Genomic DNA, 137,917 nt, shown 5'->3' with positions numbered 1-137,917 from the left:
CGAACCCCGGCGCACCCGGTCGGGCAGCCAGAAACTGGCTTTGTTCCCGGCCCCGCGTCTCCCCACCCTGCGCACCCCGATCCCCTTCTCTCCTGCTTCGGCTCCGCCAGGGCTGCGAGACCCGGCGTACATCTGCCCAGCGTCCTGTCCCAGAGCTGAATAGTTAACACTTAACCACATTACAGAAGCCAGGCCTCCGGCCACTCTCCCCGCCGCAACCTTTGGCCTTTCAGCTCAAGGAAGCAGGATGAGTCCTAGAGGCCTGTGCGCCCGGCTGGGGCACCCTCAACGCTGCAGAGCAGGCCATGGACACGGGACAGGATGGTGGGCAAAGCCGCCAACCTACCTGGAGTCGCAGTGGGCTAGGCGGGGAGGGGCGGGGAACTCCGAAGGTGCTCCCAGTTCCTGAGGTAAGTTCTCACTGGCCGCTAGCTGGTGCCAGGTGCAACAATGAAGATATCAGGTGTCCCTCTAGTGCCAAGGGGGATGGGATTAGCGCGGGGCGGGGCGGGGCAGCTTTGGAGAAGTGGTGGAGGGGCTGTTCTGAGTGCATTCCTGCATTCCTGTCGAGGGGTAAAAGTTAGGGCCTTGGCGGAAGTGGGATGCCCAGCACAACTCCAGGCCTGGGAATGTGGGCTTTATCCTGCCAGGTAGAACCGCATGAACCCAGTCCACACAGCCCCTACCCAGGCTCTACAGCCTGCAGTCACAGTTAACCAATCCTGCCCTAGAGAAGGAGGTGGAAGGGGCCCTACACAGCCAACCCGCCAAGAAAAGGCAGGTAGAAAAAGCTTCATGAGAAAGTACCGTGTTGTTGGACCCTGAGGGCTTACAATAGAGGCCCGAAAGCAGGAGCCTGAATTGTGGTCTGGGCAGAGAAAAAAAGGCTTTGGATGCCATCCCAAGGACAGTGGGGCACAGGAGGTTTGTTCCAGCCGAGACCTGATCAGATGAAGGCCTTGGAGAGGGATCTAGAACGGGAGTACTTTGAGGGGGAGGCCAGGACTCCAAAGAGAAGCCAGGAGCTGAAAGAGATGGAGGCAGAGGAGGGGTGGGGAGGGCAGGCTGTCAGGTACTGGAAAAGGGCGGCTGGGTACTTTCTTTCCTGCCTTCATACTCCACTTGCCCTTCCCAGGGCTGTTAGGCCCAGCCCAAGCTTCTGGTAACTGTATAGGGATTTCCCAGACTTCCCTAGTAGGCACAGACTGTCCTGTCTCTGAACTCCAATGCCTGATCAGGGGCCTTGGCTCTGTGGACAGACAACCCTTTCTCCAGTGGCTTCACTGTCCTCTTAGCTTTGCCTTCCCTATTTCACCCCCCCACCTTGAGACTTCTACCTGGGTTGTGACTTCCTCCAAGGTGAAGGACAGGAGATGAAGGAATAGTGTCCTGGAGTCCTTCTGTTTTGTATTGTTTCTCCAGACAGGGTTTCTCTGCATATCATTGGCTGTCCTGGACTCCCTTTGTAGACCAGGCTGGCCTCAAGGTCACAGAGATTCCCCCTGCCTCTGCCTCCCTGAGTGCTGGGATTACAGTCGTGTGCCCCTGTGCCCGGCTGTCCTGCGTTCTGATTGCGGCCCCTGCCAGCTCTGCATCCGTCACTCGATTGGAATGCATAGCCATGAGGGCAGGACGGGAGACGGGCTGTTGCTCACTGGACGGGAAGGGACCAAGCATGCTTGAGTGACCCAACCAGTAGCATTTGGGATCTGAGAGCAAAGCTAGTGATTCAGTTCATCAAGTAAGGGGGACACTTAGAGCCACCGACTGGAGAGGCTTCCTTTAGTTCAAACCAAGACCACACAGACCTCGAAAGGAAAACCAGGGAGTGAGGTGCCGTTTCCACAAAGGGACCTGAACACTAAACAGAACCACAGTCTTGAAAGGACTTGAGCAGATGTCTTAGTTGTTGCTGTGAAGAGACACCATGACCACAGCAACTCCTATAAAGGAAAACATTTAACTGGGGCTGGCTTAACGTTTCAGAGCTTTAGTCCATTACTGTCATGGCAGGGAGCATGGCAGCACGAAGGCAGCCATGGTCTGGAGAAGCTGGGAGTTCTACATCTTGATCCACATGCAGCAGAAGGAGACTGTCACTCTGGCCAGACTTGAGCTTACAAGACCTCAAAGCCTGACCCCTTTAACAACACTATTCCCACTCCAGCAGGCCACACCTCCTACCAGTGCCATTCTTTATGGCCAAATGTTCAAATACATGAATCTATGGGGCCACTCTACTCAAACCGCCACAGCAGACATGTCTAAAATAACACAGATGGTCAGGGAGCATACCAACAAATTGCCAGCACCACTCACCACTATGGAAGTGCAAATGAGTACCACAGTGAGGCACCACCGCTTACCTATCAAGAAGGCTGCCACCCAAACAGAGCAGTTACAGAGGAGGATGTGGAGAACTGGGACCTTTGTAGGTAAAATGGCTCCGTTACTACAGAAATGACAGAAAATGTAAAATTAACATGTGCTCCTGCAATCCTCCTCCTGCATACTCACATACAATAACTCAAGTTCAGGCATTAACAGACACACACACACACACACACACACACACACACACACACCTGTCACTGCAGACTTGGGCTTTTGAAAGGCTCAGGAACAGTAGAAATAAGGAAGTGTATAAGGAAATGGGCCAGGCTTTATTGAGGCCTCGGCTGTTGAGGAGAAAGGAGACAGCATGGACCAAGCTGCTCTGCTGCCTGAGCGAGGAACAGGCCTTATTTGTTTGTTGGGGTGGGTTAACAGCAGCCATCATTTTTGCCTGAAGAACTGTAGGTGCTTAGAAGTCAGGGCAGGGTGGGGGAGAAGGAGGACTGTCGCTGTGCTGAAAGGGGAGGTCAGTGTGCCTCCCTGCAGGGCAAAGAGAGGTTAAAGGTTAAAGCAGCAGAGTGGAAGACACACGCCACCCCTCAGACACCCGCAGGCCCAGGCGTCAGTGTTTTCAGGAACAGCCTTCGGGGCCCTGAAAAGTAACTCAGGCCACAGCTACCACAGTCCCCAGTGTGAGCGATTACAGCTGAAGTTGCTGGACTCCAACAACAAACTGCCTGGCCGTGTGGCTTCCAAACATAGTGACTTTAAGCCAACTGAGAGCAAATGACGCTGAAGGGGGACTCCTCAGCAACATCCACCTTCTGAGCAGCATGCTTCACAACAGCCGCACGGTGGAAGCACAACCAACGGGTGCCTGCGGGCGAATGGACAGGTGTGTGTGCACGTCGAAAACCTGTTCTTAAGCTGAAGAAAGAAAAGTTGACGGATGCTGCAACGTGGGTGAACCTAAAACACACAGACTCAGTAATTGCAGCCATCTAGAGGCCCTAGAGTGGCCAGAGCCACAGAAACAGAAGGAGAATAGGCCTTCTGTGGGCTGGGAGAGGGAGATGAGGGAAGAGCGTTTCTGTTTGGAGAAGTGAAGAGGTTCTGGAGATAAGGGAGGCCGCAGGGCACGTGTGTCAGTGCCTCCTAACAGCGCTTGGAACAGCTCAGTGTTGTTAGGGCTGTGACAAAGTTCCTGACACAACTGGGTGAGAGAGGAGGGACTTGCTTAGTTCATGGTTTCAGAGGCTTCAGTGCATGGCAGGGAGAGTGTGGCAAAGCCAAAACAGTGCATGCCATGGCCCCGCAGCGTGGAGGGGAGGTGTAGATGGAGAATATTGGCCTGGGCTCAATCACTTCTCTTTTCCTAGACTATGGAAGGTGACCCCACATTCTGGGCAAGACTTAGCTAATTCTGTGAAAAATGCCCTCACAGACAAACCCAGGATGGACTCTCCAAATCCAAGCTGCTCTCTTTGGAAATATATATATATATATATATATATATATATATATATATATATATATATTTCTTTTATTATTTTTGTAAATTATTCTTTTATTTTGTGGGGGGTATTTTGCTTGCATGTGCGTTTATGCGTCACAAGCATGCCTGGTGCCTGCAGAGGCCAGAAGAAGGCATCCGATCCCTGGGAACTGGAGTTACAGACAGTTGTGAGCTACCACATATGTGGTGGGAATTGAACCTGTGCCCTCCCAAGGGGCGAGCAGGCCAGTGCTCTTAACCCCAGAGCCGCGCCTCCAGCCATGAGCTTCCTTCCTGTCAGTGCCACCGACCCTCCCGCAGCCACACCTTCCTCACACCCAACTTCACATGCATTTCTTTTCTGGGCAAAGTGCACACTTTCTTACACTTTTGATTGTAAGTCTTTAATGGCTGAGCCATCTCTCCAGCCCAAGTGTACATTTTCTAAGCTTTTCCTCACTGTGGTTTGTTTTTTGGTTTGTTTGTTTTTGTTGTTGTCGTTTTGTTTTTATTAAGACAGGGTTTCTCAATGTAGCCTTGGCTGTCCTGGACTCACTTTGTAGACCAGGCTGCCCTTGAACGCACAGAGATCCACCTGCCTCTGCCTCCCGAGTGCTGGGATTGCAGGCGTGCGCCACCATGCCCAGCTCCCTCACTGTGCTTTATTCACTCAGAATTTGGCTGAAAGCAGTTTTGTTCCACAACTTGTATTCTGGATTACCCTGACACTTTCTCTATCAGTGTGTCACCTCCAAAGTCTTATCAAATGTGTATGTGGACTAACCACAGACGAGTTCCTCCACACATGACATGCGTGTCCTCTACTCCAGTTCCTGAGGCCTCATTCCCACATGAAATGCCAGCCTGCACCTTCCTGTCGCTATTCTGCTCTTTTGAGGGCCTACCGAAATTACCCGTTAGGTTTTGCTTATCACGTTCCGGGGCTTCTTTTTCAGCCTGCTGTGTTTGCCAGGTCCATAGAAGTGGGGCCCCCAGTGTGGGTATGTTCTCCCAAGGGAATTTATTATACTGGCTTACACAACACAGTCCGGCGATCCAGCAATGGCCGCCAGCACAGCAGAGAAGCTGGGGACCCGGTATCTGCTTAGTCCACGGCGCTGGCACCAACCCGCACCAAAGGCATGGAGGATTCCTGGTTTGCTGCTGGTCGTCGGTCCATATTGAGAAAGCTGGGTTCTGCTGGGATAAACCCAGCAGGAAGGGAAGACAGGCAGATCCCCCCCAGGCCTCACTGCAGCTGGGCTGCTGTCCCAGGTGCCACCTAATCTAGAGGAGGGCCACCCTGCCTCCTCAGTCCTTCCCGGAAATGCCCTCACAGACAGCCGAGATGAGTGTCTTTTAGTTGATTCCAGATCCAGTCAACTGGGCAAGATTAAGCGGCACACTCTCACCCTAAACATTCCCCAAGCTCTCCCACAAAGCAGTTCCAAAGGCCCTTCACCCCATGATCGGGTAGCCATAGCAACAACTCCACTTGACAGTAACCCCAATTCCCTGTTAGACTTTGGTGCTGTGACAAAATGGCACAAGGGAGGAAGGATTTGTTTGGGTTTCAGCCCCTGGCGGAGGAGGGTGTGCTGGAGCAGGGCAGGTGCTCAGGAAGGTGTCCTTTCCCCTTCATTCCACCAGGGCCTCCGCCCAGGAGACGGTGCCTCCACATCCACCGTACCTTTCTCCCTTGGTAACCCTCTCCGGAAAGTGTCAGACATGCCCAGGGGCGTGTCTACAGTCCTCTAAAGCATTTCAGACCGATCAAGTTGATGATCGCATTAGCCACCGTGGTATGTTACACACATTCACTACCAAAGTGAAGAGGAGGAGGATCAGTGGCGCAAACCTCTGAAAAGATGGCAGTGGCGGGTAGGGTAGGAGGGTGCCTCCCCGGCCTTGCCAGGGCTGTGGGATCTGTCATAAAATCAACTGGAGCATGTTGCCATGGCCAGCTTATTGGGCACACAGACATCTACGTGGCCGCTTAGTGGGTGATTATTTCAGCATACGGAATGTATAAGGAGCAAGACATTATTGAATGTGGGCCAGCAAGACGGCTCAGCAAGTAAAAGCGCTTGCAAGCCTAAATTCAATTAAGTTACAAAGGCGCCGTTTTCCTAGAGAACTGCTTCAGAATCAGAGGATCACAACAAAGGAGAGAAACATTGTAATCCGTGCTCAGACAATGGACTAGTTGTAGATAGAGCTAAGTAAAATAGAAAGGAGGCAATGACCTCAGAAACCAGACAAACACTGTGGGAAAGGAAGGCCATGAGGCGCTCCCTGAACATGCTTGTCCTGGGCTGCACTGTGTGCCTATAATCCCAGGAGTTCAAGGCCAGCCTGAGCTACCAGACAGTCTCCCCAGCTGTTTAAGAAACAACACAAACTGCTCATGGGACTGGAAAGGTGGCTCAGCAGTTAAAAGCACTTGCTTTCACAGAGGACCAGATGGGAACCACCTACAACTCCAGCTGCAGTGGATCTGACACCTGTTCTGGCAGGTGATGTACAGACATACATGGAGGCAAAATATGCACATGATAGATTTTTTTAAAGGTTGGTAAATCTTGACATTGCCCATGATTAAAGAACTGCAAGCCATTGCTACCTGGAGAGTGTGTCCCCTTGTCAGACTTGGGGATGGGACGCACATCTCCAGGCCAGCAGGAGTGTGAGGTGTGAGTAAAGGGAATCTTCATTGATAGAAGCAGCACGATATTCTCTCAGTGGGGACAGGGGGAGGCATGGTTCCACTCTGTTGCTCAGAATATTTCCCTGTACTCTTTAGGAGAGAACAGGAGGGGAGGGGCTCCCCAAGGAATGAGGCAGAGTCAAAGCCGTGTCCAGCAGGTCATTTGGACTTTAGGGTAAGGCACGATGGCTTCAGAGCTGGACAGGGCCATCAGACAGTGCTAGGGCTTGAGGCCTACAATGTAGATCAGATGCCTCTGGTGGCGGGGGGGGGAGCCCAAGGACAAGCAGAAGAGGAAAGTGGGGTGCCAGATGCCTCTGATCTCCCACACAGGCCCCCAACACTGTGACCTGCTGAAACTGCTGAAGAAAACAGTCTTGTGAACTGGGGTGGGTCCACCCTTTGGGACTCATGTTCCGAAGGCCATCTTGAACCTCAAACTCTGCTCTCCAGGCTTTGGGATGGTAGGACCCATGAGTATCCTTTTGATTTGGAATTGTTTTCAGTTGCTAACTGCACAAAAGTCCTAACTGCTGCCCAACTTCCAGGCACCAGTAGGATGCAAAGAACTAGTGTCTTTGCTCCTTTGCTGGAGGAGACCCAGAGCCAATAGTGTTAACTATGAAGAGTATATCTATAGATCTTCTACACACGTCTCCACTGCTTCCTGAAGGCAAGGAGCGCTGCTCCCAGAACCCATACTTCCAGGACTCTCGGCTCTTTCTGCCCCTGTATTTCAACCTCTATTATTACCAGGCATTCACCTCTATTATTGCACGAAGTCACGCCTTCCCTGCTCCCTGCACTCTCTCACCTACAGCGCTCTGGATCCTCACCTCCAGTAGCCACACAGCTCCCGTTTCCTGTGGTCACACTTCCATTGCTTCCTGTATTCCTGCCTCTCACCTTCCCCTGCATTTTCTGTGACCCGGGCTCTGGATGCCTGTACTGCCTCGTGGCCCCCTATAGGGCAGTAATGATCTGGAGGGCTGGCTGCAGAAAACTCTGTGCTCTCCTGCATGGCTGTCACTGATGCCCCCTGCCCCTAGACTCTGCCTTGTTTCTTCCCCGCAGGCAGCTTCTTATCATCCTCAGCTGGCACAGGGGCATGTTCAGTTTAGAGCCAGTGTGATCAGCCACCCATCTTGGTGGTCGGGGTGTTACTTTGGGAATGCTCTTCCACCAGAGAGATAAAGTGAAGGAAGATACTTTTTTCCTTGCATTACTCCCTCTTCTGGGCAAGCCATGATGCTCGGGCTGCAGCAGCTGTCTTGTGACAACAGAAAACCTGGAGCAGCGCAGAGAGGCGAATCTCGATCCGAGGCTGTGGCTGATCCAGGTTGGCACACATGAAGCAGCAGGGGGCGCTACATGGTCTGCACTCCTCTGTCAGAAGCTGTCTTAACTTTAGTACAGCACACCTTTAATCCCAGCACTCGAGGCACAGGCAAGTGGATCTCTGTGAGTTCGAGGCCAGCCTGGTCTACAAATCCAGTCCAGGACAGCCAAGGCTACACAGAGAAACCCTGTCTCGAAAAGTGAAACAACAACAACAAACACACACACACACAAAATTTAGCACAGCATATTAGCTCAGCTTTCTCCAAACTGCTCCTTAGGATACAGAGATCAATGTTTTCTTTTAAAAGTGTATTCTAGTGTATATTTTAAAATAAAAGTGTGTCATCCTGCCTGAACTTCTGCTCTCTGCAGCCATGAATCCTGGTCATGTAATCAGTGGAATCTTCTCTAGAGCACGGAGGTTTGAGAAGAGGACATTTTAACCAGGAGGAACTGCATGCCCCTCCTGGATATTAGGATGATAAAATGCCCAACGTGGGCTGCTGTATAAAGAAAGGAGGTTTATGTGGGGTCACAGTTTTGAAAGGCAAAGCTCCAGCTTCATCTTGTAGTAGTTTTCTTGATGTCAGGAGTCCTTAGGCATCCCAGAGCCCCGACACGGGGAGAGGTAAGGAGCACATATGTACATACTTTGGTCCCATATGCCCGTGATAGCCTCCTAATAAAGCTACGGCATTCAATTACAGGCTTCACCCTCGTGACACTGTTTAATCCTAATCACCTTTCACAGGCCTCCTTCTCTGTAATGAGCTTAGGTTTCTGCCCCCTTTAACTCACATAGGAGATTATATGTCATCACGTGGGTCCTTGGGGCTTTCCACACATTAGACGGGCAGACCACAAGCCAGAAAACCCAGAGTGCTCCCTGGCAAAGCTTGCCAGAAGCTGCCAGAGAGATCATGCCATCTATCAGGAGTGGGCCCTGGGCAGGAAGGCCACAGCAGCTCTGAGATGGGAGCTTGGATATTAGGCAAGTTTTGCCTAACTCTGAAAGACTGAACCAAGTGTATGCCTGGTCACAGTGAAATTATGCCACCAAAGGCCAGGGGTTGACACTCACCTTTACACCTGTTCTAAAGACTGGAAGAATCTGGCGTGTAAGGCCATCAGCTCCCTCACCCCAAGATCTGTATGCCTTACATCTCCCAGCCCCTCTGGGCCGCAGTGGCTATCTTCTTGCCCCATTTCCCAAGCTCACGTGCCTAACATCTCCCTGCATCCCTGTAATGAAGCACCACAGGCCCTGGCTTAGAATCAGTGGGAATGAACCCCTCACAGCTTCATGTGTAAGCCCAAGACTGTGGATCTGGTGTCTCGCTGTGTCCCTACCTAGTAGGAGAGACCAGCAGCTTCTCCGGCCCACTTTGACAGCAATCCCTCAAGGGCTCTTGGCCTGTGGCTTCTACTACCTCCTACCACAGCTGTGGGAGCAGGTTTTTAACGTGGGAACTTGTGGGGCTGAAGACACAGTGTTCGGATCCAGTCATATTGCCCTGCAAGAGCTCCTGAAGAGTGAAGATCCCTAGGTGAACCAAGTGTGCATCTCAGCCTCAGCGTAAGCATCAAAACCTCCAGTTAGGGCCAGATAGCTTGTGTGTCCTTCAGGGCCCTGGGCAAAGATGGCTGAGCGGGGGCTAGGGCTCTGTTCTTTGGTGGGAGAATCTGCCCTACCGACCCCACAGCAGGGACGGGGACCTGCCACCCTCAGGCTGCAGCAGCTTTCTGCCTGGATCTGGAGAATTGGCCCCTCCAGGACAGTTCTCTGCCACAGTTTGGAATGAGTCCACAGAGAGTCCAAAGAGGAGAGTTACCTACTCTTGAGCACAGTAAAGATGGCAGACACTGGAAGAGTGGGCAGAAGCCCTCTGCCCTCCCCCTTTTTTCTGCTTAAAATATTTTATGTATGTGTGCCTGCTTGTCTGTATAATACACCCCCTGTGTACAAGCGCCCTTGGGGGCCAGAAGAGGGCACTAGGACTCCTGGAGCAGTTGTGAGCCACCATGTGGGTATTGGGAACTGAACCTGGATCCCGAGCAGCCAGTGCTCATAACTGCTGAGCCAGCTTCCCAGCCGATTTAAAAACATTGTGTTTTAGAATAAAAAGCAAGGACCAGGAATTATTTTAAGTTGTTTTTAAAAATAATTTTTGAAAAATGTTTTGTTTTGAGATGAAGTCTCACTGTTTACCAGGCTGGCCTCGAACTCACAGAGATCCACCTGCCTCTGCCTACCCAGTACTGGGCTAAAGATGTATGCTACTGATGTCTAGTTTAATTCATATATATATATATATATGTACGTATGTATGTATATAAAATGATCTCACTATATATAAAATATCTCACTATGTAGACCTTCAGGTTGCTACAATCTTCCTGCCTTTACCTCCCAAGTACTGGGATTACAGGTGTGCACTACCATATCTGGCTTAAGATATTTTTTTCTCACCAGACACTGTGATGCACACCTGTAATTCTAGCACTCTCCTGAGGCAGTCAGATCTCTGTGAGTTCAAAGCAAGCCTGGTCTACAAAGTGAGTCCAGGACAGCCAGGGCTACCCACAGAAACTATGTCTTGAAAAATCAGAAGAAAAAAAAAATCTGAAAACTAGCCTGGGCCAGGCAGTGGTGGAACGCCTTTAATCCCAGCACTCAGAAAGCAAAGGCAGGCGGACCTCTGAGTTAAAGGCCAGCCTGGTTTACAGAGTGAGTTCCAGAACAACCAGGGTTACACAGAGAAACGTTGTCTTGAAGAAAAAAGGAAGGAAGGAAGGAAGAAGAGAGAGCATGGGTCAGTGTGGTGGTGCGAATGAGAATGGCCGCCCAGACTCGTGTATTTGAAAGGTTGGCTCCTGGTTGGTGGGACTGTCTAGAGCAGGACTCAGAGGTTGTGGCCTCCTTGGAGTACTGGGAGGTGAGGCCTTGGAGAAGGCGAGCCACCAGGAGTGCACCTTGAGGTTTCAAAAGCCCACACCCAGCCCAGTCTCGTCTCTCCGCTGGCTGTTTCCCCAGCACCGTGCCTGGTGCCTGCTTCCCTCCAAGATGGCACTCCCCCTCTGAAGCTGCAAGCAAGCCCCCAATTAAACGCTTTCTTTTGTGAGTTCCCCTGGTCACTGTGCCCTTTCACAGCATGGAACAGTAAACCAAGCCAGTCAGCAAGCTGGTGTGTGAAGGTGCTCCTGACCAACTCCACCCACATGCTATGGCCCCCCCGCCTCCACCCACACACAAATAAATAACGCAGTTTTAGAAAAGAACCAGCATGTGTTTCAGGCGCACATCCAAGTCTGTGCTTACAGCTCCTGAACACAAGCCCCCACCTGGATCTCTGGCTGCTCCTTAAGGCCCACCATGGAGCTGGTCTGAGGTCAAGTGCCTCCCCTCCAGCTGAGGCCTTCCCTACTGTCCCCTCCCCTTTCCTTCCCCCAGGATCACCACCTGTGCCTCCTGACCGCAGCCCCCCTTCCCACAGCCACTGGCTTTCATCCTCTCTAGGACCAGCGCAGCCACCCTTCACCCTCTCCGCTCTCGCTTATCCACATTCTCTGCAGAGCACGCAAAGCATCCTCCAGTGAGTCTCACTCCCGCTTAAAATCTAAAGATGCTCCCATCTTCTAGGTGCCCCCACTCCCTGCGGCCCCTCATTTGGTCCCCTCCCTCTGGTTGCTGCAGGTGGTGGCCGATGCTGTCATCCTACTTAGGGGTGGGGACTTCTGCATGCTCTGAGCACCCTCAGCTCCCGCAAACCCCCTCTCGCAGCCTCTGCGGCTGCTCCAGCTCATCTCTTTCGGAGTCGGGAGTGCTCAGGGTCTTGCGAGCTGTCAGGCCAATGCAGATCTCACTGGCGTTCGTGGTGTGAAAGGGCTACAATCTCCCTGGTGCTCAGCGCCTGAGAAAGGAGGGGTGCGTGAGAAGTTAGTGGAGACGAGAATATAGGGCGCTAGGGGGCGCACCATCCAAAGAAAGAGAGCTCTAGGCAGGGTGCAGTTGCGCCATATCTCCGCCAGAGGTCGCGCTGCCCATGGGGACTCGCAGGCAAGGCCCGGAGCACATTCCCGGGATGTGTTCGGCCAGCAGAGTTTTCTAGTCGGGACCGGGCTGGAACTTCGACTGGCCAGGACGAAGATAAACTGGGATCCCCACCCAAGCTGTCCTAGTTCAGTGGACAAGACCTGTCGCTCAGGGCGAACCTTGACCACAGCTCCCCTTGGGCTGAGGTCCTGAGAGGTGGCCGCGCCCCCTGCGAAGCTTGCCCAGTGTCGGCCAGAAGCCTGCCGAGATCCTGACGCTTTGAAGATGAGGCCTTCGGAGACCCCCGCATCTCTCGGAGTACTCATCCAAACCCCAGCGCTAACTCTGCAAGCAAAGCGTGTTTCCTCTCTTCCTGGCCAGCCCACCCAGCACCGCGGCCACCTTGCTGCCCTTCACCAACATCACAGCGCACACAGGATCCACGCGCGGGTCCCCTTGCGGGAAAAGTCCCCTTGAGCAACGCCGTCCCTCGCTGTTCACCGTCAGCAGCTTATACAGAACGTTGACTTTTATTTAGGTCAGGAAAAATGTGCTGCTTACTTCGTGAGCCCCACCCAGAAGGAGCCGGGGCTTTCAGAGTCCACAGTGAGCGTCTCCAGTATGCTTCACACACTTGGCAGTACACCCACAACAGCTTCCTAAACACCCTGTCCGCACAGCAGTCACTGCTCCGGCCCACGGGAGGAAACCCTGACCACCCCCTCTTGAGGGGAGCCGCTCTTGGGCGGAGCCTATCTGCCCAAGCCCCACATTTTGCGCTCAGGCAGCGTCTCTCGCCATTCCCCAGTCAGCAGACCACCTTTCCCTACACCCAACCCCAGACACCCACCCGTGCAGCCACCTTGGCAGTCTTCCGTCTTTCGGTCCCAGCTATTTGCTTTTAGATGGCTACAAGTAACACCTCTGAAAGAACTTACCTGGTTCCCTGGAAAATCTCTCGGAGCACCATTCTACACACGTTTTGCCAACTCAGGAGTAAACTGTCACTATTTTGTAAAACTCATAGTTTCATTGATTAGCATACTGTGTAGTGAGTGGGCAAAATGGGCCCAATTCAGTAATGCTTCCTGCTATCCCCCCATCCATCCATCTATTATCCGTCCATCTGTCCATCCTTCTGTCTATCCACTCTTCCACTCGTCCTTCCGTTCACACCTCCATCAGCACACCCCTATAACGCCCCTCCCGCTGTGTCGGTGGTGGACACTGCTTCCCAGAAGCACCCACTGGCCAGTTCTGGGGTGCGAAAGCAGCCTCAGGAGAGAGCTCTTCCTAGCGGGCTTTGGGGACCGGGTTGGCCACGTCTGGTGGTGGCCCAGCGACCTCGCTGTAGGGGCAGTGGGACACAGACAGTCGAGGTGTGTGATGGTGAAGGCGCTGGCCTCTTCAGAGGTGGCAGAGCATGCTGAAAGGCAAGGCTTGAGCATTCAGGGGCAGGTGGGCGGCGGCGTCATTCACCGCTGCGGTGGTTTCCCGTTAATCCTCCGCCGCATGCGTCCTAGATGCAGGCTGGAGAGCTGCAGGCACTCGCACGCACTGTGGGCAAGCCTCAAGGCCACCGCCAGGGGACTTCCTGAGAAGGAACTGGGACGTGTGTGGACGCGGAGTGGTGCTGAGCCGTCAGCCCCCAGGTGCTCCTGGAGCCACTGGTACCGGCTGAGCCTGGTGTCGTGAACCTTGGCCACCAGCTGGTGGCGCTGTTTCAGGAGACTGCGGACCCGATGAGACGTGAGGCCTGACAGGAGCAGCGGTCTCACCCTTCTGGTCGCTGTGACCCTTTAATTCAGTTCCTCATGTTGTGAGGATCCTCCCCCCGCCACACACACCATAAAATTATTTTCATTGCTACTTCAAAACTTTAATTTGGCTATTGTTGTGAATTGTAAATATCTGTGTTTTCTGATAGTCTCAGCTGACCTCTGTGAAAGGGTTGTTTGACTGCTAAAGGGGTCATGACCCACATGATGAGAACTGCCAAACTAGAGGAAGTAGGACACTGCGGTGGGATTTTGGAGGTTGTACGTGTCCTGCTGTGTCCTCTGTGTCATAGGCCATAGCGTGAGCAGCCTCCTCTCTCCCCTCCCTCTATCTCGAACTGCTCTGCATGATCTCCGATATGCCTTCACCGCCACAATGGGCTGGACCCTCAAATACTGCGAGCCGAAGGGAAACTTTCCTGTTAAGTTGCTCTGCCAGGTGCTCTGCCACAGCATTGCAAAAAGAGCCAGCACAGCCTCTGTGATCATGGGAAGCAGCCCCGTGACAAGCCACGCTTCGCCTCTTTGTTGCAGCTGTGCACGCCTGCTCTCCTCAGACCCGGGAAACCAGGAACCGCTGCTGCCTCCCAGCCAACAGCGAAGGTCTAGCATGAGCAGAGCCCCACGCAGGAGGCTGAGGGGCCTGTGTGCGTGTGTCTGCCACTCTGTGTCGGTTGGAGCCCTCGAAATCAGGTTCTTGTAAAGTCAGCCTGAGAGGAGGAGATGGTGGCCACATGCATGTCTCCGTGATGCACCGTTGGAATGCCTGTGTGGACACGGATCAAGCCTGACCTCCGAGAAAGGGGAGTTTGCCTGACTGGTAGATAGGAGATTCACTGTTGGCAGCACTGCCCAGGGCAGGTGGGTATGGGCTGCAGAAGAAGCCAGCTGGGCGTGAGCCAGGGAGCGAGCGAGCAGCTAGGCAGAGTTCTCCATGCTTTCTGCTGAGTTCCTGCCCCGATTTCGCTCCATGGTGGGCCGTGGCCTGGGAGTGGAAGCTAAACAAACCCCTTTTTTCACGGAGTGGTCTTCAGTCATGGTATTCATCACAGCAACAAAAACTGAACCAGAGCAGTGGAAGAGCTCCCCACCCCCACCCAACTGCCCCAGAGGGTGGACGGGAGGGAAAGAGAAAGTGTTTGCACTCCTACTGTCTTCTGTGGGCCCCTTCCCAGCCTCCTCAGGAGCAACGGCTGCTGTCTGGGATGGCTGTCCAGGTGATTGTGGACTAGGAGAGAGTAGCTAGGCTTTTGGGGTTCATTATGCACTGGTCATCAATTGATGCTGGTCCCCGGGACTCATCATGTTCCAAAGTCAGAGTGGAAGACTGAACATCAAGTGACAAAAGGCCAGAGTCTCCCACGGGGCTCTCGAGACTCTGTGGTTGACTCCTGGAACTGAGGTGTGTTGAAGGCAGACATAGGTGGCAGCTGGCATGGATCCCACGTTTTGCTCTGTGATCTGCAGGAAGAGCCTGGGGAGCCTCTCAGGAGGAGACAAACAGATTCTCTGTACAGCCACCAGCAGAATCAGCCCAGCAACACCCCGCCTCGCAACACCCCACCTCGTCTCCTCACCCCCAGTGGACGAGAATGAAGCGGCCGTTTGTAGCGATGGGATTTGTGGACATTTGTCTTGGCAGCAGTAGAAAGCCCATGGACACCCCCTTGCCCTGCTGGTCTGCTGGTGACGGTGTGGGGCCGGTGTGGCGGTAGACCATCGTAGATCTAGTCAGGTTCCGACAATGGCAGCTGTTCCAGACGCTGCTTATCCATTTATAAACGAGCCACACTCCACAGCACAGGCTGGCCCCAAACTCATGCCTCAGCCTTCTGGGTGCTGGCACTATAGGTGTGTGCAAACCTCTTCCTTGGCACCTGGTAATCGGTTACTAACCTTCCTCCCCACCCCACCCCGCCCCACCACGTCTCAATATAGCCAATCAGAAATAATTTTCCTTCCCTCTACGGGGCATCAGCTCACCCTGGTGACCTTGTCTCAAGGTCACCTCTTGCCTTCTGTCAGAACGGTTTGCAGAGCCTTTTCCACATTCATCTCTCCGAGCCCCCTCCCTCACTGTGTCACTCCACTAGGACCTGATCCTGGGGAAGTGACAAGCCATGACGGACTGCACCAGAATGCGAGAGACAGCTTTGTCCGGTGGTGATGCGTCTAAGGCTCCACTTTCCACTACCCTCCCCACAAAGTGAAAGAGAAATGGCTACAACTCGTGCTCCGTCACTGAGGAGCGAGTCAGTCGGTGGTGCGCATGCGCAGTTAGGAGGCTGCCCAGCACCGCCATGCTCCAGGGCAGCACCTGAAGCTTCTGGTTGCAGTAGGAACTGAGCATGAACAAGCTTTTCTGTGGGTCCAGGCCTGTATCCAGGCTGTCTTGCCACAAGAGCCCCGAGACCTAGAGGAGACACAGCAGCCAGAGAAGATGCAGATTCTGGGTGTTGCCCTAACAGGAGAATCACGGGAAGATGCTGGAAGTATGGAGAGGGGTCCTGCTCTCTTGATTCTGACTTGGCCACTCGGTCCAGAAGATGTGAATCCCAGACACCGATTGTCTCTGTGAGCTGCTCATGGCTCACAGGGTGACATTTGATCCGCACAAACATAAAATTAAACTCGCACAGCAGCATGCCCGTCGTTAAAGGGAGACTGCGCGGATGAGCCAGGCCCGAGCGGGTCCGGAAGGCACAGCAATGCAGTGGCAGATGGTCCGCCTCCCGGTGTGGACGCCTGCTGCTTACCCTCGGCTCCCTCGGTGTGTGTGAGGCCTCATGCGGCACCCATTTGGCTGGTTAACAAAAGAGCAAAAGAAAACACTGAATTGGTCTAGGCAAGGGTCTGAAGGACTCTGGTACCACAGCTGTGGTACAGCAACCCTATCTAGGGTTGCTCAGAAGCCATGGCAGAGGGCAACCCCTGTCCTGGAGGCAACATCTGGAAAACACATTGATAATCCGCTTTGTCTTCCAGAAAAGGCATATACGGGGGCTGGTGAGGCTGTAGGTGGAAGATGAGGTATGGCTGGGACAGATTTGCAGATCCCTTGTGCACAGAATGAGGGCACTTATCTTTTGGGGAAATAGCCTGCAGAGGGGTCTCTGGGTAGACAAAAGGCCACACATTGGATGCCAGTGCCTTGTCAACAAATCACTGCAGTCTTCCTACAAGATGGCCAAGGCTGAAAACGTGGTGCACTTAAGGAGGCCGGTCCCCACCTCTTCTGGTGGCATCGAGCGCGTCTCATCGACAGCAAAGCGACGTGTGCTCCACTCCCTGGGAAAGCACACTGGATGCCGTCCCTGATGGCCTTCCAAGAGTATTTCCACAAATGGCATTTGCAGCCAGGGGTCTTTTAAGAGGCAAGCAAGTGGAAGCAGCCTGTGCCTTGAGCTCAGAGTCTGTGCTTAAAAGCAGGGCTGGTGTGACGATATGGGCCGATGAGTCTTCAAGGGCTCAGGCCTGGCTCTGCTGGGAGGCCACTTCATAACAGTGACACACTTCCGGCAGGAGGGACTGACAGAGGACCATACTTCACTCCTCAGAATGAGAGACAAAGTGGCCTCAGTTTCAGGGGCCTCTAGAGTATCACAGAGGGCTTTTCCTCCCTCTCCAACAATATGGTGCTCTGGGAGGACCGTCCCTGGCCTCGGTCTTCCCAGGACAGTTTTCCTGCATTGGAGCAGAGACAGAGCTCACTGCCTGGGTCTCCCTCTGCTGCAGAAGCGGCAGTTGGAGAAGGTACTGCTGTAGCAGCCGGGGAAATGACTGCAGTGTCGCAGCTGGAACCTCACTGTGTCGATGGCCCAGGAATGCTGGGGCGTGCCTGATGTTCTGGGGTTCAGAGATGAATATCAAACTGTGGCACCCACAAAGACAGATCCCAAGGGATCAGAAGCTGCATGAGGAGGGTATGGACCACCCATATAATCAGAAATGTCAACCATAAAAGTGGGGTGGAGAGCCAAGCCCACAGTATACCGTGGGGAGCTGTAAAGAGGAAAAATCTGTCCCCCTCCCCAAATTCTCATATTAAAGACCTTGCCTTACTGTCTCGGAATGTGATCTTTTATTCTTTTTTTAATAATTTAATTTTATTTATATATTTACTTATTACAGCTTATCCGCTTTGTATCCGTGTTGCAGCCCCCTCCCTTGTCTTCTCCCTCTTCTTCCCCTATGCCTTCCCCTAGATAGGAGATGACCTCCTCCCCTTCTATCTGACCCTAGCTTATCAGGTCTCATCAAGGCTGGCTTCATCATCTTCCTCTGTGGCCTGGCAAGACTGCACCCTCCCAGGGAGAGGTGATCAGAGAGCCTGCCACTGAGTTCATGTCAGACTCAGCCCCTGTACTAGGGAGCCCACTTGGAAACTGAGCAGCCAATGGGCTTCCTTTGAACAGGGGGTCTAGGTCCTCTCCATGCATGGTCCTTAGTTGGAGTATCAGTCTCTGCAGGGCCCCATGGGCTCAGGTATTTTGGCTCTGTAGTTCTCCTTGTGGAGTTCCTGTCCCTTCCAGGTCTTTCTAAGGAATACTACTCGGCAATTAAAAACAGGAAATCATGAAATTTGCAGGCAAATGGTGGGAACTAGAAAAGATCATCCTGAGTGAGGTAACACAGAAGCAGAAAGACACAAATGATATATACATACTTATAAGTGGATATTAGACATATAAGGATAAACATACTAAAATCTATTCTCCTAAAGAAGCTAAACAACAAGGAGGACCCTAGGGAAGATGCTTAATGCTCATTCAGAAGGGCAAACAGGATAGACATGAGAAGTAGGAGAAGACAAGAAACAGGACAGGAGCCTTCCACAATGGACCTCTGAAAGACTCTACCCACTAGGGTACTGAAGGAGATACTGAAATTCACAGCCCAACTTTGGGCAGAGTGCCGGAATCCTTAGGGTAGAATGTGATCTCATCTGGGAACATGGCTGGTGCAGGTGGAGCCAGGCGCGCTCTCGGTGTCCTCATGAAAGCTGGACAGGTGGACACTGACAGCCCTGGGGAGGATGCTCTGGGGATGAAGGCGGAGTTCCAGCACAAGCTCTTACCAGCAAGAGAAGCAAAGGTCTGAGCAAGCAGCCAGGCATGGTGGCCCATGCCTGTAGTGCCAGCACTCAGGAGGCAGAGGCAGTTGGATCTCTAAGATTGAGGGCAGCCTGGTCTACAAAAGCAAGTCCAGGATAGCCAAGGCTAGACAGAGAAACCCTGTCTCAAAAAATAAAAATAAAAAAGTCTAAACAAGCTCAGAAGGTAGGACAGGAGCCTAGGAAAGCAACTGGCCCTGCTTAGACCTCAGGCTCTTGGCTGGAGATCTCTGCCCTGTGGGACTCCTGGCCCATGGCTTTGCTGCTGCTGTCCTAGCAGGGAGCACAGAAACTGCTGCCCCCCCCCCACACACACACACTCTAAAGCAAGAAAACAAGGAGTGTCACTGTGCTCAGACTCTGTGTCCACCCTGAGGCACATCCCACCTGGTCCTTCCAACCAAGGGGATGCTCCCTTCTTCTAGACCTCGCTAGAGGTACTCAGTCTCCAGTTCACCTATCTGGCTAGAGCTGCTTATTGAGCTGGTGACGTGCCTTCCTTGGGCCCATCTCCTCAGAATCACATAAATTCTACTGCAGTGGCAGAAATGGTTGTTCAGGTTCAAGGACTCTGACCCTTCCTTAGGAGACCATGACTAAATGGAGTAAGCGGTGAGAGGGGAGTCTGCCCTGATGAGTTCTGAGCAGGGACCCTGGAAGGGCCACGCGGTTGGTGGCATATTTCCCCCAACTTGCTTCTCTCTGGCTCTTCAGGCTAGGACTCATGGCTGCTGGCTTATGGTCACCCATAGCAACTAGTCCCTGAGGACCCAGCGCTCCTCTCCCCCTGCATCTTTTCTATCAGTGACCTTTCTGGAAAGAGCTGGGGGAACCAATTCTGTCTGGAGGCTGCTAGCTGTACCCCGAGGCTGCTGCTGAACGCTTCCTCACCCTTGAGTGCCTGATGCTCTAGAAAGCCCCACCCTGCTCCCAGGAACCCCGGTGAAGGGGGCACAGGTCTACATGACACACCCAGCGCAGCCCAGAGGCCTAGATCCAATGAGGGGCAGGTCAAGCCCATGCTGCAGGCATTTCAGCGTTCATTGCAGCCTGTTTCAGGACGCGGAGGACGCAGCCTCTTCCCTGACGGCTGCAGTCTCTGCCAGGAGGCCAGGGACTCCCACCCTCCCCTTCCACAGACCAGGCAGGGGTGAGCTGGCGACAGGGTGGGGTGGGAAGGCTGATTGAGGGCCTGGGCACTTTGTAGCTCTCTTTAGTATTTAGGAGACTCAAGCACTAAGGCAGCACCACCCCCTTTCTGCTTCTGGACACAGTTGCTTGGGGCATGCTGGGTTCTTAGATGTTCTGTTCATATCCTGGGCTTCAGACTACAAAAGGACACTCTCCCGAAGTTCTGTAAACAGGAAAAGTGAAGTCCAGGCAACCACAGGCCCCAGAGGATCCTTCCCATCTCTCTCAGCCAACCCTGTTGTCCTTGGCTTACCACAGCATCTGCCTCAGTTGTCTCTGCCTCAGTTGTCACCGCATTCATCTGCTGGGCTCAGCGATGCCAGCGATGCCCTGTTGGCTGGCAGAACACAATTTCACAATGTGCCGGTGAGAAGAAGGCATTGAACCAGAGAGATCTCCTTCATCAGTGTGCTTGACCCTGTCTAACCCAGGAGACCCTGACCAGGGTGAGGAGGGGAGGTCTTTGTGAACTGACAGACCTGTCACCTCTGGCCCTTGGACATTACGTCCCTGCTCCTGGCATGTGAGCTTCCAGACTGACTGGATGGCGCCAGCCTTTTTTCTTCTAGCTTGTAGTTGGCAGAGTGTGGGACTTCTCAGCCTTCACACTCACATGGCCCAGTGCCCGTATAATACCTCAGCTCTCAGTTACCTGTAAGGGAAGCTTTGGTTTCTTGGTATGTTTTGTAAATATGCTTTTGTTTTAATCCCAGTGTGGGATTTTAGTTGAGCTACCCTTTGTCCACATCTGTTAACTGTCATGCGTGGGGCATGATCTTTGCTAGCTGGTATAGGCCTTCCATGTGCTGCATGGAGAGGGGCGTGGCCTAGGAATCTGAGAGTATAAACACGAGGCTGAGAAAGAGACAGGGTGGTCATGCTCTGGAGCGGAGCTCGGTATGGCGTTCAGTGTTGGCGTGTGGCATGTTGCAGTTTGGAGAGACTCAAGAGACCAGAGATGGACAATGTGACAGTTTGGAGCAGACAGATGGAGAGAAATGCTTCGGTGTACAGTGGTGTGGAGGAGCCTGCTGGCTGCATTATGGTTGATGGAGATTGGTATAGAGCCCTGAAAGAAGTCCTTGATCCTAACTAGCCAGGAGAAGCAAAGGGGTTTGGGCTCCCACTCCTCACTAACCTTTTCTCTTTCCTACTTAAGGTTGGGGGTGGGGGTCAATGGAAAGGAGGTAGAGGCCTAAACATCCCAAATGGAGTTAAAAAAAAAATGCTACAGATGGCTTTCTGCTTTCTCCAGCCCGCTACTTCTGTTTGTCTGGGAAGCCTGAGTGACATGCACAACACTCTTATCTGCCTGTGTCAAGATGTCCTTTCAAAAAGATAATTTTGAAGGGTTTATTTTTAATTATGTGTGTGTGGGCGGGAAACATGTGCAAAAGTGTAGGAGCCCTCGGAGGCCACAGGTGTTGGACCCCCTGGGGCGCAGTTAAAGGACAGCAGATGTGAGCCACCAGATGTGGGGGTGGGGACAGAACTCAGGTCCTCTGCAAAAGCAGCTCATCGCTCAGCTTTCTCTGTGCGAGGATCAGAGCTCATATTTCAAAAACAGGTCACAAGCACAGTGCTGGGGCTAAGACTTCCATAGCACTTTTGGAGACACAATTCAACTCACAGCAGTCACAAATTGCAGAATTCCTTCTAGACAATTAAAAAGTGACTTCTTGGGATTTGTGGGGTGGCTCATGGACCAAGCTAGGCTTCCATGAGCAATACCCAAGGCTCTACCAGCACTGGCCTTAGTAATAGGACAACTACCCAGTCATCCCCAGATACAGCCACCACCAACAATTCCAGGGATATATTGCCTGGTTTGACCAGGACTTGGCACAGCAGAAAAGTTTTCTCATCAGCTCATCAATGCCCTGGTCTCTTGTCACAAAACAAGCCAGGTAGCTGCCTCTCATGATGAAGGGAGAATGTGATGGTGACTCTCCATTATCAGCTTGACTGGATTTGGAGACACACCTTTGGGCATGCTTGTGAGGCTCTTCCCGGAGGTCACACCTTCCCACGGGCAGGAGTTAGACTGCTCACGAAAGAGACAGTGAGCAGTCAGCCAGCATTCACCTGTTTCTGTCTCCTGAGTGAGGGTGCAATGTGACAAGCTTCCCCACACTCCTGCAGCCTCAGCTAGCCCGCATGTGACACTCCTCCCCTCCATGATGGGTGTCTGCATGCCCTCCAGCCGGGAGCCAACGTAGAACCTGCCTTCCTCGAGTAAATGTTGTCAGGTGCTTTGTCATAGCAATAGGAGAAGCAACTAACTCGGAGAAGGGCCAATTTAGTCTTCCACGAGTGGGGAGAATGGGCATTTCCCGTGAAGCTATGAAACACAGACTGCATCGTCAAAAGGCGCTGGGCAGGGCCAGTACCAAACATCCACCGCCACTGTTGGCCCCACTCGAATTGCTCATCCTCCCTTATAAATACTGGGATGGTGGTTCCACACACCTGATGTGGGTGAAGCCCACTGGGAATTTTGTTTCCCTGATAAATGAGAATCTCTGTCAGTATCTTTTTCCTCTTCTAGGTTGGCTAAGGTGTGATGCTTAAGAGTTGTGGCAAGCCCCTTGAGGTCACGAGGGAGAAGATGTGGAACCGTAAAGATGCTAGCCCTGTGTTGTGACTGCTCCTACAGAGATGTGAGGACATGTCCATTCATTCACTCCAGGCAGGGCACCACAGACCCAAGAAACAATTCCAGCTACATCCAGCTCAGTGAGCCAATTCATTTTAGAGGGGTTGCTGACAGGACACGGGTAAATTAAGGCAGCCGAATAGCCAAAGCCCACCACAGCACGGATGACCACTCACACACCTTGTCCCGGAGCTCCTGGAGCTTCCTGCCCAACCTGCACTCAGCTCCACCGGGAGTCTTCTCCCCAGTGATTAGTTATCGCTTGCATAACCAGGAGGCGGCCTTTGAGTCTTGTAATTTTATGAGTCTTGTAAGTTTCATTAGCTTAGGAGTCCTCCCTCCCTGTGTGTGTGGGTGCTCACTTTCGAGAAAACAGCTACACAACATGCTGCTACAGCTGCACCGCTGAGGCCCCACCAGCCACGCCAGCCTCAAACCAACACATTGGTTCAAAACGAAGCTGTGTGAAGCTCACTCATATCCACTCATTCTATCTTCACATGCTCCTCCATGCAGCCACAACTCAGTACACCTTATCTACCACCCAGCCAGCCACACACTGAACCCTCGCTCACCCAATCATAAATACCCTACAGTTGAGCTGGTGTAATCCCAGCACTCGGGGAGGCAGCAGTAGGCAGATCTCTGTGAGTCCGAGGTCAGCTTGGTCTACAAAGCGAGTCCAGGACAGCCAAGCTACACCGAGTAACCCTGTCTCAAAAAACCAATATATAGTTAATAGAGTCAAAGCAAGTGAGTGACACGGTTCAATTTACTGTTCGGAAAGAACCAGAGAAAGAAGAGAAATTGGGACTGTGGATGTAGCTTTGAGAACACAGATGAAGGAAACGACTACAGAGATGCTGGGGAAGTTTTGACTGTTAGAAGTGGGATCAGGGGATGCAATGCTTTTCAGGGTCCCTCAGTCCACAACTACCTTTTCCCCTAGATGTCAGGTGCTTTTGCCTTTGGAGATAGGGTCAGAATTCTCATCAACCTTCTCACTGTGGAGAGGAAGCCACACCTTTCTGAACTTCCTGCCAGCTGTCTGCAGCATCATGGTGAAAGCCATGGTATGTTGACGTAGCCAACACCACCAACACTGGTGGTCTGAATGAGAATGGTCCCCATAGGCTAGTGGTTGAATGCTTGGGTCCAAGTTGGTGGAGCAGTTTGGGAAGGATTAGGAGGTGTGGCATTGTTGGAGGAGGTATGTGACTGGGGGCAGGGTTTAAGGTTTCAAAGGCCTATGACATTCCTGGTTAGCTTTCTCCCTCATGCTTGAGGGTCAGATGTAAGCTTTCAGCTACTGCTCCGGAGCCGTACCTGCCTGCCTACAGCCATGCTCCCTACCATGGTGTCATGGACTCTATCCCAGTAAACTTTCTTCAATAAGTTGCCTCGGTCATGGTATCTTTTCACAGCAATAGAAAAGTTACTAAAACAAATACCTTCCCTAGAGTGAGACCAGCCAGGCTGACTGCAGGGGTCCTGTACATAGACCAGGACATGTGAAGACCCTTTTTGCTAAGTGGAAGATGCGACAGGCAATGCTGGGGTCAGGATCAGAGCACCCCAGATATTGCAATGAAAAGCTGAACAAGAATGTAAGATGGCTGGTACTCATCTTTAGTACTGAGGCTCCAGAGGGTCATAAGACCTTCATTAAACATATGCTGATTAAAACCATCACTACATGGGCTTTTTGTTATGAACTGTGTGTGGGTTCTCTGTTAATGATTCTACAAGGCTGATACAGACTGAGGAGGCCTTCTATGAATGTGGAGAGTTGGAGTGTTTCAGATCTTGAGCTTAATTATCTTGGATTATTATTTTTTTTGTCTCCTCATTTAGCGAGTCATTGGATTGTCTTAACAGACCACACCGGGTTCCATTAATCCAAATCTAAAAACGCTATCAGCCTCTGAGGTCTACAGCAGAGATGTACTCACCGCCTGCCTACGACTGATTACATCAATATAAAAATGCTCTGTAGCTATAAAAGCTTCATGGAATTGTTACACTGAACACGGTATGAAAGTAACCAGATTTGTGTAACCCTGCCATGGTCACTCATAATTGGCACCAGAATAAGCATACTCTTTCTGAGGGAGAGGCTTTACACCAACAATCTGTCTCTAACCTCCACTAAGGACAGAGTTGGCCTGTAGCGCCCTGCAGCTATTCTGTGCCTTGGGTTCTGCTGTCACAACGGTAGCCTCGCTGTACCAACAACAGAGAGGCAACCATTGATCCGGCGGGCCGCCTTCCCTCCTTTTCTCCCTCCGTCTTTTCCACAGCTAAGCGTAACACCTCTTCAGACACAAGACGAAAAAATAATCCCACGCGGCCCCTGTCCTCCTGGACACTCCAAGGCACGAGTGACCAAAAGAAACACGGAACGAACAGGAACTAGCCTCTCCAAGGCTTGCGTTTCCGCCCGGCGTTCCTGGGCGCGACACCGCCCGGAGCACCCGTGACGCAGGAACGCGGGAGGAGGAGTGCGCTTGCGTGAGGGGCCTGCGCGTGCGCAGCTGGTGTACGGGAGGCCCGGGGCGTTCAGAGTCGTGGAGTGGAAGCTTGCTGTTGTCGCCACGGTGTCCTGGAGAGGGCTATGCGGGCTCTGTCCGGCGGAAGTTGCCGGTCAGTACGCGCTGTGCATACGTACTTTCGTCACTCCTTCTGGCCCCGGTGTTGGCTGGACCAGCCCTCTCCGATCCTCCCCAAGCGTCTGGAGAGAAGGACCTAGGTCGAAGTGGAGAGTGCCGAAGGGGAAGGGGCGTAGGGCTGAGCTTCGTGGATGATTGTCCTCCTTTAAGGGCCCTGATCTCCAGAGTCCCTGCTCCCAAGCTCTCCAGTTCCCGAGTCCTAAGGTCTCTGAACCGCAGTTACCTAGACCCCAAAACACTAAGATCCCTAGCAGGTACCTGGCCTCCAACTTCCCAGGCCCCCAATCCTTAAGGTCCCTAACCACTCAGTTTCTCAGTGTTTCCAGGCCTACAGCTTCCAAGCCCCAAGACAGGCTATGAAAATTAGAGAGGAGCCTTCCATCCCAAGAATGAGAGTGCAAAGGTGGAGGCTTCCTGCTCTCTTTGGACCTTTTGAGAGGTCCATTTCAGAGGACCCCTGGAGTAAGGGATGGAGCTTATAGGAAGGGGAAGGATGATTTCATTAGGAAGAGTCAGAACCGACCCACCAGAGCCAGGTCTGAGGCCCAGAGATGCCTAGGAGACAGAATTGAGCAGTGAAGAAACCAGGAGGAGCTGCTGGTGGCGGAAAGAAAACAAAGAGCCTGGGAAGAGTGGGGAGGGTGAGGAGGATTCTGCCTCACTGGGTGACCAGGAGGGTGCTGGATCTGGAGTGAGTCTGCTGGGGCTTGGAAGAAGCCATCTTGAAGTGCAGTGAAGCCCAGAGCAGCTTTACTTCAAGGTCCAGACACACTGATTCCAGAGGCCACCTGGAAAATGGGTATGGAAGCAGCCAAGAGGACCCAAAGCAAAACGGAATGGGGGCAGCCAGCCCTGCTTGTGGGGAAGCCCAGCCGCCCACTGGGTCCATTATGGCTGCAGAAGGATGCAGAACCAAGAGAGAGCCCAACACCTTCACACAGATTTGCTCAAAAAGTTTGTTAGTTGAGTTGCTCATCCCAGTGGTCATAGCTAAGGCTACACCTTGACCACCTACCATCTCACACCAAGCTGACCCAGACAAAATACAAAAGATCATGAACCTGGAAAAAAGATGATCTTACACTGAGAGAAACATCCACTGCGGGGGAACTCTCAGATTTAGAAATTTTCTGGTTTGTTGATGGAGTCAGGGCCGCAGGGAAGCAGAATGCCCTTGTGCAGGCAGATTGGCAACACTGTGAGGGATTATATATGCCTTCTCTGTAGACCAGCAGTCCTGCTTTTGGGAGGTGGGGTACTTGGACCACTCAGTGTGGTTTAAGAATATTTGCTGTAGTTGCTTATAGTCAAAACTGGAAGCAACCCAGATGCCCAGCACTGGGAGACTTGATAAACATGTGATGGAGTGAGTCCACTATGACATGCTACAGGAGTGGAGAAACGAAAGGATGGGCTGGGGAGACAGCTGTGAAGGTGCAGTGCTTGCCTGTAAGTGTGATGGCCTGAGTTCATTCAGAACCTGTGCTTAAAAAAAAAAAAAAAAAAAAACAAAACCGAAAGGGCATAGTGACACACTGTGATCCTAGCATTGAGGTGATAAAGACGGGTGCATCCCTGAGTTTTGACAGCCAGCCAGCCCAGCCCACTTGAGGAGCCCAAGGCCAGTGAGAGAATCTATGTCAAAAACAGCAATAGAAAAAGACAGCATGCTCTAGGGGAGCATCACCTTGTCTTCTGGGTTCCATATGCACATCCAAACCCAGGGGCAGGGGCCATTTATGTGAAAAAAGCAAGGAGCACACAGCATAGCTGATGATGTGCTGCCCTTGAGTGTGGCAGTGAGGGAGCTCTGTATGTGTCTGTGCTAGCCAATTTCAGTCAGCGCTACACAAAGAAGTAGAGGCAATGGGCAAGAAGAAATCTTTTATTTTTCCAGACAAGGTCTCTCTGTACTCCTACCTGTCCTAGACCAGGTCACTGAACTCGGCCTCCCAACTGCTGGAATTAAAGGTGTGGGCCACCACCACCTGGCAGGAAAGAGAATCTTAATTTGAGAAAAATGTCTCCACAAGATCAGCCTGTATGAAAGTCTGTGGGTTGTTTTGATCAATGATTGGTGTGAATTAGCTCAGCTTACTGTGAGTGGTACAACCGCTGGGCTGATGGTCCTGGGTGGTGTAAAAAAGCAGGAGGAGCAAGCTATGAGCAGCGTTCCTTTGTGGCCTCTGCATCAGCTCCTGCCTCCAGGTTTCTGCCTGAGTTCCTGCCCTGACTACTCTCAGTGATGGACTGTGATGTGGAGCTGCAAGCCGGAATAAACCCTTTCCCCCCACACTGCTTTTTATCCTGGTTTTTTATCACAACAATAGAAAGGCTAACTAGGAAAAGGAAATACAAAGCACACAGCTGGTTAGTCATGGGAAAAATCTTGCTGTTTATGTAAAATGAGGATAAAAGAAATGTTAGGTTTCAATCTAATTCATCAGAATGTTAAAAGACAGTTGGTAACATGGTACAGAGACTTAAAGGGCTGACTTTATCTTCCGGGTGCTAAATTCTTTGTAATAAAACCAAAATTTCCTTAATACCTAGGAATACTTTATACATGTGTAAACGCATATTTATGAACATGTAATTCCAGCATATAATTTATCACACCACAGGATAGAATTATTTTCGTTTGGTACCATATATTTTTTTTAATATTATCATGGGACACTTTTGTTTTAGATTTAATTTTATGTGTCTGTTTTGCCTGCATGTATGTCTGTGCATGTAGTGCCAAGGAAAAAAGAGAGCGTCCGATTCCCTGGAGCTGGAATTCAGACATTTGTGAGCTGCCATGTGCATACAGGGAATCAAACCTAAGTCCTCTAGAAGAGCAGCTGTCCAGCCTGGCACGTTGGCTTCATGGTAGCATTGAACTCTGAGCAATGGAAGGGTAGCAAGTCTCCTGTTGGTGGGCATTTAGGTCTTCTCTATATTGAACAATGTTCTGATAACCTCATGTCAAATCATCTCATTCTCTGCACACTCACTCCTGGGACTGATTTCCAGGACGTCTGGGGGGAAGGACAGGTGCAGTTGTAGACAGCTGTGCTCAGATTTCCCCCAAATGCTATTGTCCCAAGTATAAAACATCACAAAGTCTGGGACTGTGTATGTGTATGCCCCAAATCTGAGTCCCTATTGCCAAGGCAATGGTGTTTAGAGCCAGGCTTTGCGGAGGTGGGTTAAGCTTAGGGTGGGTTCATGGGTATGGGGTCCCTACGATGTGATGGTATCCTTGTTAGGAGAGGAAGTAAGCTATTTTTCTGTGTCCTGTGAGGTCACAGAAGGCTACCCTCAGTACTCCTTGAATGTTCCTTGTTCTTGGTGTGTGTGTGCGGGGGGCACACAATGTTTTATCTCTCCCAGTCTGCAAAAATGGTATCTTGGTGTGTTTTCTAAAGTATTTATGGGAAGTTTCAAGCTGTGCCAAAGTGTAAGTACAGAGACCTCACATGCCCACCACCACCACTGAGCTCAGTAGCCTGCTCCTGCCACTCTCTGCTGCGCCAGGAGCCGCATCATCATAACATTTTAAACAATTGATATGTGCATGTAACACATTCCTGTAAGAGCAAACTCACGTCAGCCCAGGAGTAGCCCATACACTCCAAACAGTTATTCACCTTCTGCCCCGAGCCCCGCTGCCCCGCTCTCCCTGCGCTGACTCGCTACGCTTGCATGGAGACACAGGCTGTACACAGTTTGGCTTCCTTCCCTGCGGCAGGGTTCACGCGCTTCCTAGTATGTTGCTTCTTACTGCCACGTGACCTCCAAGAAGTTCTGCAGTCAGTGTGCCCATCCTGCCTTCTGTTGAGGGTCCTTTACAGTTCTGTGACAATAATGCCTAGAGCCAGTGTGCATCTGAGTATAAGCCTATAGTTGTTGACTTCGTTCCTCTTAAGTAACACCTACCAGCAGGATCGTTGGGCCAGATGACAGGTGGGCCCTGCTGGGCATGGTAGCACACACCTGTAGCCCCAGCACTCAAGAGGCTGAGCTGGCAACCAGCCTGGGCTGTGTGCCCTGTCCAGAGCCCTGCCAGAAGACAGTGATGAGCATCACAAGGCTTTGCCACCTGCTGCTGTTTGCCGTTGTCATCTTCTCATCTTGGAATGTGTGCGGTACTATGTCATTGTACTAATTTGCATTTCCTGGTGGTTAGAGGAATGGAATGTCTCCCTGCCCCAGCCTAGTAAGCTCTTCCTGTATGGATCCAAGTCTGTCTCCCAAGAAGATGAAGTGGGCTGTTTCCCTGAAAGCCCCATTTGGGGGAACTCTGGAGCATGAGCTATACAGGGGAACAGTGGCCAATTACTGTGTACCCAGCGAGGACTTCCTCACCTGAGGTGTGTGTCTCCCTCACCACAGTTTGTGTGCTTGGTGTTGGATAATGCACAGGATCAAAGTTGAAACCGAGTGTCACACCTGACTTATCAGAAGGTCACCGGATGATTTGGCTTCTGTGACTCTAGGCAAGGCTACTTAGCAGTGAACACCTTAGGCATGCAGGTGGCCTTTCTAGAATCGAGAGTGCCAGCAGGGAAGGGGAAGCAGAAGTCACTGCCAAGGACACTCCCAAAGGAGCCCCACCAGGTGTTATCGGCATGTATTGAACTGTGGCTACTGACACACAGCCCCGTGGCCACGCTTCCTTTGCCCAGAGCTAGCTTCCCTCAGTGCTGCCTGCCACCCTCACTTTTTCACCAGCAATTTCGAGTCACTTTTTGTTGTGTGTATTTTTGTACCGAATATCTCATTTTATCCAGGGGGTTATTTCAACATGCTGGTCCAGCATTGCCAGCTCCTCACAAGGGCAGATCTTAACATTTCCTCTACTATATATAGTATAAAAGGCAGAGGGCCTGTCGCGTGTCTTGGACGTGTTTATTCCTGTCTGCCTGAGATGCACTTTGGAGAAAATGTTGGGATCACTTAGAATTTGGGATTGAGCCGGGTACAGTGGCACACACCTGTAATCCCAGCACTTGAAGCAGAGGCAGGTGGATTGCTGTGAGTTAAAGGCCATCTACAAAGTGAGTCCAGGATAGCCAAGGCTACACAGAGAAACCCTGTGTCAGAAAAACAAAGAACCAAACAAACCTAAAATCACTTTGCAGAACTTTTGAGTTGGCCAAGTTGTGTGTCATAGGGGAGGAGGACATGAAACCTGGAGGCAGGCTGGGTCAGGGTCGTGGTGGCACCTCACATGAGGGGGGGAAAAGTGGGGCGGAGAGAGATGAGAGGTGGCAAAGGTGGTAAGTTCAACAAGCTGGCACCAGGCCACTGGTTCTGGGAGTAAAGGATGCCCAGACCTCACCTTCAGAAGGAGGGGCTGTTCAGGTGATGATCTGAGCTGTGTAGGCTGAGAGGAGGGCTGATGTGGAGGTGGGAGAAGGGAGGGATGGAGTGCTCAGAGCCCTTCATCAGATAAGCAGGACAGGATGGTTAGAGGCCATGCAGAGAACACAAAGGGCAGAGATGGGGAGCAGTGCAGGCTGGGGATGGTCCACCTCCTTCCTGCTCAGGTGCTGGAGGCAGGTGAAAGCTGAAGAGGAAATGGAGTCTGTCCAGACAGTGAGAACAGAACATGCCAGGCTTCTTCCAAGCCACATATACTGATCACCTGCCCTGTGATGCAGGGTGTGGTGAGGTGGGCAGGCAGAAAGGCCAGACCTGGGGTCCCTTGGGAGGGTTCCTTTAGTGCCTGACGGTCTGTGGGCATGCCTGGCACTCTGGCAAAGTACCAACACGTTTACTGGGAACTGGTCATGGAGCCAGCAAGGACATAGGCCATAGTCTCAGCCTGCCACACTCATCTGAAACACCAGTGTGCAGGCAGAGTTGTGTCCCCTCCAAAATCATGCTAAAGTCCAGCCATCGGGAAATTAGGCACCCTATTTTGGAGATAGGCCTTTCAAGAGGTGACTCAGGAGGGAGAGGGTTTCTAGTGATTGTGTTCTAGTGATTGTGTCCTAAGAAAGGATGACTCCGAGAACACAGAGGACTCAGTCTGCACAGGGGTCTTGGGGATAACCTGCTGCCACATGTCTTGTTCAGCGCCCTGTCTGTTGGACTGTCATGGCAACCTGGGCCAGGGAGCAGAGCCCAGATAGGACCAGAATGACAGACAGCCCAGCACCCCCTTAAGTTTCCCTTTCTGTAGGATCCCATTCAGGGAGGTGAGAACCATGAGGTCCCATTGGCTTATCTGAGGGGCTGGGGGAATGGCCATGCCTGACCACCACAGCATTTAGCCTCAACTACAGCCACAGGTCACTTCATGACTTATGCCATAGCTGCCCAAGAAGGAAAGGAGGAGAAAGGGGAGGGGAACAAGGCAGCTTTCAGGGAAGCGGTCCTGGTCAAGCCATGCTTAGCAGCAGTGACCCTCACACTACTGTCATGACAGATCCTGGGACACCCAATGCTGTGGCTGGCCTGCTGTGCCCCAGATGATCTTGGTGCCAGTGTCCTCAGCCTGGGCTGTCCTGACCTGCAGCCACCCACCCCACCCGACTACCCACTGTCATTCCATGTCCACTGCACCATGGCCACCTTCATTCCATCTTCAAGTGAGAACACTGAGGCAGAAGAGAGGTGGTGCGGGGACAGGTTTAGAACCCGATAGACAGCCCTCCTGGGATAGAACCAGGAGGCCCCATGTGGTATGGAAGTCACCATGGCCATCAGAGGCCTCTCTCCACCGCATGTGCTGGGAGGACCAGTGAGCGTCAGCGGGCAGAAGCACAGGCCTGCTTCATGGGGGCACAGACTAGCTTTCTGTACGGGAAAGGCTGAATGGGAGTTGAGAGTCAGGGAAACTGAGAAAACAAGGGTGACAGAGGAGCAGAACACAGGTACCAAAGCCACATAGGATGGACACTACTCCATCCCCCAGCCGCCTCTCAGCTTACGGATAATTGAGAGTGCTGGCGTCAGGGGATCCTTCATAGCGGTGGTGCAGGTGGCAGCGGCAGCAGAGGTGGTGGGCGTGATGGCGTGACGGCGGCTGTCAGGGAGGAGTTGTGGTGGCAGTGATGGTGGTGAGGGTGATGATGATGGTAGTGGCAGTCTTGATAATAGAGGTGATGTCAGTGGGGGGGTAGTGACCATATTGGAAGGTGATGGGGGTGATAGTGAGGGAAATGGTGAAGGTGGAGGGAGTGGGAGAAGTGACGGGCGTGCGGGTGATGGTGGCAGCAGTTGCAGCGGCAGTGGTAGGAGTAGCTGTGGCGGTAACAGGTGCTTATGGAGATAGTGGAGGTGATGGTGGTGAGGAGGGAAGTGACAGTGGTGCTAGTGAATGTGGTACAGTTAGTGATTAGAGAAGATGGTAATGGTGGCGGCGATGAGGTGACAGTGGTAGCAACGGTGGAGACAGTGATGGAGATGGTGGAGACGGTGGAGGCAGGGACAGTGATGGAAGCTGTGGAGACCATGGAAAGGCAGACGGAGGTCCTGGAGATGGACTGGTGGGAAGCTGCTGGCAGCGCTTGAGTTGGAGGCAGCAGAGCTCAGGGCACTGACAGAAGTCGTAGAGGTGGGAGTGCCAGAGATGATGCACTGGAGGTGATGCCAGTAGTGGTGAAGGCAGTGGAGGTGATGGGGGTGGGAGTGGTGTGGCGTATACGCACGGTAGACGTGGGGTGCTCGACATGGAGGCAGGTGTAATGGTGACTGGAGAGATGTAATGGTGACTATACACCTGTCTGGAGAGAAGATGGGGCTGAACTGGGAGGAGACGTTATGGAAAGCAGAACAGAGGCACAGAGAGCTCATCCCCTCCACTCCTGTGAGGCCAGGTGTGGAACTCTATCTGCAGTGTTTCTTTCTTCTTCCTTCCTTAAGGGTGTTTATGGAAACTCCCTGTGCTGTCAATATCACAAAGGGGTAGGACCAAAGGGATGTTATATGGTGGACAGCTCAGTTTCCCTGAGGCCAATGGCTAGGAAGCTGGGGAGGCAGCAGCTGACCCCTGCTTCACTTTATGGCCTCAACCTTCCCACCCCCATTCCATCTCACATGACCACTTGCCCTTGTTCTGAGCTACCTTGCTTCTTGGTCCACTCCAAGGTTCCTGGGAAGTCATAGCATCTGGGGAAGCTTCCGGGAATGCCTCTACACCATCCCTAGCTTTGTTCATGCTGCTCTGCTGAGTACCAGTCCCTTGGAGGCCCCAGGCCTCTGGCCACTAGTGTCTGTGCTGCTCGCTGTGCCACACAGCTGAGGCACTCAGCAGTACTGGGAGGCAGGCAAGTCCTGGACTTGTTGCACATTGACTGGGATTTGGGCTATCACCAAACCTTTCTCCTTGCCTCAGTTTACTATCTGGCCAACAGGGCAAGATGGATACCTCCAGAAAGGGTGCCCAGAGGTCCATGTTGTCCAGTAATAGAGCTGTAGGCTTAGTGAAGCCCAGCTGGGTGGAGTCCAGCAGACCAGAGGGGCCCCAGGAAGCCTCCCCTCCTGGGGCTCAAGACCCCCTCCTCTCATCCCCATTGGTATGGCAACAGCTGCTTCCTCCTCCTGGACTGGAAAGCTTGGGCTGAGTCATGGGCTCAACTGGGAACATGACAGGGCCTCCTGCAGGACAGTGGCTCTCATCCAGGCACAGTTGGGGGCAGGGTCAGTGGGGGACAGGGGAGAACTTACATCTGGGGCCAGAACTGGAAAAGCCCCGGGAGTTGGCCCAGGAACTGTCAGGCCTGTCCAGTACCAGCTTAGGACCAGGAACCTTGGGACAAGCACAGCTCCCACCTTGCCCTGAACTTGGCCAGAGCAGAATGAAGCTGATATCACATGCCAAGGCCATTCCACTCCATCCACCAGAGGGCCTGGTGAAATGGTAGATAAAGCCTGGAGGGCTCGGGGGGTGGGGGGCATCTATATCCCTGTTCTCACCCTGAAAGAAGTGTGAAGGGAATAGTGGAGGAGGGATTTGTTAAGAGAGCAAAGTAGGGATAGCTTTGGTTTGCCTGGATGGTTTGGAGGAGGTAGAGAGTCAGGAAAAGGTCTTACATCCAAGACCCTGCCCCTTCCTCACATCACCCTGCCTCGCTGGGTCTCCTCTACCCAACTCCAGCCCTCCAGGGAACACTGGGGAAAGAGGGTGCCCATCGCCAGGCCTGTTCCAGTCCACTCACCCCACAGGCCATGAACATCTCTTGGACTGAGTTCCCAGGGAGTCCACCACTGCTACTCCCAGCCCAGCAAAAGCCTACTTTTCCTAACCCCCAAGAATAACTACAGCCATCTTCACGTGTGGTTGGCTTTATTTAGTCATTGTGACCGCCAGAATGTGTGAAATAAGAAGACAGCACTGGTTTCTAGGGGTGGCGCGGGCTGACACAAACAGGGCTATGCAAACATCCCAGCCAAACTATGTGGGAAGAGCTGTCCTGGCGAGTCATGTCCCAGTGGTCCCTCCAGGGGCAGAGCAGCAGTGAGACCACAGGCAGGGACAGTGGCTGGGCCAGCCCTAGGAACCCACAGCAGAAAGCACCTGGACCGCTTCTGCACACACCTGTCCTGTGCTCACACACAGGCAGTGTGTCAGACAGATGCATACACGCAACTGAACCATGCCAGTTATGAACTTACAACCAGTCACTTATTCTTTGTTAGCTTCACAGTAACTGTGCACCAAAGACAATGAGTCCAGTGTTGACTCAGGGCAGGCTTCCTGCCCCAGGAAAGCAAGCACTCGAGGAAAACCAACACAACGGTGCTCTGCCTGCTCACTTGCAGTACTGCTAACAGACAGACAGACAGATACACACACACACACACACACACACACACACACACACAGTGCGTGCCCGAGAGAGAGAGCGTGCATGCACGCACGCTCAGGTTGTAATTCACAGGGTCCTACCAGCCCTTCCAGAGGTGGAGTCAGAAGCCAGGATGCCTCTTCTCCAGCCCTCTGGACTGTGGCCCATCCTGGGACTCCAGTCTTGTAGCATCACTGGAGGCACCAGCTTCCCAGGCTAGCCGTGGACATATCAGGAGAGCACAGAGATGGTCAGGAGATGAACAACGGACCTCCCACCTTGGGGAGACCAATGGTCACTTCACTCCAGACCAAGCAGGCAAATAAATACATCAAGTGTTAGCAGAAGACATAAAGACAGACTTGCCTGACTCTGTCCTCCGGACCACTTGCAGTCATCAGAGACAGCCCAGCTGGGGAGAGGGCAAGCTGTTTTGGGCATCTCTACCACTTTCTCTGAGGCAAGGCCGAGGCCTCCCCTATCCTGCCCCATCCCCTTCCTGAAACAATCAAGGTTCTGGGACAGCAAGGCTTGCGTAGGGCACAAGTAGTCAAAGCAAGGTGGCCCATATCCACAACAGAGGCAGAGGACAAAGTCCTTCACATTTCAAGGGTGTCAGCCTTCCTTCCAGAGCCATAGATGAAGGGGTGCCTGCCTCCCTGTCTCCCTGTGACAGCTGCTTCTACCCATGCCCCCCCCCCCGGCAGGAGTAGCACAGCAAATGTCGCTCCTGTTAGGCTGGACAAGCCCCAGCCCTGTGCTTGGTGCCTGAGAATGACTACAGCTCCAAGGAGACCCTTAGAAAGTAGGAGAGGGACTCCCATGGTCAGGCCTGCCGAAACACAGCAGCAGCTGCATCATACGAAGCTTGGCTCACGGCAGGGTCTGCCATTCCTAGCCCCAGGACCCCAGTATGGGGCACTTGTAGGGTCCTCACCCAGTAGCAGACACATGGTAGCCTTGGGAGGCTCTTAGTAGAAAGAGAATCCATTTCCAAATCCCCCTTCTTTGCCCAAAGTTCCACCCCGTTCCACCCCAGTAACAGTCACTCCAGGGACAGGCCGCCTCAGCCACCCTCATGATGCTCCGGTCCCCGCTGGAGCCATGCCTCCTGCAAGGCCAGCTGTGTCTCTACAGCCCCTGCTGGTACTTGTGCCTGAGGCCTTCTCCACAGGGGTTCCTGCTGCCACTCACGACAATTGGCCTGCTCTGTCAGTGCACCCTGTTAGACACTTGCATTAACGACTTTCTTGACGACTGAGTCATTCTATCATGGCACTAGGCACACAAGGACACTCTCAAGTGTCTCAGCAGGGTGCTCAGGGACGCCCCAGGACAGAGGAAAACTGTGTTACCTCACACCGAGAAGCCCAGGCCCAGTGGACGGGCAGACTGGACACTCCTTGAACCTTGCTGGAGAGGACGATGAGGAAGATAGTGTCCCTAACCGGGCAGGGCACAACCTGTGCGCAGGTGTGAGATGGAGGGTGAAGGGCAAGAGGAGGCAACCCATCCAAGCAGCAGCAGCGTTCATTCAGATTGGCAGGTGGAACCTTCTAGCCTTGTGGTAGGGCTTCTTCCTCTGTCCCAAAGTCCCACCCAGGAGACCCTTCCTCCACACCTTGGAGATACAGAAAAAAAAAAAACAAAACAAAAAACCAAACCAAACCAAACAAAAAAAAAAAAAAAAAAAACCACTTTACACCAACAAGGACTTGACGAGGCCGTAGTGGAACTTGCGGACATGCCGATACAGGTCCCCAGACTGTGTGAATCGGCGCTCACACCAGCGGCAGGCGTGGGGCTTCTCCCGTGTGTGAACCACCGCATGCCGGCTTAAGTTGTGTGAGTACTGGAAGCCCTTGCCACACTGCACGCATGTATAGGGCTTCTCCCCAGAGTGTGTCCGCTCGTGCCTCTTCAGTGTGTACGTGCAGGAGAAGGTCTTGCTGCAGAGCGGGCACGTGGGCACGGCCCCCTCAGAGGAGAGCCTGGCCCGAACGCTGTCCCGCTCTCGGAAGTGGGCGCTGAGATGCAGCTGCAGGGCGTGGGGGCTAGGGGACAGCTTGCAGCACAGCGGGCAGATGCAAAGGCGCCTGCTGGGACCCAACTCCTCGTTGTCCGCCGGCTCCGCGCCCAGCCCAAGCTGCTGGCTTCCCGTCCCTTGGATGTGCACTGGCAGGCCCTGGGCTGTAGAAGCACAGCCTGGTGGTGGGGATCTGTCGGCGGTGCTCTGAGGGCTGCTGCTGCTGTCTTGTTCAGAGAACGAATCTTGCTCAGCTTTCACCAGAGGCTGGGCCCCTTGCTGCATGGAGCTGCAGAGCGATGTCTGGAGGAGGCAGGGTGGGTGGACCTGCTCAGGTCTTGGGCCAGGCTTCAGTGACAGGTCTAGGGCCCCACCTGACTCCCCTGTGACCTGCCAAGATGGAGGTCCAAATGTTGGCAGGGGATGGGCAGCCTTGACCCCTAGAGATGGGGGTTTGGTCTTCGGTGCAGCTGGGCAGAAGTCAGGAGACCAGGAAGGCAGGGGTTGCGGTGGCTGACCAGGAAGCTCTGTCTCCAGCATGCGGGTCTCCAGATCTGGGTCCTTCTTCCTAAGCCTGCCCTTGCAGACCTTGACGATGTCATACATGTGTAGGTAGCTGGCGGCAGCCAGGACGTCCTCCACAGGTAGGCTGTGCAGGTCCAGGCGGCCCTCGTACATGAAGTCCAGCAGGCGGCTGAAGGCGGGCACCGTGACGATGTCGCCGTTGAGCCGCACCGTGTCGCGGCTGCTCGCGGGCTGGTCCCTGTAGAAGAGATGGAAGTAGACACTGCACGCGGCCAGGACAGCGCGGTGCGCAGGGAAGCGCGCGTCGCCCACCAGGACAGTGCAGTCGCACAGGAAGCCCAGCTCGCGCTGCTGCCGCAGGCGGCCCAGCAGCCTTACGCCGTGCTCCGGGAACTCCATGCCGCCGCAGTCATCACCTGGGCACAAACGGGACGCCTGTCAACACGCCGGGGATGCCGTGGCCGCTGCTCGCCCCGACGCGCCCTTCCCCGGGTGCAGGCAGCCCACAGAGAGGCGCGGGAGTGACGCGAGCAACCGCCAGCCCCGAGCCGCCCCGGCACCTGCCCGGAGCAGGAAAAACTCGATCGAAAGTAAACAGAAGCCGCTCTGCCGCCGGGGCGGGGCTCGGGGCGCAGCGCAGGGGCCGAGCCGCGCGGACACAAGTCGGGACTTCAGGCTGCCTAGCCCGCCCGCCCGCCTGCCGCGCCCCCCGACGCCGGAGTCGCCGCCCGCCCGCGCCGCCGCCAGCTGCCACCGCTGCCGTCGGCCCCATTTATGGCAGCGCGGCCGCGGGGAGCGGCGGGTGCGGCAGGCGGAGCCGGGAACCCGCCCCTGCGCTCACCTCCGCCGCACGCGCGGCTCTCCGCCGGTGCTGCAGGCTCTCCCGCGCAGCTCGGGCCGCGCGGAGCTGCGGGCGGCGCGCCCCGGCCGGCCGGAGGGCGCGGGGACCCGGACGGCGCCGGGCGGGGCGCGCACTAAGTTGGCTGGCCGGGCAACGCCGGCTGCTTGCCCCGCCCCAGAGAGTGAAACTCTCGGCTGGGGCTGGAGGGGGCGGGCCGGGCGACTTCCCGGAGCGGCGGAACCGCTGAGGTCACCTCGCTACCCCTTCTCTGTCCGCCCCACCCGGTCAGTCCCGCTAGGAGCCAGCCCACGCTCTGTGGCGGGAGGGGGTGCGGGACCCTCTCGCGATACTTGTCTCCTGGGCCTCTGTGCCCTCCATGGGGTCCGGACTGCCCCGGTGGACAAAGGGACACTTCCCAGGCGTCTGCCTCTCCCTGCGCAGTGCACCCGCAGTCACTGCGTGGCCGGGACAATGGCCTCGGCCGTTGGAGGCGTAGCCTTTCAGATGGGTCAGGGCGCCACTGGGAGATCACAAATTTCAAAAAGAAATTCACTTCTTCCTAGGAAGCGGTGTCTGGAGGAAAGTCCGTTAACGTAGCTGGGACAGGCCGAGGAGCTGGGCCCCCGACACAGGACTACCGCCTCTGCAGACCCTGGGCTGGCAGCCACGCACACCGTCTGTGACAGGGCAGACGTAGTGGCTCCGGCGAAAGACACAATCACCTCCACAGTTAGGCAGGCAGGTCACAGGATGTGTTAGGGGGTGACATGGAGAGAGGCTAGGGCTGGCACCCTGGGCAGAGTGTTCCAGGAGGAATCGGGGTCACTCATATTCTGAGAGGAGACACCTGGTTCTTCTGGGAGAAAGGAAATGTCAAGAACAGTAGAGCTCTGGGTTTGGAGGAGTCGAGCCTCGGGCTACACTGATGGCTGGAAAGTCTTCTCTCCCAAGAGCACAGGTGGAGGGGTCTCCTTGGCTGAGGGGGTTTGACGTTACTTGAGACACTGCTCAAGTCAGCTTCACAGGCCTGTCCATTAGAAGCTCTCATTTGTGGTTCTAGGGTGAGGAAGGGGCCACTTAGCACCAAACTGCAGGGCCAGGGGTTCTATGGAGCTAGGAGCATTCTGAATTTTCACCTTGCATTTGTTAAAAGCTCAGGAACCAAGAATGCTGGGTAGGCCACGAACCGGAATGCTAGAGGGGAGGTAGAAAGGACGGTAGTGCTGCACAGGGTAGGAATACAGTAGTTAGACAGGGCAAAGGCCAGGTGTTTGGGTAGAATGGCCAAAGGCATTCTGGGTGAAGGGGCTGGTGAGTCCCCACCCTTGCTCTTTAGACACTCAGAACAGGGTGTCCAGTTGTGTGTGTGGTGGTGGTGGTGGTGGTGGTGGTGGGGCTCTGGCTGTTTGGGATGGCCTCCAAAGGGTCTGTTCAAAGCTGATGGACTGGAAGCCTAAGAGGCTGCCAGGATCCGTGAAGGACCTAAATTCTACACGGAAGGAGACTACGTTGTTATACTAAACAGAAGGATTTCCAGTTCTAGGCCAACTTGAGTTACATGGCAAGGCCCTGTCTCAACTTCCTGTCCTGGAAAAAAAAATGGTGTGTATCTGAAATGCAAATTTGACTGGATATAGGCATTATTTCCTAAATCTGGCAACTGCAGCAAGAAACTTAGAAGCAAGCTACATTTGCCCAGGCGCAACACAGCTGAGGGGTACAGCTTGGCCGTCCCCAACCTGAAGAGAGAGCCAGTTTCTTCCTCTCTGCCTCAGTTTCCTCCACTCTGTGGGAATGGCCCATGCATGTGTTCAGGGTAAGCTCAGGCCCTACTGACCGTCTGTGAGTTTGCCTGGGTTGGAGCCTGCCTCTGCCTCAGCCCCTCCCAGGGTTAGCGTGATTCTGAGCCCCTACATCAGTGGCTCCCAACCTTCCTAATGCTTTGACTCTTTAATGCAGTTCCTCATCATGTGGTGACCCCAACCAGGAAACTGTTTTTGTTAGCACCTCATAATTTTGCTACTGTTAGGAATCTTAAAGCAAACACCAGTTTTCTAATGATGTTAGGTGGCCCCCTGGGAAAGGGTCGTTTGATCCCTCAAAGGAGTCACGGGCTGAGGGCCCCTAATAATCTCCACTAGCAGAATGGGAATCAGCACCTTCCAAGGCTCTAGTAAAACTAACTTTGGGACATACTACAAGGGGATATGCCTTGAGTTCCGGAACGTTCTATCTCCTCTTCATTCCTGTCTTTGCTTGAAGGTCATCCCTTTAGCTAGAGTAGTCCTGACCTGCAACCCATTCTCCATTCCTGTTTGGCCCTGTGTGGGGTGTTCAGGGAGTCAAAGGTTGTCAGACAAGGTGCATCCTTGTTCTTTATCAGGGCCATGGCTTCTGTGTGCTCTGATGGATCTGTAGCCTGCCACAGAATGGCTTGGAGAAAAGGATGGCTGGGTGTTGAATCGTGACCTTTGCCCCTCTTCCTGCACGTTGGGCATCTAGCAGTGCCTCCAAAGCCTGGCCCCTTGGTTACTCTGCACAGCTTTTAGGGCAGCAACGTTGTGTGGGCACAAAGACAGTGGATCTGCTGCCTGCAGGAGCTGGCACACCTGCAGGTCACACTGTGTTGCTCAGGCTGGCCCATCATCCGTGCTGAGGAGCCCGCCACCTGCCACTCCAAGATCCCTCTTTCCTGGCCAGTAGTCTGTGGCGTACAGATGATGAGGCTATCACAAAGCCACAGTCTGAACCTCTCCAGATCTGGGGGTACCATCTAACCTGGGAGCTGCCTCAAGCTCCCACCCTGCAGCTGATGGCCAGACCTCTTAGCTCAGGGCTCAGGCGCTTGAGTCCTACCAACTGCCAGCAGCTGCAGGAGAGGAGAGAAGCCCTCAGTGCCTGGAGAGGGCCAGAGACCGCGGTTTTTGTTGGGGACATCTGGCTGAAGAGCATGTCAGCAGTGAGTCTCAGCAAGGCAGGGCTCTGGGGCTTGAGTTCCACCTTGTGGTGAGGCCCAAGAGGGGTGTTGCTAAAGTGTGGGCCCAAAAGAGGGAGTCGCCGTGCCCAGCGTGACCATAGGAAGACCCTGGACAAAGGGGAAGGTGGAGACACGAAGAAGGCAGGCAGGGCTGGGCACTGCACAGAAACAGGGCTCACAGCAGGACGCGGTGGCCCAGGCCTCTACTTCCAGCACACAGGGAGGCAGCGGCAGACGATCTCAATGAGTTCGAGGCCAGCCTGGTCTACAAAGCGAGTCCACGACAGCCAAGGCTACTCAAAGAAGCCCTGTCTCGAAAAACGGAAAAAAGAAAAAGGGGCTCATTACAGGTAGGAGCGCGGGGGGCCTCCAGGAAGAGCCCCCAAAGGAGACCGGTCCCTGGAGAAGAGCCAGAAATTGCTACGTCTTCCACAAGAGGGCGCCCTGCTGGCTCCCAGTGGCCACTCCCCACTGCCCAGACCGGTGTAGCACTGGGTTTGGGGAAGTAGGCGAGGAGGACTAAGGGGCTCTGGGGTGAAGGTTTGCTGGGTGAGTGATGGATCTGTGTGTGAGTCTCAGCCTCGAGGGCAACCCTCAGGTCAGATACACAGCTAGAGCAGAACAGACACGCTGCTGGGCCTGTGACTTAACGCCCTGGAGGCTCTCTGAGTTGGGGTAGCTGTGCTGCAGAGAGGGCGCAGAACAGAGCTCCCCACCCCCGCCACCCGCATCCTTATCCTATGAGCCTGTCCCTCCCCCACCCAGCTGAGAGGAGACTGAGTTCTTCTCCAGGAGAGGGGCGTGCTTTCTAGGCCAGCCCCAGAGAAAGAGCCCCGATTTTAGCGACGATCCATCCTGGGCCATAGCGTGGACTAAACTACCCTCCTGATTACAACTCCAGGTGAACTCTGACCCTTGGATGAAAAACAAAAAAATGCCCCCTCGGAAAAAATTCCAAACACATGAAGGTAAATTCACAAAAGGGTTATTATCAATATGGGCCTCTGGGATGAGGGAGGGGCCCGCGCAGGAACTGCTGGGGCAGAATGAAGGGGGTTGGACGGAGGATGGATCAGAGGCAGGAGCCACCTTGACTCTTCAATTCCGGGACACCATAAGGAACCGCCCCCCGTGCCTTGCCCATCTGGGTCCACAGCAAGGTCTTGGCCGAGTCCGACCCTTGAATCGGCCCCCTCTGGGTGTCCAGGTGTGTCCCCTTCCCCCTGTCACCTGCAGCCCCCTTATCAGTCTCTGTGGCAGACAGTACTGAGTTGAATGAGCCCTCCTTCTCCTGTAGCTTGGCCTTGAGGACACCGGCGGCCGGTCTCTCCCGGCTCCCACGGGACAGTTGGGCCTCTTGAGGGTCAAAACGATTCACTTCCCACGCCGGCCTCCGTGGGGTCTGGAGAGCTAGGCCGAAAAGTGCCAGGTCGTTCGCAAACCGGGAAACCTAGGCCGGGGCCGGAGCTCGGGATCTGCGGCGGGGCTCCGTTACCCGCGTGGCTCTGGCTCCGGGCCACCCGAGGGCGGCGCCCGCGGTGCCGCGCTCGCGCTCCCGGTGTGCCTCGCCCTGGCCGCGGGCCGCGCCGGGGGCGCCCGGGGCGGCGGAGGCGGATGTGGGCGGGCGGCGCGGGCGCGGGGCGGGGAGAAGGCGGGCCGGCGGCGGCGGCGGCGGCAGCACGGAGGCGGCGGGCGGCCGGCCCAGCGCGGCAGCGCACGCGAGTCCGGGACAGGCGGAGCGGAGCGAGCAGCGCCCGGCGGCCGGCACCGCGGCGGCCCAGACCCGGCCAGCAGCGCGCGCCCGGCCGCCGCTGCCTTCAGCCGGCCCCGCCCAGCGCCCGCCCGCGGGATGCGGAGCGGCGGGCGCCCGAGGCCGCGGCCCGGCTAGGCCCCGTCGCCCGCACGCGGCGGCCCGGTGAGTGCCCGCGCCGCGCCCTGTTCCGGGCCGCGGCCGCCCCGCTTTGTTCCCGGCCGCGCCGCGACTCCGAGCCGAGCAGGAAGTGGCCGAGCGGAGGCCTGGGTGGGGAGCGCGCGGGACCGTGCTGGTCGCGCTGGAGGCCCACGCCGCCGAGGGTGCGGGCGGCCGCCGCGTGACCTTGGGTGGCCACTCCGCAGGGCCAGGCCGCGGGAGAGAGGCGCTGTTAGTGTGCGCAGCGGGGGCCGGTGCGTCCGGGGCCTGGGGCTGTCTGGGCACTGGGCCAGCGAGGGTAGGAGAAAGGCTCACCCCGCGGCCTGCGTGCGGTGGGAGGGCCCTGGGAAGGAGAACTCATTTCCCACGGACAGAAAGTTGTGCGCGGTGGCACGGTGCCCAGGCTAGCCCACAAAGGACTGCTAGCCCTCCTGGTCCCGGAAGCTACTTCCTGGACTAGGTGGTTTCTGGAGGTGCCTCCATGCGTGGAGGACGGAATCCGGGGTACCGGCTTGAGCTGCTGGATTGTCTAACGAGGACTGGGTTCTAAGTTAGGCGGTGGTGGAACCTTGGGCCTCTGCTCTGCGGCCAAACTCCTCCTTCCTCAGGCCCCTGGTCTTGCTCCAGGTGGCTAGCCTTGACTGCTTAGAGCCATCACTCAAGTGAAGGGCGAGTCGCCTTGGTGGGGCCCCAGCTGGGCGTCCGGCTCGCGAGTTGGTGTCCCAGAGGGGCTGAACTCCTAAGACTGAACAATAGCAACCGTAGGTCCTTATGGTAAGGCCCTCCAGGGGCATGGTGGGAAGTGTCCCGTGCCCAGGGCAGCTTGATGTGGACACTGGCATTCCCACTGCTGTGTCTCCTCACTCTGTGGGTATGAATTTATTTTTACATGTCTCTGGACAGCTGACTGTCATCAGCAGAACCTTGGGTCTGGGTGGGGTTGGGGGACATCCCGAGAGAGAGGTCTTACAGCCCCTGGCGTCAGGGCACACCCCCTCTGGCAGCCGTGAGTTCTTCCTTCTGGCTCTCCATTGCCCCCTCCTGTGGAGGGAAGGGGCGCTCCTTCTCTGGCCAGGTGTGGTCTTTCCCACTCTGGCTACTGGCGGTTCACACATTGCAGCCTGTCTCCCTTTTGTTCCACATTTAGTTTCAGGCAAGGCAAAGGGACAGTGACTGTGGTGCCAGCTCGAGCCTCCTGGGCTAGAGAGATGACCCGGGTGTGTTTGTCTGGGTCAGCTGTAGTAGACCCAAGTTGGGCTCTTCCACAGTGGTGTTCTGGTCCTCCTGGGCTATCTACAGGAACCCCAGGTAAGGGACAGCACAGGCTTGCTGGTAAAGGAGTGCCCAAATGCGCTTTCCCAGAAAGTCCAGAGTTGGTACAAGAGCCCCAGGAGTTCCTTCAGCAGAGAAGTCGTGGCATGGATCTTTGCAAGATGAGCTGGCAAGGTTTGCTTTGATACAGGCTGGCTGCTAGGCCACAGCAGGGCCCACCACAGGCCCCTAGGTCTTGTATGTTGCCTGCCCCACGTGTGGACTCCTGAATACTGTATTTGTAGGCTGTAACCCCCCCGCCCTGTCTGAAAGTCTCTTTGTCCCAGGCGTGGAGTGAAGAAGGCCCCACGGAACTGTAGATGGGTATACATACTAGGCAGATGAATGAGGCAGCTTCAGAAGCAGGACTTTGTGTCTTTGACGGGTCTGTGGTTTCGCCTGAGGAGTTTTTAGTGTTGTCCTGGAGGATCTGGGCTTGGCTTTGCACCATTCCCTGCTCTACCTGTGCTTCCCGTGTTTGCATTCCTGTGCCCCTAAGCGGAGCATGCAGGAACGCTGTGGTCTGCGTTAGGCATCCTAGACTATAGGGAGTGGTGTGAACGCATGCTTTGACAGCAAAACAGCACCCCTCACTAGTGTGGGACGGAGCCCAAACAGCCAGGGCTGCCTGGAGGAGGTGGCCTGTTTGCTGGGCAAAGCTGCCTGTCAGGAAAGACTTTCTGAAATGAGTGTTCCAGCAGAGGCCAGAGAGGTAGGGGTTGGCCATAGTCTTGCACCCCAGATGACCAGGCTTGGATCTGGGCGCGGCGTCTCCTGGAAGTAGGTCTTATGCAGCAGTGTTCTGAGAGAAGTCAGACAGGCTGGCAGAGAGTAAGGGTGAGGAGGGAACCTGGGACCAAGAGGGGGACAGATCACATAAGGGGATATGGATAATTCTGGGTCCTCGGGGGTTCACTAAAGCTGACCCAAGCAGGACCCTGCCTCACATGCTTTCTTGGCTTCTTCTAGACGCTGCGGCCAGGCCGGTTGGGCTCAGCCTGCTGAGAAGAGACTTTGAGCATCGCTGGGTTACCCCGGTCTGTGGGGGCCACGGATACCATGAACGACGTAGCCATTGTGAAGGAGGGCTGGCTGCACAAACGAGGTTAGTTCCTGGTCTGTGGGAGGAGCAGGGCTGGGCCTGGGTCTGCCCAGCTCTTGGACATGGAACTGGGGCGGGGGGTAGGGTATCTTTCCCCAGCAGGCAACTTTGTGGTAGTGTCAAAGAGTATTTGCTGTGTCCAGGCCTGCTGGACAGATTGGGTGCCTCCCCACCATGGGTCTCTAGGCCCCCTTCGGGGGGAGTGTGTAGGCCTAGCTTTTCCCATAGAATGGAGGTCATGGCCTCCTCCTGGGGCCTCTTACACAGAGGCTGAGGCTCTGTGCAGGGCCTGCTGTGAATGGCCTGGGGGTGGGGCTGGTTGCTGCAGCCTCACTCCTGGCTTTCCTGGAAGGCAGCAAGGACATGGCTGCTGTTCCAGGGCTGGCAGGCTGGTAGCCTGGGCACTGCCCAAGGGCTCCTGAGGGCAGGCGGGGCAGGGCTGCTCGGCTTGGCCCTGTACCGACCTCAGGCCTGGATTCCTGAAGTCAGGGGTCTTGTCGTCATCAAGGGCCCAGCAGGGTCATGTTATCGTTAGAACTCAAGAGCTGACTGAGACTGGCCCCTCACCTTCCAGCTTACTTATCGTTTCTTTGTCCAGCCTACCAGGAGTAGGTTTCAAAGCCTCAGGACGGTCACTGGCTCTTGCCCCAGGGCAGGCATCTCAGCCCCTCCTGACTTCCTCTTCCTGCAGACCTGCTCCCTCCGGAAGTTCTAGGGCGATCCTTGCCAAGGCTAGCCTCCTCCCACTCCTCTTTCTGGTTCTCTAGCAGAGGGAATTGGACATTTTCGTGGCCGGAGGAGGACTCAGACACAAGATGGGAAGTGGGAACAAAAGTTGGTGTTAGGACATGGGGTTTTGTGGGGTGTGTAGAGCTCCAGCAGAGCTGGGTGGGAGCCACAGGAACTAAGGGAGGTAGGGGAAGTTGGCTGGAATGGAGACTTCAGTGGGACCTAGAAGGGCTCTAGCAGGGGTGGAAGATGTCACCTGTGTCCAGAGGTCTCAGTCTGGCAGCTGCAGGAAAAATGCAAGGACCCTGTCACCTGTGCCCCTTGTCTGGCCTCAGTACAGGAGTCCTGCGTCACACTCTGCTGTCTGCCTCAGTCCTCTTTGAAAATGGGACTCAACCCCTGTGCCTCTCTTTTCTCCCTGACTCCAGGCCATACACAACCTATTTCCTGTACAAATGTTTATTGTATGACTGTCAGGGCCAACCTGGAGATTGCTGGGCCTTAAGTTACTGGGACGTTACCCAGGCAGAAACCCTTCTGAGGCCTAAGGGGTGTCATATTGCTCCTTCTGACTGAGCTTTCTGAAGGGGCCAGGTGGAACACGACATCAGATCCTGTGGCCATGCAGAGGCTGTGTTTGAACTTGATTTGGCAGCTCTGTCATTGTCCCTCTCCAGAAGGTCATTGAGTTCTTTAGGGCTTGATTTTCCCATTTATGCCATGGAAATGTCGGTGGGTAGAGCTGTGAATGTTATCTGTGGGATGGCCCAACTGGACACAATACCTGTCCTGTGGAACTGACAGGGACTACTGTCTGGGAGGTAGGGTCTTGCCAACATCAGGGACAGCTGCCTGGTGACCAGTCTCAGGCCATTCTCATGGTCTCCAATCCTCCTCCAGCTTCAGCCCAGGTGGTAAGGACGATGGCATCCATATGTCACGTTCCTGGGCTACTGTGCCCAGCTCTGGCTCAGCCATGTCCCACTGCTTGGCCTTCTGCTTTCTGAGAAAGGCTTGTGTTGGCTACTCTCATTTCTCCCTTCTGAACACCCCCAGCGGTGTATGTTCTGGGCTCCAACTCATGTGTGTATTGTTGGTTTGTGGTTCTAGTCCTCTCCCTGCCCTGGGTTGCCACGTTAGGCCAACCTCTCACCTGAGGCCACTCTGACTTGGGTTGGGTAGGCAGGGAGGGAAGGCTACTGCAGTTGTCACTCAGTTCTCCACGTTCCCTCGGACTCCTGGGGAACCCCCATGTCCTGCCCCTCCCTTTGCTGCCTCTGCAGGTTAGAGTACTGCTGACTGGGAGCTGAACCCATTTCTGCTAGGTCTCTCATGTCCAGCCAGGGCCTTGGAGCACACTGGTTCTTGGCTGAACTGCCAAGCTCCTTGTGGGCTGACCATGCTTGCCTTCAGGGCTGTTTAGGCATAAAAGAGAGGGTGTTCCTCCTTGCTTCATGTCTGCAGGGACCTCACGTCCAGGTTTCTTCTACTCCTTGGGAATTGGGTGCCCATCCCTCAGGAAGTGTCCCCAAGCCACTTCTTGGGAACTCTGTGCTCTGGGCCAGAGAGTACCTAGCCAGGTGGCTGGTACCAGAGCAGACACTCAAGCTGCGCATTGATCTGTAGCTGGATCTGATAAGCCTCTGGGGGTTAGCTTCCCTCTGCATCCAACAAGGAGCCCAAAGACTTATGGGAGGCAGTGCGTTCGAGCTCCTAAAGACTGAAGCTAGAAGCGAGGGGGCTGGTCTGATGAACAGATGGGTGGACAATGAGGGCAGCAGCCTCTCCCAGGAGAGTGGACATGTCAGGTGCAGTGCTGGTCAGATATCCTCAAATACAGAGGTTTGGGGTCAATGAACCCTGATGGAGAGTATTCACAGCTAACCTGGGGTTCAGCTGTGGATGTGGCTGAACTTGTCTGTGACCTCTTATTCCAGTCCTCAGATTGCAAATGAGCTGTGTACTGAGGTCTGTCTGTGTTGTTGTTTCCCGAAACCCCTGATGCCTGCTGGGCTGTATGCACGTGAGCTGCCCTGGCAGAGATGGTAGCCAGGGAGTCTTTTCTCCTCTTGGCCAGGTTAGCGACTCTCTGCGTCCCCAACCCATAGCAGGTGGCCAGATCAGGTAAGTGGGTTGGGAGAAGCAGAGGACTGCCAGTGGCTGAAGGGTCTGCGCGTTTGGAGTAGGTAGCTAGTACCAGCTGAGGATCACCTCATGGGTTCACTCACTCAACAGACTGTTAGCTGAGGGCCCAGCAGGGTAGGAATGGCCTAGCTGTCTGTCTCACCGGGTCAGTACCGGGCAGGTAGAGTTGGTTTGGGTAGGGATGGAGGGAAGCTGGCATATAGTATGGGGCTCTTTGGGTCTGGATCAGTGATGATCTCTCTGGGGAGAGCCAAGGGTCCTAAGCCCAGTGGGCAGGTCAATATCTAGGAACAGATGTTGGTGCTGTGTGTGGGGACTGAGTCTGAGAGAGAGGTAAGCATATGGTACCCACCAGAGGACAGAGGGCGGCAACTGAATGCCCTGGGCACCCATAGAGGGGACAGTGCTCTGCAGCATGTTACTGTGGCTGGGTCTTGGCTGGTGCTGGGGCCGAGTTTCCTGTTTTGTGAGCGTGTTGAGTTCTCCCTTAAAAAACAAACAGCAAAAGAGGAAGCTGGGTGGCCTTCCACTGGGATGTGAGGGGTCATTGCTGGCCCAGCCTGGTGACTCCAGAGTGGGCAGCACTCCCCTCTGCTTCCTGATCACTGTCCTTGGGACAGAATTGTCCTAGTGGGGCTGAGCCACATGGAGGTCACAAGGAGTTGAGGAAAAGTGTGTGTGGACATGGGACTTGACTGAGCTTCGGGGCCTGGGAGAGCCTCTTGGCCTTGCCAGCTCTGCAGGGTGGCAGAGTGCACTGTGGAGAGGAACACTGAGCCCTGGATGGAGATGGGGTGCTAGGTGGATGGCCAGAACTGTGACCTACTGTCGCTGCTAGGAGCAGCTTGAGGGTTGCATCAGGCTGGTTCCTAGATGTGCCATAGGGTAGCGGGAGAATCGTCCTGTCCTTGGCTGGCAGTCCTCTGCCCAGTCACACCCGGGCCAGGCCCAGAGCCAGTACCAGCCCTTAGGCCCTCCCTGTAACAGTAGCTGCGGCTGTCCCAGCCTCCCCACTGTGGCTGCTGCCCCAGCCACGCCCATCACTTCCCCAGAAGAGCCTCTCCAGCTAAGACCTAGGCCCTAGTCCGGGCAGGTGGATAGTGGAGCAGCCCAGGGGCCCTCAGACCAGTGGCCTGTCTGCCTCACTTCCTGATGCTCAGGGACCTATCTTGTGCCTCTGGGTGTCTTCTCCCACAGGACAGGGGGCACATGCCTTGCACAAAAACTGTAGGACTAAGATGACTGTGATGCTGTGAGTGGTACAAAGAGGCTTAGGGATGTGCTGGGTGTACCCAAGGTGGGGCTCTAGGCTGGCCTTCCTTTCTGGTCCAGGCAGGGTGAAGAGTCCTGAGGAGGAGCTAAGATGTGTAAGGTGTGGGTGGGTAGACCAGTGCTCCCTGTGGCTCAGGGAGTGGGCTGAACATGGCAGTGGGGGACTGTGCTACTCCTGGTAGTTTCTAGAGGGCTGGAGACCTAGTCAGCACCGTATGAAGTGGGTGCTGGAGTAGGGGTCACTTCACTTGCGATGTTTTGTATGGTTGCTGTTTCTTGGCCCTTCTCAGCTGAGGTCTGCCTGTGTAGTTTGTATCCTGTAGTTTGTAGCTCTGGTTATTTCCTGTCTCTGTTTGACCTCTAGGATCCCTTTATCTAAGCTTCAGTTTCTCCAGAGAGCTGCCCTTCCTCCTTCTGGGTGAGATTTTAGAGTTATAGGCTATGGCAAAAAAAACCCACCTGAACTCAGTGGAGTGCCAGCCTTCTGCAGGCCCAGACTGACCACTGGTGGCCCACCCTGAGCACTCCTCGAGACCCACATGAGCGTTCCTCTCAGAAAAGCCCCACCTGGTCTATGCCTGGTCCCGTCAGACCTGGAGTTTCACCTGTTCATGTGTAGCACACACTGCCATTCCCCACCTTTGCCCAGTTCTTGTCATTGAGTCTATTGGGGATCAAGAAACATAGAAGCCAGGTTCTCCAGAGGGGCCTGGGCAGCGGGGCCTAGGGGATGACCTTCACCTTCTGACTGCCCACTGCCCAGAAGGCAGCAAGAGCTGGGCTAATAGCCCCAATGGGTTGCTATCAGCAGACCGCTTGCTCAATGTGCTGGAGAAGGTAAATGGGCACCCGGCAGCTGTCGGTGCGATGGATGTGTTGGCGGTGGGGGACGTTTGGTCGCTGCTGTCAGCTGGCGCCTGCTCCCCGGGCCTGCTGGGGCTCACTTTGCTGTGGAGAAACAGCTCGGTGCCGCCTGGCACCTTGCCAGCTGCTGCCTGCCACTGCCACTGCGGCAAAGTGTTTATCCAGCAGTTTCCCCAAGAACCAGGGACTTGGAGAGAATGCTCACAGTGATCAGGACGCAGGAGCCCATGCAAGAGAACTCTAGTTGTGCCTAGGACATGGGTACCCTAGGATGTGTCTGGGAGGGTAGGTCGTGGCCTTGGTCTGTTATAGTGCTTCCATGCTTCAGACTAAGCAGGGGAAGCCTCTTGGGGAGCTACTGTGTTAGCACCCAGCATCTAGTATCCACTTTGCACTCCCTCCCATCTCTTTTTCTTTTTTTTCCAAGCAGGATCTCTATGTAGTCTTGTCTGGCTTGTAACTCACTATGTAGACGAGGCTGGCCTTGAACTTCAAGAGATCCACCTGTCTCAGCCTCGACTGCTAGGATTAAAGGTGTGCACTGACACGCCCAGCTTCCCTCTCTACTTGTGTGATGACTTAGGAGCAGAAGGCCGTGGTAGAGGGATGTAGAGGCTAACACACAGGTGCTAGAGGGTCCAGGCCTTGAGGACATCAGTGAGTGGCATCCCTGGGTACCCTTTCCCTCAGGATTGGACAGGGTCTAATCATGGAAGAGTAGGTAGCTCCTGAGGGAGCCCTGAAGTTGTAGGGGAATGCTTGCTTCTTCCCAGGGGCTGGCCTTGTTGCAAGAAGATGGGGTAGGCCCGTGGGTAGGGGCTGGTACTGTTATCTGCTTAGCAGGCGTGAGACGTGGATGAACTTGCAGATGTGTACGGTGGGGAGGTGGGTCTGCTGTGATGTCAGAACTGGGTGTCTGCTGTTTGCGGTTTGTTTCTCACTGAGAAGCTGCTGTCGGGCATCTGGCCTCAAGGCCATGGGGACCGTATTGTGGAGGTAGCACCTGGCCATTTGTCATCTGCCCATGCATTTGTGACCACAGGTCTGGTAAGGAAGGTCCAGGTGGAGGAGCCCCACACCTCTCATGGACCATGTGTACCTGTGTTCCCAGAGGCTATGTAGACAGGTGGAGGCCCCAGCTGCTCTGTGCTTCCCAGCTGGACCCTGGCTTGCCTGAATTGAGGATATCAAGCATCCAGATGGTGTACAGGAGCCAAGAAGAGGTTGGTTGGGCCAGAGCCTGTCATTTCCACAGAATGGCCCAGTATTGTGCTCTCCTTGCTAGACATGAAGATCTGGAGGGAGGCCTGCCAATGTTTGTGTCCCCAGAAGAGACCCCCAGAGTGGACACTGTGCAGCCATAAAAGACCAGGACAGCCACCTCTTGCATTTGTGTACAATGTTGACCCACTTCTGCAGGGGGGTGGGGCTTGGGGTCCGTCTAGACTGAACTCATTAACATGCAGGCCACAGCCCAGGCTGCAGCTGGCTTGGCCAGTAACCCCAGTGACCACTTGGCTGGACCCTGAGGCAGGAGATAAAGAGATCTGTGTGTGTCAGAGCTGTGGCCCCCTTTCCTCTCTGTAAGGGGGCTGCCAAAGGGAGAGACTTGATGAGGTCACTTCACTTTACATTTCTCCTTGGCAATGTGGCCTTTGTGTGCTTTGTGTGGCCAGGGAGGGGAAGGACACCTAGGTCAGCCCCATCCTCGGCCTGTACCTCCAGGTCCACATTCTGGAGTCTGCCTGGCTGGCCTGGGGCCTGGTCACGTAGGCTAAGAGCCAATAGGAGATTCAGGTTCAGGGTGGTGGTGTGCGTGTGGGGGCCAGAGCTGGGAGTCTGCACTGGGCACCGTGGGGTGGGCAGCAGTTGGTAAATCAAGATGGATCTCTGGGGCGCGGGTGTGTTGCTCATCAGCCTCCGTACTCAGTTAGTGTCCCGGGGAGCAGCAGCTGGTAAGATGGGAGGCACTCCATCAGGGGCCGACAGCTCCAGACTGGTGCTGGCGGGTGGGCACACACGCGGGAGGCCCAGGAAGGAACAGGAAGGGGGCGGGGTGCACCCTCCCCCAGTGGCCCTGCTGTACTGCTCAGAGCCCCTGACTACACTTCACCTTCTAGGACCTATGCCGGGGAGGGGCTGCAGGTGCCTGCTACCTAGTCAGGAGCAAGGCTGGTGCCTGCAGGGCCCCAAGGGACTTTGCAGAGCTCCGTGGGGGCCCTTCCTGTCTTCTCATTATGCAGCCAAGTTGGTCAGACCCTCCTGAATGAGGAAGGGTTTGTTTTGGCCATTGCTCTGAAGCCCCTAGTGGCTGTGGGAGATGGCTGGGGTGGGGAGCTGGGCTTCTGAGACCTAAAGATGGGAGGCAGGGAGGGGTGTACAGAGGTCCTGCTGATTACATGTAGACTGTTGGCTCTTGAAGAGAAACAGAATAAACTTGCCTGGGCCCTGGTGGAGCCCCAGCCACATTTGGGCACATGCCAGAGTCAGGAGGACTTTCTTGCTTTGCTGCCTCTGTCTGTTGTGGGGGTGGGGTCTCTGACGGGGTTGGGGTCTCTGATGGTGCTGATGTCGGGCGGAGGAGATCTGCAGTGACAAGGAAACAGGGTTCCTAGGGCTTGTAGCGGCTGAACCCCTGGAGTGGGAGTCTCGGCCTGGTAGTGGCTCTGTTGACATCTTCTCTGGGTTCTGCACCACTTAGGCTCTCTCAGCCCACTTCAAAGGGCAGGGTTTTGGGTCATGCAGAGCAAGGCTGGTGTTTGGAAATGCTTCCCATGGTGCTGAGTGGAAGGAGTGAGATGGAGGAGGTGGGGGAGGTGGGTCGTGGGTAGAGCCCAGAACCCCCTGCTACTTGTGCCCTGGCAGGTCCTGAGAGCCTGGAGGGGTTCAAGCTGATACGCTCTGCGGGGTGGACTCTCACCCGGGAAAGTGTTTTAGGAAACACCTAGATTTGGTACATACCAGAAGAGGGTACAGAGCGGCTGATGAGGTGCACTGCTGGTGTGTGGGACCAGCTGCGTGACCTTGTGACTTGGTCTGTGCCCGGGAGCACCTGGTGGTAGGTGGCCTGGACAATCAGTTGCTCACCACGCATCCTCCTGGTACCCTTGTTTAGGGCTCAGTGGGGCAGGCAGACTTTATCCCACAGAGCTCAGGGACCCCAGCCCAGACATGTGGGCCGCCCCTCCTGTCCTCAGCCTAGTGTCCCCTCAGATGAAGAAGTTGCCTAATTAGTTAGTTCCCTGTTGTTCAGATTCCTTGCTCGGCAAAATGTAAATTAAACATTTTTTCCGGGTGTCAGTATGAAAAATGACAGTCGCTGGGAGATCACAGGGGACATCTGCTCTGGTGCCTGAGTGTGGTGCGGGCGTATGGCTGATGTTGCAGAACTGGAGGGAACAATGCTCTGTGTACCTGGGTGACCAGGGCAGGGCTCTGCTGGGCACGACACCCCCTTCCAGCTGTGGCACTTCCTGGGTCTGCTGTCCAGGCAGAGCCCTAGATGATGCTCCCAGCAACATACACCAGCAGCTCTGCCGTAGCACCAGTGCCTTCTGGGAAGGCTGAAGTGGCCCAGGTTCCTTCCCTACCTCACACCTGAATCTATGTGCCTGGGTCCTCTCAGGTGTCTGGGCCACTGCTGAGGTGATCACATGCAACTCCTTATGTTTCCCATCCCCTGCAGGGGAATACATTAAAACCTGGCGGCCACGCTACTTCCTCCTCAAGAATGATGGCACCTTTATCGGCTACAAGGAACGGCCTCAGGATGTGGAACAGCGCGAGTCCCCCCTCAACAACTTCTCAGTGGCACGTAAGTGTCTTAGCCGCCTGGGCTGAATGGGGTGGCTAGGCAGGCTAGCAAGGAGGCTGGAACTCTGCTCACTGAGAAATGGGAGGAGAGCCCCTCTGTCCTGGGGTGCTGGGCAGTGCTGGCCCTGAGTCACCTGCCCTAGGACTGGTGAGTGGCCAGCTCTGCTAGAAGACTGATGGGGCCCAGCATATGGTAACTGGACCTGATGTAGAGGGTGGCTTGACCAGGGTCCCTCTAATAGGGGCCAAACAGCCATTCAAGGGCATTCACTGGGAATCTTGGGCAGACAACCAGAGGAGAGGCTCCTAGCTCAACAAGTGTACGCCATCCCAGGAGCCGTCTCTGCAGCTGTCCCTGGGAAGGCCATCGGAAGCCTTTTACCCTGTGGGTTTGTGGTTCCCCTAGCAGGAGTGCCAGTGGGAAGCAGCCCTACTCCAAGACAGGTGGGAGTGATGAAGATGGGGACACTGAAACTCCCTTCGAGAGCTTGGGGCTTGAGATGCTTTGTTCTTGTTCTCAGTGCCACTTTGTCACAGCCAGTTCTGCTCAGTCCTGCTAGTTTTGTAGGTGTGGTTGAGTTTGATAGTGTTAAGCAGCAGCGTGTCTGAGCCATGGGGGTTACTAACCTTAGGCTCTGGGGTCATCGTTGGGCTGCAGTCTGGAGGATAGCATGTGTACGTGCCACAGCTCTTCACTCTACCCTCAGAAGCTTCTTGGTATGCTCCTGCCCAGCAGGTAGCTTGGTTTGACCCACCTCAGATCCTGGGGCTTCCACCTCCCCTGACTCGGCCAATCCCCAGGTCTGCTCCAGAGTCTCGAGGCTTAACTTAGGTTGCTGCCTCTACAGCTGGCTGGGGAAGGAACCCCAGCTTGCTTATGCTGGGGGAAGGAATGGGGCTTCTCTGGAGCAGACACATAGGTATGGGCAACCAGCCGAGGGGGCTACTGAGCAGCCGGCAGGGCTTGGCCTTCAAAAAGGTCTTGGGCCTTAGGAGGTAGATAGTTTACACGTGGCAGGGAACAGAGCTGTGTGGGGCGGTGTCCAATCCAGTTCAAGGGCTTTTCCTCGGAGGTGGGCTCTGGGGGCGTGGGCCTAAGACCCCAGCTTGGTGCTAGTTTTCATCTGGTTCCCTGACATGCTGGCTCACATGTGCTGGGGACAAGGCTCACGGTGATTTTCCATCCCCCACCTCCCGTCCCATGTTGACACAGGCCTTCCCCAAGGCTGGGCCTCAAGCCCCTTTTGGCCCCTGGCTTGGCAGACTGCCCCCTGCTCATTCATTGGATCCTGGAGGCCCCTCACATTGCCAGGACCCAGACGATGGAATGTGGGAGGCCCCTCAGCCCCTCCTGCCTTACAGGGCCTTGCCAGGAAGCCCTCTTGCTGTACACATATCCTCAGAGCCTGGACTGTCTCCTTGTCCCACCCTTAAAGGTGTTCATACTGTAGGTGTGTGCTCCAGGAGGGCATGCTCTGGTATCTGTATTCCAGTGTGTGTTCCTCGGGAGTGCTCTGGGTTTGGGTGCTACATATGTATTTTATTTCCCCAGAGACTCTGAATGTGGTTGGGGAAACAGTGAGATAGTCCTGTGTCGAATGGGGTGGGCAGGCTGTGTACTGCCCCTCCCAGGATATCGGTGTTCCTCAGTCCCTGAGACTGAGTAAAAGGTAGGGGAGTCAGCAGTTGAAGGGAAGAGGAACTTTAGAGGTAGTTAGGGTGCAGGCTAAGCGGTCTAGCCTAACCAGCTGCTTATAGAGCCTCACCTTCAGAGCAGAGCATCTAGGTGGCAGCTCTCTGATCTTTGAAGGGAATTAGGGCTAGGAGAGGGGATGCAGCTCATGGTGGCTCATGCGTAATCCTAGCACTCAGGAGGCTGAAGCATGACTGCCCCAAGTTCAAGACAGCTTAGGCTATGTAGTAAGCTTCAGGTCAGTCAAAATTACATAGCAAGTCTGGTCTACAGAGTGAGTTCCAGGACAGCCAAGGCTACACAGAGAAACCTTGTCTCAAACACAACAAAAAGAAAAAAAAAAAAAAAGCCAGGGGTATTGGCTAAAAATCTGTAAACTAAGCTGTGGGAGGCACAGTCGGGGATTGCCATAGTTTGAGGCTTCTGACCTACATGGGGTGTTCCAGGGCTACACAGCAAAGAGCGCATATCAAAATAGACATTTCTCTTAACACTTTAGACATTTTTATATTTTATTATTTTGTGTAAGGGTGTTTGTTTTGCTCTTATGTACCTATGTGTCTGGTGCTCATAGAGACAAGAGAAGGGCATCAGATCTCTGGAACTGAAGTTACAGCTGGTTGTGAGCTGCCATAAAGGTGCTGGGAGTCGAACTCCAGTCCTCTGGAGGAGTATTAGTGCTCTTAATCAACAAGCCATCTCCAGCCCCCCAAATAAATAATTCTGTGTTTTGGTTTTTTGAGACAGGGTTTCTCTGTGTATCCCTGGCTATCCTGGAACTCCCTCTGTAGACCATGATGGCCTGGGACTCAGAGATCCGCTTCCTTCTGCCTCCCTCGTGCTGGGATAAAAGGGAGGATGGCGTGTACTTCCAGGCAGGGTGGGTGCCGCCTGGGGAATATGGTTTGTCTGGTCGGGACTAGAGGGTTTCATGGAGGAACAGGTGGATCATGCAAATAGATGTTCCCTCACCTGTCATTTAGAATGCCAGCTGATGAAGACAGAACGGCCAAGGCCCAACACCTTCATCATCCGCTGCCTGCAGTGGACCACAGTCATTGAGCGCACCTTCCATGTGGAAACGCCTGAAGAGCGGTGAGTGGGCAGGGTCAGGAACAGTGAGCTACGGCCCCTGCTCAGGGTCAAAGGCCTCTGCTGAGCACATGCTGGAGAACTAGGCCAGTCCACTTGTGGGGTGTGGGGAGACGCATAGGTGTCCCTAGGGCCTTGAGCCTTCTAAAACTCTTGAGTGTATGGAGACTCAGTTTGTGGGTAGTAGCTGCAGCTTTAGGTCCGGGCGGCCAGGCAAGTGGTGGGTGAATGCCATGGCGCAGCTCCTGCTGGTGCATGAGGCCTCACCTGGCCCCCTGCAGGGAAGAGTGGACCACTGCCATCCAGACTGTGGCTGATGGACTCAAGAGGCAGGAGGAAGAGACGATGGATTTCCGATCAGGTTCGCCCAGTGACAACTCAGGGGCTGAGGAGATGGAGGTGTCCCTGGCCAAGCCCAAGCACCGCGTGGTGAGTCTGGGCTCTGCTCCAGGGGCTGTGGACGGGCCTGGCAGGTCCAGGTATTCTGTCTGGCTTCCTCTATGGGTTTGAGTATCCCTGGGTCCTCTTGACATGGATTGAGAATTACCTCAGTTGGCAGAGTGCTTACCTAGCATGCACAAGACCTGAGTACTTAAAAAAAAAATGTATAATGAAGATGCTATCCGCCAAGCCCCAGAGCCCTTCCCTGACCCCCAGGCCAGCAGATGGGAGAGTGGGCCTGGCTTGTCTCCAGCTCTTGAGTTTGCTGTGGGATAACTTGGAGGAGCCTTGCTCACTGTGGACACTGTCAGCCTGAGGGTGGTGGCATGGATGCCCATCTCCATAGGCTGGTGGTGTTGAGCAAGGGTCCTCCCTAACCGGGCTGTCTCTACTACTCACAGACCATGAATGAGTTCGAGTACCTGAAGCTGTTGGGCAAGGGCACCTTCGGGAAGGTGATCCTGGTGAAGGAGAAGGCTACAGGCCGCTACTACGCCATGAAGATCCTCAAGAAGGAGGTCATCGTTGCCAAGGTGCAGGGGGTGCTGGGTCAGAGGGAGGACGAGAGGAGCGCAGGGGGATGCACGCTCACTTAGCTCTGCCTTCCAGGACGAGGTTGCCCACACGCTGACCGAGAACCGTGTCCTGCAGAACTCTAGGCACCCCTTCCTCACCGTAAGTCGTGGCCACCAATCCAAGCCCCTCTGACCTAGGGATGCTTCGGTGAACCGGCTCACTCGGTTGCTGCCTTTGCACACCACACATGCAGACAAGGGCTTCGTGGGCTTCAGGCCTCTCAGACCCATTCTCTAGGCTGATCTCTGGGTGTCTCCTCAGGGTTTATCGTGATTGAAGCTCAGTTAAGCCATAGCAGCTTGATTAGATCCAGGGTCAGCATTTTGGGTTTGTTGCCTTTACTCAGGGAAGCCACTGGGGTGACTCAACACCCCAGTTCTAGAAACTCTAAGCTGTTGTGTCAGACTCCGCACTTGGAGGTTTTGGTAACCCCAGACATTGGTACAGTCAACTTCTAAGCCATCCTGTCGTGCGCTTGAACCCGACCTCCTGTTTCCCATTTAATATGCCCATTGGCGTGGGGCCTTGCAGCTATAGTCCCTGTACTTGGGAGGCTGAGGCAGAGGATCTGCTGAGTTCCGGGCCAGCCTGGGCTATGGTGATCCCTTATCTCAAGACACTAAAACATGCCCTGGCACATCTTGGGGTGGCTGGGTGGCAGTGTAAGTTTGCTTCATCAGTACTCAGGCTTGTCCTGCTTCCATTTCAGGCCCTGAAGTACTCATTCCAGACCCATGATCGCCTCTGCTTTGTCATGGAATATGCCAACGGGGGCGAGGTAGGGCCATAGGCCAATTCAGAGCTGGGCACTTCATGGGTGACCATGTCCCTCTAGGAGCCATGGAGTCCTCTCTGCAGTACAGAGGGCGCTGCCAGCCACGGCCATATGAGCCCACAGCTGCTTGCTTCGGGATGTCCTGTTTCTGCTGAGTTGGAGGCTCTGGCTCCCAGTTTTCTTTGGGGGCTAGTCCCTAACCTTCCCTCTGCCTTGTGGGTCACAGGTTGGGGGGCTCTCACACAGCTGTCCTCAGCATCCTCCACTCCACAGCTCTTCTTCCATCTGTCTCGTGAGCGTGTGTTTTCTGAGGACCGGGCCCGCTTCTATGGCGCGGAGATTGTGTCGGCCCTGGACTACCTGCACTCTGAGAAGAACGTGGTGTACCGGGATCTTAAGGTGTGCCCACGGACAGACGGGGGAGGTGGGAACCGGGGCTCTGGCCACACTCACTGAGGTCTCACACACAGCTGGAGAACCTCATGCTGGACAAGGACGGACACATCAAGATAACAGACTTTGGGCTGTGCAAGGAGGGCATCAAGGATGGCGCCACTATGAAGACCTTCTGCGGAACACCTGAGTACCTTGCCCCTGAGGTGCTCTGCCACTTCTGTGTGTTACCCCACCCCACCCCACCCCCGTGCCCTGGATACATGGTGACACGGTCCCCCGTAGGTGCTGGAGGACAATGATTATGGCCGCGCGGTGGACTGGTGGGGGCTGGGCGTGGTCATGTACGAGATGATGTGCGGCCGCCTGCCCTTCTACAACCAGGACCACGAGAAGCTGTTCGAGCTCATCCTCATGGAGGAAATCCGTTTCCCGCGCACGCTCGGCCCAGAGGCCAAGTCCCTGCTCTCTGGGCTGCTCAAGAAGGACCCCACCCAGAGGTAAGGACCACCAGGACTTCAAGCTCAGCCTCCAGACAGTACTGCTGCCCCTGTGCCTACTGTCGTGTCGGTCACATGTAGCCAGGGCAGGCCTGGGTGGTGGTCAGGCAACTAGGGGTACCCCAACTGTGCACCTCCACCTGAGAGCAGCCCCATGACTGTCCGCTGGCATGCCATGTCTGAGCCTGGACCTGTCTCCTCCCCGCAGGCTTGGTGGGGGCTCCGAGGATGCCAAGGAGATCATGCAGCACCGCTTCTTTGCCAACATCGTGTGGCAGGATGTGTATGAGAAGAAGGTGTGCATCTGGCCACTGTGCCCATCTCTGGATCACGTGTGTGTGCTCACATACAGACACTCCCACTCTGTTTTTCACTGGCTCAGGTGCCGTGAGGGGCTCACAGTTCTGTGGTAATCCCATGCCCCCACAGAGCCAGGGGATGTGCACACCCTCCTTACCTGCACAGTACAGGGTAGTCTGCTGCCTTGCACACTTCATTCGGGTGCTGGGCCTCTCCAGCTCCTTTTTTGTGCTCCTATTGCCTACACCTGTGCCCTCGCTCCTGCCTTTGCCACCTTTTGAAAGCTAGCTAAGGTAGACGGTAATGTCTAGTATATCCAGCTCCAGAGAAGCCCCGTCCCACACACCCGCCCTTCTGGCACAATGGAGGCCACTGGCAGAGGGCAGAGCCCCTGTGCTCGTCCCCAGGTGGGGTTCCTCCAGCTCCTGAGCAGCCTTGCCCAGGCTGGTGAGGCATGGCAGATGGCTCAACACTCAGGTATTGGGTACCCTGTCATCCAGCCTGCTTTCAGTGTGTCCAGCCCGACCCCTCTTGAATGTTCCTTCTAGGCCACATGGGCAGCAGGTTTGGGCAGCCCTCACCTGCCCTCTGGCCATGTGGGGGTGTGAATAGCATTCCTCTCCTGCCTATACCCAACCAGAGCCCCCAGGTGTGGCATTGCCTTCACACCAGACTTGGGATGGCACTGGAGGACCCAAAGGGATGTGAGCAGCCTCTAGTGTGCACATTATTTTCCAGTTTGCTTCCTCCTGGGCTGTCAGTGAGGCAGGTGAGCTCACATGAAGTCTAGTCTCCTCCGTGTCCTTCCCCATTTATAAGAACTTGGGCCGGCCAACACCACACACCTGTAACCCTAGCACTTGAGGCACAGGAAGGCAGATCTCTGTGAGTTCAAGGTTAGCCTGGCAGCCTGGACTACAGAGCGAGTTCGAGGACAGCCAGGACTACACAGAGAAACCCTGTCTCAAAAAACAAAAAGGGAAAACAGAGAGATAAAATACTTGGGAGAACAATGACAACCAGAAAAAAAGAAAGGTCTGTTCCTGCTGCCTGGAGATGGGTGCTCGCTACCTTCTGTCCCTTTGGGGCCTCTCCGGGTGCTCTCCCCCCTGCCTACACTGCCCTGCCCAGCTTCACCTCCTATAGCTGTGCCCTTCTGATAGAGGCACACCCCTCAGAAGTGAGTGTCGCCTGCAGTGGGGGAGGGGCTGGAACACAGGTAACCAGTTCGCTTCTGTTCTCCACAGCTGAACCCACCCTTCAAGCCCCAGGTCACCTCTGAGACTGACACCAGGTATTTTGATGAGGAGTTCACAGCCCAGATGATCACCATCACACCGCCCGACCAAGGTGAGGGCCGCCCAGCCCTAAGGTGCCTCAGTGGCAAGCTTTTACTGATGAGTTTTTTGGTGTTTTTTTGAACCGGAGTTAACAGCTGGTTGTGAGTTGCCACGTGGATACTGGGAATTGAATCTGGGTTTTCTGTCAGAGCAGCCAGTTCTCTTAACTGCTAAGCCACCTCTTGAGCCCCAGACCCACTTTAAAACAAGCCCCCTTTTGAAGGGTGGTAGCAACCAGGCTAGGAGGGAGCATTCTGAGGGCCAGGGTCTCTGCCTGCACGTAGGGCCTCATTGTACCCCCTACCATGAGGCAGGAGGGCGGGCTGCTCCTGGAGTCCAGGTCTCAGCCCTGTTTTGTGGCCCACAGACGACAGCATGGAGTGTGTAGACAGCGAGCGGAGGCCGCACTTTCCCCAGTTTTCCTACTCAGCCAGTGGCACAGCCTGAGCCTGGGCAGTGGCTGGCAGCTCTGCGCTCCTCTGCATCGCCGAGTCCAGAAGCCCCGCATGGATCATCTGTGCCTGATGGTTTTGTTTCTCGGATGTCGGATGTGCTGGGGAGGAACCTAGCCAGCCTGCAGGAGCAGGGGAGGACATTTCTACTGTGGGCAGCGGCCTGCCTCCCAGCCAGGTCAGGAGGAAAACTATCCTGGGGTTTTTCTTAATTTATTTCATCCGATTTGAGGCCACATGTGGCCTCAGTGCCCAGAACAATTAGATTCATGTAGAAAAATATTAAGGACTTACGCGACCATGTGCAATGTGGGAATGTGGGCTCATGATTCTGGGTGGGTCCTCTCACTGCCCTTATTGGCCTGTCTACCCTGGCCACCTCCTGTTTTTAGGGTCCAGGGCCAAAGCCCAACCAGAGGGCAGTAGAAGCACCTCACTGTGTGTGTGCTAGCTGGCTCTCTCCCTCTGGAGTGGAAGAGGCACAAAGCCTCAGCACTAGGGCTAGGTGGGATGGCCAGGGCTCACCTAGGTTGACAGAGGAACAATTCGGCTTGTTGCTGTGTGTCATGCTGTTCAAAGGCATTTTAGGGAGTTTTAATCTGGGTGACAGAGAATCCCTGCCCTCCCCCTCCTGTGTGGCGGTTCTTGTGGGTGCACTGGGATGCCTGCCTCACATGAGCTCTTCTCTTAGCACTTGTCCTCCTAGACGCTTTACTTCTCTGGCTGTCACCCTGGCCTGTCCCCTCTTGGCCAGACACTGTGGCCATTGCTGCACCGTGTCGTTTTTTTACAACGTTCAACTTCAGCATTTTTACTATTATATATAATAAGAAACTGTCCCTCCAAATTCAATAAAAATTGCTTTTCAAGTTTGTGGTTTGCTTTGCTGGATGGTGTGAAGTGTGGGAGCCCTGTTCGTGGGTTTGGAGTTAAAAGGCTGTGGCTAGGGTCATCTCAGGGTGGGTCCTGAGGCTCCTCCCAGCAGGACACTCCTGAAGAAGTGGGGGGCCTTGACTATCTATGGAGTCTTCTCCTGGTGACCGGCCCCAAAGGATGCTCTCCCAGCCACCTGCCAGCCCAGCTTGTGTGTGTCTGGGCAGAGCAGTAAGCCAGACCCTAATACTGGGAAGGATAACAATGGGCTGTGGATCAGCTTAAAAAGGGCCCAGGAGGTCCTGGCTGAGTTGGCATAACACAGCTGTGACTGAACAAACTGGGGACTATTCTGGTTTGGATGGAGGTGACAGAAGCCAAGGTCACTTGTGAATGTCAGCAATCCGAGTAGTCCAAGTACCTCCAAGATATACTGACTATGCTGCTAGGGACACCTGGTGGCTACTGATGGAACTGCAGCAAGTGACTTCCCAGAAGAACATTTAGAGGCCTCCAGAAGCTGGACTCCACAGAGCCCAGTGCCTGGTGGCCTTGCTGGGATGGTGTCTGACTCCTGCAAAGATACGTGGGTGATGGCATGGACCTCTGGAAGATGACAGTGTCCACTTCTAGAACAGCCCAGTTTTTTCTCTGGGTGACCACAAGCCATAATAAGTAACTTCTAGAGCCTTTCTGGAACAGAATAGAGCATTGCCTACTGTACTTTGAAGTAAGGCTCTATAGGTAAAGCACCAGATCTTCATGTGGTGATACACAATTTTAGTTTTAGCACTTGAGTTCAAGGCCAGCCAGGTCTACATAGCAAGACCGTTAGGAAGGAGGGAGAAAGAAAATAAGCACAAGGCAAGTAGTGCTTTCTATGACCCTCAGACTTAGGGCAAAACCTTCCTTACAGTGGCTGAGCTGGAACAAACACAGCTAAAGCCAGGCTGTGCTAGATGGAGTGCCACCAGCTGCTCTTTCCACAAGACCCCTCAGGGGTGTCTCTAGTTCGGACAAAGGGGCCCTGAAGTCATGGGCATTGAACCTTGTCTGCCCCCATCAGAGGTGGGCAAAGCTCTGAGTAGGGGTGAATACTATGACGGTGGCTTTCTGAGTCCACTGTTACTCAAGCAGCTGACCAACAGAATCGTTACAGGCAGGAGCCAGGCATCTAGGGAGTGCTCCTGGGACATGGAACCCTCCACCAGAGGTGGCCTGCAACAGCAGAGCAGATGAGGGGCTAGGCCCTGCAGCCATGGTAGGGTCTGCCAAGCTCAAACCAGGTGTCTAGAGCAGTCTAATTCATAAGGCAGAAAATAGAATGAGTAATTGTTTAACGGTTATAGTTTCCTTGTAGGGAAATGACCTAAGGCCAAGAAAGGAGAAAGTTTACTGTTTATCTTATGGGGACTGAAACAAGACCTTTTGAGTTGTGTTCTGGGATATGGACGGTTAAACACTTGTAGTATGACACCATTCCTGGAGAGATGTGAGCAAACATCTATTCACCCCAACTAGGGACCCAATGACAGACCAAAGTACAGATACACCAAAGTCCAACATGGTCAATCAAAGAGTTCTACAGGGGTAGCATACAAGACTATAGGTGAGGGCTTATTTACAGGAACAGAAATGACTCAAAAGACAGCTGCATCACCAAGGCATGAGTGATGGCTCACAAAAGTATGCCTCACAAACTACAGGCAGCTGTACAGGCTAAAGGGTGGTCTGAGCCTTGGAGGCAGCTTGGGGATTTGGCTTGTTCCAGGCAGTCCAGCTGATCTAAGAATGTTTGGGAGGGACAGCCCTGGTGAATCCGGTCAGTTTCAGGGACTTCCTGAAGCCCTTGAGTTTACTTGCTGAGCTTATGCCTATCCCTATGCCCGCTGTGGCACACACCTGTAGGAGGCGGGGGCAGGAGGATTGTGAGTTCAAGGCCAGCCTGGGCTATACATTTTTAAAGCTGGGTGTGGTGGTGCACGCCTATAATCCCAGCACTCAGGGAGGCAGAGGCAAAGAGATCTCTGAGTTTGAAACCAGCCTGGTCTATAGAGTGTGTCCAGGATAGCTAGGGCTACACAAAGAAACTGTCTTCAAAAATGAAAACAACAAAAACAAAAGGGAGTTTCCCTGCAGGAGGAGTGTTTCACCATGCCCCACCCTAACACCCAGGGTCTTAAAGAGCTTCTCTCCAAGCTGTCAAAGTTTAATCTTGCTGGAGAACTGCTGCACAACCGTAGCGATGACAATGGCTCTACCAGGCATGGCTTTCACCCAAAGGAAGGGGCTAGGAGGTCTGCACTAGGGCAGGGGAAGTCTGGCCTGGAGTCTGAGGACCTGGTGAGGATCATGTCCATATCCCTTCTTTGTTGGGAATGTGGACTGCTCCTTGTCCTCTCCCTGGCTCTCAAGAACTAACACCTTACAAGGGTGCTCTGATCTAGGGTCAGGTCCCACTGGCAATCTGGCCACTGTAGCTCCAGTCCCCAAACCTTCGAAGTCCTTTACACAGCTCTCTGAACCCTCTCCCACACAGCTGGGTGCGAGCTGACACCCTGGGCCCTTTTACTCCCTTCTTTGGGGTTACCATCTGACACTGGGTATTGTCCAATGTCTAGGTTCTTCTTAAAAGTTGCATAGGGGCCAGAGCACTGCTGGTAAAATGCTTCCCATGTAAACATGGGAGTTTGACCCCCAGAATAGATATTTTAAGAAGCCTGACAGAGTGGTAGCAGCTGTAGTCACAATGCTGGGGAGACTGACACAGGTGGGTGCCTGAGGCTCACTGTTCAGACAGCCTACCCTAATCAGCGGGCTCCAGGCCAATGAGAGGCCCTGCTTTAGAAACCAAACCAAAGCAACACAGAGTAGATTGCTGGCTCCACACAGGCAAAGTCACACACACACACACACACACACACACACACACACACACACTACCGTGACATTGACACTGCCCAAACAGTTAAGTTCCTGCTACCTCCTGGCAGCATGTAAGTCTGTGACGTGTTTGATGCCATTTCAAACCAAGTCACAGACCTTGGGAACCCGCACAGCAGCTGAAAGGGATAACATCCCTGTTCTGTATGGCAAAATTGGAAAACCCAACAGGGCTGTGTATTAAGGCACTAGGATACTCCTCAGCCCAACCCAGAAAGACGTAAGTGAACCACACAAACACTCAGGAAGAGCCTCCAGGCAAGGAAGTGAGGGGATCTAAGGTAAAAGCACGCTTAGCTTAGACTGAACCCTAGTGGAGCAGGGTGCAGGAGAGGTAAAGTCTCTGGTGGTTTACTTTGAGGGCCAGCTGGCTGCTTGTGAGGACAGCCTGAGGGCAGTGGGGGCTGTGCAATGATCCCAATGGGTGACAGAGATAGGTCAGCTACAGCGGAGCTCAAGGGAAGAATGGTGAGCCAGCTGGAGAGGGGAGAGCCCACGGGGCCTGGCAGAAAGCTAGGCCAGAGTGAAGCAGCATCAGCAGCATGGGAGTGTGTGTGGTGTGGGCCAGGTTTTGCTTTGGCCCCCAACACCTTGTTTGGCCTTGTTTCTGACACTTGCCGACAGCTAATCCAGACAGCCTCAGAATGTTTAAGATCCAGAGGACTGCCAGGCGCGGTGGCACACAGCTTTGATCCCAGCACTCAGGAGGCAGAGGCAGGTAGGTCTCTGTGAGTTTATGGCAGTCTGGTCTACATAGTGAGTACCTGAATAGCCTGGTCTACACTGTGAGCCCTTGCTCTGAATAAACAAATGAGTAAATAAAACATCCAGAAGACTCCAGAGAGGACCCCAAATCCCATTCTCAGAGTCTCATGGGCTGGCCTAAATGGGTACCCCTCCTCCCCAGCACTGCTACAGCAGCTTAACTGCTAACCCTGGTCCAGATGGGCCCAGCTCCAAGCCACTGTCCACAGAACACCAGCTTTCACCCTCAAACCTAGCCAGGGTCCCATATCCAGAGCAGTGAGGGTTCTACCCAGCCAATAGAAGGCCTCGTCCCCATTTGTAGGGCCCCAAACCCTCCTGCTCACAAAGAGGCTATGGGCCAACTGTCCAGTCATCGGGAAACTTGAAGTAGCCTCATCTAGGACAGCACCTCACTGATGTATATGGAGACCAACAGCCATAGCTGTTCTTACAGGGCAGGGCAAGGGGAGCTCTGCACTGTCTACCCACCAATAGCCAAGCGCTTATACCAAGAAGCAGTCTTCCAAGCCATCTTACCTCCTGTGAACTCCTTCCAAAGCTCTGCTTAGACATTTCTGAAGATTCCATGAGGTCACACCCCTAACACCAACAGGACACTCTACTGGGCCAAACCTCCTGGAGGGCAAGGGCTCATCAAGTCACCTGGGGCTCAGCTATATAGGTAATGAAAAAGGCTGGCCCACATGACAGTGGCAATTCAGTGTGCAAGGTGGCCTAGCACACCCGAGCATTTTGCAACCTGACTCCTGGGATCGGGCTGCCTCCCTCTCTGGCAGCTGAGGGAGGACAGGAACTTTCTGGGCCTGCTTGCCTGTCAGGTGGGGTTACAAGCAGGGGACTCTATGCAAAGCTGACTGAGGTGCAGGCTGCTGCGAAAGCTTGCTCCTGCAGCAGCCACTGCTGCCCTTGTTAACAGATGGAAGCCCTTGTGCAAATATAAAGAGGTTTATTCACTTGTTTACAGGGGTACAAAACATAATGTATAAAAAAGCCACTTTCTCCCGTCTTCAGTGTGAACGTCTTGCACTGTCCACGCCACCTCAGGCTTCATACATAGCGCAGCTGGTGCAAAGCGTCTTCTCACCATCATCAGCATAGCTACACAGTTGTTGGGAGAGAGAAGTTACCCAAGAAGCTGACTGTACCCCGCTCACTGAAGCCCCAATCCCAGGACTCCTCAGAATGTGAACCTCAGGTGACAGGTGACAGGGGCATCTCAGGGACAGCTGGGGGAACACTATCACCCCTGGGAGGACGTCTAGCCTGCAAACATCCCATGGGCCTGACATCTGGGCTCCAGTTCACCAGATGGCTGGGATGTTACACATAGAGACACAGGAGTGACTCTATGTTACACATAGAGACACAGGAGTGACTCTATGTTACACATAGAGACACAGGAGTGCAACTTCATTGCTATGAAGACATAGAAATGAGATGGCCCTGACAGGAACACTAAGGACCTGCAGCAAACAGTCACCAGAAGCTGGGATGCGGCCTGGAAAATCCTCCAGCCTCAGCGTGAACCAGCCCTACAGGTACACAAGACTTCTCCCTGGAGCACCCTTGCATGGCACTCCTGATCTCTCCAAACTACTGAAGAGTATCCCGGTAGCAAGGATTTGCCATATGAAGTGTGGTTTTGCACCTGACCCATTAGTTTTAGAAAATGTTGAGCCTGATCTGCTGCACTGATTTCATATGCATTCGGTAGAGTGTATCCTTAGGAGTGTGAGCCAAGGTTGGGGGGCTGCCCTGTCCACCCATTCACCGAGCACTTAAAAGTAAATACCTGATTCAGATGGTTGCGCTGATGGGTGAACAGCACCCGTTTCCATACTGCCTAAGACACCACTGCTAACCAGGAAGCACACAAGGGCAGGCATGAACCGCATGGACATGTACCCAGTGGCACGTGTAAGGCAAGCCCCAAATAACAAGCACACTGGCTAGAAAGTGAAGCTAGGAAACAGTGTGGACTGCTGGAGCCTTGCTAAGGACTCAGAAGCCAGGCCACTGGGCTGTCTAAGCCAAGCAGCTGCTTTAAGCAGGCCAGACCCTTGGGAAACATGGACTTCTTCTAAAAGGCTCAGTCTTGAGAAGAGCTGGGCAATGCATTTACAAAGCCCTGACAAATGATGGCAAATGGTGCCTACAGAGTACCAGCCAAGCACCTGGTGACCTCACAGGGAGAGGGACAGGATTTCTACAGCCCCTGGAGCAGAACACTCACTCTACAAGGCCGCACAGCATACAGGCCAAGGCTCCGCAGCCCCAGCAGGTGTATACACACTGCCCACACAGGGCCCGGTCACACTGGCTGCAGACCGCCTTCCCGTCCACAGATCTCACGCAGGAGGAACACGCAGTGGGTGCTGCCCCAGGCATGCCTGTGAGAAAAGCACAGCCAGGCTGTCAGCATTGGAAGGATTCTGGAAGAACAAGAGCTCAGTAGGTGCCCACCTTCCCCCGTAGCTCCCCTTCTGACTACCCGTCAGCCGCCTAGAGCACCGTGCTAATGACTGACAATGAGGCATTCCCAGGACGTCACAGGGAGACTGAGGACACAGCAACTGCCTGGCCGTGGTGTGGAAGGGCTCACCCTTCCCTGGAGACCCTATCAGAGTCTCTGTTTCACCGGTCAGCCAAGGGGGTTCTGGGCTGCTCGGAGGACAAGTTTCCGGGCTGCGGCAGAGGCCTGTTTTCATGAGATGAGAAGCTGAGAAGCATCCCTCACAAGCTGTGGCCGGGCATGCTCCCACTGCAGGGGACACCAGAGAGCTGTGGACACAGTCATTAAAGCTGGTGACTTCCCATCAACATTTGTTCAACATCTACGTCAGTGGCTGCCAACCTTCCTAACGTTGGGACCCTTTAATACATACAGTTCCTCATGTTGTGGTGACCCCCAACCATAAGATTATTTTTGTCACAACTTCAGAACTGTAATTTTGCTGCTGTTATGAATCAGAATGTAAATATTTTTGGAGATGGGGGGTTGCCAAAGGGGTCATGACCCACAGGTCGAGAACCACTGCTTTAAGTGGCCCTTGCTTAGGTAGTCAAAGCCCCGGAACAGAACATTTGCCACGGTCTTTCCTAGGGGGACTAGCCAGCGAGCACCACTGGCAGTCACTCACCAGATTCCGAGGCCTGAGCTTGGCACTTTGTCAGTCGGCCATCAGGTCCAATCAACATCTGTCCCCTTGCAGTTTGAGGGGCTCCCACCAGACCAGGCTTCAGTGACTCCTGCAGGTGGTCGATGGCACCTTCGCCCCAGATGTGATCTCTATAGGCCTGGGCCCCTTGGAAAAGGAGCTGCTTGGTTCTTTCTAGGGAAGAAGATGCTTCCTTGAGATGACCCTGCCAACTGCGAAGCCCTAGTACGGCCATCCTATGACTCTAAAAAGGCAGAGTCCTTCTATGCCTGTTCCCTAACTGGTGACACTGCCTGGGCCTCCCTGCCTCCAACCTAAAAATGCTCCCCTCTCCTTCTTCCTCTGGCTCCACTCTCCTCTCAGTGCACAGCAGGCTGCAGATCCTACAGCCCAATCCTACAGCTCAACATGGGTACTCCTTCCATCAACCTGTTTTCAGCAGCCACAGCTAATCTTGCGTCATTGGGTTTGTGTCCTCCTCTTCATTCTCCAGCTCTCCTCCTGTAAGCTTGTCTTACGGGGCCAGAGCTTTCTCTGGCCCTGAAGCATTCATTCCCTAAACAAGTGCCCCAAGGAGGCAGGAAACAGCACCTACAACCAGGGCACCGAATAACTTCACTATAGGAGACAAAAACAACCTCTTGACAAAGGTCTCCCAGAACCTTCCAGGCCCTCCCACCCACCATTCCAATGTAGGTGGCTGTAATAGTGGCCTCCCTTTAGGCTCCAGGCCCAGGGAGCCTTGAAACACTGTTCCAAGTTCCAGAGATGCGCTCACTCCCACATACAGGCAGAGGAGGCCAGCTGAAACTGGCAGCAGGCAAAAATTAAGAGTGGCTGTTACCCACCCAGCTACACTTGGTGCTATCTCACACTTTAAAACAGAAAGTGGGTTTGGGGGCACACCCCAGCATTCAGGAGATTGAGGCAGGAGGATTATTTAAATTCACAGCCAGCCTAAGGTACACTGTAAAACCCTGTCTGAAGAACAAGGGAAATAGGAAGAGTCCCATGCTGAGGGTAATCTTTGTCTTCAAGGACTCCTGGTCCACCAAAGAGTCCAGAGTGTAGGCTGAGGCTTGGTATTCGTCCTTTAGGCCTCAAATTGTGTGTCCTGTATACAAGACAAGAAGAACCTAGGACCCCTCTCTGACCTGGCTGGCTCTGACTGATCCTGGCAAGTGCCTCAGGAGTAAGTCCTCAAAAGAGTAGAGCCAGGCTGGTAGGTTCCAATTATATTTAGACTTCTTTTTAACTGCATGCTTTCGTTATGTTTACGTAAGAAGTTAAATTTATTGGTGGAGGTCAGAAGACGACTTTTCAGGAGTCGACTCTCTCCTCCGGTGAGTTCTTGAAACCTGACGCAGGTTTGGGCTTGCACAGAGGGCACTTTAACCGGCTGAGCCATTTCCTGGACCGTGTTTACATTTTGTTCTTGCTGTTCTAAGACATCTCACGATGTAGCCCATGCTGGCCTTGAATTTAAGAAACCGGCTTGCCTTTGCCTCTGGGAGTGCTGGCAACAAAGGCATACGCCAGAACGTCCCGCCGTGTCTACGTTATCCCGAGGGCACACTCTTAGCAGTTCAGTCCTCAGACTTCACTCACCACCCCGGAGGTCTAGCGCTTGAGCTTGCATTCTCAGTGTACAGCAAGGGGAAAAGCAAATCAGCTATCCACTTGGGGCTGAGTGAAAAGTTTGTTTTTCCGCGCATTCCAAAGGCACCGCGGCACTACTCAAAACCGTGCAGGCATAAACTTTACGCTAAGAAAGGTAAACAGCGTCACCCCTGCCTCAGACAGTCATCACTGCAAAGCAACACCCATGCGCTCTAAAGTCCACTTGAGAGGGCCTAGTGCAGCGCTCGCCTTCACGCCCACCCAGTCCCGCCTCCTGTCCTGCGCCAGGCCAGACCGCTAAGCAGGACTCAGCTTCGACTCGGATTTCTCCGCGAAAGCCCGAAGCAGCCTCCAGCCCTCGGCTCGAGACGCGCAGGCCAGGGCTTGGGGTCTGCCGCTGCTGCCCCGTGCGGCGTGGCCCGCTCTACCCACGGAAACCCGCACTCACCGAAGACCTCGCGTGAGTAGCGCTCGGCGAACACACCGCGGCTCAGCTCTCTCGGGCCCACATGGACTTTGAGCTGCAGCGGGGAAGCGTCTGCGAACGGGCAGCTCCGCTTGGGCATGATAGCGGGAATCAGACCCAGACCACAGCTGCGCAGAGCGCGCCGAACACACGTCACGGCGCGCTCCGACGGTCGCTGAGGCCCGGGAGTACTAGGGCGCCGCGCCCGATAGGCAGGGCAGAGGCTGGGGGCTTGGCTCAAGCAGGCCGAAGCGCGGGAGGTGCTGGGGGCGGGGCTTATGCAGGGAGCGGCGCGCGATAGGTCGACGGAGGCAGTGGGTGGGCCTTAGGAGCGCGGGAAAGGCCGAGGGCGCGGGGCGGGATCTGTGCGCGGCGTGGCACAGGATAGGGCAAGGGGTGGTGGTGGGCGGGACCAGGACATGACGGCCGCTCAGAACAGGCCAAGAATTAAGAGGCGGGACGCCGGAGGGTGTGGCTCGGGATTAGCGGGAAGCTACATCAGGGGCTCTGGATAAACTAGCGAGAGATTGGGGGCGGGGCTCAGCTCGCGAAAAGCCGGACGTCTTGGTCGTCGCTAAGCAACGGTGATGGATGACGTAACTGAGTTGCCAGTCCCAAACAGGAAGGTGGGGCGTATTCCCTGGGCTCCCAGTTGTAGTGTCTTGCTCTGCGAGTTTCTCCTGCGTCCCTGAAACCTGACCTTGGGCAGCGAGCGCGGGGGAGGGTCTGCTGGGCACCGCGGGCTTAAAACTGCCTTGGGGTCTGAGAAGACCCCTCTGTGAACAACAGGCAAAGCAGCGATGCCAAGGGCCTTCTCATTCCTTGTGTTTGTACCCAGTCGGAACGTAAGAGCGCTCATCTTGGCGTGCAGAAGACCGCGCTTTAGGAAGCAGGCATTCTCTAGATTCTGGAGGCTGGAAGTTTCAGATCAAGAGGTTCTCCTCAGGCCTCTCGTCTTCCTCAGTCTGCAGATGGAAACTTCTTTGTGCTTACCGGATGGGTGTCTGTCCTCCTCTCATAATAACACTAAGAACTTTGAATTAAGACTATATCCATGAGCCGGGTGTGTGGGCTCACGCCTTTAATTCCAGCACTCGGCGGGAGGCAGAGGCAGGCTGATCTCAAAGAGTTCGAGGCCAGATACAGTGACATTCTGAGGTCCTGGGAGTTAGGACTTCAACAAGAGTAGGGGGCACAATTCTATATAGAACAGTGCCAAGTGAGTGTGCAGAGCAAACCCTGCTGACAGCCGCCAGAGAGAAATGACTGCTGACTGCCGCGCTTCCTTTCCCGCAGGCGGCGTCTCCTGTTGTAAAACTGTAAGCAATAGGCCCCACTTCTTTGTGGAGACGCACTCTTCCCCTATTGTACGGCTTAAATCCAGTGGGACAGACAGGTCAGCGACCTGGCTAGGAAGCACCATGAGGAAGGCTGTTGTTCACATTATGGTAATGGACTTTTTCTTCCCAGAAGTCCCACTTCCTAGCGCAGTCCCCACAAGCTGTCCTGAGGGTCCACTGGGTCTGACTGCCTTTCTGAGTCAAAAAGGTGTACCTATTTCTTTCTTTCTTTTTTTTTTTTTTTCTTTCAGATGCTGGCCAGTGCCTGAGTATTTTAAAATTATTTTAAAATTTCTAACACTGAACTTCCTTACTCTTTTTTTCTTTTTTAAAGCCCCCACCAGAATCTCATGCAGGGAGACTCATTCTGTGTGTGCCATTGTGTCTGGCTGCTCTCTCAGAGTGCTGACTTTTTCTTCTGACTTTTGCTCCCTCTTGTTCACATCTGTTGGCAGCTGGTTCCTTTTGATACTGGGTGTTCTGCTGCCTGGAAAACCTAAAGTTTGTTTATCCACCTATTAGACCCCAGGGCTGTTGGCAAGCTCCAGCTATGATGAACTTAGCTGTGGACAACCTTGGATCAGGTCTTTTCAGTGTTGGTTAGTATTTGGGAGTGGGGCTCCATGTTCCCCATGATCATGAATGTGTAAGGGGGGGGGACATACGCTTATCTTCTAAACAAACTGTCAGCGTTCCAGACTGTTGGGAAAAGGGTAGTTTTTAAGAATGTCACTGAGATTTTTCTACCTACTTGGTCCTCAGGGCACTCTGGGAAAAGGCCATAATCTCTCATAACCCCACCTGAAGGGCTCTGAGTGGGAGATTGGTCAGGGAAGTTTGGTGTGAGCTTTTCATGGGTGGTCTGGTACGACTCTGAATTGTTGGAGGCTTGGTCTCAAGATTGAGGGGTGACTGGGTCACGATGGCATAGCTTTAATGGATTAATCCATCAGTGAGTTCGTGCCTGAATGGGCTTTGACGTGAGAATTCGTTGGAGGAAGCACCGCACTAAGAGTGTGTCTTGAAGGATGTTCCTTATCCCTGTCCCTGTCCTGTCTCTCTGCTTCCTTCCTGATGAAATGTCCTTCTACCATGATGCTTCTGTCTCACCACAGACCCATAGTAATGGATCCAGCTTGGCCATGGACTAAAATCTCTCAAAGTGTGATCCAAAACAAATCCTTTCAGGTTTTTTAGAAGTTATTTTGTCATAGAGGTAAAAACACAATCAGATATGTCTTTAGACTGGGGATAGCCTAATGTACCCCAAATGCTGGCACATTATTCAAGACAGCCCCTTGCTGTCCCAGTGAGCACAGAGCACAAGCAGTACTAGTTAAGACATGTCTGATTCAGTCTGGAGAAGTTCCTATGGACAGTGACCAACTGTGTTTGGCTAGAGTGATGAGGTGCTATCTGGGCTGCTCTGTCCCTGGAGACAGGAAGGACTGTTAGTCCTGGATCCCCTGGCAGCTCTGGAATGTGTGTGCTTAGGCGGCCAGCTCTGGGAAACATGTCATATCCAGGTCTGCCCTGCATGGGTTGGCTGCATTTTGTTTTCTGAGCAAGCATAACTCTATGGTTGTAGCTCTGTGTCACCAAAAATGGAGGAGTCCAGCTGAGCTCAGTGGCAGCTATCTTGGTGATAGCAGCCACATTACACGCCAGGTAACTCTGGCACTCTCCTAAGCTCTGTAGGACGGTGTCACTAAGTCCATCCCAGTGTGAAGTGCTGGCCACAGACACACAGATCATTTAATGATTGGACAATTGTTTTGTTTTGTTTTAAAAGCAAGTATGGTGACCTTGGCCACATTTGCCTGACTTTGTGTAACGACTTTGCCTCTCACCCTGGAAATGAGCTCCTCCTGCTTTGCTGTCTGTAAGTCCCCAGAAAGTGGTACTTTGTGTGATCCTGGCTCTGTCTGCTTCTGATTTGGGTTTCCCCGACCCTATGCTGGTGACATCATTCCTCATATTGCTACTTGGGCTTTGCTCTCTGGAAGTGGCATCAGGTAGACCATGATCATTGGGAAAGGTTGTCATTAGTGATTAAAAGTAACAAGAACGAAGTCAAGACAGGTGTAATGACCGCTCAGTGGCTCAGCGACTCCCAGATATGTTTATTATGACATGGCTCCAACTGAACACATATAATGTGACAATCAGTCATGGAAGGCCTCTATTTTAAGCACTTGGACTCATTTTAAAAGCAGAATTTTAAAAAATATACACAGTGCTGACTTCACACTTAAAATTGTAGAATTCAGTGGGCCAAGCTGAAGACATACATAGAAAAATGAAAGTATGGAAAATGGTTTCCAATTGTTTCGTTGAAGGTGTTGGCTGCACTGCACTGAGGGTCCTGGCTGCAGCTGTTCACTGAAGGTCCTGGTGCTGCGGTGTGGCCTGCTGGCTTCTGCTTGGCATCTAAAACAGCTGGATCATGGACTCTCTGGACTTCCCAATGCCAACCCATTTGACTGAAAGGGCAACAAAGAACACAGCATGGAGATGATGAACAAAAACGCTTTTCAGCAGGTTGGGGAGATGAGAGCTTCCTTGTAAACAGGAGAACCTGAGTTTGATTCCAAGAGCTCGGGTTGGAATGCTACCCTGATAATCCCAGTACTGAGGAAGTGGAGATGGGAGCCCTGGGGCTCACTGGCCAGCCAGTCCCGTGCACTCAGTGGTCTCTAGGCCAGTGAGAAAGCCTGTCTTAAAAAGATGTAGACAAGGTCCCTGAGGGTGACCCTGAGGCTGTCCTCTGCCTCTGGACACTTGCACACACACTTTACAAAATGTTCCTTAATGCTGTAGCTTGTGCTTTTCATTTCCCTCGCAAAGGAGCTGTTTGTTCACCAAGCAGAGTTGTTTTTTTGTTTTTTGTTTATAAAGTCATTTTTAGATTTTTAATTTTTTATTTTATGTATGTAAGTGTTTTGCCTGGTACCCACAGAGGTCAGAAGAGGACATAGGATCCCCTGGAACTGGAGTTACAGACAGCTGTGAGCTGCCACGTGGGTACTGAGATCCAGAAAAACCCTGGTTCCTGCAGGAGCAAGAGGCTCTTAACTGCTGAGCCACCTCCCCTGCCCGGAAGGGGAGAGTTTTAAACTGTATTGTGGGCCCGATAATGGGTCGTTCATCCATGGACAGCAGAAAGCAGTTCCTGACATGTCCTACTCCCTGCCTAAGCCATGTGGGACACAGGGCAGATACATCCCGCCTGCTTTTTGCACCCTAGGCTACATCCTAGGTTGAGTCACTGGGCCCCAGCCTGGCTGGAACTGTGGACATGACCTTCCCAGCTGGCACCTGTTCCTAGCTCCACCTCCTCTTGTCTGTTCCATTCATGTGGTTACCGCCTGGGGGTTCTAATTTCTCACTAGGCCTTGTGTTGGGATATAGGCTCCTCAGGGTATCTAAGGTTTAGGGTGTTAGGGTTGGAGGAGCAGTCCCAGCACCTACCTGCCACACCCAGGTGATTCTCCACGAAGCGCACATAGCTCTGAGCCTGTGGAGGCAGGTCCTCCCACTTCCTGGCACCAGTGGTGTCTGCTTTCCATCCAGGCAGGGTTTCATATTCTACCTCCACCTTCTGCAGTATCTCCTGATTAGCTGTGGGGGTGGGGATGGGGGTCAGCAGGGTCCCATAGACTGTCCTACTCCTGGGGATGGCTGTCTTCTGACCTTGGCAGACAGGAAGCTGCTGAGGGCAAGTGGTCCTGCTGGCTTTTCAGCATCGGGCAATGAGCAGGGGGTTGCAGTGAAGTTCAGACATTGGCAGTGCCCCTTACAGCCAAGGAGCATGGCCAGTTCTGAGACACTGGCTAACTAATATCTGCTGAGTAGCCACAGAATGTCAATGGAGGAACTCTAAGGCACAATTGGAAATTAGAAGGGACTCTAGAATCCTGAAGCCAAGGTATCCTTGAAGATATATGACTCTTCTTGCTTAAGACCACCAAATCCATGCTGGGACCCCATGGCTCATAGTGGATGCATCATCCCTTGCTAATGGAAGATGCTGGAATGGGCAACCTTCTAGAAGGGTTCTCAAGCCTCAGAGTCAGACAGTGTCTTCCATGGGTACTCCTCATTGCCACAGAACCCTGAGCCACCAGCAATACTCTACGAACTTAAAGTTCACCCTTTCAGAGGTCAGAGGTCAGAGGTCAGTAGAGTCAGAGACCCTGGCCTCAAGGATGCACATGGCTCCCCATGCCAAGGAGCACTGCTGTATCTGTCTGAGTTTCTTTGGAGGTGGCTTGCCTCTAATGTGCAGCAAGGGAGAAAGTCTCAGTTGACAAGAGATGCCTCTGACCTGAGGCTGACAGGCTTATTCCAGATACACAAGAAACCGAAAGCTAGAAAAAGTACATCCCTGGGTTTAAGAAAAGTCAGGGCACATAAGCACAGGGCCCAGTTAAACACCACCCAGGGATGAGGACAAGGCTCAGACGCTAAGTATCCATTAGCATAGGCACAGCCCTGAATTTTATCCCCAGCACCAGAAAATAAAAGGAAAAGGAATCCACCCACAGGTTGATTTTCTCTGAAATGTATTTTCATAGAGATTCATGTTTTTCAGAGCAGCGTATGTCTCCTGACTTTCCAGGATGTCCATCTTCCTAGGGGTGGGCCTTTCTGAGGCTAGTGAGGGTCCCCAGGAGCTAGGGCAAGTGGCAGGGTGGACTCTCAAAGCCTTTCAGCCCTGTCTCAGTACACTTGCAAGCAACCAGAAAGCCTGAGGCTTCCCAGAGATGGAGAACTCCCCAAGAAACTGAGGGATGAAAACCAGGCAGTCTCCAGTCTTTGGAGACAAACAGTGGCCTCAGAGTCTAAGCCCCTTCCCTCTGCCTGCTGGGGGCTGAAAACCCTCTCCTAGTCACCTAAAAATTGGTGGATGTCTTTTCTAATGTGGAAGAAGTGTTCCAACAACCAGGAAAACTCAAGTTCGTGTCACATACCAGGGAAATAGGGAATCCTCTTCCCGTTGAGCTTGTAGGAGATGCCAACTTTAATCTCACTCAGGACATCCAGAATGTCCAGCTTGGTTAAGGCCAGCCTGTACCCAAAACAAGATACAGACAAAATGAAGAGAAGCTTCCGGTCATTGCTTCCGTCTGGTTTTCACCTCCTCTTTTTCCTGTTTGCACTAACCACAGTAAACATTAGGTGATTGCCTCCAAATGCAGGCACTGATGGAGCTAGAGGAACACCTGCCCCTGGCCTGAGTCCTGCAGTTTCTGTCCCCCAGCTACAGAATTCCTGACACCTGGGCTTCCTCTCCTGCGCTGAAGCTTCTTTCCTCTCCCACCCCCTTTTTTTCCCTTTCCCTGTTCCACATGATCCACAGGAGGATCTCATCTGGCTGTACCTGCTCAGGCTGGATGTGGGGTGCAGACCCAGATTTACCCTGCATCTACTTCACAAGGCCTCAGACACATCTTCCTCAGCCACATACTTGTAGCTCCCTACCAGCTCCTTTCCCACCCAGGAAGGCTCCGGTTCTCCCACAGCCAGCAGGACCTTGCAATGCTGGTGGGGAAGCCTTGGGACTCGCACCGAAGTGGATGGGGAAGCCAACATCCTATGAAGTCTCTTTCTGTCCCAAGAGAGTGTCCTGAGCAATCAGACCCCTGCAGAGACCCCTGAGGTGCTCCTGACACTCCTGAGAGCATCTTTGGGGGCTTTCTCTTGCAGGCCCACAGGGGCGGGGCCTCAGAAGGCTCCCACTGTTGCTGGAGACAACTTGCTTAAGTCCTTACCCGATCTTGAGCCCCCTACACACACACCTTTGTCTCCAGACTGTGGGAGGCTTTCATGTTCTTAGGGAGCCTTTCTCACTGGGGTTCTATATCCTCAAGAGTGGTAAGTCAGCTCCCAGCAACAGCGGGACATGGGAGCTATGGGGCTGGTCTGCCTCCCTGCCCTTCCTAGAGGCACCTGGAGCCCTGCCTGCCTGTCTGCCTGCCTGCTTACCCCACACAGGCTTGGCCCTCTCCCAAGCTCCCTCTCCGGGTTCCTCCTGTGGGCAGAATCTTCTAAAACTGCCAAGTCCTTCTGGTTTAGAAACTGCCACTGTACTTTGTAGAATGTCCTCAAGTCCTGCAAAGCCAGTGGCTGTGTTTGGGTGTGCATGGTAGGGAATGAATGCCAGAACTCCCATCTCCCACCCACCCCTATCCTCCCAAAGATGCCCTCCTTTGAAGCTGCTCTGCCCAGACGCTGGTACCTCAGCTCAGGATCACCCTCGCTTTGCCCCTAGTCCCACAGCATGCTGAACACCTGGCCAGCCTCACACCAACTCTCACATGACATCACACTGATATCAGCGGCCAGGATGGAAGTGTGACCCTGTCTGGTTTCACTTCACACCTGTGGCCTCCATGTCACTCCGCAATGTTGGCCTCACTTTGGGGAGGGAGCCTGGTAGAAAGACTCCAGACAGGTGTTGGGGCCCCAGCCCTGATAGGAGTTCCGCTTGCCCTGCCCCTGTGTGACATAGCTTTGATGGTGTTTAGAAGGCCACTTACGCAGTGAAGCCATTGACCATGTGGGCATATCTCAGGATCATCAGGTCCAACCAGCCACAGCGCCTCTTCCTGCCTGTGGTCACCCCCCACTCGTGGCCACGGTTCTGTAGCAGATCTCCAATTTCCTGTGTGAAAATAAGGCCTGTTTGTGCCTGCCGTGTTGGGCACTGGCCAGGACAGGTATGGCATGTGCCTGCTTGTCTCCTGTGCTTTCTCTTCTCTCTGTCCTCTTCCAACTGAGGCACTCACGTGGGGGCCTTGCTCCCCAGTATGGTTCTGAGAAGGCAGCATTGTTCCGGGAGCCCAGCCTGTCTGTGGAGGCACAGGCAGCTCACCTCCTCCCTTCCTTTTGTGTAAAGGTGGTGCCAACTCGGGTTGGGGTCGGGGTTGGGGGTGGGGGCAAGGTTTATGCTCCACCCTAAATATAGTCACACCTCAGTCTCCCTCAGACACCTCCCTTTCCTAGGACAAGAGCTGTGACTCATCCGAATCAGGTGTCAGGTAAGGAGGGCCAGGAAGAAGAGTCTAAGGTCTCAGCAGCTTCCAGAAATGCTCCTAAGGATAGAGAGCTGGGAACAGGGGCATTGCTTTCAGCTGCTAAGTTAGTGCTGGAGAACTCCCACTTGTCTGTGGGCCTCACACACGTGGTGGGAAAATGGAGTTGTGGGGAAGCGCGCGCGCACACACACACACACCCTTTGTGAACTGATAGACTGTCTTTCAAAGTCTCTAACGCCCTCACCTCTGAGCCTGTGCTGTAAAAAGACCCCACCAGGACACGGGGAATTGTTCAGTAGGGTCCCCTCAGCACACCTGCAGCTCCCCCTGACACTGTGCAATCCCAAATATCCCACCCCACCCCTGTGCTGGAACTCACATTGATCTGCTCCGTGGGGAAGGCCCCAATGCCCACACGGGTGGTGTAGGCCTTGACCACACCGTACACATCCCCTATGTTCTGGGGCGGGATGCCCAGGCCTGTGCACACGCCGCCCACGGTACAGTTGGAGGAAGTCACAAAGGGGTAGGTCCCTGCAGGACAGAACGGTCAGTGGCTACCCATTACCCTTTGCACACCCTAGGGTCCAAGACGCCTTCTCAGCAAAGGGCAGCTGGGTTCCCTCTAAGGTAGTGGTTCTCAGCCTAGGGATTGCCTAAGCCCATCGGAAAACACACATTTACATTACAATTCCTAACAGCAGCAAAATCACGGTTAACTAATTTCATGGTTGGAGTCACTACAATGTGAGGAGCTGTATTAAAGGGTCGCAGCGCTGGAGGGGTTGAGAACCACTGCTCAGTGGGGAACACCAGGGCCACCAGTCTGATGGCTGATCCTGGGACAGTGGCACAAATAAGGTGCTGTGTTGCTCACAGAGCCTGCACTGACTGAGGTGGCCTGGCCTCCCAACAATACGGGCAGTAGTCTGGGAGGACGGGGGGTGGGGGGCGTAAAGGGGCACAGGGGGTGGGGGATACGAGGTCCCTGGCCTTGCAAGGCTCTGTTATCCCACTCCTGACCCCTCCACCCCAACTCCCTCTCTTAGTTCAGCTCCTTTGATGCTGCATTATCTGGCTGGATTTAGGCAAACAGGACAATGGGATCATGGTGGGGGTGTGGACAGCACTGTGACCTTGGAAGGTGGCCTGTTTTACTCCGCTGTTTCGGTCTACTCACCAAAGTCAATGTCAAGGAGGGCTGCGTTGGCACCTTCCACCAGGATCTTCTTGGGGGGCCCATGGAGCGCCTCGTACATGAAGTAGACGCCATCTCGAACCATGGGTCTGATCCGCTCAGCAAAGCCCTGAGAGGACCGTGCAACCACATGAGGCTGTGGAGTGGAGGGTCCGCACAGCGCGCAAAAGCTGAAAGTGGCAGTAGTGCCTGCCTGGGACTGGTGCTTGGTGGCAGCTCCCTGTCACACCCAGAAGGTGGGCCCCACCCCCACGTGCTTCCTCGGCGTCTGGCCCAGTGTCCTTTACCTTGAGCCTTTTGAGTTGACCTTCCACATCTATTTCCAGTGTGGGGAACATGGACTGGTGCTGGTGGGCCAGGTTCTTGAATCTGTGCAGGGAACCCTCACTGTGACCCTCTGAGGGCACACACTGAACCCACGGGCTCTCTTTCCCAGCATGTCTCCCGCCACCTTTCCGTGTCTTACCCCTGGGCTGTGGGAGAGTGCAGACCTACCTGGCAGAAAACTCATCAAAGTCCGACAGGAGGTCGCAGATGCGGAGGCCTGTCCGGGCAGCTTTGGAGGAGTAAGTTGGTCCAATTCCCTTCTTGGTTGTGCCGATACTGAAAAATGGAGAGTGGGTGCTACTTTGAAGCTCTGCTGACTGCACCCCAGCTTCTGGCAGACCCAGGGTCCACCCCCTGAATCAAGGCCAGAAGGTGAGAAGGAGGCCACCCAACAGCAGCAGCAGGGGCTGGAGGCTGGGCTGCTGAGGACGCCTGCCCAGCGTACGCGCACAGCAGCAAGGCGCAGGGCAGGTGGGGAAGAGAGTTCTGGGTTCCAGCATCAGGGCTTCCCTGTCTGCTTCTCAGCATTTGCACTGGTGCCTTGGCAGCAAAAACACCAGCAGCGTTGGTGCTACACACCTATCCGAAGGCCTGCACAGCTGACCCCAAGTGAATCAAATACTCAGCGTCGCCACAAGCGTCTTGCTGTGTGTTCATGTGAGAGTGTGCATGTGCTGGTGTGTATATGTGACTGCATGTGCATTGTGTGAATGTTCCTGTGCATGTGTGCTGCAAATATACGTGTGTATGCATGTCTGAATGTTTATGTGCACATGCAAATGCACTTCAGTGCTCACCTGCACAGTTGTATGAACAAATGTGCCTTGACGTGGATGTGAGTACTGTGCACACCTATGGAGTGTGTGTGTGTGTTGCTCTGATGGCCCCCACCTGCATCCCTAGCATCCGGAGTTCGCTTGGTCCGGATGGTGCAGCTGTGGCAGAGGACAGCAGCGGCAGCTCACAGAGTGTGGCCCTCGAGGCTGGACTACCCTGCTGTTCTCACCGGTTTTATTCTCAAGGGACCCCTAAGTTGGTTGATGGCAGCCCCCTCTCCTGCTCAGACAGGATCTGCACCCGGGCTGCCAGAACGTGGAACTGGAAGTCCCCAGGAAGAGGAAGAATGGTGGCACGAGGAACTTACTTCTTCCCCTCTTGTGCTTGACGTTGTACTTCCTGCAGCCCATCTACTGCCTGGTGGAAGTCAAACACTGTTCCAGCGGCCAGCACATGGGCAGGAGAGGAGCAGAGGACAGAGCTTTGTGAGGGACCTCATTTTCTGAATGGTGTCAAGAGCAGGGTCAGAAGGTGCCTGGTTGGGAGCAGATTCTGGGGTTCCAGAGCCCAGGCTCTGCAAAGGGGTAAGCAAGTACGACCCTGGCTTTGACCTAGCTCCTACCTTGAAGCTCATTAAAAAGAGTAAGGCTCAGCAGCATATGGCACCAGGCAGGCCCTCCAGGGTCTCCTGAGCTCTGTACCATGGAGGGGGAAGAAGGGACCATCCCCAGGGCCCCGTGGGAACCTTACCAAGGTGGGCCCGGTCAGAGATGATGAGCCTCTTCTCCCAGTCCTTCAGACCTGCAGGGACACGGCAGAGATGACAGCTGTGTGCACTCTCAGTTGATGAGAGCCGCCTCCCGACACACACACCAGGACTGTTCGCTTAAATGAGTGGCCAGGTTCCAAAGGACCACATGCACTGCACAGCAGCCATAGCCATGCCCTGGCCCTTGTTCCCTGCTGACGCCCCTGGACCCCCATCCAAGAGACGGCACACCCATGCTCCTCTTGCTTCAGCCTCCTTCCTGGAGAAGCCTGTAATCCCAAAACAGAACCCACAGGAGCAGTTTTTCAGAGTCCGGGCTGCCCAGCTTCTGCCCTTTGGTGAGAGCTCTGCTCTCCATGCTGCAAAGCTGGCATGCAGTGAGCAGCCAGCTAGGACCTCAGCAGGCAGGTGGGCCTGTGGGTGGGGCAAGAGCCTGAATGGCCTACCTTTTTTCTCATTCTTCTCTGCCTCTTCAAACAAGCCTGGCAAGTGGATGACCACACCATTGCCTGCAACACAAGGCACAAATCACAACCCAGGTTGGGAATGTTTCAAATGGTATTGGCAGACTGCAGGAGCAGGAGCTCAAGTGCCCAGACCCGGATGATGGATGAGGTCCACTCTTCAAGAGAAAGGTCACTCTATCACATGCAAGAGCACAGTTATACTTGGGAACACTGGGCTCAGACTCTGAAGACATGAACCCTACAACCCACTTAGGTGAGGTCTCAGGGTACCACAACCACGAAGACAGAAAGAGTAGCAGGTTCTGGGAGCCGAGGGAAGCAGAGGGGTGGGCAGGTAGGCTGGTGGTTAGGACTCTGTAGTGTTGGTTTGGGGGATGGAAAGTTCTGTAGACATGGTGTGATGCCCTGTAAGTCTCAGTCCTGGGTGTACACCCAAAGGGGCCGAGCACTGAGCCTGCCCTGACGGTGACAAAGCTTATAACTGACAAATATTGAAGGCTGTGGAGGCTCTGGAGGGTGACTGGATGAATATCTGTGAATGTCAATTGCTGGGGTGTCACTTAGTGCCAAAGGAAGTGAACTGTCAAGCCAGGAGGTCTGGAGGACCCTCAGACCCAGGCAAATAGAGTGTCTGCGAAGGCTGTCCGCCCAGCCCCCCAGCTAGTGTGGGGCAAGGGCAGTCATGGAGGTGCTCCTGCTTAGTCTCTGTTGTTAGCTGACCTAGAGTTACCCAGGAAGCAGTAACCTCGGTTGAAAAACTCCTTAAGCAGAGGGCATGTGAGCATGTCTCCGGGGCATTATCTTCATTGCTAATCGATGTAAGAGGGCCCAGCTCACAGTGGGTGATGCCATCCCTAGGCAGGTGGGTCTGGGCTGTGTAAGAAAGTTAGCCAAGGGTGGGTTTGGTGCAGCACGCCTTTAATCACATCGGTCTGGAAGAAGAGGCAGGCAGATCTCTGTGGGTTAAGGCTAGCCTGGTCTATATATAGCAAGATCCTGTTTCAACAAAAGAATAGGATGAGGAAGACAAAATGAATGAATGAATGAATGAATGAATGAATGAATGAATGAAACTGAGCATGAATGATTCAGAGTGTGAGAGAGCCAGTGAACAGTGTTCTTTTTGGTTTTTCTTCAGGAACTTAAGTTCCTGCCCTGACTTCCTTCAGCATTGAACTGTGACCTAAAAATGCAAGCCAAATAAACTTTTCCCTCCCCAGGTTGCTTTTACGCAGAGTGCTTGATCAAAGCAATGGGAAACAGACAGGAATACAGCTGTCTTCCACGTGGTAACCACTGCAGGCCTGAGCTTTAAGCACAGCCAGGGTTCAAACCCAGGACAGCCTAGCAGGAAGCCCTCTCTCTGGCCCATGAGGAAGGAACCCAGATGCTACAGTCCCCTGCTCCTGCTGCCCTCACCCCACCCGTGCCTCCAGGGATAGCCTTCTCTGCCCAGCTAACCAGAATGCATCCTGTTCTAAGGGAATGCGACTGCATATCTGCTCAGTTGATCCCGGAATAGCAGGCTAAAGCCCCTTGGAAGCATGAGGTGCAAGCCCAGAGTTCAGCACTTGGGGGTCTCAGGCAGGAGGATCATAAGTTTAGTATGGGAGTATGGCCAATATGGGAGCCAGTATATGTCTCAAAATTCCAGATCAACCCAGTACAGGGTGAGGATAAGGAATTCAAGCCTAGACTTGGCTTTGGAGCAGGTTCAAGACTGACCTGGCTTAAATGAGACCCCCCCACCCCCTTGATCTCAAAAGCAAAGCAAAGCAGCAACACAAATCTAAACTGCCACCCAGATGGCAGGTCAGTGGAGGGACCCAAACCTTCTGGAGTCAACTGTGGTGGCCTCAAAACTTTAATTCTATTTTATGTGTGTGGGTGTTTTGCCCATGGAGGCCAAAAGAGGATGTCAGACATCTTGGAACTGGAGTTACAGACTGTTGTGAGCTGCCATGTGGGTGCTGGGAATTGAACCTAGGTCTTCTGAAAGAGCAGCAGAGCCACCCGTTTAGCCCCTACAGGGGGCTGAAGCATAAATTATGACATATAAATTATGGCTCAATGAAGCAGTTCCATTTGTTGAAATGATATAAAAGGGAAAACAGGAACCATGGAGAAATGTGGACCCTGAAGTTTCCCGGAACCCTATCAACGCCCTGGGAGCTGTGCTTTACCATGGGAAACAAACATGGGTCCTCAGCTAGAGACAGAGGCTCAGAAGGGGAAGCCTGCTGAAGGCCACATGGCGGGCCAATGTAGGGTCTGGATTGACGAGACCCACGCAAGCAGAGACTGCCGTTGTCAGGAGGAGTCCTACGCCAGCCTCATGGGGTTGGCCCTGGCATGGGTTTGGCAGAGGGAAGTGGGACACCGGATCAGAGTGACTCAGAGATTACACAAGCCACCGTGCACCCAAAAGGTCACCCAAATGCCACAGCATCTTGAAATAACCCCAGAGCAGAGGCAAGGGGTGTCGCAAGCCGAGGGTCAGCACAGGCTGGTGCTCTTGCTGAGTGGCTGTGCCGGGCGCCCTTATGGTGAACACAGCGCCTCTGCTGCCGAGCTGCCAGATGACTGCCAGCCACGTTCCTGTTGTTGGCTCCAAGTCATCCCCAGGGCCGGGCAGCACATGGTCTGGGCTATGTGCGTCTCCATTGTGTTTCCGGGTTCCGCCTAGGAAGGTTCTGGATGAAGCAGGACCAGGTTGGCAGGTTGTCTCCTGCAGCCTTCCCCAAGGACGGATGGCACCACCGCCCAGCTGCCCTGCTGAGCACACACGTAGACAGGCCACCTCAGTAGCGGGGGCTCCTCGCTGTGGAAGGTGAGCACCACCGCTGTCCTGGCTCTGTCCTGGGAGGGCTAGAGACCGTGTGTGCTTGGGAGGAGAGCCTCCAAGGAGCCTGCGCTCTGACTCTACCCACCGCAGCCCCTACCTTGCAGATTTACTTCCTCTGCTCCTACACGATGGCCAGACCTGTGCTATCGGCTGGCCATGGACAGGCAGTGCCTCACCTTTGCCTCCTGCCTGAGATGTGAGATAAGCCACACATGTCAACCAGAGCTAGAAGAATGAGGACAGGAGGTGCTGGGGGGGGGGGGGTGACCCAGAGGGTGGGTCCTCTTGAGCAAGAACTAGAGAGACCCAGGGTAGGGAAGCCTTGTCAGGCAACTGGAGCAGCTGTCCAAGGGGTAATGGCTGTAACAGCGCAGGCAGCATCAGGAAAGCACAGCTATATACGCACTCAGGCTGTTCCCAGGCCCATGTACTCTGGAGGCACACTGTTGCACCCTCACCCCCCACACATACAAACATACTCATACACATGAACTTGAACAGATATATACACACAGGCACATACACACACACACACACACACACACACAGAGAGAGAGAGAGAGAGAGAGAGAGAGAGAGAGAGAGAAGGAGCTCTGTATGCTCTAGAGCTTCCTGCACCCTCTGAGACCAGGCTCTGGGGATAATTTCTGGGTGGGGCCCCCAGGGGAGCACAGTGGGGCAAGCAGGCTGAGGTCCAGCTCTTGGGGTTGTACAGCAAGACTCCCCCCACACTGGCATCCAGGCTGGTGCTGATGGGGTACTTACCAATGAAGGACACAGCCTTGGTGTTGATGATGCCGCTGGGTAGCAGGTGAAAGTCGTACTCCTTGCCATCCACCACTACCGTGTGCCCAGCGTTGTTGCCTCCCTGGGAACAGAGAGACCGAATGAGCTGCTGGTACCTGAGTGTGGAAGACTATTCCACAGGAGCCTGCCTACTACCCTAGCCTCACTCCAGAGCCAGATCTCTCCCTACATGGTGCTTGAGGACCCAGTGTGGGTCAGCAATAGGACTTGGGCAAGCTAGGTCAGTGGTCAGGGATTTGGGCTGAGTTAGTGTCTGATGCAGAGATTCGATGTCGGATGCTCTGGTCCAGCCTGGTCCCAGGGCTCAGGGCAGTCGTGGCAGGTGGACCTGGCTGAGCACCCCTCTCCACCAGGGAGGAGCTTGAGGAACAAACCCTTGGAAGGCAGACCAAGACCCCACAGCTCAGCTCATTGCCTTCTTCAGCAGGCCCCATCCTGAGTAAAATGTTCTGGGAGGCTCCTTCTTTGGGGTATTCAAGCTGACTGCGGGTAGGTAGGCCAGCTGGGATAGAGCTTTCAGGGCGGGGAGAGAGCCCAGCACCAAGGCTAGGTGTTGGGCTCCAGCGTCCTTCTACCACTAATCACAAGCCACCTGCTCACAAGCACACAGCTCCAAGCCCTGGACACTGTGTTCTCAGGCTCCCAGAGGCTCACGGCGGAGGCTGCTGATGCCGGCAGAGCAATAGAGAGGCTCGTGGCGGTGGGACACCAACACGTTCTTGCCTTGGACTGTGGTAGCCTGTCACCCACATGGGGTCGGGGAAGCTACTTAGCAGGTCTTTGTCCAGCAGGAACTTGTAGTTGGGGTGTGTTGGGGGGTGGGCGAGGGCAAGGCACAATGGGTAAGGCCGAAGTCATGACCAGGTGAAAGGGCCATACTACATGGATGTCCGCAGATGGCACACAGATTGGCACAGTGAGGGGCAAGTCCAGATGGCCTGATGTTTCATACACCACGTCTCTCACATTCTGTCTGTGGTACCTCTAGGACAGTGATTCTCAACCTTCCTGAAGCGGCGACGTTTTAATCCACTTCCTCATGCTGTGGTGACCCCAACCATAAAATCACTTCATTACTTCATAACTGTAACTTTCTATTGTTGTGAATCATAATGTAAATAGCTGATATGCAGGATATCTGCTATGTGACCCTCAGAGGGTTGAGAGACTGTTCCAGAGAAACGTGGCCAGGCTTTCAAAGGCCTGTTATGTTCTGCAGTATCAAACCCCACCTGCAGACAGCACTGTGGTCCCCTACTTGTACAATGGGGCCCAGTGCTGACGCTCAGCTCAAACTCACCTCCCTGCCCCAGAAGACACAAAGGCCAGGCACGTGCCACTCTGTTTAACTTGCTGATGGAGCTGAGGGGTTTCAGCTCCCATATATCTTTCATTGCGTACCCAAGCAGGACCCTCAGTGAAGGTTCGCCTCCCTTTGTGACACCTCTTATGCACGATGTGAGGGACAGAGCCATATCTCCCAGATCCCAGTGAGGTAGATGGCAAAGAATGCTTGCTGCCGGTGAGATCTTCCGCTCCAAGGACTTCATCTTCCTCATGTTTTAAGAGTGGGCCCCAGACCCGCATGCCTAAGCTTCCCGTTCATTGCCTACCCTCTTGTTACCATGTAGATGACATCAGATGACAGAGATGGGTCAGCAAGAGGCCAGCTTCATGGCCTGGGCCCCAGACACCTGTCCGTCAGGGAAGGTGCGCTTGTGCAGTCTGTCCTGAGGCCTCTGAAGCAATCTGCTGGCACTGTCTCTGTGTAAAGGGTGGGGACTGTCTGGGAGCGCCTCAGCTCAGCGTGACTTGCAGGGAGCTCCTGATCTTTGGATGGCTCCAGGCACATGAGCATACCTCCTTGGGAAGCCTGAAGGCGGCTGGCAGTCTAGCCTTAAAGGCTCTGTGAACAGGTGAGAGTGACACTGGGCTGCCTACTATGGAGCAGGACAGGTGTGGTACTAGAAGGTGAACTGCATGGGGAAGGGTCCCAGAGGGACGCTAGGAAGAAGAGAGGGTTTGTGGATGGAGCATGAAGGATGTGACTACTGAGGGAGAGAGCTGTGGCTTTACACTTGCCATCAGTTAGGCCCAGCATATGCCTGAGTCCTGCCCCTGAGCTTATGGGATCAGACCATCAGAATGGAGACAGGCCCTTGGCAAGTTCAGGGTTTGGAGACTCCATCCATGCTTTGCCACAGCAGGTGCAGAATTGCTAACTCCCCTTTTAGTTCCCAAAATATGTCAGCACCCACAATCCTGTTTCCTGCCTGAGGCAGTCAGAGGTGTCTCCGAAGATGGGGAAACTGAGGTCCCAAGAGAAGACGGGCTTGCAGCAGAGCCTGGAGTGGGCTGGCAGGCCTCCAGGGACAGCAAGATGGCCAACCTCCCTGATGTCTAGGTGCCCCTGTGGCTAGGTCCAGGGAGCCCAGACACCCTGGAAGGGATGCTCTGCCCCACTCTCTCTCTGAGTGCCCAGAGCCATGTCAGCTGGCCTGAGGACACAGACAGCCAGCACCCGCCTGTCTGTGTTGGGGGTAAACACAGGTGCCTAGAAACAGGCATGAGCCTCATGGGCCAACAGATATCAGATGACCAGTGCCTACTGCAGCCGCTGGGCACCAGACACAGGCCATTGCGAAGGCACACACTATCCCAGGACCTGGGCTTCCAGCAATCCTGTGGAGGCCAGAGTCAGCCACCCTCTTCCCACTGAGGTCTTAGACTGACAGTCTGCACAGGAACACTTGGAAGAGACGGAGACAAGCCTTCTCATGTCTTTTCTCTGGCTTTACTAACCTGGACAGGACATTCCATAAGATCTGGGCATGATGAGAGTCACAACCTCTGAAAATGTGGGGCACTTGCCTGGTATAGCTGATTAGACTTGGCTACCATGCAGGAGGTGGGGTGAGGAGAAGCAGAGGTCAGCTCTGTTTTTGAGGCCCAACAAACCCCAATAGGTGGGCTGGCTCCTGAGGGCCCTGTGGAGCTTCACACGAGCAAGGAAACACCAACTGTGCCGCTGTCGGCTCCAGCTCTGGGGATGGAGAACTGTGCCAGCCTCTAAGGCATTTTAGAGCTCAGGATCTCACAGACCCCTTGATGCTGAGAAGTGCCCAAGCAGGGCACTGGCCAAGGTATGTTAGAAAAAGCCCAACCTGCGGTGGCCCAGCCCTGCTGTGATGGCCTTCTGCTCAGGATGACCATTGGTGCTGAGCAGTAGGGAGGACCTAAGGGTGTGACAGCCAAGCACTTGTTCTGATCCCCCTTCCTGGAGGTCCGCTGGAAGATGACCAGCTGCCCATTGTAGACAGATGCCAGGCACCTGGGCACAGCCTTCAGGGGCTATCAGCAAGGGCAGCCCCTCTCCACCTACAGGTGAATAGTGTGGAACAGGACCTTTTGAGGCATAGTCACACCAAGGCACACCATGACACCTCACCATTGGCCAGGTAAGGCGAATGGCTACATGAACAGCTCATGGCACATACCTCCAGATACCTGAACCTCAGGGGTTTACAACAGGCTGTGGGCCCAGGGTCAGGGGCATCAAGGAACCTATTGAGCACGGCAGCACCACTTGGTGCCTTTAGGCTACTCCCGGGGTTTTCTCCTTGGCCCGATTCTGAGGCCCTGTTGTACATTGATGTCCCCCTCATACTCTTTGACAGCCTGGCTGGTCCCTCAGAGCCCTCAGACCCTGGTGTCCAAGAGTTTAAGTCAAGAGACCTTTGTCTTTGGACCAGATTCTGTTCCAGATCAGCTTGGTCTGGACCGCTGCTTTGCCCTGCAGTTGTGACCCACATCTCCAGAGTGAGGCAGGGAAGGGGTCTAGTGCAGTCTCTGTAGGGGTACTCTCTGCCTGGGCTACATATGCAGTGGCTGTGGACATGTATCACAGGACCAATCCTCCTTTCCTCTGCCTAGCCATGCCTCTCTGGAGAATCCACCTGCCCCCACAGCCCTGAGATCTGACCCCAATGTCCAGAATGCTCTTCCTACGGCCATCCATCTTGTGGCCATCTGGACACAGCTCCTCCTGACTATGCAGGGCCTTGTCATTGTAAAGACCCTAAGCCAAGCAGAGGACCTGAGGGTTGGATACAACCAGCCAGTGTCCCAGTGTCTCCTTTCAGGACAGACCCAGGGCCCTGCCGGACAAAGGCCTGAACTAGACCTTCCTGCCCAGCTGGGCCGCTCCATCCTGGAGGCCTGTGTGTGGATGCAGAGCACCTATATCCTTATCCTCTCCCTGCCTTTGTCCTCTAGGCCTGGACCTTGCCCTGCAGGTCCCTGGACAGGGAGCTGTGGCCTTTGCCTTCCACCAGGGGGTGCTCTAGACTCCTGCCTTCCCAGTCTGTCTCACTCAGCTTTAAGAGCACCACTCTGCTAGAGAAAGTGCAGGAATTCCAAGCCTTGTGGTCATGGCCACGGCTATCTACCACTGCCTGGGGCCAGCCCTTCCACAGGGTGGCCTCAGCCTGACAGCAACCACAGACAAGTAAATGGTATGTGGGCTCATGGTGGAAACCAAGAAAGCCCCCTTAGCAGCCTAGTACTGCGCACGGTCAGATGGCAGTGCGCTAGCACCCTGAAGATTCTGGCCCTCCAACCACTTGGAAGGAGAGTTTTAAATCCCAACAATCCTGGCAGTACAGCAGTGCCAGGCAGACCATCACACGTATCAGAGAAAGATAATGATGGGAACAGAGGGAGGAGGCTAGACAAGCAATGGGATGCATCAGGAGGTAGTGGCCAAGATGCCCACCAGGTAACAGGTACAATGGGTCCATCTGGGGGAGCAGCTGGACACAGCTTTCCAGTCAGGCAGCAGAGGAGGAAACTTGGAGGACACAGCAAGAGGCGTGGGCACAGGAAGAGGAAGAGAGAACCAATCCCCCAGCACAAGAGCAATGTACCCTGGAGCAGGGCCTGGTCAGAAAGACTTGCCTGGAGGGGAGTGAGGGCTGGAGGACCATAGGGGAACCAGGGAGAAAGACAGTACAGTCCCTGACAGCCTCAGAGGTGCAGGGTGGAGGAAGAATGCCACAGTGTCAAGAGGAGGAGTGGACGGTGAACCAAATCAGAGCAGGGACCTGGAGGCAAGCAAGAGTGCAGGTAGGACCCAGGGCCAGCGATGCTGGCAGGAGTGCTCCTGGGGGCCCAGCACTGCATTCTGACCAACAGACCCCAATTAATCAAAATGGCAAAGCAAGAGATAAGGGCAGCTGTGGGGGCTGGGCAGAGTCAGAGCTAGGGTACAGGAAGTGGAGCCCTCCAACAAGTGACTGTGGCTACAGAAAGCTGTGGAGACCAGATGAGGAAGATAGCCCTGTTGGCAATGAAGGGTTAGAAGAGCGTAGAGTCTGCGTCCCCTGGGGCACAGCTACTACTTAGAACAGTGCTGAGCCTAGGTGGTCACTCTCCAGAAGCCCAAGGAACGGGTAGCCTCGCTGGGTATGGCATTTCTAGGTAACCTATTACAGGGTGGAGTACTTGACTTGCATTCTTGTCATCACTGGCCCTTTGTCTCCACGGCTTCAGGGTGGCCTCTGGAACCTTCACTTGGTTCATGCACCCATCCAAAGTCAGAGGCAGTTTGATTAGACCCCCACCTTGCCAGCCTCTGGTCACATAGGGCTGGCTGTGGGGACATAAGACTAGGAAGATGTGGGAGGCCAGTGGCAGGCAAAGAGGCCCCTGCCAAGGAAAGGGACGAGTGCAGGATGCCAGGGTCACCGAGTGCTTGCAATGGCCCAGGGGCTGGACACCCAGGGAGGAAGGACTGAAGGTGCCTTCCAGAGGGTGCTGAGTGGCGCCCCGATGGAATGCTGGCTCTGTCTGCTGCCTTCTCTGTGGAGTTCGGGGCAGAAGGGTAGGCCTGTGCCATCGTCATGGCATGAGCTAAAAGCTATAAGGGACCCAAAGGGACAGTTAGTTTCATTCCTCAACTTCTCTGAGCCTCAGTTTCCCCACCTATGGGGAGCTCTATCGGAGGCTCCTGATCTTCGAGTCCATTAGAGACTAGAAGAGAGCATGTCTGCTCTCTTGTTCTTCAAGGGAACACCTATATGGGTCTGCTGGGACGTCAGGCTGTAGGAGAGAGCACAGCGGAGTGGGTGATTGTGGTCCTGCTCTGATCTCTGCAGGTCCTGTCAAGTAATGGGAATCTGGGTGTGACTTGAGCAGAGAGCAGGGAGGGGCCATCCCCACCCGGAACTGTGTCCACAGCTGGAAGCAGAGCCTGGGGCCATCCAGGCTCTCTACAGGGCTTCCCTGGCAGTGCTGGCTAGAATCAGCAAGCTGCATGGTGTCACAGGAACTGATGGCCCAGAGGAAGGGGGAGGGGCCTGTGGTGCTGGGACACTTTGGAGCGAGCAGGACCACAGACCACTGGGGATGTATCCCAGCTACACACACACAGCTGGACAAAGCATGCAAGGTGTGAGGGGTAGGGGCTGGAGGACTGTCCGTAGGACCTAGAGACTTCAAGAGAGAGGGGTGAACAGGGCGAGAGCAGACTATCTCCCTGTTCTTCGGAGAACTTCGGGAAATCCTCATCCCCAGCTGGGCAGGCATGGCCTGGAGAGCCAGGCCTCCTGAGCCCCTGCTCTGAGCTCCTCAACAACTCTGCAAGAAAGCCGCAGAGCCAGGGAGAAGGACCTCCAGCAGGTGTCCCACCTTCGTTTAGGTCAGCAGCCCTAAGCATGGCCCCAATCCAGTCATGCCAGGGTACGTTCCCCCAAAGTGAGCCCTTTGTGCTGAGCAGTGTGGTTGTCAGCTGCAGCAGCAGGGACCTAAGGAGGGGTCCAACCCCCGGTCCAGAGTCAGAACACACGTCGTCGGTGCTCAGTGCAGTTTGCAGCTGGCCACGAGTGCAAAGTCTGTCTCTGGACTTCTGAGCACCACGGCCTCGGGATCACCCTGCTGTGAAATCTGTGGCTCCTCCCTTCCCCGCGTCAGCCAGCCCTTTGAACTCAGCACCTGCCCCTGCCCTTCCACTGGGTGAAACCCCTGTCCTCATCTTGTCTCTTGGCTGACTCACTAGGGCCACCCCCTGCCCAGAAAGCAGCTCTCAGCCATTGCTGTATCCTAGGGGACCTCGACCCATCCTGGTGGGGCTATCCCCACCAAAGGGCCCACGGTCACTGCCCTGGAACGCCCTACCCCTGAGGATCCCATGTCCCCACCTCAGCAACTTATATTTTTAGCTCAGGGCCCCTGCCATTGCCCTGGGGAGGGAGTGGGCAGGTGGGAGGATGAGAGCGTTGGATGAGAGGGTGCGTGTGTGTGTGTGGGGGGGGGGGGGGGGGGAGAGGTTTAGGTGGTAGGGAGGTAGGGAAGGTGGTCCTGCAGGGGAGAAATCCAAAAGGCTGTGACCCAGTCAGGGCACAAGAGGACAGGGTTCGGCTGGATCCCGGGGAAGGGGAGAGGCTCGCTGGGCGGGTTGGGGAGGGACTCGGCGCCTGGCCCGCACCTGGCAGCGGCTGACGATGTCGGCGTCCGTGGCCAGCAGGTCCACCACCTTGCCTTTGCCCTCGTCCCCCCACTGCGCGCCCAGCACCACGGTCACGCGGGAGCCTGTCGCCGCCGCCTCCTGCTGCAGCCGCCCCCTCTTGACTCCGCCCGTGCCGGGGGGCCGGTCGTTGGAGGCTCGGGTCCCCGACATGCTGGCTTAGCTCGTCTGCTGCGCCGGGCCGCAAGAAAGCCCGCCGCCGCCTGCGCTCTCGCTCCATTAAATGCGGACGCCTAGAAAGGGGGGCGGGCCGGGGGCGGGCCCTGCGCGCGCGGTGACGCACCTCCGCGACCAGAGGCCACAGCTCCCCGCCCCAGCCGCCGTCGCAGCAGGTGGTGCCCACTTAGGGCCCAGACTCCCCGACAGGACTTGGGCAAGCGACTCAGAGCACCTGAGGACGCGCGAAGGGCCAGTGCTGCGCGGCTCGGACATTACCCCCGCCCGCTGGCCCGCCAGGACCAGGGTTTGGGGTTGCAGGAACTGGGAGGGTGGCTGTCTTTTACCGGGCAAGAGAGGGGTTAGCAAAAGCAGACCTGCGGGGATCACCTGCTTTCCCGTGGTGAACCTCCAGTCCAGGACTGGGCGCTAGTCTCTTGAGAGCCGCCCAGAAAGTCACCTTAGCTGAAGACAGCCTCTCTCTGCCGGCCCTGCGGCCCAGGACGTGGTGTGGAGGTGGCATGCAGCTCCGGGGTGGCTGTAGCTAGCCATTAGACTCCAGACCAAGTATAGGATGAAGCACCACACCGGGTCAGTGCGACTTGAGAGACGCTCGGGCAGAGCAGGGCTTGGGTTTCCAAGGGACCCTCGTCAGCCTCGGGGTAACGGCCTCTGCCCCTCCTGGGCTCCCACCTGGATCACTGCTTTGCCCTGCTCACTCCTGAGTGGGAGATGGAGCAGGTCAGTCCAGGCTGGAAACAGGGAGCAAGGAAGGCTCTGGGGCTGGGAGGCCTCTGTGCCCCACCCCCAGTGTGTGTGTCCTTCCAGAGTGTGTTGTCTGACCCCTGGACAGGTTCACAGATTTGTCCCAGGGCAGTTCTCAAGCCTGTCACAAGACCGGGGAGACACACCCTCTGGCTGCGTGGCCCCAACCCCTTGTTTTTCACTTAGGGACGGTGATTCCTCTTCAGTTCCTCTTTGTCGAAGCAGTCAGAGCCGTGGGTCTGGACATGGCATCTCAGGAGAAAGCTACAGCCTTTATGTGCAGACCACACATCCTTACCTTCCTCACTCAGAGCCACAGCAGGGAGAGGACAGGCTGGTAGAAAAGGACTGTAAAGTGGTTCAGGCCATGGTCTCCTGAGAAGTAGCTGGGGCAGGCAGGAGTACCTGACAGAAATACCTGTCAGGAAGGTGAAGCTGGCAGAGGTGGCTGATGCAGCAATGGAGACGGGGGTGGGGGGGAGGGGAGGGGAGGGAGGGGCACAGGAGAGGAAAGAGGTTGCAGGAGAGGAGAGGGGTCACAGGAGACGGGGTATGGGGCACAGCAGTTTCTGAGAAGTGAGGGACGAGAGGCCGGCAGAATGACATAAGGGTCAATGAGCTTTTTCTCCAGGTGAGAGAGATTATGAATTAAGAATGCCCATGTTGAATGTCATTTCAGTCACCTTTATGCTTGCCCTTGCCCCCTTGGGAGGTGTTGCTGCAAGTCTGAAAGGAGTTCTGGCTCCCCCTCCTGGGGGAAACCTGGGATTCTGGGTGAGAGGCATGAGTTAGGGCTCCAAGGGACCTGCTATGGGGGCTTAGATGGGTCCTGGGGCATTGAGTCTCCTAAAGCTGGGACTATAAATAGACAAGGGCCCAGAGGGAAGGGGGAAGGCTTTTCTAAAAATAGCTTCACTCAGGCTCAACAGCTGGGGCCCTGCCAGTCACAAGGCTCAGCCGGAATTAGCACCCCCATGCCCTCAGTGAGCCTGGTCCTGGGTGGTGGGCAGGGCAGTGGTCACTAAGTTTGGGGGATTCTGGCTCTGCAGCTGTGTGACCTCAGACAAGTGGCTTCAACAAAAGCTTTGCACAGGCTTAGGGAGAGGGTATGCAGGCAGAGCACCTATGGTCCCCCTGGGGCCCTAAGACCGTGCCACACACCTACAGATGATGCCCGTGAACTCACACCCAGAAGCCTGCAGCTTCCAAGCACTCCATAGCTGCCACAGGGCTGGCCTCTTCCACATCTGTCAGCCACTCGGCTGACTTCCAGCAAACAGTGGTGAAAGGAGGCAGCTCTCTCTCAACAGCTGGCTCCCTGCCAGTCACAAGGCTCAGCTGGAATCAGCATCCCTTCGGTGAGCCTGGTCCCGGGTGGTGGGCAGGGCAGCAGTCACCAAGTTTGGGGGATTCAGGCAGGTGAAGCGCTGCCCTGACATGAGGCTTCAGCAGGTTTGACTGGTGGGGTAGGCATTCTACCCAGGAGCATACAATTCACAACCCAGTTTTACTTTAGTATCTGGAAGGTCCAGAACAAGAAGACGGAGCTAAGCTGCTTAGAAGCATGAGGAGCCAGCAAGCTGCTCTGGACGGTAAAGGCACTTGCCATCCATCCCCTGGATCCACATGGCAAGAAAAATTCTCCAGAGCTGTCCTCTGATCTCCACATGAGTGCTGTGGCAACCCCCCCCCCATAATTAATAAAAAATTAAAAATATCCCTGGTGGGAGTAAGGCATCAGCCTTCCTGCAGCCCAGAGAGTGTGCAAATGGTCCACACAAGGCCTATCAGGCACACGCTGCTCTTAGCACCATTCACAAACCCTCAAACCGAATGACCCACGCGCAGGGGCTGCTGAATGGAAAAAGGGATTCAATCCAGCCATGCCAGAGACTATGACTCAGCCGGGGGCTGTGAAGCACTGGCCCATGAATCTCTGGAGCAACTGGAAACCGCCAGCCACCGAAGGAAACATGGCCAGTGCCTCTCTGTATACAACACGCTTGGGATAGGCAAAACCAAAGAAAGCCAGAGGGTAGGGGCAAGGCTGGAACAGTAGGTGCTCGTAAACATGAGGGAATTCTTGGGTAATGGAAAGCTTTGATCATGGGTCTTAAACTATTTTTATGTGGAGTATCTGTGCAGCATGAACTTGCCTGTAGCCTGCAGAAGGGGGCTGGAATTGGAATTGGCCGTTAGCTGCTGTGAGGATGCTGGGAATACAACCTGGGTCCTCTGCAAGAGCAACCAGTGGACTTATTTGCTGAGCCACCTCTTTAGCCTCTTGACCACAGTTGCTGGCCACCACATAGCCTTTCCATTGGCAGAAAACGGTTTGCCCAGTGTGTGGGGTGAGGTTTGTAGAATGCAAATTAGCCATCATACCATGGCAGCAGGGAGCTGCTCATCACTTGCCCTGTTTGGTCTCAGTTCCTATCTCCTTCCCACCGCCACCTCCCTGGGGCTTGAGACCCCTCAGCAGATGCTTGGCAAGTGGCTGAGTCCATGTGTAAACACAGAAAGGAGGGCTGCAGCTATTATGGGCCCTCCAAGCAGAGTGCCAGCACTGGCCTGGGCTCAGGAGTGACTGGACTGTGTGATTGTCCTAGGAGTCTGGGAACAGGGTCCCTGGATAGTTTTTAGGGACACAGCCTTGGTTGCTGGCTTCCAAAGGGCTGCTTTCACAGGGCTGGAGCTGTGGGTTACAGGGCGCTCCCTGCTTCACCAAGGGCCTCTGAGGAACATGGCCTGAAGTTGCCCACAGCTGTTCAAGGACATCACCTAGCTCCAGGCTCTATACCCATCAATCCTCTCAGGAGTTTAAAAGCTTCCATTTGATACTGCTGCACTCATCCAGCTCTCCACCCCCTTCACTCTCTCCCAGTGGTGGGTGGTAGCCTGCTGAAGATGACCATCGCTGGGTCCTCATGCTTCATCCTGCCACGAGGGGTGGAGTGCAGCTGGAGATGCAGGAGATGGCTCAGGCTGGGCAGCAGCATGTGTAGGATACAAACTACAGGTGGTTGCTTCCTCACCTGCTCCTTTTCCACTTCTGGAAGGAGAGTAGACTTCCTTGGCCACACATATATCACCTGCCCCTGAACTGGCTCACCCCGCCTTCTCTCCACCTGTCAACCAACCATGCACCTCCCACCTAGCCTTTCTCTCAGTCCCATCACCCCAGTGTTACATGGGAAGGTAGCAGGAGCCTCTCCACAATGGTACCACTCATTCCAGTGGTCTACACGTGACAATCATGACAGACACGGGTGCACTTTATTGGTTAAAATCCCTGCTGGCCTGCAGACTCAACAGTGCACACCTGAGAATGGGGACAGAGGGTCTGAGCAGGGGTAGCCCGTTCCCTGCTGGCAGACACCAAGGGAGATGGCAGATGCTGTGGTCACCACCCATTGTTCAGATGAAATTTTTTTGTTGTTGTTGTTCCCTGGGGCCTAACCAGCCAGGAACTACCCACAGCACTTCCAACAAACTTTCCTCGGCTGTCGGCTGTCACTATTCCCAACTCAGCCACAGCAGAATAAAGATGCAGAAAATGGTGCTCAGCTAAAAATCAACTGAGCCACCGAGGCAGAGCGGGGGTGTTTTAGTCCATTACAGGTGCCTGCACCTCTCTCTTCCTAGAGCCAGACAGGAGCCTCCCTCCCACCCCCATGGTGCATGCGACAGGGTGGGTAGTGGTTTGCAAAGCAGATGGTGAGGCTACGAGCGTGCAGGTGGTCCAGGGTGATGCCAGGCCAGGTCCTAGCATCAATGGCAGAGGCTCCCAAGAATCCTGGCTGGGTAAGGCACGGAGTTTCAGTTTCCCGGGGGCCCAGTCCCAGCCCGGCTCCGAAGAGCCTCTCCAGGCGGCACACCCAGCACCCGCTGCTGTGCTGAGCCGCCGCCGACACTCACTTGGCTTTGGACCTGGACCTGAGGCCTGTGGGGGAAGGAAACGACAACATCAGGAGCAGCCTTTCTCGGAAAGCTCTAGGTGCCTGGTACAGGGTCTCACTGCCATTGCCAAGGCTATGAGGTGTATCCAGGTCCACAGTGACCCCAGGTTCCTCACTGGGGCAGCGGAGTTCATCTGAGTGGGTTGGAGCCAACTTGATACCAGCAGGTGTTGCTGAGGCTGTCAGAGCCAGGCATGCTGCCTTGAGCCTGACTGTCTTCGGTGGTCTCCATGTGGCTTACTTTCTACCTCTCAGATGCATACCCACTCTCTGCCAGACCCATACCCTCTCTCTACTCTCACCAAGCCACACTGAGCCCTCTGAGCTTGACTTGGTCTTTCCTGCTTTCTCTCTGGCTGGCTGCTGACGGGGGAGAGCCCTGGGTTGCCAGCCACATGCTTTCACTGCCTCCAACCCGAGCCTGCAGGAGCCCCGCTCCCAACTCTCTGTGCAGCCTAAAATGCCTGGTTTCCCACCAGTGGTGGTGGGGTTCCAGTCTCTCCCTTGGAGGCTTGAGTTTGAAAATCTGCTCAAAAGATAAGAGAGAATGAATGGGGCAGTAGCCAGCCATGAAAACTTCGCCTCGAGTGTTATCAGGATATCCGCAGGGAGTGGGGCAAGGAACCAGCTAAGGCAGGGGTGTAGCAAGTCTGGTTAGCTAGAACAGCGGTGCTCAGTCGGCACGGAGAGGCTGCCGATCCAGGGACACAGGAGCTGGTATCCATCAAAATGCATCACCTCACGGGGCAGTCCATACTGCAGGGTCAGCAGCACTGAAGTAATGGTAAACTCCAGTTCTGACCTGTGGGTCCTCCCTACAATGCACCCACAGACCTCATCCTTGTACCTCCATCCTGAGACTTCAGCCCAGTGGCTAGCAGGTTCAGAGTGCCAGGCAGACGCAGGCTCCCCGAGCATGGCCAGAGGTGCCTGAAATCTCCGGTTCCCAGAGTTCACAATGTGCCAGGCTTTTTTGTCCTAAGCTGGGCCTTTTCCATCTAAGATGCCTGGCCATGGAGCAGGGTCCCAAGCTGGTCCAACTGCATCACTGGCCCTGGCTGTCCTGCCATGAGTGGGATCCTGAAGACCCTATGGTACCTACAAGGAAGACCTGGCATCTAAACTGACCCTTTTCTGTCCCTGGCTTCAGGGAGGGGGGCCATGCACCTTTCCTCTGGCAGCATCTGCTTTTGAGACATCCATTTCCTTATAGTCTTTGGGGCATGTGCTTGACCATAGCCTCGACCACAGGAGAGCTGCAGCAGTGTTGGGGGCATGGGCCCCATGTAGAGGGAAAGTGTCTCCTAGGAATTGGGATTGGGAACGCTGCAGATTTACCATGACAGTGGGTAGGGCTGAGACACACAGGAACAACCTCAGTCTGTCCTGCAACAGTCTGACCAGGCAACAGCCACCCCAAAAGATCCCCCCACTCTACCCACAAGGGGAGGTCCCCTCCCTACAGGGAGCCCAGCTTAGCTTTATCTACCCTGCCTTTGAGGCTCATCTGGAGTCCAGCTCTGAGGTTGTGTCCAGCTTGGGGAGAGAAGACCCTGGCAGGCAAGGCTTGGCAGCTGGGCCTTCTCTAACAAGGCAGGGACAGCAAAGACACCACCACCACCACGAGCCAAAGGAGAGGTTTGCTGATCTACCCAGAGGGCTAGAGGCAAGCTAGGTTAGTGCCCAGGAGGGCCAGGCAGCAGGCTGAGGCCCCAGCACCCGCCGCCACCATTAGTCAACGCAAGCCAGGCTGTGTACGTACCTCACTGGACCACACACAGCCTTTTTGTTTTATTATCATCAGAATCAGGGGCAAACTCTGCTTTCAAATAAAAGAAACACACTCATCAGCTTTTCACAGGGGGGCAGCCCTGAACTTAGGGTGGTAGATCTGGGGGCGCCAGGCTGGCCATGCTAACTCTCTTTGTCAGGGTCAGAGATAGACCACCAGGCCAAAGCCCAGACTCTCTGGTCACGGTGACAAAGGCATCATGGAACTTAACGCCAGACCACCCTGCAGCAGCAAGAGCCAAGGGCCACCCTGCTCCACTCCCCGCAGAAGGGGTGTGAAGGCAGGAATTTGCAGGTGAGGGTAACGCAGGCAGTGGCTCCCAAAGCTGCCCTCTTGTGTGAAGTGCTGTGCCCCCACTGAATCACCCTCTCTCCTGGATGCTTGTTGAGCCTGGAGTACCCGCCGGAGTAAGGGAGGGACCAGCTGGGTAGCAGGGAGAAGTCCCAGGCCCTGTCGTGGGACAATGAGCTTTAACCACGTGCCCACTGGATGTCCTCTACCCTTGCTCACCACAGCCCACCTCCCATTTACCTTCTTGGTTCCTTGAGGGACGCTTCTTCCTTCGCTTGCTCATCCCCTTTGAGACCCGGCCTCGGCCCCTGGGGAGGGTGCCGGACCCTGAGGAATCTGTCACTGCGTCCTCGGAAAAGGACCTGTCCAGGGACGTGTCAAGTGCAGATTCCGGAGTGTCCTCATCCTCTCCAGGGCCTGTGTGGGGGAGCAGGGGGCTGTGGCCTCGCTCGGTGGCATCCTCTGGCCCGTCACTTGTACTGTCAGCCTTGGCTTGGTGGACATCCCTCGAGGCTTCACGATCCCTAGCGTCCTGGTGTGAGCTCTCAAATCCAGGAGGATTATTGCTAGAGAACTCAAGGGGCTTCAGGGCCTGATCATCTCCCAGAGTCACTGGCCAGACGCCCTCACAGGGCTGGGCTTTCAGGGTATCTTCAGGAGCCAGGAAGTCGCTGGCATCCACATACCAGGAAGAACGCCTCTCTAGGTCTGGGGGGCCACCTTCCTCCTTGGAGGGCTGGGAACTGGGGGTTACAGCGTCCACAAGGTCCCAGCCCTGTGGCTCGCCAGCTGCTGTGGTATCCGAGCTTGGCTCTGAGGCAGGGTGGTCTGTGCCTTGTATAGGATTGCTGGCAGTTGCTGTGGATGGAGGGATATGTCAGTGAAGGGCAGAGGCCATTCTTGTTAGGCATTCTGGTCTCACGTCTGAAGTGAGCCTTCCTAAATTACTACAAACTCCACTCTCAGGACTCCCCCAGCATGATTTCTTGTGGGTCAAGGCAGGGCAGTGCCTTCAGTGCGGCCACACACAGGGGACTGGCAGCCACACACAGGGGACTGGCAGCCACACACAGGGGACTGGCAGCCACACACAGGGGACTGGCAGCCACACACAGGGGACTGGCAGACACCCACTGGGCCACCAAAACACCCACTTCCAGATTCCCAGTAGTGGGAGGGAATGGGGAGAAGGTCACAGGCTCAGGTCTTACCAGGCTCTGTGGCCTTTGGAGGATCTGCTGGAGCCGCTCTGCTGCCTGCTTCGGCGTCTCCTCGGCCCCGGGCAGTCTTCCGTAGCTGAAAGCCCTTCCTGATGTCTGCCAGCAGGGCATCAATGACACACACCTCTTCCTGCTTTCCAGGACCCTTCCTGACTGCAGAGCAAGAAATCTCAGAGAGCAGCTCAGAGGCCCTGCGGCCACCCTAGAAACCCCAGCTGGCAAAGTGCTGAAAGGCTTGGGAGAGGAAGGCGAGCAGCCCCACCTGGGTCCCAAAGCTTGTTACTGTTCCCACCCACCCCTGAGACCCACCAGGCTTCCCGTCCTCGCCCCTCGGCCTCCGTGCCTCCTCCTCTGCCAGCTGCTGTTTCCTCCTCTCTGCCTTCGCCATCTGCTCCTTCCGGTCCTTGTTCTCCTGCTCACACAGACAGGAGCCTTGTCATCCACCCAGTGACCCACGGATGGGTATACCGAGGGACAAGTAGGGTGGGGTACAGCTCACAGCTGTACCTATCCACAGCTGGGAATAAAAGAGCCAATTCTGCCTGGCTTGGCTGGAAACCCCACTCTGGCCTCAGGCATCACCTAACCCTCCCTGGACCCACCACACCTTCAGGGCGCGGGTGAAGAGGTCTCGGAAGGTCTTCATGGTGTTGAATGTGTCCTCGAGAGACAGCTTGTGGGGGTCTTCGCACAGGTAGTCAGCCAGCTCCAGCTTCTTTTGCTCAATGGCCTCAAACACCTTGTCTAGTGCCTGAGAGGCCTCAATGCTGCCCTGGGGACATAGCAGCCACCATGCAGTGAGCCACAGGAGAATGCTGCTGAGGCCTTAAGGCACAGGACCCTCAGGCAGAGGTCTCCACACAGAACAGGGTCTGTGGCATGATGGATGTCCCTGGCTGCCTCAGCCTGGGGCCAGGGAGTCCACACCCCACAGGAAATCCCAGAAGCTGCTCTGCTGACTCAGGCCCTCTTGTTCCTTGGCCTGTGCTAACAGAGCTGCTCACCCACCTACTCAATTCCCATGGCCCTGGACATCCCAGGATCTGTGCTCCTCCCCAGGGACATTTCGGGAAGCCTCTTCCGACAGTCACAGGCCTCTCACCGCTCAGCTTACCTGGAGGCGCTCAGCATACTGCTTTTGCACCTCTGGGACTGAGGTGGACACCTTCCGCTCTATTTCTAGAAGCTTCTTCAGGTTGGCAGTGGCCTCTGAGCGGATGATCTCCAAGTTGATTCTGAAAGGCACCGAGAGGCAAGATGGGCAAGCATATCACACATCAGCCGGCAGGCAGTCACAGTGGGCCCTTGACTGTACAGAGACGGTATAGGGCTGTTCACGAACCCTTCTGCCAACCCTGTATGGTGGGTTAGGTGCCTGTTCTAGTGACACTCAAGTCAGCCAGATCTGTTGGCATACTGGCTCCTCACTGTAGAGCAGGGCCTGTGCCATGTTGGGCATACCTGAGAACCTTGGCTCAGCTGTTGGGCCCACTGCATCCATGCCTCACTGACCCTAAGGCCCAGCAGCTGCTGGACCAAAAGCTCCCAGGGCAGCAAGGCATGGGAGCAGAGACTCAGCAGCTGGCGTTCGGTTAGCCTCTCTGCTGGGTGGTGAGACCCAGGAAGCTGACACCACTTCCCTTCCCTGAGCCTCAGGTTCCTCCTCTGTATCGTGGGGTGGCGTGACCTAGCTTACGCTGTGGTGAAGGTTCACTCTGTGGAGAGGCTGTGCCAGGCTGTCACCCCCTCCCTTCTTAGGCTTCCCACTCTGATCTAAGCCACACAGCTACAGCTCACACAGTCCCATCCCAAGGTGAAAGTCAGCATTGTTTTGAGAGTCCTGAGGCACAGGGCTATGCTTCAGCTGTGGCCAGGCCCTGCTGGCCAGGAGGCTGGGATCAGAGGTCGGGGCCTGCTAAGGGGTTAGGCGGGCAGAAACACGTACCCTGCAGCTTGAGACGGTGGCTCCAGGTCCTGGGAGAGCTGTAGGAGGTCCGGGTGGGTCTTCTCCACTTCCTGCAGCATAATGTGCCCGTTAAGATCCCTGTTGACCCCACTGAGCCTGCACAGTTGTGAGCAGAATCAGCCCTCTGACCCTCCTGGGGCCTCTAAACCCTGCCATGAGCCTGTGCCAATGTGTGTGTGTACGGTGGTAGCTATGGCCTGCTGGGGAAGGGCAGTGTCCTGTCCTGGTCTCAAGAATAAAGGGCTAAGGACCGAGTATGGGATGGCCACCGTAGGGGCGCCCCACCCTCAGGCTCCCCAGGGGTCACCTCCAGCACGTGGTGGAGCAGGGTCACGCGACTCTGCTGGGACTTGGTCTCTGTGAGCTTCAGCAACGTGCTAATCTTGAAACCATCTGCATCTCCCGTATGGCTGCCCTGTGAGGGACAGGGAATCAGTCCCCTGACTCCCAGGGTGTGGTGGGAGGTGGCCCACAGGGTAGCTCTGTCTTACATAGTTGAGGAAATTCCCAATCTTGAGGATCAGCTGGCAGAAGACAGGCAGCCGCTGGCTGGTGAGCAGGCCTGTGATGGATGGGCGGGGTTGAAGGAAGGTCCAAAGCCTCCAGGTACCCAGGGGTGTGGCTGCTTCCCTTGTTTCCTGACCCCAGGCCCATCACAGCGACAGAAAGGAAACAAGGCATGGGCTGTATGGGACCACGGACTCCTCCACCATTGACCAGCACAGGGACTCTGGAAACGCTTTCTCAATGCCCCTGTTTGCTGGACCCTCCGCTCCAACACGTGTATGGCCATCACCATGCTCTCTGGTGACAACGCTGGAACACTAGAGGAGCTTCTTCCAATCTGTGGCCACCCCAGTTCTCAGGTCTGTCCTGTGGGGTGCAGGGAGGACCCTCCCAGCTCGGAGGATGGGAGCAGGCATGTACCATGCTGTGTGCCTGGGAGAAGTGAGCTGTATTTGGACCACGGGAGCCCATCTGTGTCCCTGATCTGTGGCCAAGCAGGTCTCTACCGTTCTTTACTCATAGAATGGGTACATACGCTGACATCCTTGTGTTTCTGCATGCATGTGAGTGGCTATATATGAATATGCACATGAGCATGCATGCCGTCCCTGTGGGCATGAAGTGTGTGTCCTGACTCATGTGTGCAGTGAGGGTGTACAGGCATATGTGTGTGCGTGTATCATGCGGCAGAGCGGAGGTGACTGCAGATGGGGAGGGTCAGCACCTCACCAGCTCTCAGTGGCCGTAGCAGGGGCTGTCACATGTGGCAAGCCTGTTCCTCCCAGCCCCGCAGGCCTCTGGGCCCCACTCACTCTCACAGGCGGTGAGTACCAGCTGGGCCTTGGGCCGCACCATGTCCAGGACGATGGCCGTGCCCTCGCACAGCATCATGCACTCCACCCGAAGCTGGTAGCTGGTGCAGAGGGCAGAGCAGGGGGTCAGGGCCCGGAGGCTCTACCATGCTTGCCACTGAGAGCACGCTCTGCCCTTGGTGGGTGGGTGGAGGGAGAGTCCCCACAGCCTGGGCTGGGAACACGCACATTCCTAAAGTAGGGCCCGCCTGGGGGATTCAATGGCAGCCCAGGATGCCTGGAGCTTCTCCGGAAGACCCTGCCTCAGGACTCAAAGAGGCTTCCTTCACCTCTGCTCTTTGAGAAGGGACAAGGAACACGAGAAACGTTTAGATACCAGACTAGATGGCTCATTCTCGGAGCCCTGGGGACTCGTACAGCTGCCTTCCTGACCCGAGCTGGGCTCCTGCCCTCCTCTCCCCACCTTCCCCTTCCCGAGGCTAAGCAGGATCCCAGGGCTGCTGTGCTCACCAGGGAATGTCCAGGAGGAGAATGTAGAACTGGTCAGCGTTGGCCAGTCTGGCCCGCTCCTCAGTGAATGCCCGCAGGTTCTCGATCTGCAGGGGTGGGGGTGGGCACACATAGGAACCGGTGGTCTGCCTGCCCAATGCCTGTCTAGCTGCAGCCCTTCGGGAAGGTCCGAGGTGGCTCCAGCCTTCTGTGGCTCACCAGCGCGGTGACAGGGGTCAGGGCCTTGCTGTCCCCACTTCCTCTGACTGATCTGGGCCCCGGCTCACCTCGTGCTTCTCTGGGAGGAGCTTTAGGAGCTGTTTGAGAACCTCCACATCAAACTTGGTTGTGTCACCAGCCCGGATCATGCTGGTGACTTCTTCATTGGAGCTGCAGAGGGTGAGGTCAGGGGTCATGCTTAGAGATGGGGGTGGCCAACAAGCATCTGGAGGAGGCTCTTAGGTAAGGGTTTAGAAACTAGGGGAAGGGCTGAGGCTTCTCTTGCCTCAGAGTCTACCTCAGTGATTTTCTGAGCCTCACTTTTACCCCAGCCCACAGGAATCTCAGATGAGACAGTCTGTGGCAGCTATCCACAGTCTCCTGCTCTGGGGATGGAGCATGCATGGACCAGGCCAGCCTGCAGAGGGCACTGCTGGGCAGAGCTGGGATGCTTGGCAAAGCTCACCGCTCACCACACTACATCCCTCACTCACCATTTAAATTGCTTCAGGAAGATGTTCAGGTTCAGGCTCTTTTTGGAGTCCAGAAAAGTGACCTAGAAAACCCCCCTTTCGCTGGTATCTGGAGGGTGGGCAGAGGACGTCACCCCACCCATGGGCCCTGTCTTTGTTCTTACCTCTTTGGGTTCCTTCCTGGTGGGGGCAGCAGAGGGCTCCTTGGGCTTAGCCGTGGGGAAGGAGAACAGCTGCTCAATGCTGGAGAAGTCGGGTTCCACCACCTCTGTGCAGGGGCTGCTCAGTGTGGCCCACATGGAGTTGCGCTCTACAGGGGAGGGGCAGGCAAGGTTCATTGCTGAAACTCGTCCTTAATGTGGGTGTGGGGCCCAAAGGCACGAGTGCCAAGGCCTCTGAGGCCTCAACAGGATGCTGCCTGGAGCCCAGCCTGGCTTGAATATCTGATCCAGCCTCCAAGCTGCTGTCAGGCTATGCGCAAGCATGTGGGCACATGTCCACACTGGGAAGGTGACCGCATTTCTTCCTGACTGGCCTTCTCTCAGCACCAGCACCTGCCACCTAGGACACTATACAGAGAGCCTTACAGAGCAAGGCAAGGCAGAACCCTCGGCGGCTGTGTGCCCATGAGACTACTCTGAGGTGGCCTTCAGTCCCATGCAAGACACAGAGGAGCTGAGCCTGAGAGGGGCCTGGCTGCCTGGCTAAGCAACAGTGGGCACATGAATGGCGGGCGCTCACAGGGTGACCAGTAAGCACCTACCCTCTTCAGAGGCTGGCCTGCAACAGGGAGCGCTCACCTCGTGCCACATTGGACGGCAGCTTTTGCCAGTTCAGCTTCTTCATTCGCACGGTGGGTGGATTCACCCTGCGGTGACTGGGGACCCAGGCTGAGCCCAGGCTGTGGTCCACGTGGGCCACAATGACCTCTTCCACACCACCCATCATGGGGGGGACCGATGAACCAGGCAGGGGAGGAGGTGGAGGAGTCCAGCCTGTTCCAGGCAGTGGGGGAGGGGGAGGGGGCGGAGGTGGGTACCCCATGCCAGGGAGCGGGGGTGGGGGCGGGGTCCTGGAGGAGTCAGGCAGAGGTGGAGGTGGCGGAGGTGCTGGGGCAGATGCAGCCCTTGAGCCTGGTAGGGGAGGTGGGGGTGGGGGTGCAGGGGGAAAGATGGTCCCTGAGCCTGGCAAAGGGGGTGGCAAGGGTGGGGGTGGAGGGGGTGCTGGGGGAGAGGTGGCCCCTGGGCCTGGCAGAGGGGGTGGGGGGTGGCGGGAGCACGGGGGTAGAGCTGGAGAGTGGTGGGGTAGGTAGAGGTGAGGCTGCTATCCGCTGCTCGAGGACCACTGGCTGTGGAGCTATGTCACAGCTGGAGGTCTGGATGCTGCCCACATGTTGGCAGGCAAAGGCCACTGCTGGCTGCTGGCCTTCCCCACTAGCTGTGGGAGCAGTAGTGTTTTGGGAGGAACTGTCCTGCTTCTGGCCTAGGTTGGCTTGGACACTCTTGTGGGCCTTTTCCAGGGGGCTTGGTCGGGGTCGCCCTTTGACAGACAGCAGTCGCTCAACTACCTCCTCCAGGGTGCAAGCCTGGGCTGCGGGGAAGAAGGTGTGTCAGGGGCGGGAGCCAGAGATGAAAACAAGGCTAAGGGAGGCCACCTCCCCACAGGACCAAAGACCTCAGGGTCTTCCCAGCAGGCCGTGCCCTGTGGCATGCCTTGCACCTCCCTGCTTCTCACCATCACTGGCCAGGAGCACAGCCCGGTTCACCAGGTTCTCCAGGGCCTCCCAGAGCAGTTGGCCCGGGCGGCCGGCAGGCTCCAGGTGCATGAGACCCTGCAGCACTGACAGCAGCTGGGCTGATGCCGGGGAACAGCTCACCTGAAGTGACCAGACAGGACAAGGGACTGGCTATCCCTCCCATGGGCAGGCTGATCCCCACCAGTCCATGTGCCAGGGGGACCTCACTAAAGCCCTGGCCACGAGTGACTCAGAGGCAGGGCTACTGGCAGCACTGAGGCAGGCTAGGAGACATGAAATGGCACCCTGGGTCCCTACCTATTACTGTCACTACCAGATCAGTTCTGCTGCATTCAATGACTGAGACCAAGGGCCAGGTAAATTCAGTCTACTGAACCCTCACCTGCCCTGAACCTCTCTGAAGTCCCCAATAATGACTGCCTAGATGAGGAGCAGGAAGGCACGGCCACCTTGGACAGCTCTACTCTTTGGAAGCTCATCCCGGGACGGCCTAGCCTCTCTGCCTATGATCCCAGCTCTGTGCCACTGCTTGGCCATCATAGGACTGAGCCAAGCAGAGGCCCTGGCCCGAGACAGCCAAGCCCCACCTTGTGGAACAGGGAGGCAAAGACTTCCTGGTGGCTGTTCATGTTGACACCATCGCAAACACGCTGAAGTTCCTCCTCATCCTCTGCTTTGGCCTCCTCAAAGGCTTCCAGCTGGATCAGGAGATCAGCGTCCTCTAAGTCCCTAGGGCGCAAGGACAAACAGTTGAGCTGCTGTCCCGCTGAAGCCCTTCCTCACAGATCCAGCCTGCATCCAGCTCTCTCTTTCTTCTCAGCCCACTCAAACACACTGGGCAGCGTTCCTAGTCAGGCCCAGCCTGTAGCACTGCAGCTAGGATGGCAGTGTGAGGGGTAACTCAAGGGTCTGAGCCTCCCACCCTGCCAGGCTGCCCAGAGGTCACCTGGGCATCTCCAGGAACTGGGGTAGGGCAGATTCTTGTGATGGAGTTGGGCCCTCATGTAGAGGGTTAAAAAAAAAAAAAAAACCAAAACCAACATAGCCAAGGTCACAGTTGAGACAGGCCACATGAAAAGGGTATGGGCTTGAGTCAGGTGTCAAGGGCATAAGCTGAGACCAGGTGCTGCCATCCCCTCAGCCTGTCTGCTAACTGACCCCCTCACCCAGCCACCTGGGTACGGGTCCCACAGCCCTATAACAGGGCTAGTTCCACAGCAGTGGCATCAGTAAGGCTACGCATGCTGACTTCCTGGTATAAAGAGCCCCCAATGGGGTCTGTCCTGACTGTAGTCAAGACCAGGGCTCTCAACTGGATGAGCTCCCTTTGGAGCCGCCAGGGTCAACAGACAAACTCCAGGCTGTGCTCCACCTGACCTTCAGAGCAAGGCGAGCAGCTGTTGGCAGGCGTAAGCACCACAGCTAAGACATGCTAGGTGTCCGAATCCCGCGTTAACAGGAGGCCCTCTACTAACCTGGCAATATGGCTCTGATGGGCAGCACCCAAGAAGGTGTCTAGCCTGAGTCCTAGGGTCATTCCTGGAAGACACCTTTCAGCCCATCTGGAGATATTGCCTGGGCCAGGTGGCTGAAACCCCAAGGAAGGATTGGGGAGGCCGCAGCAGGGACTCACCGTAGCCGGGTCAGAATATCTAGCAGCTGTAGTCCTGGGGGTAGATGGATGGGGTTAGAGTCTGGAGGCTACCTTTGGCCTCTCCTGCCTTTGCCTTCAGCTCCTTGTCACATGGGTCTTGACTCTCCTTTATCTCCCTTCTCCCTCCTTTAAGACCATCAGTGGGTCTTAAAGTTCCAGAGGGGACAAAGTCCAGATACAAGGTAGTGCTTGCCCAGTGGTCACTGCCTGAAGGAGCAGAGCTGGAACAGGGTCACCTCTCTGCCCCTACCACTCAGCCACCTACAAACAGAACCCTCAGTGCTGATGTCCTCTCTACCACAGGAGTGGGTGGTGATAGGAAGCACCCAGATCCTGGAACAGCACCTTCCTTCCCCTGGGGTCCTAGGGGATGAAAGGTAGGGGCAGGATTTGCTGCAGCCCCACCTCCCCAGGAGCTGTGGCACTGGCTGGGCTGACCCAGCAGACACCCCGGAGGTCTTCTAGAAGCCTGGCCAGCAGGTGAACACACTTACCGATGAACTCGCTCCGCAGCTGGGCACGGGTGCGGAGATCCTCAGGACCCAGGATGATGGCGTTGATCACACTGAGCAGGGTAACCACGTAGGGCACGTTGTCGCTGTCCGAGAGCTCATTCATGATGACGCTGAAGCGGTACTGCTGGCTGCACACCACCTGTAGGGGGGTGGGGTCAGGCTGCGCTCCAGCAGGGGCCTGTGCTGCTGGCCCAGCTCCCCACTCCTCACCTTGTAGTGGTCCAGGGCGTCCAGGGTCAGTGCGTGGCCCTCGGGTGAATAGATGCACAGAGCAGCCAGCAGCTCAAACACCTGCTTCTTCACCATCACGTTGGATGTATCCAGGGCTGTGGAGGGGCAGGAACACCTCAGCAGGCGCACCCCGCTGCCTCCCGCATCAGTCTAACACACCCGTGATCCGAATCCAGAGCCGAAGCCCGGGATGCCAACTCCAGGTAAACTTCAAGGCCCTGGCTTTGCCATACTGATCTTTCCTAGTATTCTGCAGACAGGCCCTCTCACAGAAGGGCCTGAAGGCAGGGGCAGGTATCTGTGGTCTATAGAGCCTGGCCCAGCCCAGCCTCGGCAGCCGGCTCGGCTATTGCATCCCTGACAGCCCTTGCCTTCTCCATCCCGAGCTAGGGAAGCTTCTTCCTCTGGGTGCTTTCTCATTTGGCTGTGCTGAGAACAGCCACAAGGGAGTTGATGGAGGGGTGCAATCAAGTCCAGGCTGCGGAGACAGACTATGACTGGTGAGTCCTGGGTTAGACATATGTGGCAACCCCTGGTTTTCTTTCTCACACAGACACCACTGCACTAGTCACTGCTCCCTAGAAGGTCTTGGAGCCCCAGTGGGCCCTGACTGCTTCCCTTGAGTGACACATGGACAATACTAGCCACCTTGGTTTTCCAGAAAGTAAAGCTGGTCTGGAGGTATGCAAGGGCAGAAGCAGGGGTGGCCTACTTGGTACAGAGGGGTGGCGACCAGGGAAGGTGCCGGAAGGCGGAGGGTGATATCCTCAGCGGGTGTGGGCCAGGCCTGTGCTGGTTACGGGGCTTGGAGCCAGGCAGAGCGTATGTGGGGAGCTGTTCTGTGTACTAGGGCCTAGAGGCCAGAGGAGAGAGCCAGCACAGCACTGGTAGTCAAAGGACTGAGGGGACAACTAGAGTAAGCTGGTGGAAGGACTCAGGTGGTCTGGAGGCCCGAGTCGAGTGAGCTGTCTCTACCTTCCTCACCTGAGGGAAGCTTTCCCTGCCAAGCCCGCAAATGCCCCCTGCCCTCACACAGTGGCCTACAGCTCACCCTGGGAGAGCTGGCGCACATAACCCTGGTTGCTGAGGATGTATTCGATGCCCTGCTGTGAGTTCATGACCGCACGCACACAGCTGATGCAGGTGAGCTGCAGCAGGGCATCTGCAATTCGGGCCACACCGCGCCCCGACAGGCGTGCCAGCGCCTCCAACAGCAGGTCCAGGCCGCTCTGCTCCAGGAACTGCACCATCCAGCCGCCATCGCTGCTCTCCAGGCGCTTGCGCAGGCCTGAGTAGTTGACCACGGAGGGCATCTGCAGCAGCCGGATGCACAGCTCAGGCTCTGCACTCTCCAGGTTGGCCTCTGTGGGGTCTGAGTCTTGCGGCCCCAGCTTCTCCTTCAGGGCCGCCCACTTGCGCTGTGCCCCTTCCTTCACAGACATCTTGCCGAACTGCAGGAACAGAGAGGGACAGGGCCATCAGCCTGATCAGGGATGGAAATGACCCACAGGTTAGGAGGTCAGAGGCCAGCTTGGCCATAAGTGACACATGGAGGCAGTGTCTGCTGACTCAGTTTCTCTTTTAGGTTTCTTGTTTGTGGGCCAGTGATGGGGAGTTGAGACAGGTACTTTGTTCCTGGTTCTGACAGCCTCTTCTTGCTCCATCTGGACTGAATAACAGACAAGAATGTCCTACCATATGCACAAAGACCCTGAGCCTGAGGCTCAGTGAGAGGTAGCTGGGTTAAAGACCTATGCCTTGCGAGGCCAGTTCAACTAGGCGAGGTCTGGGGTTTAACCAGGCGGCGGCAGCCATGCTAGCTGGAACACTAAGACACTGTGGTGATGACACAACATAACAGCATCCCTGGGGCTCCCTTATCCGGTTCCAGGCGCTTCCTCACTGCCCACAGCCTCAGGGGCGGTGGGAGGAGGGGCAAGTCACAGGAGTCGGCTGAGGACACGCTGTGAGGGGATCCCCAGGACTACTGGAGTGGGTGGCAGCTTCCCCTGGTCTCAGCTTGTCTGTGAGTGGGTGCATCCAGAAAGAGTCCCCCGGCACACAGAACTCTACCTGGTTCGTTAGCAACAGTCCTAACTCCAACTCTGGAAGCAAACGCCACCACCACTACCCCACTGATATGGGCAAGTCTGGTCTAAAACGTTCTCCAGATAATGCCTTTCCTGAGAGCACCAGACAAACTGCTTTCTTGATGTCTTCTCCATCCACTCATTTCTCCTGCTGGCTGTAATGCTGCCCCATTGTACCCCCTGGGGACAGCTTCAAAGGTCAGGGGCATCCCAGGCTCTCCTGCAACCATGTTTGGCTGAGATCTTATATTTAGCATCTGAGAAAGGCAGCATGGAGCCGTGGGAGGAAAATACTGAGGGAAAGAGCTTGGTGGAACAAGCTCCCATGGCTGTAGCCATTTTGAGGGCCTCGTCCTGTACTCCCCACTGGCCTCAAGATGGGCATTTTACGTGTTGAACAGGTGAAGGGCTGCAGGTAGCACTCGGAGGCTGGTCCTGTGCCCACATTCACACCGATGGACCCCTGTAAGTGTTCCTGAAACCCACTGAATGCTGGGAGGTCACACTGTTGTCAGCTCTCTCAGGGATGGTAGACCCCAGGCTGAAGAGACCCCAGAAGACCACAACTTGAGTAGAGTGAGAGCTCAGGCATGTTGCCAGTGTGGTTCTGGGTCCTCGGTGTCTGCTGTTCTCACCTGGGACCCTGTTGCTCTGGGTGAGTTCCCCAGAGCATACTGCCCAGCAGCACGACAGAGCCTCTGCCCAGCTCCCCTCCTCCTTTCTCTCAGAAGCTGCCTGGAGAGTAGCAGGGATTGGCCTGGAGACCTACTGGCAGATTTCAGCCCACCCACTCAGTGAGTGTGAGCCTCAGTGTCCTCCTCTGTACCTCTGCCTTGGCTCCTGGGAGCACCTGAGATTGGGCTAGGGCTGCGTCTCCTGCCTGTAGGTAAGAGGGATGTCCAGGTAGATCAGCCTGGTCCTGTGCTGCGCTCCACTGGCTAGGGTCCCAGCATCCTACCCCTGATCTCTGCTTTCACCAAATCCTAGACCAAGCCCTTTCACATCCAGCCATCTACTCACCCAGATGCGCAAGACTTTCCGGCTGTCTCTGCCCACCCATTCAGGGCCCTGCCTCCAGCTTCTCATTCCTGCTGCCAACCTGGACCTGGTCCCTCTTGAGCAGCGGTAGGTGTGGAAGCTTCACCACAGAACAGAGCTGGTTGACTGGCCTCTGCCAACTCCCCCAGCTTCTGTGCTGCCCAAAGAGGTGCCCAGAACTGCCTCCCGCCCCCATTCCTGCCTCCATTGGCCAGAGGCCCTGTCCCCTTGGCACAGGCTGAGTGGCCGGAGTATGAACTCACCCAGACCTGGCCTCTGACATCCAGAGTTCTCTCTGGCCAGGAGCCCCAGTAGGATTACCAGAGCCACAATGCTCTAGGCCTGAGGTCCCCAAACACAAAGGTTAGGGTCTCTGCTCGCCTCTCAACTGCCCTGGGCAACTTGTGTGGGGGTGGGGAAGCTCTGCCCCCAAAGCCCCAGAGATGACTGTGTCCACCTGGGAGAGCCAGCTGGCTGGAAACCAAGATGCCAAAGTAAGGAGCACTTTCTAAAGGTGTCTGCCTCTCTATGATGACACTGTGTGCGGACAGGTGATGGTGGCTTCGACTGAAACAGCACCTGGTCACTCCATAGTCCAGCAGCTTTGGCCAGGAAGACCAGTAGCTGGGACCTCATGAATGACTGACAGACTTCATCCCCTGTGGCCACGTTTCCACAGGAGAAAGGCTAATCTCCTGAGCAACAGGATGTCCCATTTCTGGTTGACTTCCAGGAGGCAGAAATCCTGCGCCTTCCCTTTTTTCCACTATAAAACTATAAAGCTTTCCCTCTTCTGCCTGCTTTCAGACTTCAGACAGAGCTATGGTTGCCCCTTTACTACAGCAACTTCTGAACACAGCCTCTGCCTGCCAAGGGAGACCTGGAGAATACCCAGGAAGGTACTGGTGCCAAGTAAGGTTGGGATGGAACCTCACTCCTGTGCTTACTATCTGTGTGTCCCAGGGAAATTCACAAACTCTCTCTAATTCGCATAGTGGGTTGGTTGCAGCGGGATCCATATAGAACTAGAGTCAGTAGTTAGAATACCTGGAGCTTGTTTTGGCACAAAGCCTCATATCCTCTAAGCTGGCCTCAAACTCATTACATAGCTGAGACTGACCCTCAAAATCCTGACCTCTACCCTGTGCCTCTGAAGTGCTGGGATTTCAGGTGTGCACTATCATGGCTGGCACTCAGCTGTTTTAATGGCATCTGTGGAAGACTGGCCCCCCTCCCACCCGCTTCCAGCTCTGCGGCCAAGTGCCCAACTCTGAGCCAGACCTGGCAGACACTCAGGAGGGGCTGGATATCCTGGCTTTGCCCAGGGTGTGGGGATGACCCACTACTTGAATATTTTCAAGTTTCCCCCCAATCATGGTCCTGGGGCGGAAGGGTTGACGTTGCAGCCCAAGCTCTGGCAGGTGGGGATGAAGACATGAAGAACCTCTCATGTGCTTACACACTTCCCGCAGCACTAGCGGACTGCAGAGGGCAGGGCCATTGGGATACAGTCCCTAGATCCAGGCGCTCAGGGCAGCTTGTCTTTACCGGTACATGGGTCTTGTTTTTGTTTTTCGTTTCCTTTTCTTAAAAAAAAAAAAAAAAAAAAAAGGACAGAGTATTACTATGTAGTAATACTATGTAGTCCTGGCTGTCCTGTGACAGTCCAGGCTGGTACTGAACTCACAAAGTGCTGGGATTAGAGGCATGCACTACCACACCCAACTTACACATGGTTGTTTTGTTTTGTTTTGTTTTGGAAGGAGACGTTCAAGACACTTTCTCTGTACAGCCTTGGTTGTCCTAGACTCACCAGGCTGGTCTCAAACTCACGGAGATCTGCCTGCCTCTGCCTCTCTAATACTAGGATTAAGGTGTGCGCCACCGTGCTGGCTTACACATGGTTCTTAAGCATCACTTTTTCCACAGGCACAGGCCAGCCCTTCCCCTGAAGGCAGGGTCTCCCTCAGGGTCTACGGGGACCAGCCCAGATCTGACCACTGACAGGACTCCCGGAAAGGAGGGCATCAGGGCCTGCAGGCCTCAGGGCCACCTCCTAGGAGGGTGGCTCTCAATAATAGCTGGCTGCCTCCTCCACATGCTCTAGGGCAGCCTGGCATGGAGCTGCTCGCCCCTCCTTCCCACATGCCTGGGCAGCTACTCTGACTCATGGAGCTCCAGAGCCTTCCACCCCTGCCTAGTAATCACATGTGGGCCGAGTGGGGGTGGAGGATCAACTCCACTTGCCCAGCATGCCATGCAAACAGGGAAACCAAGGCAGAGACAGTGGCTAGGAAGTCCTGCATGTGTCCCTCGGCACCCACAGGGGTGGTGGTGGTGTCCCAACACATTAAGGAATCTGGGTGAGTCACATGACCCTACACCTCAACTTCCTCATCTCTACATCCAGAAAACCATGAACTAAGAGCTGGAAGGCCCTGCAGCTAGCTACTGGCCTTGGGCTCTTAGGCAATCGGAGAGTTCGGGTATCCCTCCACGAGCAGCAGGCCAGGCCTTGCACCTAAGCCCCGGGGAGGCTGCTGCCTGCACCTATCCCCTTCAGGGACTGCCAGCACAAGGGAGCTGATGAGCCGATGCTGAGGTAAGTGGCTAAGCCAGGGGCAGGCCAGGCAGGGGACCCCTAGAAGTAGAGAGGCAGCTGTGAGGGGGCCTTGCCAGCACCAGAATAGGGCCTGGGGTGCTTCTGGGCCTGGAGCCAGTGGGGGTTGGGGAAACACAAAGGAGCGAGCTTGTCTTCCATGGGTGGGAGGGAGAAACGGCAGAAGCGGGATTCCGGAACTGGGTGGCAGGGGCTGTCACACTGTATTTTTAGATCTTCCAGGAGCCCAAAATTTCCACTGCTTGACAACCCTTGCTTTTGCAGAAGTGCACACATTCCTGGTAGCTTCCTGGGGCTCAAGGACAGCTGCTGTCCTACTCTGACCCCTGTTACCTTCCCTCTCATTCAGTCTCGGCTCCCAGCAGGTGGGTCATCTCAGCTGACTGAACTCAGGTGAGACAGCCTATGTGCACAGCACGCCTCAAGGAAGCCGGAGAAGGAAGCCGTCCACCGTCCCCATAGCCACAGACACGGAATGGATAAGGCCAGGTGAAGCAGATGTCCAAGCAGCACTCCAGCTCACTTCCACTTGTCAGTCACCATGGCTCAGAATGGGTGTGCAGAGCCCTGGACTTCCAAGGCCCACACGGGGCAGAGTGTGCATGAAGGGACCCCTGCACTGTCGGAAAGAACAGACAGGGCCGTGGAACTTCAAGTACAGCCGACACCTGGACTGTCACCCAGACACCTGCCTGTTGCCTGAAGGCAACAGAAATAGTCAACAGAAAATGCCTGCCAGGACTAGGGGATACCCCTCTGCCCCCGCTCCCTATGAGGAAGCTGGTGCTGGGCACTAGTGTGTCTGAGATTCTGTTGGCAGGCTGGGGAAGGGATCTCAAAATGCCTTCCCCTCCCCTACAGGACGTTCACCCAGGCAAGGTGGAAACAGGAAGGGTGGAGGCACCCAAGCCAGGAAGCTGCTTTCACTTCCATCCATTCTGGGATGATGTGGGGACCCAAGCTGTCCCAGACTTGCAATGTCACTACAGGGGCCCCTTTCTTAGCCTGACACCCCAGCTGCATAAAGTATAAGGGCAAAGGGTATACTGACGACCTGCCCCTCTGACGTCCTTAAAGTTCCGAGAGCTGCAGGGAGGCGTAGGGGAATGACCATGGTGGCCATCTGTGCATGTGGGCGCTTTCTGAGCTCTGCCTGTGGCTGGCTGAGCCCCTTTAGTGGAAGGGAGAGGTACAAGGGAATCAGCTCTGGGGTTCTGGTTTGCCAGGCTCCACAGTCTGGAAGACAGGGTTACGATTTCAGCTAGTATGCTGCAGACCCAGCGCCTAACCTTAACTTCCTTCCATCAGGGCTTTGTGGCCATGGGGACCTCAGGCTCCCCCTAGACTTCATCTGCTTGGGTTCTCTCTCTCCAAAATCAGACATACTTGGAAATTCCTCCAGCAACAGGCCCCATGTACCCTCTGGTCCCCCAGATGTTTTCGGCAAGGCCTCTTTCAACCTGGGAAGGACAGACATTCCTCAGGATTCAGGGGGCAAGCATGGCATGCCAGTTTGCCCTCCAAGTCCAGCCTCAGCCCTGTCCATGCCCAGGATGGGAAAGCTGTCCTGTCCACCCATTTGCCAGATCACAGTCCCCACCCTCTGCCAGTGTCCAGCTCCAAGCTCCCCTTCCAGGGCCAAAGAGAACAAAGACACATTGAAAGTGGGGGAAGGGCAGCGCTTGTGTCCTCTAGCACAGCCAGGGGCAGCAGCTGGGGCTCTTAGGGAAGACAAGGCTGCTTCACCTCTGACACGCTGGATCCTTAGACAACCCATGGACTTCCTGCTTCTGTCTTCCACGACGACGACCAGCGTGTTACTGCCAGCACCATGGTTGGTTATCAGAAAAGAATGCCACTCTCACTGTGACCACTGCACAGGGTCAGCTGGGCCCTGAGAATCTAGCTTCTTAGCTTAGTGCTCAAGCCTCCCTGGCCCCGCTCGGCATTCCCCAGCCAGCTGGCCCCAGGGAGCCTGTCAGGCCCGACCGGGAGAGCAAGATCCTCAGCCTGGTCTTTGCTCTTGTTTTTGCTGCTCACAGTCCCGGCTGGGAAATGAGGACACCAGGGCAAGATCCAGCTCACTCCGGACTTCGGTTTTCTTGGCCAGGGTGTTCTCCACGGAGCCCTAGACACTCAGCGTAGATTGGCTGACCCAGCACTGTCCACATGACAACCATCAGGCCTGTCAGCACCACAAAGCTACTGCTTATCCTTTCTATCTCAGAGGTGACCTCCCATCTCCTATCTCTCTTCCAAGGAGAGCCCATCTCCCTGAAATGTGCCACACAACTCTGCAACACGCCACGGTCCAGCCCTGACTCCTGTCTATATCCTGGGCCCTCTGTGTGGGTGTCCCTGAGAGACACATCCTGTTCTCAGGCCGCGTGTGTCTGAAGTGGGACAGAGAGGCGTGGGACAGGCAGCACCTTCCTCCCAGCCTGGGCCCAGCGGAGCAGATGTATACCTCCCTGCTGTGGGCGCAGGCAGCAGTGCAGCTGTGCCTGGAGCAGGAATGAGGACACATGGGTGATGAGGGAGTGAGTTTTCACGTGGAAACAACAGCCCAGGGTTTCAGGGGTCCTGGACCAGGCAGGGAGACTGAGCCACAGAGATGCCAGTTTGCCTTAGGAAGCTTGGAGGGGTCCAGGTGGCTTCCAGGCTACACCTACCACCATCAAGGGCCAACGTCCTGCTCAGTGCTGGTGAGGACAACGGTTGTGAGATGGTCCTGGCTGGAGATGGTGGTGCCCGGGCTAGCCTCTGCCTACCACTGTCAGGTGTGCTAAGCTGAGAGGTGTGTCCCTCCTGACCTGCTAGGCCCTGGGTTAGCTTCAGTGCTTGGCTTTGATGTTGGCTCCTTTCATTCATGTGAGTTTTCCATCGGCTCCCCATCCTCCAGGAGCCTCACACCCGGACTCCAGTCCGCCTGAACTCTGTCAGTGAAGGCCACACATGCTGCTGGCAAGGCAGAGCCCATGGGAACACAGTATCCACGTGGATCTGGGAGGCTCTGACCAAGTCCAGCCCTGGGAACATGTGGATGCTGTGACAGCGTAGGCAGGAGCTGCTGCCCAGGATCTCTAACTCTGCTGAGGCCGCTGCTGGGGACCAGCCTGCCATCCTCAAGCCCACTGCCCTCCCAAGAGTCCACATGCCACAGGAGTGAGCTAGGAGCAGATTGGTAGAGGCCACCCGGCCTCTTCTCTGGACTCTTCCATCACTACTTCTGTCCTATGTCTGTTTCCTCCAAAAAGGAAAGCCATAGTGAAGGTGGGGCAGGAAAGGAGCACTAGCCATCCTGTCCTCAAATGGTGGTGAAGGGTCCTGGGCTTTTGTGCCCACCCTTTGTCCTGGTTGGTTTTTAGCCAGCTTGACACAAGCTAGAGTTATCTGGGAAGAGGATCCTCAACTGAGAAAAGGCCTCCGTGGGATGCCTGTGGGCAAGTCTGGGGAGCATTTCTTGCTTATCTGATGGATGTGGATAGGCCCAGCCCACTGTGGGTGGAGCCGACCCTGGGCAGGTGGTCCTGGGCACCACAGGATGAGCAAGCCATAAGCAGCACCCCTTCTGGCTTTCGCATCTCCAGGTTCCTGCCCGGAGTTCTTGCCCAGCGTCTTTCAATGAGGCAGTGTGACCTCAGAGTTTTATAAACCCTCTCCTCCTGGCTGGTTTTGGTTTTGGTTTTGGTCATGGTGTTTTATCACGGCAACAGAAACCCTAACCATGATACCACCTCAGTTACACCCTATTCCACCTACCAATGCCCAATGACTCCAGGCACCAGGGGTTCAGGGGCAACAGGTCCTAGTACTGAGTCACGAAGGAGAGGGAAGCTGGAGGGTGAGCTTGCTTTTCACTCACACTATTTAGAGACTCAGCAGAGCCTATCTGACCAGGACAAGGCCTTTTGGTTCTCTGAGCTGCAGTGTCCAGTCCTGAGACCTTGTCCTGTGGCGAGTATTTGCTCAGGTCAGGCTACCAGGGTGAAGGCTACATATCAGGGCCCCATCCTCACACTCCACAGTAAGGGGTAGGGGGTAAGAGGGCTTTGTGTGGTGTATCACTGGGTGCCACCTCCTGAGGGGGTGTCATGGGTACAAGGAATTGATGCCTACAGCACAGGCATCTGAATTGCCTCTGTCAGAATAGACAGCAGCTTGCACACTCTCCAGATGGGTCCCATCAGCCCTTGGCTTGTCTACTCTCAGCACACAGACCTGCTCACAGACTGTGAGAAGCGAGAAGAGAGCTTGGGGACATGCCTGAGGAATGACGGAGGTGGTCCCAGCAGAGGAGCAACTGTTCAAGTCGACCTAGCAGGGTCCTCTTACAACCAGGTAGGCGCTGACCCTACCTGGCTCAGCCCTTCTACTTTTTCCCTATGCTCCCTAAGGTCCAGTCCAGCACTACCAGAAAGGGCTATTCCCCCTTCCTGCTGCCCCCCAACCTACCCAAGCAGGCTGTTAGCACAATTCTGGCTCCTGAACAAGGAGTTAAGACCCTACCCTGTTCCTTATGGAATCACACTTTAGGACAGGGGCACAGGGAATGCAGCCCCAGCCGGCATGCTCCCTTACCCAGTTCCTGTGCAGCTGGGGGTGACATGTGCGGGGTGCTGGGCAGGTGGGTAGCTGTGTTCAGATCCTACTCTGGCTCAAGGCCCAGGCTGTCTGAACTTTCTCAGCAAGACCTTCCAAGCTTAAGTCAGGCTACCAGGGTGAAGGCCACAAACTAGGGCCCCATTCTCACACCTCCAATGGTAAGGAGTCTGTCCTCCCTGTCCACATCAGATGCTCCTGGGCCTGTCCCCCTTTTGGTCGGTCCCCGGGGCAGCCCTGCAGAGACTGGCTCTGCAGCTCACTCTAGAAAGAGGCAAGCATACAAGCATACCCTCTCCAACACACAACGTCCACCGGCCAAAGGCCTATGCACCTAGCACCCTGCTGTTTGTAAGACAGAGAAGTAGGAGGAGTCTGGTAGCATAATATAAGGCCCTAACCTTCAGACCACAGGAACCAACACGCTAGTGTTCTCACAAAGCCCAGGGATTCGGCCTACTCCAGAGAACGCCACCATCCTTGCCCACAATGGCCCAGCAGCAGCCTGCCTGCACCCACAGGTGGCACCTTCACCCACCATCTAGCAATTCCCCTGCCTCCCCCAACAGCTTTCGTGAGCCTGAAAACTTTTCCCTCTGTAACAAGCGCACTTTGATAGAAGGTGAAGGAATCTATTTAAGGTAGGTGCTTTCAGGTCCCGGCACATGGAGACGTGTGCAATTATCTCCGACAGCCATCAGCACCCCCACAAAGTGAGGGGCTCACCTGAAGGTTAACTCCTTGTTGTTCAGGAGCAGAACCCTTGCTAACAGCCTGCTTGGGGAGGCTGGGGGCAGGGGTAGCCCTTTCTGGTAGTGCCGGACTGGACCTTAGGGAGCATAGGGAAAAAGTAGGAGGGCCGAGCCAGGCAGGGTCAGCACCTACTGGCACTAGGAGGAACCTGCTGGGTCAACTTGAACAGTTGTTCCTGTGCCAATGGGTGGGAACAGTGAGAAGTCTCAGTCCCCAGCCTTGGAACATATACCCATTTTTGCTACAAGGGATCCGGACGCTTGCTCATGTCTCAGCCACTGTCCTCACCCTTCAAGTATAGGCAAAGAAGCGGAGGCCCAGAGAAGGCAAAGGCCACTGGAGCACTAGGGAGGAGGGACTTCCTGACTCTCCCTTCAGTCTTTAGAGTGGGTGCACAGACCTGGACCCCAGGCAGGATGCATTTTTGCCACTGACTCCTGGTGTGTCTAATCTGTGGCCGTGTGCCTTGGGGCCCTGGGTAGTTAGACAGGTCCATGGAGCCCTCTCCACCCCGTGGTCCTCTGTGGAGTCCACCAAGGCATAACTGGGGGCCACTCGGCTTTCCGACTAAGATCACCTTTATTCCCAGCGTCCTTGCCCAGGATGTGGGTTGACAGATGTTGCCACAAGAAACAGAGCTGTGTCACTCCCCTAGGTCTGCCAGTGGGCTGCAAGGGCCTGAGTTAGTCCACCGGAGCTGGCATCTGTAGAAGCTAGTCGTCAGGGCGGGGCCGCAAGCCCAAGCCGGTACTGTGCTACCCGCAGGGCGGACCTCCAGCTGAAGTTTATTTTCTCAACTGTGGCTGATTCATGGTCAGGATGTGGTAGCCGCAAGGTGGGGGAACTCCTCCAGTCCGACCCTGGGCAAACAGCCGGCGAGCAGCGCCAGCCGGTAGTCTAGGGCGAAGAGCGCGCGCGGGACTGGGTTCTTGGCCACCTCGGTGCACACGCGGCAGCCCGCTCCTCAACCCCAAATCGTTTCCCTCACTGGTTCCAGACTCAGTTTCCCTCTGGGTTCCAGGCTATCCCGAAACCGCAGACTTACCGGGTGAGGGCGCAGCGAGAATGGTGCGGAGGTGCTCTGTCCCGGCGCCGGAGCGTCTGGGACTGCGGGCGGCGGCTCCGCGGCTCCTTTCCGCAAGCTCTAACCGCGCTCGTGGGCCGGGCGGGGCGGGAGGGAGGAAGGGGAGGTGCGGCCCCGCCTGACGGCAGCCACGTGGGGGGCGGTGCTGCCCGGGGTGGGGCGGGGTGGGGTCTCCAAGGAGGCCCTGCCCACCCGGGTCTGGCTTTTGTGCAGGGGCGGAGAGATGGGAAGGAGTGGGACATTCCTGTACGGGGCTGGAGAGCTGCTGGGAGTGGCCCTTTTGCCTCTGACCTCGCTGTCAGTGCGGGCTCCCTAGCGCGTTCCTGGTCTGTCCCCTACGCTGCCCATCTGGTGGACTCAAGAGTTGGTCAAGTTCCCTGCCACCTCTGCCTCCTATACGGGAGCCCTGTTCTAGGCTGCTGGTGTTGAGTCCTCTGATGCCCCAAGCCTCATCATTTCTCCTTGGGCTTAGACTTGTAGCTGTTTCTATCCTGGACATGCTTGAGGCTCAGTGTGCTCCGCTGCCACATGAGATTAAGCCCAGCCTTGGTTGCTTGCAAATGCTGTCTCGGTATTCTGTGGCCCCTGCTTGGCCCATCTCAAGGCCTGGAAACCCTGGCTGTGGGCCCCGGGACAGGAGCAGCCTTTGATAGCTAGCCAGCGTTGGGATGGCCCGTGAGTGCAGTGTGTACCCTGGGGAGGGCACCGGGGCAGGTGCTGACTGGCTCTTGGGCACTGCCCAGCCAGTTGTGGCCATTCCTGTCTTAGGACTCAGCTGCTCTTAGAATGCACATTCCGGCAGTCTCTACCCAGGGTGCCACTCAGCCCCTGTAGCCCTCCGCACAGAGTCCTTTAGCCTTGTCTGAGCTCCAGTTCCTGTTACCCAATAGCACCTAGGTCTGGCACCTCTTGGGTAGGGGTCAGCAAGGTTGACTCACCTCTGTCCTGGCTGCCTTTAGTCAGTGGGTGTGTTTATTTACCCAGAAGGAGGCATGTGACTTCAGCCCCAGCATGGAGGACTGCTGACCTGACCACCATCCTTCATCTACTGGAGCCTTACCGTGAGACTGAGGGAGTTGTGCCATCTTTCCAGGATCTTTGCAGTAGCCTGTGTAGAGGTGAAGGTCCAGTGCCTTCCTCCCCCCCCCCCCCGCCTCTGTTCATGGCTTTCTTCCCTGAGAGGGGTTGGCTGGACCCAAGGCCAGGTTGCATTCCAGGCACCACGGACACTGCTGCAGGCCCATTGGACCTGCACCTCAGGGTCAGGCCAGGCTGCAAGAGGCCAGAGTGAAGAGGGCACAGAGGACAGTGGGTAGCTAGCGTGAGAGTCAGAGAGCTAGCCACACTCATGGCTATGGAAGCTGGAGGGGTGGGGCTTTCCCTTGAACCTCAGCTTGGGCTCTCTGTGGGCAGAGCAGGGACATTTCAGCCTCAGGATCGTCACCTACCCTGATTACTGATAGTCTCACTTTCTTTCTGTCTTTCTTTTTATTTTTTATTGTTTTTGAGTTGATGCACTAAGTAGCTTAGAAATCTCCATTCTTATAAATCTCACTCTTGTCTCAGCCTTGGAAAGTAATAGGATTATAGGCTTGTGCCATACCATTCTCTCTCTCTCTCTCTCTCTCTCTCTCTCTCTCTCACACACACACCCTGTCACCCTCTGGTGCATTACCAAAGTGGCCTCAGAAGTTTGCTTTTTCTGGCCATACCTAGGCCGCACATACACTGGGCCGCACAGAACTTTAGGAATTTCTTTCTAGAAACCATAGCTATGGGCAGTGCACGTGAGTGAGTCTCCTCACACCTGGATGTGCACACCCGCTTCCTCAAAGCTCAGCACCAGACGCCTATAGATGTGCAGGTACGCACTAGCCGCCCGCACCCTGCTGCCAGTATGCCCAGGCAGAGGTGCACACACCTGCCCACCCTGAGAGTGTGCCCCATGCTGACAGGTCTAGGCCAGCACCTGAGGACAGCTCACTACTGCCTCCTCAGGAAGCCTGAGACAATCTCCTCAGGAGACTGACTGGAACCAGGAGGAGCAGACCTCCTGAGCACTGCCAGCTTGAGTTTCACTGGGAACAGAGCAGGCAGGCGTGGGTGTTTCCGAAAGAGAAGTCTTCCAGCCGGGTTCCCGGGATGGCTGGCATGGTGTGTGAGGCCCAGCTGAACAGCAGCAGGTATGGCAGATGACCCCTTGCAGGCCCAGAGGGGGGCGCTTCAGGTGGCAGTTAGGCTCGGGTGTCATTTTCTCAAACAATTTTCACTTTTGCCTTTGGAAACTGTTTCTTCTCTCTTCCTCCCAGGTGCCCTAAGATGCCTTCTGACGCTGTTACAGAGCGAAGTAAGAGAAAACATGTCCACACACCCACTCATCTACCCGCCTGCCTTGATCCAGTGTTCTGGCAAAGACTAGACTAGTCCAGTTATTGTGGCATTAGTGAGAAGGCCAGGGTTGGCTCTGGCCCAGGGGCCTACACCCTCAGAATGAGCTCTGCTGTACAGCCCTCGAAGGTCTCCCCACCCCTCACAGCAGACCTTTGCATCCCTCCCCTTTCTCCTGGGTGTCTTCACGAATGCTGAGAGTCCCTAAGTGCTTGCCTGCAGGAGGTAAGCACTGGAGGGGGCCCAGCCCTGAACCAGGGAGGGGCAGATTTTAGCAAAGAGCAAGTGTCTGCATTGAAAAGGGTCAGTGGGTGGGCTGGTTGGCCAGGGGCTTGGGTCAGGCAAGGCATCTATCCTCTTTGTTTGGATATTGCATCAGAGCATCTCAGATCTGCAGATTCTGTGTTTGTGAATACGCCTACTCACTGATATTTATCTATAGCCCTAAGATCAATACCGGAAGTACATTTGCAGTCCTCAAGAGACACGTACACATTGAGAGAGCGAGGCTCACCAATGGACAGGTAGGAAAGTTCTCCATCTGCTTAGGGCATGGCATTGCGCTTTTTGTGCTTCTTATTGGTGATCTGACCATTAAAGTGGCCCCAGGCATAAGCTCAAAAAGGCCACAGTGCCCTATGCACAAATCATACATGGCGAATGTATGAGTTCCAGTGCTGCAGTCCTAAATCAGTTTTAATGAGCAACAACACATTAACCAGGGCGTCTCAGACACGTGACAGAGGCTCACAGGCACCCACGCTTGTATTTCCTCAGAAGCATGGCTCAGTCTTTGTGAGCCACACCTGGCTGATGGCCCATAGCTGAGACACGTCAGTCTTTATTATGTCAGTAGCTTTATAGCGACTGATAAAACACCGTATTTAGCTGGCATGTCACCAAATCCTGGTGCGTTTTCATTCTCATGTAACACTGGAGCCACCAGCCATGAAGCATTCTAGACCCTCCAAGTTCACGGAGTCTTCTCCGCCTCCACCCCATCCACACCTCTGGAGATGAGGTAATTTCTGGTCTTGCCTCTTCATTTTCAGATTTTCTTTTCTTTTCTTTTTTTTTTTTTTTGGCAGGGCTAGAGGTTTTATAGCATGTCCACCCTGGCATGTAATCACCTCTTTCTACAGAGACCTTTGCTCATTGTGTGTTTTCCTGTATTGCTAACTTGTTCTTTCACACACACACACAGACAAACACACATACACTCATACATGTATACACATAGACATACATTCACATACACACATACACATATATACACATATACATACATACACACACAGACATACACACATACACATATACACACATATATAAACATATACACACACACAAGCAAGAGATCTACATCACTTTGCCTCTCCCTTCCCCACCAACTCCTCCCACGTTTCTCCCTAATTCAAGATCTCTTCTTTAATTATTATTGTTACATGTATATAAACATATGTGTTCACATGTGTATATATAACCTACTGCATCCACTTAAAACGTTTATTTTACTTTACATTATAAACATTTTTTTGCACACGTGTGTGTGTGTGTGTGTGTGTGTGTGTGTGTGTGTGTGCCCCACGTGCATGAAGTACTTGCATAGGCCAGAAGAGGGTGTCAGATCACGGGCAGGAGTTGCAGATGGTTGTGAGCTGCCATGTGGGTGCTGGGAATTGAACCAGCGTCCAGTGGAACAGCAAGCAGCATTCTCACTGCTGCGCCAGCTCTCCAGCCCCTACTCAGCCCATTTAGCCTGGCCTGTATGTGCACATGTCCAGGGCCGACCATTTAGGACAGGACAACCCGAATGGGAGCCATCTTGGTGGAAACAGAGCCTCCTTCTCTCAGCTGCTGATGGCCACCTGCAGCCCTTCACAGAGGGTAGGACCTTGTGGACCTACATGTGTTCAAGCTGGCATGTTACTTGGTATTGTCATTGTGCTGGTCTTGATGAGGCAACCATATTGCTGAGAGTTCACAGGACCTTTTCCCTGTCTTGTCCAGGGGACAGTGTCTAAGAGCAGAAGTCCCGGGCTCTAGCTCATTACTTCCCATTGCTTTGAAATATACCACCATGGAACACGTCATAACCCGCCCGGCAGCCGAGGGGGTTGGTGCAGTCAGCCACTAGAACGTGCAGCTTACATATCTGGCCATGCTTCCTGGTGGGGGCTCCCTCTGCTCTTAGGTGGACACCCATTGTGGGGTTGCAGGCACAGTGCTCACCCTGGCCCTGGCTCCGAGCCCAGCTGTGCATAGGTCACTTAACTGCTTGGTGGCCTTCCCCATCCCCGGCCCCTGGCTAGCCACAGAGTGCCAGGGACCATGCCCAGAGCCTTTGGGGCTTTTCTGCTGACCTTCAATGAACCCAAGCCATAGCTCTGCCCTCCTCATCCTGACACGCGCATATACCTCCTCTCCTCTCCAAGGCCTCTGGGCGCCACATCAGAGTGAAGTCCGAAGGCATGCTTACGGCTCCTCACATTGCTTGGTGCAATGGAGCTGGGAAGGCCCTCAGTTCTGAAATGTTTGGGTCATCTTTTGCCAAGAGGGGGGTTCTGCAGTTGATGCTGTGAGAAATCATTGGATCTGCACGCTTCGTACTAGGACGTAGGGGTGGGGGAGGGGCGGGTGCACAAGATGGAATCCCTTGATGTATCTCATTGAGGCTTTGAGTGGAGGGTGCCTTGGTCCCACCCTTGCCTCAACCCTGGCCTCTGAAGGAATGTAGCTTTATTCTTACTAGCCTTGAGCCTTCAGACTTTTAGGAGTCAGGGGCCAGCAGGAGGGGAGAGGGCTGGACCAAAGAAATGGAGTGGCACATAGGTTAAGGCTGGGGACCACATCTGTGCTCTTCTGTGAACAGAGCCTGCATGTCCTCTGCTGACCTTGGCTGTGGGCTGGCCTAGCTGGAGCTCCCAGGAGCATCTTGGGAAGCATTTTGAGGGAGGCTATAGGACTCATAAATGTCATGCTAAAGCAAAGAGACACCACCATGGGCTGACTCTCAACAGCCTTACTGGTCCCAACTTGGTCTCCTCACACCACATCTCCCTGGCTTCATGAATGTCTCTCCCTACTCACTATATGGGCCTTCACGTCTCCTGATCACTGTGGACAACACACTCTGTCCTGCCACACCTAGCTGATGGCCCAAACTTTGAGAAGCTGGGCCGTTAAGGAGACAGTGGGCATAGAGCATGTACCGCAGGCTGTAGGATGGGAAGAGATTTGCCAGGTTGCTGCCAGGGGGAATCAAGAGGCCACCCGGTGATTACGGAGCGCTCCAGCTATGCTGACCCTATCCTGCTCTTGCTGCCCATCTGAGGTCACCGTAGGACTCTTCACCTATGAGTTTTCAAGGTTGACACTCGCCTCATGGCGGCAGCAGACGCAGAGTCACATCATGGTCCTTAAACACCAGGGTGTGCTTGGCCAGTCCTCCTTAAAGCCTGTCAGTCATTGTCCGGGGCTTCAGTTCCATTTCCACTGATGACTGCAGTGCATGGGACCCACCTTGCCAGCATGCCAAGCAGCAGGCTCGACACCAAATCCGGTGATTCTTAAGTTCCTTTAAGAACCCTACTATTGCCAGCCAGTGGTGGCGGAGCACTTGGGAGCAGAGGCAGGCCGATCTCTGTGAGTTCGAGGTCAGCCTGGTCTACAATTCGAGTCCACGACAGCCAGGGCTACACAGAGAAACCCTGTCTCGAAAAAACAAAACTAAACTAAAATTCTCCCATGGGTTGCTAGAGAGATGGCTTGGTTGTAAGAAGACTTGCTGCTTTTGCAGAGGGCTGAAGTTTGAGGTGTGGTTCCCAGCACCCATGTGGTGGTTCACACCATTGTTAACAAAGGTTCTGACCCCCACAAGCACCAGGCATGAGTGTGGGATACGCACATGCAGGCGGAATACTCACACATGTAAAATAAATAAATCTAAAATAAAGTTTAAAAAAATTAAAACTAAAAAAAAAAATCCTACTATGGGCCATTCAGTGGGTAAAAGTGTTTATCACCAAGGCTGATGGGTGGAACTCACGTGGTGGAAAGAGAGAGCCTACGCCCAAAAGTTGTCTGTCTTCTTAACGCCATCCACACAAGCTGTGTAAAGCGCACACACACACTAAATAAATAAATAAAGTTTAACAGGAATTCTAACTTCGTCTCCAAAGGCAAGCTAGTTCTTGCATTCCTTTAAATTTAAATCACAGATCTAAGTCAGTTACTCGATTACCTGTGACTAATCTTCAGGGGACAACCACACCCATGTAAGCAGCTGCTTGTCTCAGTGACTCTCTGCTCCTCTGACCCTCTCAGGCCCTGTGAGCTGAGCACTGAGACCCCTGCTTACAGAGGACACTGGGACCCAGGGCCGGGGGGATAGCTTCTCCTTGGTCTAGCCCTGAATGCTGGACCAACTACTTTCCTTCTGGATGCTGAGCCACCTGACACACTCCCCTCCACCCCCCATCTAAACAGAGTGACTGTAACCCCAGGGTTTGCTGACATGCTCACCATACTTGGTCCTAGGGTTGCCTGGGAAAAAAAGCAAGGGTGCTGTTGCATGGCTGCTAGTACCCCTGTGTTGGGGTGCTGGCCAGCAGCCATACTGGCTTCCCTCGGGGATTGGGCTGGTTGCACAATACACAGCCTGAATTAAGTGAGTTAAGAACAACTCGTTCTTACATAATGTTTGCCCTCCAGCCTTAATGCTGGACAGGAAGCTATGATTCCCCCTCATCCAGCTTGCTTGCCAGCTTGATAGGACCCACTGTCTTGGTTTCAGATGAGTGCCCGTCAGTGGTCTCTCCTTACCTGCCTGGCAGGCACCTCCAGCCCTCCCACCCCCAGACCTCCAAGCACTGCACCCACCTGCTCGCCCCAAGATAACACATGGTTTGCCCCAGCCACCTCTGAGCTACAGGGGAAAGGGTCCTTTGGGTCTTAGTTCTCCAGGCAGGGACAAAGTTTTCAGACTTGAAGGATCAACCCTATGCTGTATCCAGAGCACTCTGCCTGGGCTGCAGCAAACCTGTCCTGTGCCCCCAGCTCAAGCTCTCTTTCCGGGCCTGCACACATCTGCCTCTCCCTCCCTGGGGTTGCAGCCTCTCCAGTTGGTGCCTCACTCCTTTTGTCCTTTACTACCTTGGCCTTCTTTGCCAATGGAATAGACGTCAAATTCTTATTACCAGTGACACCAGGATTCATGGAGAGGGACAGTGGCTGCTATTCAGTGGGCTTCAGGAAGTCTGTGCTGAGTCCCAGAGTCCCAGGTGCTGGAGGTGGCCAGGTACTGAGCCCTTCCATAGTGAATTTTTCCTGGGCACGCCCCTTCCCCCAGCACCAGACCCCGTTGTGATGGAGCCACCGCCCAGTCCACTGGGAGCTGGGGAGGCTATGCCAAGCCCTGTGGGAAAACGCCTTCCAGAATGTCTTGCTTCTTTACACTTCGCATGATAGGGCTTCTCTGTCCAACAGATAGGCACTCGGAAAGTCCATGCTGGTAGGGTGTGAAGGGCTGGCCGCTCTTTAGGCCTTCCTCACTAGCGGTTTCCTTCTGTGGGGACGATGACAATGACCCCCCCTTCCTTTCCCACCTCTGGCAGCAGTTTGTAAGGTTTGTCTCCTCCAGTGCCCGGTTCAAGGGTCAGGATGTTAGCGGGAAACGCAAGTTAGTGCTGCCCGCAGAGCCTGAGCCCCCATAGAGCCAGGGGCTGCAGTCAGGGGCACCCCGCCCCTCAGCCTCTGCCACAGAGAGCAATTTCAGAGTGAACCAAAGTGAAGCAAAGCTAGTGAACTTCTGGTCGGAGCAGAAGGACGAGAGGTACTTGAAGGGAGTCAAATGTAGACGCAGGGAGAGGACTGCTTCCACGTGCCTCAGTGGCCACCGTGTGTTTCAGGGCTGCGAATCACCTTATCCGCTGCCAAGTTTAGATGTTTGGGAATGTACGTGCTGGTGTAGCTTTAGAAAATACTTTATTTATTTAAGTTTTACATGTGTGGGGCAGGGTGGGATGTGCATGCAGGCAGAGGCCAGGAGCAGGCTCCTCTGGAGATACAGTTACAGGCTGTTGCAGCTGTAACTGTGGTTGTGGCTGTGGCTCGGGGGTCTGAACTGATCTTCAAGAACAGTACGCATTCTTAACGGCTGAGCCGTCTTCACAGTCCCTCTGTTTGTTTTTTTTTTTTCCTTAAAAGGAAAAATGTTCACACCAATTTGTTTGTGTGTATGCCTGCATGCACTCACACGCACATGTGTGAGGACACATGCCATGTTCACCTGCACAGGCCGGAGGTCAGTTGTCTCCTTCCATCAGGGCCCTTAGGACTGACCTCAGGCCATCAGTCTTGCTCAGAAGCAACCATTTTACCTGGGCCATCTTGAAGTCTCCTACTTTATTTTTTCTCCACAGATTTCTGCCCTTGAAGACATTTTCTTGAGACAGCGGGCTTGCCATCAGAGAAGGGGGTGCTAGGAGAGATAAAAGCTTGATGAGAGAAACTCTGCTTACATAGGATATGGGGACACTGGACTTGAGGACTAGTTCCTTGACCGCTTTAGCAATCTGTAATGTTTCCCAAAGGACGGGGCAGGTCTGTCGCAGGTGGACTGCTCAGTTTTATTCCCATGGATTAGCCAGGAAGGTGTGAGGATCAGAATTAAAGCAAGGTGGCCTCCCTTCTCATGGCTCCTCTATCCTGTGTTGTGCTGTTGGGCATCCTTGGCAAGGGCACTGCTGAGTGGTCTATAGTCGGTCAGTGAGGCCAAAGAGCAAGTCTTCAGCACCTACTCCACCTCACTGCCTTTCCTTTTCTTCCCCAGACTTGTGTCTGTCCAGCCTCACTCTACCCTGATGATGGGCAGTGTGTGCATGCACGCGTGAGGGGGGAGGGGAGTGGGGGAGGGCTGGGGAGAGGGAGAACATGAGCACAATTCTGCCCTGGGAGGTGTTCCAGGCCTCCAATGTCTATTTGAGCCGTACCGACTTAGCTAACAGAGCTGAGGGCCTTTCCTGTGTTGGTGAAGGGATGGCTGTCTCCTTTTCTGGAAGCTGCTGACTCAGGGCCTGAGTCATCTCCCACCTCCCTGCTGCAGCCACACTCATGGCTTGCTGGATCAGGGGGTAGTGGAGGGCAGGCACACACTGACCACTGAGGCACCACCCTGTGCTCAGCTACAAAAGCTCCTGCTGGAGGGTTTGTACTGCTTAGGGAGTTCCCAGAGGCAGGAAGTGCCCCGCTGTCTGTGTGCCCGATAGTCTAGGTCTTTTCCACTTTTGATGAGATGCTTGGCCTGGGGCAGGTACCTGCAATGCTGAGAGCTAGAAGCTGGGAGCCACAGCCTCTTAGGCCTTGGAACATAGTGATAGAAAGCCACCTGGAGATGCGTGTCAAGTCCTTCAGGCTCTGCCCAGCTGTGGCCAAGGAAAATGGCCGAGATGTCAAGGCCAGGTGGAGGCAGGAAAAGTGCCCAGATAAGGACTTGGCTGAAGTCCAGTGGTGGGGGTGGCTGGAACCCCTCAAACAGGGCTCGTGGAAGGCACAAGCCAAGGACTGGATTAGTGGGGGGGGGAGTCCTGCTTTGTGGCCTGCTGATGAGAGGCTGAAGATGGACAGAGGCAGGAAGTAGGGCTGTGAAGTGGCAGATCCTGATCCTAGGTGTGAATGAGTTTGAGTCTTAGCATAAAGAGAGAATGGCTGGTGTGAGAGATGGGCCACCAGTTTTAAGTGGGGTAAAGGAAGCACGGGCCAACTGAGGTGGAAGGGATTCGGGAAAGCTGGGGGCAGCACTGGGCTTCGCTCCCTGAGCTGAGGTAAGGGTGGCAGTGTTATCTACTGTACTGTCTTTCCTCGGGGCCTCCATCCTCCTGGATCAGCCTATGACCCTTGGAGTGCGGCCAGAATGGCTGAGGGCCCTGAGGAGTGACCTACTCCCTGCAGCCCTTGTCAGGCCTGGTTCTGAAAAGACAGAACGTGAGGACGCAGCACACCTGGCATTGTAGTCCACCTGGCTAACATGGTCCGGAACAGGAGCACTCGCTCTCCACCACGCTGCTTAGTACGTGCTTGTAGCAGGTTCTCAGCCTGCAGTGACAGGCACCGGCTCTCAGCTCCGCCCAGCGCGTGTGGCTGCCATTCTGGACAGGTGATTGTGAGGTCCAGGTAGCTAAGGGCTTGCTCGAAGGTGGAACCACCTCTAGTCATCACTGATCTGGGCTCTGGTGGGCTCTGGTGGCACAGGCCCTGTCGTCAAAGACTCAGGTCCTCTCAGCAGTCAGGACAGCAGGACACCTTCTTATTCCTGACTGCAAATGGAGAAACTGAGGCCAAAGATGGGTGGGCTGGCAGGGAGAAGACCTTGAAGTTGATGTAACTTGAGTGTGCCCAACTGGGCACAAGTCTCAAGTATAAGTGTTGGGGAACTCCCTTGGAGGTGGGGCATGAGAGGGCTCCACAGCTCGAAACCAGAGTGGTGATGGGAATCCCCCTGGGCTTCTAAGTGTCTCCAGTCAGAAGGCCTCTTAGCTGGGCCTCTGGGCAGGGCTGTGGCACAGCCTGCCACAAGTGGACTTCACAGAGTTGGGACAGGTACCTCAGGCTGGGTGCCTCAGGCTGCCACCTTCAGCCCTGGGCCTAGGGAAGGGAGCGTAGGCCAGTTTCTGCAGTTGTTTTCCAGGACTGCCTGGGTGGGATGAGAAGCAGGAGATGAGGGGAGAGGAAGGTTCTCATTCCAGGACTGGGGTGGAGGCGGGTGGCCGGGCCTCTCCCTGCAGCATTCCACACTGGCCGCACCTCCTGCTTCTGAAGACTTCCAGTGTTTTCCGGTTTTCTTGTGCTTTCTGGGAACTCCTCCCCAAGCGCCACCTTTCTGGGCCTGACTGCTCCTTTTCACTGAGCTCTTGCCTGCCCTAATCAGGATGGTCACCTGAAGCTCCAAGCACTTCTGGGCAGCTACTTCAAGGCAGCCAACAGCAGGGCTGGTGGCGTCACCCCAGGGGCCCCGCTCAGGTGCCTTTTCTTCCAGGCTGCAGTCCAGGAAGGGACTTTCAGCAGGGCTTCACACATGGAATTGATGGAGGCCAGTTCTGGGGAGCCCCTGGGGAGCAGAGCCAGCTGGGGGCGGGAGGGGTGGAGACAGGCTGGTTTGGGGGCTGAGGAGAAGCTGCCTGGCTGAGTCACGCTCCGGAAAATGAAGGAAGAGGAGTTTCCACCAGCTGTCTCCACAGGAAGAGAAGGCAGGGGCGGGGAGGGGAAGGAGGGAGGATCAAGGAGGGCCAGGAAGCTCCCCAACTACAGGATAAGATGTTTGGTTTTTTTTAATTTTTTTGTTTTTCCATCTAGCACCGGTATCTCTCAAGGGTCAGGGCTCCTGATCCTGCGCAGGGAAATCCCAGGATCCCCATCTAGGGACTCTGGAAAGCCCCTGGGGCTCTCTGGGGCTGCCCCGGGGGCTCTCTCTTGTTCTGCTTCAAGGTGTCTAGAATCTCCTGAACTCCGTGCATTCAGGGTGCCACCCTCCCCTGCAGCACTTGCAAACCCAGCTGTTGTCCCTCTCGAGAGGCACGATTCTCTCAAAGGGCCAGCCAGGGGCCCCTATCTCTGCAGAGTGGAGCCCCCATCCTGTGGGGTGCAGAGGGGTTTGGTTCACAGGGGCCCTTTCACAGGGTAGGGCAGAGCTGCCTTCCGGCTCCTCCTCCAGCTTACCTGGAAACACAAACACACCGGCCTTCGTCTGCTAAGAACTGTCCTTTCCGTTGGCATGTTAAGAATAATCTAAGCCAGGTGCACGGAGCTGGTGTAATCCTAGCACATGGAAGGCTGAGGCAATGGCATTGTCATGAGCAGGAAGTCAGCCTGAGGCCACATAATGTGAATTGAAGCTGCCAGAAAATGTTGGTGTTGGGGATTATACAGGGCTGGCTGACTGGAACTTCGTGGTTGCAGAAAATTGGAATGTTGCTGACCCTCAGGCAATATCTTTGGCTATCTTTAGATCCCTTAGCAGCCTTTTATCACCCACCTCTGCGTCTGGCCTAATACCCATGTGACTATCAGGTAAAACCTTTGGAATGTATTAACAGCCACCAACCTGAAAGCTAAGAATGTCATCGGAGAGCCTGAATCCTGCCACACAGGTCGCTTCACATTATAGTTGCCTAACTGATGCTTTCTCTACTGTATGGGGTTTATCTGTTTGTCTGTTGAGAAGTCTCACTGTGTAGCCCTGGGGTGTCCTGGAACTCACTATGTAGATAGGCCGGCCTGGCCTCGAACTCGGAGATCTGCCTCCTTCTGCCTCCCAAGCGCTGGGATTAAAGGCATGAGCTACTATGCCCCCTTAAAAAATTTGTTCAAAGTTACTCAGCTAGTTATGGGCCAGCCAGGAGCATAGACACACACACACACACACACACACACACACAGAGCCTTATTATCTATTTTAAATTTATTATATTTTGTGTGTATGAGTGTTTTGCTGCATGTATGTCTGTCTACCACATGTATGTCTGGTACCTGAGGAGACCAGAAGAGGACATTGGATCCCCTGGATTGATATTACAGAAAGTTGTGAATTGCCCTGTGGTGCTGGGAGTCAAACCCAGGTCCCCTAAAAGAAGAGCTATATCACTCTTACCATCTCTCTACCTTCTAGCTTTATTATTTAGAAAAACCAAGCAGGGTGTTGTGACATAAGCCTTTAGTCCCAGCACTTGGGAGGCAGAGGCAGCCTGATCTACAGAGTAAGTTCTAGGATAGCCAGTGATACAATAATAGAGAGGCCCTGTCTCAAACAAAAACAAACAAACAAAAATCCCAACAACCCATAAAACAAAAAACAAACAAATAAAAAACCTGATTTATTGAAATCATTGGTGGGTACAGAACACATAATAAAGAAGTTCTAAAGGTTATTTTAGAATCAACTCAGTCTAACAACTAAGAAATGAAATTGCCAAGCCTTATTCCAGAAAGAAAAGAGGGCTGGACATAACGGAAGTGTGAGTGGAGGAGAATAAATGTTCTGTGGAGGTAACTGCTAGTTTCCAGATCAACATCTTATCAGAAACAAAGACACTGGCTGTCAGCAGCAGCAGCCAGGACACAGCCAGGCACAGCCTGGTGCCCTCGGGGACAGCCACACAGGGGAAGCTGGAGGCTTGGCTTCAGCACAGAATTCCAGGGCGAGGTGGAGGGGGCTGAGCTAGTGAGATTAGTAAGTATTTAAATGGAGCAGCACGTAGGAAGCAGCACTGCACAGTCCCAAGGCATGATGGGAGTTTCCCTGGAGGTCTGTAGAGAGAGACAGGGCTGTATCCGGGCCTGCAGAATTCTAAGTTACATTTCTCAGAAGATGTCATTTACAACAATGTTTAAAGTGAAGCAAAGCTTAGACTTCAAGGAAAGTTTAAATTTAATCAAAATATATGA

The 137,917-nt window shown here is 54.9% G+C and overlaps 5 protein-coding genes and 2 long non-coding RNA genes across 14 annotated transcripts; 3 read left to right on the top strand and 4 right to left on the bottom strand.

The window, feature by feature from the left end:
- Positions 1-34,583: 34,583 nt before the first annotated feature.
- On the bottom strand, positions 34,584-38,718 carry Zbtb42 (zinc finger and BTB domain containing 42). The gene is made up of 2 exons (XM_060388262.1): positions 38,495-38,718; positions 34,584-38,069 (listed from the first exon to the last, which is right to left on the bottom strand). The coding sequence occupies exon 2, from the start codon at positions 38,050-38,052 to the stop codon at positions 36,802-36,804; it is 1,251 nt and encodes a 416-aa protein (XP_060244245.1). The 5' UTR covers positions 38,053-38,069; positions 38,495-38,718; the 3' UTR covers positions 34,584-36,801.
- A 3,852-nt stretch (positions 38,719-42,570) lies between these two features.
- Akt1 (AKT serine/threonine kinase 1) lies at positions 42,571-63,047 on the top strand. 4 transcript variants are annotated; one of them, XM_060388260.1, is made up of 14 exons: positions 42,571-42,678; positions 45,661-45,796; positions 54,489-54,617; positions 57,293-57,404; positions 57,683-57,830; positions 58,244-58,375; positions 58,452-58,517; positions 59,128-59,196; positions 59,467-59,592; positions 59,664-59,792; positions 59,872-60,086; positions 60,295-60,382; positions 61,634-61,736; positions 62,094-63,047. In XM_060388260.1, the coding sequence occupies exons 2-14, from the start codon at positions 45,751-45,753 to the stop codon at positions 62,171-62,173; spliced, it is 1,443 nt and encodes a 480-aa protein (XP_060244243.1). In that variant the 5' UTR covers positions 42,571-42,678; positions 45,661-45,750; the 3' UTR covers positions 62,174-63,047. The 4 variants fall into 4 exon arrangements, with proteins under 4 accessions (XP_060244243.1, XP_021509836.1, XP_060244242.1 ...); XM_021654161.2 differs by lacking the exon at positions 42,571-42,678 and adding an exon at positions 43,246-43,386; XM_060388259.1 differs by lacking the exon at positions 42,571-42,678 and adding an exon at positions 43,593-43,678.
- Positions 63,048-67,688: 4,641 nt separating this feature from the next.
- On the bottom strand, positions 67,689-72,243 carry Siva1 (SIVA1 apoptosis inducing factor). The gene is made up of 4 exons (XM_021654152.2): positions 71,989-72,243; positions 69,903-70,094; positions 68,996-69,152; positions 67,689-67,860 (listed from the first exon to the last, which is right to left on the bottom strand). The coding sequence occupies exons 1-4, from the start codon at positions 72,104-72,106 to the stop codon at positions 67,803-67,805; spliced, it is 525 nt and encodes a 174-aa protein (XP_021509827.1). The 5' UTR covers positions 72,107-72,243; the 3' UTR covers positions 67,689-67,802.
- On the top strand, positions 71,776-76,262 carry LOC132655310 (uncharacterized). The gene is made up of 2 exons (XR_009593160.1): positions 71,776-72,000; positions 75,139-76,262. It is a non-coding gene; the product is annotated as an uncharacterized LOC132655310 (long non-coding RNA).
- On the bottom strand, positions 75,450-95,344 carry Adss1 (adenylosuccinate synthase 1). Its single transcript, XM_021654169.2, has 13 exons — positions 95,060-95,344; positions 87,535-87,637; positions 83,904-83,966; positions 83,439-83,489; positions 83,056-83,122; positions 82,080-82,187; positions 81,872-81,953; positions 81,567-81,693; positions 80,766-80,920; positions 79,889-80,013; positions 78,320-78,417; positions 76,818-76,967; positions 75,450-75,829 (listed from the first exon to the last, which is right to left on the bottom strand). Exons 1-13 carry the CDS (start codon positions 95,249-95,251, stop codon positions 75,777-75,779), a joined length of 1,374 nt encoding a protein of 457 aa, XP_021509844.1. The 5' UTR covers positions 95,252-95,344; the 3' UTR covers positions 75,450-75,776.
- Positions 95,345-99,276: 3,932 nt separating this feature from the next.
- Inf2 (inverted formin 2) lies at positions 99,277-124,193 on the bottom strand. The gene is given in 23 exon segments (XM_021654160.2): positions 99,277-99,962; positions 102,302-102,919; positions 103,273-103,434; positions 103,591-103,693; positions 103,889-104,053; positions 104,396-104,516; positions 105,227-105,297; positions 105,555-105,662; positions 105,739-105,809; positions 106,567-106,667; positions 107,077-107,162; positions 107,343-107,445; positions 107,769-107,830; positions 107,912-108,057; positions 108,548-109,013; positions 109,015-109,337; positions 109,482-109,623; positions 110,091-110,232; positions 111,137-111,170; positions 111,652-111,811; positions 111,883-111,998; positions 112,955-113,354; positions 124,052-124,193. Coding segments are annotated over 22 exon segments (3,720 nt in total). The 5' UTR covers positions 113,346-113,354; positions 124,052-124,193; the 3' UTR covers positions 99,277-99,933.
- Positions 111,969-119,972, top strand: LOC132655309 (uncharacterized). 5 transcript variants are annotated; one of them, XR_009593156.1, is made up of 7 exons: positions 111,969-112,106; positions 112,457-112,584; positions 114,395-114,879; positions 114,981-115,118; positions 115,839-115,930; positions 117,442-117,633; positions 118,001-119,972. It is a non-coding gene; the product is annotated as an uncharacterized LOC132655309 (long non-coding RNA). The 5 variants fall into 5 exon arrangements; XR_009593157.1 differs by having other exon boundaries at positions 114,722-115,118; XR_009593159.1 differs by lacking the exon at positions 114,981-115,118.
- Positions 124,194-137,917: the final 13,724 nt, after the last annotated feature.

Source organism: Meriones unguiculatus, chromosome 7, assembly GCF_030254825.1.
Source record: "Meriones unguiculatus strain TT.TT164.6M chromosome 7, Bangor_MerUng_6.1, whole genome shotgun sequence".
Classification (NCBI taxonomy): domain Eukaryota; kingdom Metazoa; phylum Chordata; class Mammalia; order Rodentia; family Muridae; genus Meriones; species Meriones unguiculatus.
This window is presented reverse-complemented; position numbering and strand designations above follow the sequence as displayed.

Bases quoted from the DNA above. Each gene is read 5' to 3' on its own strand.
- Adss1 (XM_021654169.2), bottom strand. From the start codon at position 95,251: ATGTCGGGGACCCGAGCCTCCAACGACCGGCCCCCCGGCACGGGCGGA. The intron at 83,967-87,534 runs GTAAGTACCCCA...CTTGTGTTGCAG, and splicing joins CAAGGCTGTGTCCTTCATTG to GCAATGGTGTGGTCATCCAC. The intron at 83,490-83,903 runs GTAGGCCATTCA...GTGTCCCTGCAG, and splicing joins AGAGAAGAATGAGAAAAAAG to GTCTGAAGGACTGGGAGAAG.
- Zbtb42 (XM_060388262.1), bottom strand. From the start codon at position 38,052: ATGGAGTTCCCGGAGCACGGCGTAAGGCTGCTGGGCCGCCTGCGGCAG.
- Akt1 (XM_060388260.1), top strand. From the start codon at position 45,751: ATGAACGACGTAGCCATTGTGAAGGAGGGCTGGCTGCACAAACGAG. The intron at 59,197-59,466 runs GTAGGGCCATAG...TCCACTCCACAG, and splicing joins AATATGCCAACGGGGGCGAG to CTCTTCTTCCATCTGTCTCG. The intron at 60,087-60,294 runs GTAAGGACCACC...TCCTCCCCGCAG, and splicing joins AAGAAGGACCCCACCCAGAG to GCTTGGTGGGGGCTCCGAGG.
- Siva1 (XM_021654152.2), bottom strand. From the start codon at position 72,106: ATGCCCAAGCGGAGCTGCCCGTTCGCAGACGCTTCCCCGCTGCAGCTC. The intron at 70,095-71,988 runs GTGAGTGCGGGT...CTTCTTCCCTAG, and splicing joins CTACTCACGCGAGGTCTTCG to AAAGAACCAAGCAGCTCCTT. The intron at 67,861-68,995 runs GTGAGTGTTCTG...ACAACTGTGTAG, and splicing joins ATGCTGTGCGGCCTTGTAGA to CTATGCTGATGATGGTGAGA.